Here is a 121520-nt window from a genome sequence, read left to right on the forward strand (position 1 = left end):
TAGCGCAGTTTTCTGCCCACAATGTTCACATGCATCAAAAAACAAAAAACAAAAAAAAAGAAGGAGAATAGGATGGTAGTTACCGCCCCCACCCCCACCCTGAAACATAGAATTACTACTGATCCAGGAATTCTATTTCTTTGTATAGCCTCTCAAGAACTAGACACGGGGTTTCAAACATATTTGTACATCCATGTTATAGCAGTGTGATTCACAACAGTCAAAGAGCACAAGTTGGCTGGAACAAGTCACGGACACATGAATGGACAAACAGAAGGTTGTACACACACACACACACACACACACACACACAATGCAATATTATTCTGACACACACTACAACCAAGATGGTCCTTGAAGACACTATGGTAAGTGAAATGAGCCAGTCATCAAAGGACAAATACCGCATGATTCCACTAATGTGGGGTATGAGGAGCAGTCCAATCCAGAGACAGAATGTGGAACAACAGTCGGGTGGAGAGAAATGAGTTAGTGTTTAATGAACATGGGTTCAGTCTGGGGAGATGAAAAAGCTGTGGGGATGGATGGTGGCGAAGGTCGCACAACAACGTGAACGTCCTCCATGCCACAGATTCGTACACTTATAAATGGTTAAAACGCAAGCTGTATGTTACGTAGATTTTACCACAAGGAAAGGGACGCCCATGAACGTTCTGAAATAGAGGTTTCTCTGTTGCGCGCACACAGTGAGAGACTTGTTGAATTCTTCCGGACCTCCTAGGTGGATCCAGATACTTAAGGGACACGAATTCAAACAACAGGCCGGCAGTGTGACTCGGTGGCCTTTACCACACAAAGGGACTCCTGCGAGGATTCGCGAACAAGTTAAAAGCGGTCTCTCAGCCCTGCCCAGTTCTTACGTTGATCCTCCTCGCTTTTAAATTCTGAGATGTCCTGAGAGACTTCCCTCGGAGGGAAAAACGAGACCGACAGACGCGCACGTCAATGTTGTGCAATGTGATAAAGGCAACTGCCCCGGGGCAGCAAAGAGGCACCGCAGACAGGAACGGAACGGGCCTTCCCTCAGTGGAATTTCGCTTCTTTTCTAGGCTGAAGGGCCCTGTGGTGGGAGGGACTCGCTCCGAGCCGGAGCCGCACGCAGGGCCCAACGCCTGGGAGGCGGCGGGCTCCGGGGCCGCGCCGGCGCGTGCCTCAGTTTCCCCGGCCCTCGGCCCTCGGAGCGCCGCCCCCTCTGACGCCGCGGGGCGGGCGGGCCGGCAGGGGGCGCGAGCGCGGGGCGGGCTCCCGGAGGTGGGCGCGCGGGGACCGAGGCGCCCCAGGGCCGCGCGGCCGCGAGAGGCGGAAGCCGGGGCGGGAGGCGGGAGGCGGGAGGCGGGGCGGCCGAGCTGAGTCACACCGGATCGGCCCGCCCGCCGCTTCCAGGGGCGGAGGTGACAGCGGCCCGGGACGGGCGGCCGCAGCTGCCCGCCGCGCCGAGGGACTGCTGGGCGGCGGAGAGCAGGTCAGGGCCGGGCGGGGTCGGGCGGGTAGCACGAGTCGCTGACCCAGGGCGGCGGGCGGAGGGGAGCCGAACCCGGAGGGACGCGCCGCGCGGTCCGGCCTGCGCCACCCCTTTCCCGGAGGCGGCCGCTGCCGTGGCCCGGAGCCCCCGGGAGACCGCGGTGGTGGGCGCCGGCCCTCCTCGGAGCCCGGGTTGGGTCCCGCCCTGTGAGGTCCCGGCGAGTGGCAGAGGCTGGGTGGCGGGCGGTCAAGGGGATACGGCCGTGGGCTTTTTAAACAGTGTCAAGCCCGGGGCTCTTTTCACTGCACCGCCCTGCCACTCGGGCAATGAGGCGGAATTTGAGAGCTGGGAAAGAATTCAGCGTTAGTCCAGCCCCCTGATTTTACAGATGAAGAAATCTTCTGGCTCGCTCAAAGCCCCATCCAGTCGGCACGGGAGTCCGTGGTTCTGTGTCAGGGAGGCAGAGAGGGATGGTTTCCGAGGCAAGAGTAAGACCTGTTTTGCTAGAGATGCAAGTTTGGTTATGCTGGAGTTTTCTGTTACCCGCGGACACCTGCCTTCCTGCCTCAGGTCCAGATGTCCACCAGGCAGCAGTTTCTCAAAGCTCTTAACCTTGAAGAGGGTGACGGTGCTGTCAGTTGCATAAAGGAATATTGGGGTTACAGACTGGTCAGGTCCGCTGCACATTAGGTGCTGTGGAGAATGCTTGGGGTGTAGAGTTCATTTTTAAATGCAAAAAAAAAAAAAAAAACCAAAACCAAAACCCACCCCACTTTAAATGGAACCTCATTCTCCTTTACTGTCATCATGCAATAATGAGTGGCTCTCCCACCCGTGATTTTGTTACATTGGTAACTTGCCTACTTTACAGTAATATCCGCATCTTGTGTTGAAACACTTTCTTTGCCTAGTTAGTGATACTGCGGTATGTGGCAAGCCAGTGGTAGGCTTAATATTTAGGGTTTGAGCATAGTTTAGCTCCGGTTGTTTGAAATAGCTGGGTTCCAGGGCAGAGTAGGACTGATTAACCCCTAGTTGCATTTGACAGACGAAGTACCTGGCAGCGTACAGGTGTGCGTTCTCAATGCTGTGTTTATGAGCCTCACAGCAGGAATAGATTCCAGGTGATGAGCAAGGTAGTTTATCCCTAACCACCTGTGTTTCTCTAAATTATTGAATTAACGGATCTCCAGCCTGCTTCCACCTCCTGATTTTACGTTTTAATTTGAAACCTGTCACTCATTGTGACCACACAAAGTTTTCCTAAAACAAGTCACTTTATCAGCGTTGGCCTAACAGAAGTGGAAAGTGTTTTTTCAAATTACAGACACTCCAGTGTCAAATGCGCTGACATTCAGAGACTGGAACGGAGTACTTGTGAGAACAGCTAAAATCTGACCTGGGAATGGGGCGTATGCGGTGCACAGATAACTTTTGCACTAAACAGAACATTCTGCCTCGGGAAATGTGATAAGATGTCTTTTCTGTAATGTTCATATTGTGTGTATTTTCGGCTGAGATATAATAATAATCTTTATAGACAGTCTGTCCAAATATGTACAAGTTCTTTATTTTGCCTTGTATCCCTAAAGCAGAGCCTTTCCCACTTCTTGTTTCTTTTTTTATCTGGCTCCTTCTGAGTAGCCCTCTTTCCTACAGAGACCCTTTCTCGTTCCTCTTTCATCCACATTACAGTTCAGAGCCTCCTTCAATCATTGCTTGAACTTACACTATGTCCCCTCTTAAAAAATATGACAAATCATAATTCTTGAGTTACCATTTAGGATCTCCTAAAAACTAAGGGTGGGTGTTCATTTTTAGAACATAGTGCAAGACTCCATGAGGCTCAGGTTCTGTAAAAAGGGTTAAGGATTGCACTTAGATTTTTATCTTCTGTGTACTTGGAGGCTACAGTCTAGGGAGCCTCCAGAGCCAGCAAACTCATTTATCTCTGCCTCAGAAGGAAATCCTTTCGTAGGATGCATGGTGAATCTTCAAATGCATTATTGTTTTCAACCTTGCCACTTTACAGGATTGGGCTAAAATTAGCGAAAAGCTATTTTCAAATTTCAGATGCTTCAGTGATTTTGCAAATTACAGTTCCTTTTGCATTGTGGGAATTATTTAAATGATAAAAACAACTACAGTGGAATGCAGATGGAGCTTGCGTGCCTTTTCCAGGTATAAGGCTTGAACTCTTCTCCAGGTTTATTATCCTGTTTCTGAAGCCAATGTATTACCTGCAACATAGCATTGTTAATGGGATTATCTGCTTTGAAATTCTCAACTGTGCTTGGTTTTAGCTAAAGCATCCTGAACATTCATTCAGAATACTTACGAAAAGTTTCACAACAACAGTCGAATTAATATTAAATAGTTTCTTATGCTCATCTTAGGAAGATATCTGGATAAACTAATTTTCAAAATTGGATAACGTGGTCATGCTGGTCAGGTGTTAATTAGATTTCAGGGGCACCTGGCTGGCTCAGTCGGAACAGTATGTGACGCTTGATATCAAGGTTGTGAGTTCAAGTCCCACGTTGGGCGTAGAGCTTACTTTAAAAAGTTGTGAGATATCAGTCTCTCACCTGGAAAGGCAGAAACCTAAAGTAGCAGCCATAAAATCGTATCTGAGAACAGCTCTATAATGAAAGGACCCTTAAATAAACCAAAGGTGTTAACTTTTGGTTGGGTGCTTTATCCTTGATGCTTTAAAAATCAGCCACAGGAGATAAAATAAACATAGGGTAGCTAAAATGTATTATTTCATTTTTAGATTTTAGGGCTTCCTAACTTGAAGGGTGTAAGCACCGAAACTGAGGCAGCACGATGGAGCACATAGGGCATTACACTGGGGGGTCTCAGTCTGAAGTCCTCATTTTGGTTCTGATTCGTTGATTCATTCGCCATATTCATTGAGCTCACGTGTCCACCAGGCACCGTTCTAGGTGCTGGTGATACAGCTGTGAATGAAACAAAGCCCTGCCGACCGTACTATAGAATTCTAGTGGAGTGGAGGCAGACAAATAAAACTGAATGGATAGACTGTCATGTGATCGTAGTGCTATGGAGAACTTGAAAGAGGTGTAAGTGGAGAACTTGAAAGAGGTGTAAGTGGGAAAGGGTAAGTATATGGGTGAGGCTGTGGCCAGGAGGCCTCCGCCAAGATCACTTTTGATCTAGGACTTGAAGGAATTGGGGGGGGGAGGGACGGGAATGAGCAAGTTCCAGGCCTCGATGCTGCACGTGTTTGGCGTGCGTGAGGGACGGCGAGGTCATAGCGGCCAGGCTGTGCCAAAGTGGGCAAAGGAAAAGTGGCGGCAGATGGAGAGGAGGTGGAGTGGGAAGGGGCACGTCAGTGTAGGCCATTGTAAGGATTTTGGCCTTGACTCTGAGTGAGGGGGAAGAAGCCAGTAGAGGGTTTTGAACAGAGTTGCTCATGAAGACTTAAGTTGGACAGGCTCACTCTGGCTGCTGGGTGAGAACAGAACAGGGACTGGGGCGCCTGGGTGGCTCAGTCAGTTAAGCATCCGACTTCAGCTTAGGTCATGATCTCAGGGTTCATGGGTTCGAGCCCCACGTTGAGCTCTGTGCTGCCAGCTAGCTCAGAGCCTGGAGCCTGCTTCCGATTCTGTCTCCCTCTCTCTGTGCCCCTCCCCTGCTCACACTGTCTCTTTCTCTCTCTCTCTCTCAGAAATAAATAAAACATTAAAAAAAAGAGAGAACAATACAGGTAGAGGGCAGAGTCAGGAAGACCTTCCCTTTCGTACGAGCTGTGTGACCCTAAACCGTAACCCTTCTCGGGGCCTTAGTTTTCTCATCTGTAGAATAACCAGGTCCCCTCTAGCTCTAGAATTTTAGGATTCTAGGTAGCGTGGACTATTTCTCTGCGGAGGCCAGGGGAGTGCCTATGAAGGGGTTCTAAAAGTGAATAGCTTCAAATGACCTGAAAACTTGACTCCAACCCGCCTTTAGCTGAATCACTCCAAATCAAGAGGTAATCAGGTCTTCTCGGTCAGGTTGTCAGGTCATGAGAACAAAAACACTGCTTCGTGAATAATCTCTGCTGATCCCCTTAGTGCTCTGCTGATCCCTGAATTTTCTCTTCCTGCTTGAAAAAGGATGAAGAGCTGTTACTCATCAACAGAGCTGGCAAGCAAAGTAGCTTTTGTTGTTAGGAAAGTTGGAAACTTTGGGGAAGGAAACAATTCTAATTTTATATTTATCATAGGTCATTGAATTCTTTTTTTAACATGCAAGGAATCTGAAAGATTTCTTTTACTTTTAACCCCCTTATCCCCTTCCCATTCACCTTACGTCCCGTAGGTAATTGTCCTAATGTACATGTGTTTCTTTTTGTCCGTAGAAGATCTTGCAAAGTGGTGATGTTTGTTTTATATGTATTTCAATTTATAATGCATTTCATTTTGCTTTTTTTCTCTAAGTACTGTTTTTGAAAATCCATCTATTTCTGTGTGCACACCTAATTCTTTGTACCTGACTGATGCCTTATGCTCCATGCTGTGCGCTCAAACCACAATTTTACGTATCTGCTGACTGTGTGATAGATACTCAGGTTATCCTTACTCCCTAAAACGTAAATACTGCTGCCATGAGCTTCTTCATACCTGTTCACTTATAAAGCTGTGCGTCTATACTCAGAAGGCTTATGGGCTTGCATATAATGAATTTGATTAAATAGTGCCACATTCCTCTCCGCACTGCTGGCCCCACTCCCTCTTCTGCCAGAAATGTTGGAGGGCTCCTATCCCTCACATCCCAGCAATGCTGTTTTATCCAGCTGTACATCTTTTCTAATCTTGTAGATGCAAAGTGACCTCTTAACATTTTAATTTGTGTTTCTTTGGTTACTAATGATTTTGAACATCTCTCATATGTAATAGCTCCTGCTATAAATTGCTTATTCATATCTTTGCCCATTTTCAATTGGAGTTGCTATCTGTGTTGTTTATGTTTAGACTTTGCAGATGTCTTCTCCTTGGTCATCTGTTAATTTTGCCTTTGTTGTCCTTTGATCAAGAAACATTCTAGGGCGCCTGGGTGGCTCAGACAGTTAAGTGTCCAACTTCTGCTCAGGTCATGATCTCGCACTCTGTGAGTTCAGGCCCCGCGCTGGGCTCTGTGCAGAAAGCTTAGAGCCTGGAACCTGCTTCGGATTCTGTCTCCTTCTCTCTCTACCCTCCCCCACTCATGCGCTGTCTCTGTCTGTGTCTCTCTAAGAAATGAATAAATGTTAAACAAAATTTTTAAAAAATTCTTAATTTTGATTTAATCAAAGAAATTCTTTGACATGTTTAATACCTGATAAGTTTTAAGAAGTCCCTCTCACTAGCTGTTTCTTTAACGAATTGAGAGTCCTCACTGTATGTGGTATTAGATAGGGATCCAGACCTATTATCTTCATTTAATGGGGCAATATTTCCAATACTATCTCCAGAAACATTCATGCTTTCCTCCATTGAGTTGTACCCTCTCTCTCATCAGTGGTTTCCATGGATACAACTGTCTCTAAGCCACTCTTCTGTTCCATTAGTCTGCCAGTTATTGCTCCATGTTTTATTGCAATGATTTTGTAATAAGTTCTCATGACTGGCAAGTGTCCCATCTCTGTTCTTCATTTTTAAGTTTAATTAGCTATTGCTGGAGCATCATTTCCCATATAAAATTTGGAGTTAAGTTTATACGTTCCTCAAAATTTTTATTTTTTAAGGAATTTTTATTGGGATTGCATTGGATTTGTAAATTATTTCAGAGAGGTCTGACATCTTTTTGATATTAACCCATTTCCTCCAAGAGTATGGAATGTGTCTCCATTTATTCAGCTTTTTAAAAAAGAATTCTGTTTTATTTGGAAATAATTTAAAAAGGTTAGTACAAAGAGCTCCTGTATATCCCTCACCTAGATTCACCAAATGTTAGCATTTTGCCATATTTGCTTTATTACTCCCTCTCTGTATTTCTATGTGTGTGTTTTTTTTCCTGACCCATTTGAGTTAGTTGCCTTTTTATCCCTAAATACTTCATCAGCTTGTTTTTAAATCCTTTATTAGAAATTTAAAAATTTCTCCATAAAGGTCTAGGGAGGGTATTTTTGATTAAACTAATTTTTAAATACTTCATAGTTGGTTTTTGCTATTGTGAATCATGTCTCTGTTATTATTTTCTATTTGGCTATTGGTGGTTTAAGAGAAATAGTGTTGGTTATTGTATGATCTTGTATCTGACAGCCTTTCTTCCCCATCTTATACAAATAGTTGATTTTTTTGGTTGCCCCCCTCTCCATAGTTAATCACATTCTTTGAAAATAATGATAGTTTTGGGGCACCTGGGTGGCTTAGTCGGTTAAGCGTCCGACTTTCGCTTAGGTCATGATCTCGCGGTTCGTGGGTTCGAGCCCCGCATCGGGCTCTGTGCTGACTGCCAGCTCAGAGCCTGGAGCCTGTTTCAGTCTGTGACTCCCTCTCTCTCTGACCCTCCCCTGCTCACGCTGTCTCTCTCTCTCTCTCTCCTAGAAATAAATAAAACATTAAAAAAAAAAATAATGATAGTTTTTTTTTAAATGTTTATTTTTGAGGGAGAGAGAACACACGCGTGGAAGAGAGAGCAGGGGAGGGGCAGACAGAGAGGGAAACAGGATATGAAGTGGGCTCCATGCTGACAATAGAGAGCCCGACGTAGGGCTTGAACTCAAAAACCGTGAGATCATGACCTGGGCTGAAATCAAGAGTTGGCCAGGTAGCCAACTGAGCCACCCAGGTGCTCTGAAAATAATGATAGTTTTATTGTTCCTTTTCCATCCTTATGCTTTTTATTCCTGCATTGGCTGGAACTTCCAGGACTATGTCAAAATAGTTGCTGTGCTACTGAGTGTCTTTGTCTTGTTTTCAGTCTTAGAGTGAGTCTAAAGTTTTTCCATTTCATATGCTAATTGTTTTAGGTTTTAGACTTTCTTTTTCTTTTTTTTCTTTAGAGAGAGAGCACAAGATGGGGTGAGGGGTAGAGGGAGGGAGGGAGAGAGAGAGAGATTGAGAATCTCAGTAGGTTCCATGCTCATTGTGGAACCCGACATGGGGCTCAATCTCACAACCCTGGGATCATGACCTGAGCCGAAATCAAGAGTTGGATATTCACTAGGCACCCCTGTTTTAGATGTACCTTTGTCAAGTTAGGGTGTTCTTCAGTCATAGTTTACTGAACCTTTTCATCATAAATGCGTACTAAGCCTTATCAGATACTTTTTCAGGATTTGTCTCCAAAGAAGTCTGATGGCATCGGGAAGATGCATAGCTAAATCCCAAGCCTCTGCTGAGGTTAAGTTTTAAGCAAAAGAAGCTGAATAAGGGCCTTCAGCACTTCTGAGCCCTGCTTATATAAATTTATGGCAAACATTTCATGTTTCTAATATAAGCTTATTTCACTGGTAGATTAGCTTTTCCTCCTGTTAAGAGTCAGAATTTAAATAACTGGTGTGAGGAATGGGAGAAAGAGCCATATTCAGCAGCACAGCTGGGGCCGTCAGCATGATTGTAAATAGAAGACCTGTAAAATTATAGTGTGCTTACTCTGTGGATCCATCTCTACTCCAGGTACAAATCTTATCCAAGTATATCTCACAGAATATTGAGATACTTCAGCTCTTCAGCAACTCCCCAGTACCTGCTGGGGAGTTGGGCAATTGATCGTCATGGCCATCTCTTTTGGTATATGGTTGAGTTTTTTTTAAGTAGCTATTTTTTCCTAATTATAAAACGTATACATCTTCATTGTAGAAAATTTGCAGAAATATAGAAAAGCAATTCTTTCATCCTGACTTTTAGCACCAACTTGTAAAAATATTGGTTATTTATCTCTCCCTGGCCTTTTGGGGGGGCAGGAGGAGGGGAATGTACTTAAACTCGGGCTACATATAATTGTATCACCCTTCCTCTTTCAGGGTTGGGCCATCAACTCTTGTTCTTGTAGCTTTGATTGATCCTCTGAAAAAAGGCAGAAAGATAGGAGTAACCTATGGGGATGAGGTAAATGCATGCTGGTTACGTAGAAATTCTGAACAGGCCATGTCTGGGGGACCCACTGTGCACGGACAGCCCAGCCTCACTGTCAGGATATGAGGCAGTTGAAGCCCAAATGCTAATAGACCAAAGACTAGCTTGGTGCAGGAGAAGGGGAGGAAAAGTCTGTCTGATGTTACTTTGCTTCGGTTCACTTAGGACTTTCCTTCGTTAGGCCACTTTCAGAAAAGAAAAGTATGGGGGAAATAGTTGGAATTTATCTTCTTTTGACTCTGAAATAAACCCAGTACAATTGTCTTGTTTCCCTCATCACCTGCTCTGTGGTGAGTGGTGAGGGAGTGGTAATAAATAGCAGGAAGTGGGAATTCCTAGATTAGCATTCCTGTCAGCTGGGAGATTCCACATCCAACTGCCCTCCTCTTCCCACTCCCCATCCCTCTGTCCTGCTGTTTTTTGGGTTGACTTTTTTTTTTTCATTTTGTCCTCTCTAACACCTATCACTTCCTAAAATGCTGTTGTTTGCCTTCCCTATCCCTCGAGGAGGAGGTTCTTCAATGGCAGGGATCTTAGTTTTGTTCACTGATAAATCCCAGGCAGGTGGCCAGCACGTAGTGTGCTCTCAACAAATGGAAGCCATAAAATGGATCCGTTTTGTGAAGGGGCCTGTGACACCCAGCCAGGAAACCCAAGGGAGGGGCCAGGAAAGAAAAAGTCCTCTCGGTCTCCTTTAAATACAGGGGTTCAGTAAACCAGTAGAGTCCCCGTTTCCTCCTTGACCTTGCATCCGTAACCTTCAACCAGCCACAGAGCTCATTTTTCTACGCCTGTTTCAGCGGCCCCCGTGGAGCGTCTGGTTTCCGAGAGTGGAGTGTGGGTGTCTGTGTTGCTGACAAGCGGATGGTGGGAGGAGGGCCCCGGGGGAATAATCGGTGCTGACGTCCTAGCCATGGGTTGTGGGCCCGGCACACACTCCGCATTGTTTTCATGAGGTGATTCTCTAGGATAAATGATCTGCCCCATCAGCAGGAAAAGTTGCAATGGATGTGTCGGCTTGTGCTGAACTCTCCGCCTCACATCCCATGCCCTCCCACTTTCTAGTTTATTCCGCCCTCCCATCCCCAGGAAGGCAGAAGCCTTTTAGTGTTTTTGTCATTTCTGCATCCAGTTCAGGATTGTCATGAACAGTCGTGTTGCGTATACCTGGTTACTTTATTATAAAGCGAGGCCTCAGATCCTATTGGTGGCACAATATAGGACGCTAAAAAAAAGTTGCTGCAAATACACCACAGTGCTGCCCTGTGGGCCACTGTCACAGACCCAGTTTATCCTGTACAGACCATTTTCTGACTCATTGTCCTGGAATACTGCTTTCGTTTATTACTCTAGTGTTCAATATTTCTTACCCACTGTTCCCCCGCAATAGGTCTTAAACCACTGCCTGGGCCTCAAGTCTGATCCAAATCTCTTTGTATATTTACTTTCATGTCCCTGTTTTCTACTCTCATCAGATATTCATCAGATATTCTTTTCTACAACAATAATGATAGCAATAAGTATACTATTAATTATAATTGTCGGGGTGCCTGGGTGGCTCAATTGGTTAAGCATCCAACCATGAGCTCATGGTTTGTGAGTTCAAGCCCCACATAAGGCTTTCTGCTGTCAGTACAGAACTTGCTTCTGATCCTGTTTCCTTCCCCCTCTCTCTGCCTCTCCCCCCACTTTCTTTCTCTCTCAAAAATAAACTTTAAAAAATTATAATTGTGAATATTTCATCTTTTATTTTACTAAATTTCACTAACGATCTGAATTCAAATGAAAGGGAAGGAATATAAAGCAACAATACTAGTATCATAATGGCAGCTAATGTTTTAGCCAGTCACCATACTAAAAAAAAAATGTATCCTCATTTAATCTTTAGAATGATTTGATAAGAAGATGCCAGTATAATCCTCATCATACATATGGAGAAACTAGGGTTCAGATTGGTTGAGAGAGATACCTGACTGGCTCAGTCGGTAGGGCATATGACTCTTAATCTGAAGACTGTGAGTTCAAGCCCCACGTTGGGTGTGGAGCCTGCTTAAAAAAAAATTGGTTGAGAAACTTGCCCTGAAATTATACTGCTTTTAAGTGGTAGAACTAGAATTCAGACCTGTATCTGTCTATCTCCAAAGCCCATGCTCTTTTTTTTTTTAATGTCTATTTATTTTTGAGAGAGAGGGAGTACAACCGGGGAGGGGCAGAGAGAGAGAGGGAGACACAGAATCTGAAGCAGGCTCCAGGCTCAGAGCTGTCAGCACAGAGCCCCATGCAGGGCTCAAACCCACGAGCCGTGAGATCAAGACCTGAGCTGAAGTCGGTCGCTTAACTGACTGAGCCACCCAACCCAAAGCCCATAGTCTTAACCAGCATGCCGTATGTAGTAGGCCTCAGGTAAGCTGGTAACTGAAGACAAGGAGTGACACCCAGTCTCAGGGTTATCGAGGCCTGTCCTTTTCTCACATATGCCACATTATTCATCAGCGCCCTGGGTTGTGGAGAGCATGGGAAGATTTTATCTGGAGCCTGAACCCTCTGAGGGGCTCCCCTCCAGATCCTGCACCAGCAGCTGCAGACAGAGGGTGGCCTCAGAAAGGGAGGCGCCCTGAAGCTTTCCATCCACGTAGCATGCTTTGGCTTTTCAGCCTTTCTCCTCAGAAAGTATTTAAGATTTGCAAAAATGAGGGGCACCTGGCTGGCTTAGAAGACAGAGCCTGCTTCGAATTCTGTGTCTCCCTCTCTTCTGCCCCTCCCCTGCTCACACTCTGTCTCTCTCTCCTTCAAAAATAAACAAACATCAAAGAAATTTTTTTTTAATTCCCAATTTAATTGTCTTAAGTTTTTAAACAATTGACTTGTTTGAATCAGGATCCAAGAAATGGGCACACACTGCATTTAAGGAATGTGTTTCTTAAGTGGTTTTTAATTGATAAGTCCCCTTTCCATTTTCACTTTAATTTTTTAGTTACACTTTATTTTATGGAAGAAGCTGGGCTTTTATCTTCAAGTGTCCCACATTCTGGATTTTTAAAATGGTTTTTGACTAAACTTTCTTGACCTAATGTGAGTTAAGTTACCCTTTTAATCCGTCCATCACTACAGGAGACTCCCAAGTTATTCAGCTTCCAGAAATAGAAAGGATTCACTGGCCCACATATTGCTTGGTCTGGCCCAGAGGTCATTTCTGAGGAGTCTTCCAAAACGTCCCAGGTGACAGGGAATGAATATCAACAGACCTACCGTATTTCAAAACATTTTGCCTCAGAAAGAGTTTTATAAGTTCTCATTGGCAAGGCAGTGTGCTGTGTTCCCTGGAGGTAGCGGACAGAGCGGAGAAGGCAGTGAGCAGACTGCTTTCCTTCTCTTAGACAGTGTTTGTTGCTTTAAGGATTTCTGGGGCTCAGTGCCAGAACCTCCTTGGGATATTATTGTCTTACAGTTTAGATCTGCTTATCAGGAAACAGAATCCCTGAAGGGTCAGGTAAGAGGAGAAGGAGTTTGCATTAAAACCAGACCAGCTCTTGGGGTCCTGCATACTCGAGCAGCTAGCGGGACCGGGTTGCAGAATCCTAATATACGCGCTTTCCAAAACCGTAGTTTTCATTACTTTTTGCTGCTGCTGCCTAGGAGGTGGTGGTGGTGTTCAGTAATTACGAAAGCTGGACCACTGTAGACGTGAAGAAGTCCGGTTTTGTCGCATTTTTCTTGTAGTCTCGCTGCCTTGACCCGCTAGTCAGCTGTGCTAGTTCTGCGGGGCAGCGAGTCAGTATTAAAGTACAAAGAATGAAAATCATGGAAGTGCGAAGCGACGCTTGGGTTTATGGATGGATTCAGTGACTTGGAGATTGTAAGAATATAGCATCTCAATGTCAATATTTTCATCTGGCTTCAAAGCCATATGGTTAATAAACCAAGGCTAAAAATCCTAACACGGAATGAGAAGGACATGTAATCAATTTAAGTATTTTAACTAATTTTATTACAAGGCTCCCTGATTAATTTAAGAGGTATACTTTCAGGCACTGACAACAATAAAGAAATGAAATCTCTGTGCTGACTTTTACCAGAAGGTTCAGACTCCATTCTTACATTTTGTAGGTGCGGGTTAGGTTGGTCTGTGCTCTCTTCTGGTAACTCCCAATACTAACAAAGTAAAATATATTTATTATTCACACTTAAAGTGTTAATCGGAGCGATTTGATAGTTTACTGATTGTTGTTCCTTGCAGTGGCCAAGTAGCAATAAAACTAAGCACATTCGCTCACATCTGATCACAGATGGCAGCAACACGCACATGAGATAATGTGTTTGTAAAGCAAGCTGTAGGTTGTTAGATTGTAATAATGTGTGTTGTGAAACTGTAGTGCCTTGCAGAGTGCTGCCAGCATTTTAGTGAGGCTGGCGTCTTGGCATGTAGGAGGGGAGCGTGTCTGGAAATGAGGCTGAACTTGTGTGGAGGGACCAGGTCACGATGAGTTTTGTCTGCAGAGGAGTTTTAGCTACTTCTACAAGTGACGGTTGGGAATCCCTTGTGGACCTTCAAGCAGCAGAGAAGGATAGAATTTTGTATTTAAAAAGATAATCCTGGCGTAGTGTGGAAACTAGAACAGAAGGAGCTGAGACAGTCACAGTAGTCCCAAGGGTAAAGGTGCTGAGAGTCTAAGGTAGTGCAGTAGCAACCTCAAATTTGTTTTGTTGCAGAAGCAACCCTTCAGCCCCAAAGAGCAATTTTTAAATAAAATTTTAATGTTTATTTATTTATTTTGAAAGAGAGGATGAGGTGGGGAGGAGGGAGAGAGAGAGAATCCCAAGCAGGCTCTGCAATGTCAGTGTGGAGCCTGAACCGTGAGATCCTGACCTGAGCTCAACCAGGTGCCCCCCTCCAAAGAGCAATTTTTAAAAGGTCAATGCATTTAAAGGATTTAACATTAGACTCAATGATGTCTTTAGAAGTTCAGGATTTTTTTTTTTTAGAAGAGTAAATAAATTAATTTTATATCCCTCTTCTATCCCTGGAAGGCATTTGGCAAAGGTTTGCTTGGACCCGTATGCAGGGATCTCGTTCGTAAACTGCTGCCAAATCCTTGTGGGTCTGTTGTGAATACACAGCTCATTTAGAGCTTAGAGCAGAGGGCGTGTCAATTACTTTGTCCTTGTGACCAGTAACCACAGAATCACGTTGTTCCCCCTTCTCAAGAAGATTGTAGCAACTTTGGGCAGTAAGCCCCCCCACCAAGTTACTGCCTCTGTATTTTTCACGTTATAATCAGTTTGAGTGATGGTTCTCCTCCTCCTCCCCCTCATTCATCATCATCATCCTGCTCATAGCTGACGTTTACAAAATATATGAGTGCTTACTATTTGCCAGGAAGTGTATTCAATGTTTTATCTACATGATTCAACTTAATCCTCCTAACACCCTATAAAGTAAATTACTATTATTATCTTCAGTTTACAGGTGAGGAAACTAAGGTTCAGAGTGGTTTAAGTAACTTGCCCTACATCACATAGCTTGAGAAATGGTGGAGCCAGAAATCGAACATAATTCTCTTTGATTTTAGAGCCTGAGCTCTTAACTGTTATGATGTAGTTGCTACTTAATACAATTTAGTATGATTTCTCTTTTTAAATTTGCCCTTTTTCGTAGCTCTGCCCAGTAAGGTCCATGTAATCAAACACGGTTTACTAACACTCCACCTGCAGCTCATAGCAGGTATAAAACACAAGTATAGAACATTTTTAAGACATGAAGCACAGGAGAAACTGTGGGGGAAAGTGGTGCATGAGCAGAATAGGGAAGCTATTTAAATTTCTAGCTTTGTACAAGTCAGACTATTCATATATTCACTATTTTGCTTCAAGTATAGCAATTTTGTAAATAAGAAAGACATATGTAAAAATCGATATAACAATTCAGAAACTATAAGATTCACCCTCTTAAAGTGTACAATTGAATATGTTTTTTAAAAGTGTATTCACAAATTATGTAACCATAACCACTGTCTAATCCAGGAACATTTGCTTCACCCTAAAAAGAAACCATGTACTCATTAGTAGTCATTCCCCGTTTCTTCTTGCAGAGACCCTCATTTTCAAACCTGAATACCAAAACATATCCCAAAGCTATGAAAAAGATTTTGAGAAAAATATTTATCCACAATCCCTTTCTCTTTAACACAGATAATAAAAATAGCAACCAACATCTGTACTATGTGTAAGGTACTGTTACTCTTAAGTGCTTTACGTATGAACTCATTTCAATTTCACTATGACCCGATGAGGCAAGTTCTATTATTATACCCATTTTATAGATGAGAGTAAGGCACAGGGAAGTTGAGTAACTCACTTTAAATTGTATAATTCTAATAAGGGATGGAGCCAGGATATAAATCTGGGCAGTCTGGCTTTGTAGTCTGTGCTCTTAATTATTACATATGTTTTAATTTTTTTTTTTTTTTAATTTATTTCTAGGAGAGAGAGAGACAGCGTGAGCAGGGGAGGGTCAGAGAGAGAGGGAGTCACAGACTGAAACAGGCTCCAGGCTCTGAGCTGGCAGTCAGCACAGAGCTCGGCGCGGGGCCCGAACCCACGAACCGCGAGATCATGACCTAAGCGAAAGTCGGACGCTTAACCGACTAAGCCACCCAGGCGCCCCTTATTACATATGTTTTAAATGGATAATACCTACATTTGAAAATGACATGAAGACCTTGAAAACGTTATGCAGTCACAAAAGGCCACATATTGTATGATTTCATTTATGTGAAATGTCCAGAATAGTCATATCTATACAGAGTGTATATAGAATAGCAATTTACAGAGTATAAATTACCAGTTGCCTAGGGCTGGAGGTGGGGTGGGAAGACTGTTGGGGAGAAATAGGAAGTGACTGTTGGGGCGACTGGGTGGCTTAGTCGGTTAAGTGTCTGACGTTCGCTTAGGTCATGATCTCGCGGTTCGTGGGTTCGAGCCCTGCGTTGGGCTCTGTGCTGACTGCCAGCTCAGAGCCTGGAGCCTGTTTCAGAGTCTGTGACTCCCTCTCTCTCTGACCCTCCCCTGCTCATGCTGTCTCTCTCTCTCTCCTAGAAATAAATAAAAAACATTAAAAAAAAAAAAGAAGTGACTGCTAATGGGTATGGAGTTTCTTTTTAAGATAGTGAAGATGGGTGGCTCAGTTGGTTGAGCATCTGACTCTTGATTTTGGCTTAGGTCATGATCCCAGCGTTGTGGGATAGAGTCCTGCATCAGGATCCACCCTGCGCACGGAGCCTGCCTGGGACTCACTCACTCTCTCTCTCTCTCTCTCTCTCTCTCTCTCTCTCTCTCTCACCCACCCTCTGTCACCTTCCCTCCCTCTCCCCCACTCACACTGTCTCGCTTACTCTCTTTCTTAAAAAAAAAAAGAAGAAAGATAGTGAAAATGTTCTAAAAACTGATAATGGTGAAGGTTGCATCATTCTGGGAATATACTAAAATTCACTGAATTGTTCACTTTAAGTGGATGAATTATCTAGTGTTTGAATTATAACTTAATAAACCTGTTTTTTAAAAAAAATATATGAAGGGGATACCTGGGTGGTTCAGTTGGTTAAGCATCCAACTTTGGCTCAGGTCATGATCTTGTGGTTTGTGAGTTCAAGCCCCATATCAGCCTGGGGATTCAAGCCCCATGGAGCCTGCTTTGGATTCTGTGTCTCCCTTGCTCTCTGCCCCTCCCTCACTTGTGCTCGCTCTCTCCCTGTCTCTCAAAAAAAAAAAAAAAAAAATTAAAAAAAGATAAAAATATATGAAGAGAAACAACCAGAATTATTTTTCTTAGGCTACCTTTATCTTTATCTGAAAAAGAATTTGTATGTACCCACATGCATACACACACACCACTTATTCCCCTTTTATTTGGAGATGCTCAGTCACTTGCAACTAATTCTGAATCTGAGTGCTCTGCCTTCCTACTCAGACATTTCAGATGCTGCCAAGTACCTAAAATATGAAAGCCCAATCTCCCTAACCTGGAAGTGAGACCTGTGAGACCCCAAACAGCTCTGTGGGAAAGAATAGCATGATTATCGGGAATGCGACTATATATTTTGATATAGAACTTCAAGTAGTTCATAGGGCACCTGGGTGGCTTAGTCCGACTTCAGCTCAGGCCATGATCTCACAGTTGGTGAGTTTGAGCCCTGCATTGGGCTCTGTGCTGACAGCTCAGAGCCTGGAGCCTGCTTCAGATTCTGTGTCTCCTCTCTCTCTCTCTGTCCCTACCCCTCTCATGCTCTGTTTCTCTGTCTCTCAAAAGTAAACATTAAAAAAAAAATTAAAGCAGTTCAGTGTGTTATATCATTCATTCTGCAAGTATTTATGGAGGGCCTGCTGTGTACCAGGCAGTGCTCTAGGTGCTTGATTTACATCAGTGAATAAAGTAGACAAAAAGATTTTTTGCCCTATAAAGTGTAGAGGAGATAAGGTCTAATCCTATAGGATCCATAGAGGAGGTATTATTTAAGTTGATCATAAGAGATACCAGGAATTTATCTAGATGATAAGAGTTATGTGTGTTTGATGGAAGAGTGAGATGCCCAGCTGGTCCAGTCAAAGCATCTAGCACCTATATTGTGTCCTTTTTTTTATTAAAAAAAATTTTTTTTTGGCTGTGCAGCAAAAACTTGAAAATCTCAATGGTTTATACTAGCAACCATTTACTTTCATTCTCATGGGTCTATGGCTGCATTTTGGCTACTGTAGGCTGGGCCAGGTAGAACTCAAAAGGCTTTCATGAGGGTTCAAATCTCTTTCCCCTTGTCCTCCTTCTGGGGCCCTGGCTGAAGGGGCACTAACTTCCCAGGGCATGCTCTTCTCTTGGTGGGTCTTAGAGCACAAGGGGCCAAAATCATATAATATGGTTTAAAGCTGCTCATGTTCTCTCCACTGGCGCTTCATTTGTCAAAGCAGGTCCAACAAAAATGGGACAGGCAGCTGTACTCCGCCCACAGTGGGAGGCACTGTACGGCCACAGAGCAAACGGTGTGGGTCCATCATTCTGTTATAAAGAAGGTGATGAATTTCGAGCAGCAATTTGATCAACAAGAGTATGTGTTATAAGTACAAAAAATAGCTGGACAAGGCATGAATGCAGAAGTGCATAGATATGGCATAGAAATGACTAAAAGTTGTCAGGGCATGTCAAAGATATTGTTAGAGGATTGGAACAAATTGTGAATTACGGTGCTCCACTGATTCACAGTACTTGTTTTAGATTTTTGTTACTGGTATCAATTTTAATTCATAGCACTGTGGTGTAAAGACATTATTTATTTGTCTAAGTCCTATTTTACCTAAGTTCTCTTCTACCTGGTTGTTGGCAAATTTAATTTTAGGTATCATTGGAGTCCTTTCTTCCCTGCACCCAGAAGTATCAGAGAGATTCCTGGATCTATATAGAAGGAACCTGGAGGACGAGCTGTGTCTTTAGGCTATAGTTGTCGGCTCCTGACATTATGAAGAAACCTACTATTCACATATACAAAATTCAGAGAGTTTAACATTTAGAGTTAAAAAAAGAAAGATCCTCTATGAACTCAAGTTTAATATGAAACATTTGCAAATACAAAATAGTATGAAATGCTTCTGTCCTTTTCTCTCTCCTAGATGGAAAAACTGGTATCAGACGTATATTCTCCCTGTAAACAACTATAAAACTGGGAAGACACAGGAGGCAGCTGTTTTCAGGCATCAAACAATAGGCAGCACAGATCTGTGATTCTGGAAAGAAAGGAAACACCAGGTGAGTCCCATAGTCACCCTGGCTCTTTGCCTGGGAACATTTCCCCAGTTATAGCCCAGGGAGGTGGAGCTCAAGAGAGCGCAATGGTCTCACTGAACAGAGAAGGAAGAACTCAGAGTTTGGGGCTAGCAAGAAGGCTGATTTGTAGAACAGGGTACAGGAGGAGAGGGAGCAGCATATAGGTGTAGGGGGCAGGAATCTGCTTGGGGACTTACCTCAGTTCCTTGGTCAGGGATTAGGTTGGCACGCACAGGGCAAGACTCTGTGAGACCTGACACGGAGTGACTGCTGCGGGGCTGAGAGGCGCACAAAGACACCGGAGGGTGCACAGTGCCCAGAAATGTTGGTGTCCTAGTCCAGTTAGAGTGAGAGAACTTGATGAGCACTTAAGGCTTTCATTTGGGATCCCAGAGAGGACAACTTTAGGAGTGAGAACAATCCCCTAGAGTAGGGGCAGCTGGTGGCTCAGTCAGGCATCTGACTTTGGCTCAGATTATGAGCTCATGATTCGTGAGTTCAGGCTCTGCATTTGGGCTCTGCAGTGATGGTATGGAGCCTGCTTGGGATTCTTTCTCTTCTTCGCTTTCTGCCCCTACCCCACTCTCTCACTCTCTCTCAAAATAAATACATAAACTTAAAAAAAGTACCCTAGAGTAAACACCATACCTTAAGACTCGGGACAAAACCAAAATAAACCCACCTGACATGGCATAAAACCAAACCTATCAGGATCAAGAGGAACTTGATCAGTAATTTAACTGCTTGTCAAACCAAAATTCAATGCCTGTATAATCATCCACCATACTTAGCATACAATAAAAATTACTAAAACACAAAGAACTGAAACTATGACAAGCAAAAATGTGACCCATACTACAGAGGAAACATACAACACGTCATGTGATGGTCCAGATGATGGATTTAGCACACAAGGAATTTAAAGCAGCTGATACAAATGTGTTCAGATATTTAAAAGAAGAGATGGACATAATTAATGAATATATGGGAAACACTGGCAGAGAAATGGAACTATTAAAAAGAGTCCAGAAATTCTAGGACTGAAGAGTATACTAGCTAAAATAAAGATTAACTGGATGGATTCATGAGAACAGGAGAGACATACAGAAGAAAGAGTCCAGAGAACTAAAAGGCATATAAATAGAAGGTATCTAAACTGAAAAGTCAAGAGCAAAAAGATTGGAGCTAGGGGATAACAATGCTGTAGTGACTGTGAGACAGTATCAAGTAGTTTAACAGATGTCCAATTAGAGTCCCATAAGTATAGTAAGAAAGATGAAGAAATATTTGAAGAAATAATGACCCATATTTCCCCAGATTTAGTGACAAACATCAACCCCCAAGTCCAAAAACCTCAGCGAATCTCAAACAGTAAATATGAAGAAAACAACACCTGAGCCCATTGTACTCACCTGCTGAAAACCAGAGATAAAACAAAAAATCTTAAGAGTAGTCAGAATAAAAAGATATGTACAGAGAACAAAGGTAATAATGATAGCTGACTTCTTATCTGAAATTGGCAGAAGACAGTGGAACAACATCTCTAAAGTTTGAAAGAAGAAAGAACAAAACTGTCAGTCCAAAATATTATCCTAAGCAAAAATACCTTTCAGAAATGGAAGTGAAATAAAAATATTTTCAGATAAACTAAAGGTGAGAGAATTTGTTGCCAGCAGACTTACTACTGTAAGAAATGCTAAAGGATGTTTGTTAGGCCAGAGGGAAATGATACCTGAAAGAAACTCCTATCTGTAGAAAGGAATAAAGAACACTAGAAATGGTAATTACATAGGCAACATGAAAGACTTTTCTTTCTTTATCAAAGGACAACTGATTATTTATAACAAATGGCATATTATGGGGTTTATAATAGATTGTACCAATTATTTACTGCTGTGTAACAGACTATCTCCAAAATTAATGGCTTAAAGCAATAAGCATTTATTATCTTACAGTTTCTGTGGGTTGGGAATTCAAGAGTGAGTTAACTGGATGGTTCTGGCTCAGAATCTGTCATGGATTGCCATCATGGTATTGTCTGGGGCTGCACTGATCTGAAATCTTGACTGGGGCTCTCAGCTCTCCTTTTAAGATCTTAAGTAGCTGGTGGCAGAGGCCTCATTTTTCATCATGTGGGCCTGCCCGAGTGTCCTTACAACCTAGTCTTGGAAATCACATACTGTCACCACCATGACATTCTGTAGTTTAGAAATGAGTCACTAGCACATGGAGGAGGGCACTTGGGGGGATGAGCACTGGGTGTTATATGGAAACCAACTTGACAATAAGCTATTAAAAAAAAATGAGTCACTAGCAAAGTCCACAATTAGGAGGAGAGGAACTATGCCCCTCTCTTTGATGGGAGCAGTATCTAAAAATAAGGCTACCACAAATATGTAGAGGTAATATATGTGATAGAAATAACACAAGGTGCAGGACGGAGTGGTAAATGGAATAATACTATTGTACGGTTCACACAGTATATGTAAAGTGGTATGATATTCTAAGTAGATGCATATTGTAAACCCTAGAACAACAACCACTTGAGAAATCCAGAGGTATAGCTAAGAAGCCAATAGAGGAAATGAAATGGAATTCTAAAAAATATTTGACTAGCTCAAAATAATTCAGGAAAGAAGGAACAAACAAATGGGACAAGTAGAAAACAAATGCCATATCAATAATACTAAATATAAATGGTCTAAATATTTTAATGTAAAAGTATAAATGATTAGATTTGTCAGTTAACTGTTTAAAAGAGAGGCATTTGAGAAATAAGTCAGAGAAAGACAAATACTGTGTGAGCTTACTTATATGTGGAATTAAAAAAAAAAAAGCCAAACTCATAGAAACAGAGAATAGAATGATGGTTGCTGGGGGCTGAGGGAGGGGAGAAATGGGGGAAATTGGTCAAAGAGTACAAACTCCCTGTTATAAAATGACTAAGTTCTGGGTATACAGATGGTGACTATAGTTAATAGTACTGTATTATATACTTAAAAATTGCTAAAAGAATAGATTTTCCATGTTCTCTCTACACAAAAATTCTAATTTTGTGAGATGATGAATGTCTTAACTAATCTTATTGTGGTAATCATTTTGCAATATACACATGTATCAAATCATCACATTGTATACCTTAAACTTACACAATGTCCTATGTCAATTATATCTTCATAAAGCTGGAGGAAGAAAGAAATGTACTTTAAATAGAAAAGTATGGATATGTTGAAAGTAAAAAAAAAAAAAATATAAACCATGTAAATAGTATGGAAAAAGCTGATATGGCTATATTAAAGTCAGAGGAAGTAGACTTTAAGGAGTATTAACAAGATAAAGAGGGCTATGTTGTTATGATAAAAGTCAGTTCATCCAAATAATTGAAAAATTCGAAATGTGCTAATAACAGAGATTCAAAATACATGAAGCAAAACTAACAGAATTAAAGAGAAAAACAAACAAATCCCAATAAGAGTTAGGAGTTTAATTCCCCTCTCTCAGTATTGACAGAGCAAGAAGATAAAAATCAACAAGGATATTTATGATGTGAATGCTGCTATCAATCACCTTAACCTAACTGGCATTGTTTATAGAACACTATTCTCAAGAACTGCAGAATATACATTATTTTCACATGTGGATAGAGCACTCACTACAATAGACCATATGCTGGGCCATAAACCTTCTCAGTAAATTTTAAATAATACAGAGTATGTTTTCTGACCACAGCAGAATTAAACTGGAAGTTAATAACAGAAATATCTCTAGATATTTGGAAAGTAAACAGCATACTTCTAAATAACTCATAGTTAAAAGAATAAATCATATGGGAAATTGGAAAATATTTTTGTTTTAATGAAAGTGAAAGCATCATATCATAATCTGTGGAATGCAGCTAATGCAGTGTTTAGAGGGAAAGTCATAGATGCTTATATTTAAAAAGAAGTATTTAACATCTGTTATCTAAATTTTCACAGAAATGAGAAACAGAAGAACAAATTAAACTAAGGTTGAAGGAGGGAAATAACAAAGAAATAGAAGAAATCAGTGACATAGAAAACAAACAGTAGAGATTTATAACAATGCCAATAGTGATTTTTTGAAAAGATCGATAAAATTGATAATCTCCTAGCAAGACTAAGAAAAAGAGAGAAAACAAAAATTTCCAATATCATTACAGATCATACAGATATTAAAAAGTCAATAAAGGAATATTATGAACAACTTATGCCAGTAAATTTGATAGCTTGGATTAAATGGGCACATTTCTTGAAAAATACAACTTACTAAAACTGAGACAAGAATATAAATTTTCAGTAGCCCAATATCTGATAAAAATATTGAATATTTAATTAAAAACCTTTCCTTGAAGTTCTACAGGCCCTGGTTATTTTACTGATAATTCTATCAAATATGTAAGGTTGAAACAATACCAGTCTTACATAGACTTTTTCAGAAAATAGAGGAGAAAGAAACACTTCCCAGAGTTTTATGCAGCAAGCCTACCTCTTATACACAAAACCTAACAAGGACATCTAAAGAAAATATTAAAGACTAATATCCTTTTGGGAGCATAGGTATAAAATCTTCAACAAAATAGTAGCAAATTAAAATTTGCACTATATAAAAAGAACAAGAGGGGCACCTGGCTGGCCCAGTAGAAGGAGTGTGTGACTCTTGATCTCAGGTTTGTGAGTTCAAGCCCACGTTGGGTGTAGATTACTAAAATAATAAATAAACTTGTATAAAAAAAGAATAATACATCATAAGCAAATAGGGTTTATTCCAGGAATGCAAGGGTGATTTAACATTTGAAAATCAATGTGATTTGGCACATTAACAGAATAAAGGAGAAAAAACATGATTATCTAAAAACATGAGTATCAGTAGATACAGAAACAAATTTGATAAAACTCACTTATTTATGATGTTAAAACAAAGGCAGAACAACTAAAACAAAGTCCTGAACTATGTCCTTAATTTCTTTTGGCAGGAATCACAATGATCAGACATGCTATCTGCCCAGAAGGCCCAGTGAAAGACCCCACGCGATCTTTAGTACATAGTTAATTAACTACCCTGTGATTATATGCATTTGCTATTTGTTAGGGAATTGGCATTGCAGCTTATATCAACTACCAGACACAATTGTTAGTTTCTGTAGCAATTCTGTACTCTTATTATTAAAATGTCATCTTTGTTTTCCATCTGTCATGGCAGTCTGTATTATACATCTCCCACCTGTTTTGTTCTCCTTTAATCTTATCCTAGCTACTATTTATACGTCACTCCCAGATTCAGGGTTTCCACATAGATACACTGTTTTTCTTTACATATCCTTCCACTGCTCTCTCTGCTCCTATCAGAGATCTTTTCCCAGAATATGAACCTTTTTTACTGTTGAATTTTAGGTTTGAACATCCTGATTTAGGACCTTAAATCCTTCTTGTTTACACTGAGGAATCAGTTATTCATTGAGTTTGCCGTGTCTTGGTGTTACTCTCTGGTTCATCTTAAATAGAAGCTACCAGAAGATTCCATAATACATTTTCCTTTCAAGTATAGTGTCTCTAGTTTCTATAAGTGCCAAATGAGTGGCTGTGTGTATTTAAAGATTTAATTAAAAAAAATTTATAGAGAGAGTGCACATGAGCAGAGGGGGGTGGGAGGAGAGAGAGAGTCAGTCTGTCTTAAGCAGGCCCCACTGCAGAGCCCGACGCGGGGCGTGATTCCATGACCCTGGTATCATGACCTGAACTGAAATCAGGAGTCAGCCACTCAACCAGCTGAGCCACCCAGGTGCCCCAAGTATTAGCTTTTGTTATTTGTTTGTATAAAGCCTCTTCCATGGTGCTTGGATGGTGGTGCTCCTTGAGATGATCTAAATCACCCACCCTAAGAATGATCTCAGCTATGTTTAACTCTAGTTGGACAGTTTCTTTCTTTCCTAGTTTTCTTCCTCAGAATCTTTTATTTTCAAAATTCATTTCCTGATTTTTTCCTAATAAAATATCAAGAATATTTTATAAAGTAGGCTGAAGGGTAGAGAAACTCCTCATGTCTTTTTAAACCTTTTTCTTCAGCACAGAACTAGTTTGCACTAGAAACAGATAAGGAAAAGAAACAAGATGCCTACCTTGCAGATCTTTGTAACATTTATCCTCACAACCCTACAGACTGCCTGTCTTCACATGTTTATGTTATCTGTGGCCTCACCCTAAAGTTTCATAGTGTCACCTTCATCTGCACTTCTGCAACTGCTAAGGGATATGTTATCTGGGCATTTATTACACACACAGCCTAGTGGGGCTGTGGATTTTAATGTATCACTAAACTGCTTAGCTCAGACACGTTCAGTGTATTTACTTATGTGTCAGCAATTTTTAAATTTCCACCCATAATTGAGATTCATGCATGATTTAAGAAATGTGTACCAGAGAGAGCACTTACGGAACTCGTTGGTTGTCCCATCTGAAAATACTTTTTTAATGGAAATATCCTCAAACTTGATAGGTCCTGAAATGTTAACTTTGGGATCTTCCTCCACCAGTGGAATTTTGTCAAAAAAACAAAATTGATGTAGAGATATGTAAGTGAATTTTTTTAAAATAGCTTTTTAGCCACTGCTTTATTTTAGATGAGAAGTGCTTGTTTTAAACCCTGAAGGGGACCGAAGGGCCCTTCCGTGATTGGCAGAAAGTCGGATATATATCATGTCCGTCTGCTGAGGTTGCTGCCTTCCAACTTGGGACCAATTTGAAATAAGCAAATGTAATATAAATTGTAAGACCGTTTATGATAGCAGATTCCTTTCCTACCTTCATAACTCTGATCTTTCCATCTAAGCAGAACAGGCTTTTCCGTTTTCCCTAGGAGTCCAACGTTCCATAGTTTGCTTAACCCAAGTACGTGTTGTGGGTCGGTGCTGTTGTCATCAGAAGAGCAGTAGGCAGAAGATTCTGTGGAAGGAGGACAGGTTGGCCCTGACTGTGCTACTCAGCCTCACGGGGGACGCCACGATCAAGATGGGTTCTACTTTTCCTCCTCATCCGTTGCTAGTTATCTGAGTAATCACCTGGCAGTGACTGTTGCCCTTCTGTCCAAAATGAACTCCAGTGACATAAACTAGAAGAGGAAATGCTGTTTTCCTAGCTTCTCTCATTTCCTTCCTGAAACACATTTAAACTTCATTTTCTGATACCTCTGACCCTTTCATACAAAGCAAAGAGACTATTCTCTTTAGCCCTGTGTTTTTAAGAATAAGAGAACTGCACAAATGACTTTTTTTTCTTTTTTTTTTTTTTTAATTTGAGAGAGAGCACATGAGTTGGGGACAGGGGCAGAGAGAGAATCTTAAGCAGGCTCCATGCTCGGCATGGAGCCCAACACAGGGCTCAATCCCACGACCTGGGGATCATGGCCTGAACCAAAATCAGGAGTGAGACACTCAACCCACTGAGCCATCCAGGTGCCCCCCTCCAGTCGCTTTTTTGAAATTAAATATTTCTCATTGCTAGTACTTGAAATTTTAAAAATGGTTTGCTATTCCCAAAAGGTAATATTTTTGGGAAAGTCAGTTTCGAGACATAAAGAAATTCCCACATGCTCATGAAAGCGTGTTCCTTTGAAGGAACCTCTACTGGAGAGTCCCCACCAAGAGGGCCTCTTCCGTAGCTTTTGTCAGGTAGGCAGAGGTGTACCTGCTCCAGGGCGCCCCCCTTGCAGGCCCAAACAAGAAGCAAGAAAGGAGAAACAGCAGGCTTTCGTTTAGGAAACCTCTTCAGAAATTTTGTTTTGGCATCCCAGAATTTAGACTTACAGTATAAATTGGGAAGTATTAGGAAGAATATTGCAAATGTCACTAGTGCTTTTTGAAAGAATAAATTTTCAAAACTCTCCTGCGTTGTATCCCACTTTCCTAATGGTAAATCAGATGGCTCAGAATTTTGAAACAAGAATTTAGAGTCTGGGTCCCATGCACCAGATCCATCAAAAGTGAGAGTATTATTTTTAGTGGCGTAATCCAGGTGCCAATAATTTGATTAATATTTTTTAAAGGTTTCAAAATTTGCATCTCTAGTTCTTATCTGTCATCTGGATTCAGAATGGTAGATTTAGGAAACGAATTTTACGGTTTTGTGTACGAATTTTATGGTTTTGTGTATTCTTTGTCCCAATGTTTTCATGCACGATTCTCAGAAATCCTGAAGATTCCTTTGGGCATGTATCCATCAGGGGCCTAGCAAAATATGGAAGGCACTCTGAAGGTGGATCATTTGAGGACGCCCTTCTTAGAATAGAACAGACAGGTTTGGGGAAAATAACAACCCCAGGCTTGCAGAAGAAGCACCCGAGGCTGAAGAGGCAGGGAACTGGGAGCCAGCTGATAGCCCAGCAGGGAAAGAGCCTGGGGAATAAACACCTGAACCTCCACTGTCCTTCTACCGTCAGCTCTCCTGCTGTGTCGCCCATTTGCTGAACCCAACTAGAGGCCAGAGGCAAGGGAGCACCTTGATGTGGTTCTTGTGGTCAGCTCTGAGGAGCACAGCACAGGGTGCTGGGCAGAGGGGGTGGAACACAGGCCCAGGAGGGAAATGGAAGACATCCAGCGCATACTTGTTGTTAGTGTCCTCAATCTGTAGCAGGCTCAGCTCTTTTCTCAAAAAGCTGGTTTGGAAATTACTTATTAGGCTGTGTGATATCACTATCAGGGTGAAAGATTATAGTTTGTGATCTCAGAGTATTTTTTCAGTAATATGTTCAGACTTGTAGATATGTTGCTTATTAAAAATTACTAAAGTTCCCCAGGCCTTCTCTCACTTCTAGGACATACATTTTTAAAACTTTTTTACTGTGGTGAATATATATAACATAAGATTTAGCATTTAAACATTAAAAAAAATTTTAAGTTTATTTATTTTGAGTGGGGTGGGGAAAGGAGCAGAGAGGGAGAGAGAGAGAATCCCACACAGGCTCTGTGCTGTCAGCATGGGGCTCAAACCCATGAACCGTGAGATCATGACCTGAGCTGAAATTAAGAGTCAGACGCTTAACCGCCTGAGCCACCCAGGTGCACCCCCATTTGAACCAGCTTTAAGTGTACAGTTCTGTGGCATGAAGTACATTCACATTGTGCAGCCACCACCGTCCACCTCCAGAACCCTTTCATCTTCCCCAACTGAAACTCCATGCTCATTTCCCCTCACCCCAGTCCTTGGGAACCTCCATTCTACTTCCTGTTTCTTTGAGTTTGACTATTCTTGAATCATCATATAAATGAAAACACACAGTGTTTGCCTTTTTGTGACTTAGCATACCGTCTTCAAGTTTCTTCCGTGTTGAAGCGTGTGCCAGACTGTCCTTCCTTTTTAAGGCTGAATGATGTTCCACTGTATGTATACAGCACGTTTTTTTTCTTTTTTTCCCCAAGTTTTTATTTAAATTCAAGCTTGTTAATATACAGTGCAATATTAGTTTCAGGTGTAGAACTTAGTGATTTATCAGTTACATATGACACCAGGTGCTCATTACCAGTCCTCGTTAATATCCATCACCCATCTCACTCACCTCCCTTCCAGTAACCATCACTTTGTTCTCTATAGTTAAGAGTCTGTTTCTTGGTTTGCCTCCCTTTTTTCTCTCCCCATGTTTATTTTTGTTTCTTAAATTCCATTTATGAACAAAATCATGTATTTGTCCCTCTCTGACTGACTGACTTCACTTAGCATAATACTTTCTAGTTCCATCCATGTCACGGCAAATGGTGAGATTTCATTCTTTTTTATGACTGAGTAATATTGTGTGTGTGTGTGTGTATGTATGTATGTGTCTGTATACCACATCTTCTTTATCCATTCATCAGTTGATGGACATTTGGGTTCCCTCCATAATTTGTCTATTGTTGATAATGCTGCTATAAACATTGGGGTGCATGTAGTTCTTCAAATTAGTATTTTGGTATCCTTTGGGTAAATACTTGGTAGTGCAGTTGCTAGATTGTAGGGTAGTTCTATTCTTAACTTTCTGAGGAACCTCATACTGTTTTCCAGAGTGGCTGTGCCAGTTTGCATTCCTACTAAGCGTAAGAGAGTATGCTACATTTTGTTTTTTCATCTGTGGATGGATACTAGGTTGTGTGTTGTACATTTTACTTTATTTTTCAAAGTTTATTTATTTTGAAAGAGAGAGAGTTTGAGCATGAGGAGGGGCAAAGTGGGGGGAGGGATCCTAAGCAGGCTCCACACTGTCAGCACGGACTGTGATGTGGAGCTTGAACTCACGAACCATGAGATCATGACCTGAGCCGAAATTAAGAGCTGGTTGGTTAGCCAACTGAGCCAGCCAGGTGCCCCGTGATAAACATTTTACTTTATTTTTTTTTAATTTTTATATTCGTTTTGAGAGAGAGAGAAAGCCCACATATAAGTGGGGGAGGGGCAGAGAGAGAGAAAAGAGAATCCCAAACAGGCTCCACACTGTCAGCACAGAGCCCAGTGTGGGGCTTGAACTCATGAACCATGGGATTGTGACCTGAGCCGAAATCAAGAGTCGGATGCTTAACTGATTAAGCCACCCAGGTGTCCCCTGTGATATACATTTTAAAATGTGATTTATTTCATTTATCATTAAATGAGGGTTGTGGGTTATCGTTAAGCTGATTAAAATGTGATTTATTTATGAGTATTTTCTCATTAATACATTTACTGTCATGACTTTAACCCATACATGTGCAGTGTGATATCGCAGAAATCTACAAAGTGATATAAGAGCAAGGACTATAGTACCTAAAGGGAAGTGAGCATGAGCAGGAAAGGTGGGCATCAGTTGGAGAAAGTAGAAAGTGAGGAGTCTTTAAATATGTGGAAAGACAAGGGAGCCCACCATGGAGAAAGGAAGGAGCATGTAAACAAATGAAAAAATTCTGGACAGAAAGTACTTTATTGGAGCAGAGAGCATTTTGATTATAAGATTGCACTAAGGGCTACTCAGGTGGGGTGAGGTGAAGCAAAACAAAACAAAAACGTGTGTTTTGGGAGACAAATTTAGAAAAGCTGGTTTACAAAGGATTCTTAGGGGACGCCTGGGTAGCTCAGTTGGTTAAGCATACTCTTAATTTTGGCTCAGGTTATGATCTCATGGTTTGTGGGATAGAAGCTTTTTTTATTAAAAAAAAATTTTTTTAATGTTTTATGCCCCTTCTAGAGGGAAATATAGTCAGTCCATAGCTTTTCCCAAGTTTATTGTGACCATGAAACTCTGGTATTAGGAGGTGATTAATGTCCTCAGAACACATTTTGGGGGAATGGGGGGACTAAGCTAAGCTTCTTGGGGGCAGGAACTGTATCTTGAATAATCTTTGGTACATCATGGGAGTAAAACTGGATTAAGAGGTAGCTGCCAACGATATCAGTGGATAGAAAGTGTTAAAATATTGAGTCACTAAAAAATGCAGATTTAAGAAAATCTCTCTCACCTTCTCTCTCACTCTCTAACTGAAAGAGAAAGAGAAATCTCCTTCTGAGATTAATGATCAAGTTATCTGCAGGGCTTAATTTTTCCTTAGGTAGGGTAGATACTTTGGGATAGGAGTTGAACTATTTAGGACAGTAGAGGTTAGTTGAATGCTCCTATCAGCCACCAACAGGATTAGAGAATAAATACTTAAAGAATATTGGTTAAACGGTCATCAAAGTACAGCCAGAGTTTTAGCCTGCATGGGAATTTGACGGAGTCCATTAGGCTTGATAAATATTTGTTGAATATGTGAATAAGGGAAAACAGGAAGACCTGGTGAATTTTTAAGCAACTGAACAATATGTAAAAATCAATAGTTTAAAAGATTAACTAGGTTCATTGACAGTGGGGAGAACTGAATTGTATCTTTGGCCAAGAAAAGAGGAAAACAACACTTAGAAACAACAATAAAAAATGTAAACAGGGTTGCCTGGGTGGCTCAGTCGGTTAAGCGTCCAAATTTAGCTCAGGTCATAATCTCGCAGCGCAATCTGCGAGTTTGAGCCCTTGTTGGGCTCTGTGCTGACAGCTCAGAGCCTGGAGCCTGCTTCAGATTCTGTGTCTCCCTCTCTCTCTGCCCTCCCCTGCTTGCACTCTGTCTTTCTCTCAAACATAAACAGACATTTAAAAAAAAGTAAACAGATAATGACCTCCAGTTAAGATATATATGCCAAAGTGCTGGAGGGAAATGTCTGTGGTTTATTTTGAAATGCATCAAAAATAAAATATTTGCAATGTGTCAAAAAATTAACCTGGATTGACAAATGGATAAAGAGAGATGATATGTGATAAAATAACTGCAAAAAGATGTGAATGGTAGAATCTAGGTGGTAGGTGTAAAACTCTTTTAAGTTCACTATTTGAAAATTTTCATAATAAAATGTTGGAGAACCGAAGAGAGGAAAATGGAAGTCTAGAAGATTTTGAAGGAAGAACCAGGGAGATTTCAGAGATGTTATGCTTACAGTAAAAAGAACATGGGCACTGGAGTCAAACAGACCTGAATTCTGGTTCTGGCTTAGCTGTTTATTTGCTAGCAAAATAGCAAATAGATATATAGATATAGTGTATAATATATTTTATATATTTATATATATTTAAATTAAATATAAAATATAATATAAATAACATAATATATAATATATATGTGTTAGATATATTGCCCAGTGGTGACACTGGGATTTGAACCCCGCCTTCCTGGCTCTGGAGCCTTGCTGTCTACCTTGCAATGCAGCAATGATTCAAGCTTCCAGTTCAGTGTCTGGCACATGGTAGATTATCAAACGGTAGCTGTTGCTATTAGCGTACCGTCAACTGTAGAGGGTGAAGTCCACAGCAGTATTAGATCTATAAGATTTATATGACACTATTATATGAGCTGGAAGGTCAAACTGTTTGTGCAAAAGGGATGGTTAATTTAGTTTTAGATAAGTGGAAGTTGAGATTTTGATATGATGGTTTTGTATATTTTTCTAAAGTTCAATAAATCATTTGCTTGCTAAAAATTTGAAAGCATGTTGAGCACTGCTCTACTCCAGTGAGCAAAACAGACAAAAATCTCTACCCTCTTAGCGTCTGTGTTCTAAAAGAGTTTGAAGAATTAAGGACCTTTATATCTCAAACGTAGAATGACTCTCCAGAGGAAATGCAGGCATTCACCAGCGAGAGAAGGTGGTGTTTTCATAACAGACTTTCCTGATGTCCCTGACATCCTACCATATGGGCAGTTCTTTCCTCTGCTTTCTCTCAAGCCAGCTGTGTTCTGATTTCCTCTGAAGTTCTTTTTTTACTTCCATCTGGAGTTGGTGGAACAGCTTATATAAGCTATTTATGATTAAGTTTCAAAATATCTGTCCCGGACTCTGAAATGGCCCAGGCAGGAACAATAGTAGTTGCTCTTCACAGGGTGTGCAGAGCAGAGAAGACGGAGATGAAATTCATGATATTCCACGTAAACCAGACGGCACCAAGCCCTCCTTTCCCGTCTCACACACACGAATCCTGTGCTTTAGCCAGGCTCTGGCTCCAGCACCCTTCAGGGTGTGTATTCCTCAGTGATTACGCACTCATTCCAACAGGGTAGGAGGTCAGTCAGTAACAGCATTCATTTAGCCAGACCCTCCTCTGCTTCTGAGTCATTTTCTGGTACAGCAAAAAGTTGTGAGGGAGAAGCTTTAACTCTTTCAGATCACAAAGTTTACCCCTCAGTGTAACAGGGTCTGTCTCTTACATCCTACAGAGCAAATGCTAATTCCCTTTTTGACATTTCAGATAACAAGATATATATTTAGTCTGAGAGTGCAATGGAATTTGAGAAAATGTAGTAGAAGGAGTAAAATAATACTACCATGGCCCAACCTTGGGGAGGTATGTTGATAACATATAGATGGCTAAGAGGTTTGCAAAATATTATGCTTGTTTAAAAAAAATATTTATGATACCACCCTTAAGGCGGAAATCTGACATCTGGCAACCTCAGCTGTTTGGAAGACAGCCAGAAAATAAGAAAGGGGCCTCAGAGCACATAAAAAATAACTGTTGGAAAACTCTAGCTAACTAACACATGTAGTTTACCACCACAGAAGAGTTTGTTAGGTTTTCCTTTAGAGCTTGTTTACATTTTATTTATCTGGGAACTTCTAGTAAGTGTGGCAGTGTCTGTATGGCCTTTCCTCCCCAGCAGACTATAAACAGCAATCTAGAAAGAGGGTAGAAAAGCTGACTGAGGAGGTAACTGATAGCAGAAGGATGGCTGACAGCAAAAGAGAAAGACCCAAAAGTTACACAGCACTGGTATTATGCCTCACAACACAGTATACTAATGTATGGTCTTAATAATGAACTTGCGTCCTCAAGCAAAGAGTAAATTATGTTCAGTGTCTTTCCTACTCTATAGAGAAGGCAAGGGAGGTATATAATGTGTTTAATGTGTTTCCTTTTTTTAAATGTTTGAGAGAGAGAGAAAACATGGGTGGAGAAGGAGCAGAGAGAGAGAGGGAGACAGAATCTGAAGCAGACTCCAGGCTCTGAGCTGTCAGCAGAGAGCCTGACACAGGGCTCGAACCCATGAATTGTGAGATCATGACCTGAGCTAAAGTCGTACATTCAACCAACAGAGCCACCCAGGTACTCCTATGATGTGTCTATTTTTAAACATGGTCAAAGCTGAACCAAGTTTTGACATGTGGAAATGGTAGATTCTGTGGTGTTTCTGTGCTTGAAATAGCACATTCTCTGGTGATATATCAGTGAAACAGATTTGAGCTTGTAGCTGATTGTGGAAATAATGTTTAGTAACAACTGCTCACATTTATCTAGCACCTCCTATACCAGCCCTGTCCTAGGTGCTTTCACACTATCAGCATACTGGTAGTAGGCTGTAGGCAGCTCTGGCTGTAAGGCTGTAGGCAGATCTGGGTTTCCATTCCATCTCTGACTTGCTGTGTGACCTTGGACAGATTGTGTCACCTCTCTGACCCCATATCCTCATCTGCAAAATGGAAACCAATAATATAGGATAGGATTGTTGTGGGGACCCAATGAGGGACATAGCACAGTGCATGGCACGTAGTAAATGTTCAAGAAATACTAGGCATTATTATTTTTATCATTATCATCATACCTCTGATGATGATTATGAAAAGTATGATTATCCCTATTTTTCTGAGAACAGGAAACTATAGCCTAGAGAGTTTAAATAGTTTATCCAAGGTGAAATAATAATAAAAGCCGGAGCTGGCATCAAACCTTGATCTCTGACTCCAGATACCTGGTTACTTTGCATTCACATTATGCTGCCTTCTCAGCATGGGATTGTAATTCGATGTTTTCTAACGCCTAAAGCAAATGCTGAGGGCAGAGGATGTAGGGAATGTTTCTGGTCACTTCTCTTTTCCATGTGGACCCAAGTCATCTCATTGTAGACAAAAAGTTCCGGTAACACAGAGATAAGCTCCTTTTACTCAACAGTACAAATTAAAGATGCAGTATTTAATTGTGTTGCATGATTCATTAAAATCGTCAGGATGCTCCACATTAATATCCTCAACTATTTATCATATGCCTAACATGTTGGTCTACATCATTGTTTTCTTAGATAATAAACTCAACAGAGCTATCACCATCTTTTTTTTTTTTTTTTTGTAACTAGGCATTTAATGCTTTTTGATGTCATCATAGTTATATGTGAGACAAAAGTTAGAAGCCTTATCTCTACCAACACCAGACAAACACTTGAGGAGAATAAAGGAAAATAGGCTTGAGGCCTGGACACTCTGGGGAGCGTCAGGTACTCTCTGGGAAACACATGGGAGGTAGGTTGCTAATCACAGCTGAATGTTGACGGCTGAGCACATGGCCACTTTCTTCCCTTTCTGTTGCTTAAACGTGCATTGAGGAGGTTCCCTGGGCACATGTCAAGGTGACAGATCCTTAAAAGTGCAAGGATACTATGTCTTTGAACATAGTGTCTTTAAACTGAAGGTGTCTTTGAACTGAAAACACATTCTCGATCTGGTCTACTGTACTAAATCTCGTCGGGAGGTGCCATTTTTATATCACCCTTTCTTGTTCTTTTCATGGATTTTGACTTTACACTTTTAAATCTCTGCTATTGAAGTGTGATCCCACATTCCTTTTGTGAGTGCGTGGGGGGGGGAGGGGTAAGTAGGAGCCAGAATCCTGGCCTGCTGGTATGAATTCTGTGATTTTAGACAAATTAAGTTTATGTTTTTCAACTTGCTGAGCATAGGTATCCTAATCTTTAAGATAGTTCTGGGGAAGTAAATGAAATGCCATATTAAAAGCCCCTACTTAAAAACTTCTTTTGTAATTTGTTTTTTAAATTTATTTCTGAGGGAGAGAGAGAAAGAGAGCATGAGCAGGGGAGGGTCAGAGAGAGAGGGAGATACAGAATCTGAAACAGGCTCCAGGCTCTGAGCTGGCTGTCAGCAGAGCCTGACGCGGGTCTCAAACCCATAAACCACGAGATCATGACCTGAGCCGAAGTCGGATGCTTAACTGACGGAGCCATCCAGGTGCCCATGTAATGTTTATTTTTTGTTTCTGAGAGAAAGAGAGAGAGCATGAGCACGGGAGGGGCAGAGAGAGAGGGAGACACAGAATCTGAAGCAGGCTTTAGGCTCCGAGCTGTCAACACAGAGCTTGACATGGGGCTCCAACTCTCAAGCTGCAAGATCATGACCTGAGCTGAAGTTGGACGCTTAACTGACTGAGCCACCTAGGCGCCCCCAGACCCTTACTTTTTATTTATTTATTTATTTATTTATTTATTTATTTATTTATTCTTTTAATAGAATTTATTGTTAAGTTAGTTTCTATATAACACCCAGTGCTCATCTCAACAAATGCCCTCCTCCATGCTCATCACCCATTTTCCCCTCTCTCCCACCCCCCATCAATCCTCAGTTTGCTCTCAGTATTTAAGAGTCTCTTATCAAAACTCTTACTTTTTAAATACTGTATTTTAAAAGTACCATATTGACTGTACTTCAAAACTGTTAATTTCCTTATTGGCCCCATAAGACCTATTGAGAAGTCTATATGTCCCAACTTGTACCTTTTCTGTCACTCACAGATAAAGGTCACTTTTTTTTTTTCCAACACCAGAATTGCCATGAGAATCAAATGAAGAATATATGAGGAAATCATTATTTTTGTGAGACAGTACATAAATTTCTTCAAAGTATAAAGTACAAACTTCTTATTTGCCTAACTTTGACTTAATTCTAAGTGTCTTTATTTTGTTTAAAAAATTTTTTTCAATGTTCTATTTCTTTCTGAGAGAGAGAGATAGCATGAGCAGGGGAGGCTCAGAAAGAGAGGGAGACACAGAATCTGAAACAGGCTCCAGGCTCTGAGCTAGCTTTCAGCACAGAGCCTGACGTGGGGCTTGAACCCACAAACTGTGAGATCATGACCTGACTGAAGTCGGGCGCTCAACCGACTGAGCCACCCAGGCGCCCCTCTAAGTGTCTTTATATCTTAAACTTTATCATTCTCAAGATATTGACCTATAGTTCAATGTCTTAAATAGTTACACTTTCCAATTTCTTTTGACCTGTGTTTCTAGGTTATAAAACATGGAGGCTGGCTCAGTGGTTCGGGCCATCTTTGACTTTTGCCCAAGTGTATCAGAGGAGCTACCTCTCTTTGTGGGAGATGTTATTGAGGTGTTGGCGGTGGTGGATGAATTTTGGCTTCTAGGAAAGAAAGAAGATGTTACAGGTAAGAGGCTCATAATTCCCCCGGTACAAAATAGACCCCAGGCCCTCCATTCTTTCCATAATAAAAATGAAAATTAAATGGGAAGCCCAAGTCAATCAACTTCAGAATCCTTTTGTGTTTTTTATGTCTTTGCTGTGGTTTTTACCAGTGAGAAGAAAATGTTTGTTATCAATCCATCTCTCCTTATTGGCTCCTCCCAAAGGCGGAGATGGTTTGATACCAGCTGCCCCAGGCCAATTTTCTGTTCACATCTTTACTTATCCTTCCCAGGCCTTTATCCTTTGTGCTCCCCAGTGCCATTGTTTGCCTTCTGAAAATACATGTTACTTCTTTATTCAGAACTCTGTTGTTTGTCATTACTTTATCTGTGATTCCTTGAACGTAAGTCAGTCTCCACCATGTTTTCTCTGGCTGTCTTCCTCAAACATTTTCTACCCTTTTGTTCACTCTATTTTTCAAGGCAGTATGATACGTCCTGTTTGCTCTTTAGGTGCATGGGTGGCCTAAATTTATCAAAGCTACCCCTGCCTTAGGTGCAGCTACCTTCCACTTCTTTTGCACCTGGTTTCCTTTCTGCCAGTCTTTAAAATATATGTTAGTACCAGTTTCTTTAATTAACCTAGGGAAGGGTGAAGGTTTTTACCCCATGCTATGCACCTGTGTTAAATCCAGTCCTTAACGTACACAGAGTTATGCAGTTCTGGGCTACAGTTTGTTATATCGACTCTGTTGACACTTAACCCACATTTGGGAGAGAATAGATTATTTCCCAATAGAAATGATAGCTCAGCTAAGCCACAAATGATGAGTAAGAGTTAGCAAGACAAAGAGGATAGACAGAGAATTGCTTATCCAAAGGCCCTGGAATGACAAAGAACATGGAGGGTCCGAGGAAAGTTCAGCCTGGCATGAAGTGTGAAAGGTTGAGGAGGGGAGACAGTGCTGGGGAGAGGGGCAGCAGCTAGATTGTGGAGCACAGCATATGCCATAGTAGGGAGCTATGGATGGGGTACAATACAGGTGCTTGAAGCACCATCAGATTTCAGAAAGCTCACTGCTTCAGGTTGAAAAATGATAGGGAAGGGCAAAACCAAGGGCAGGGAGGCAGCCTGGGAGGTTGTTGCAGTAACCCAGGTGAGACCTGCTGCTGACCTGTCCCAAGGTGATGGGTCTGGAGATAAGTGGGTGGATGCAAGAGGTATTTAGAAGGTGGAATCCATTAAACTAACTGATAGGCCCTGTCTGTCTACTACTACTAAACCTCTACCCATCTTCAGACTCAGAAGTAATCTTTTTCATAAAATTTTTTGTATTCTTCCTGAACCGTTTTCTGCCTTCTCTAACTTCCATAGCGAACTGTGCACCTTTCTTGTGTCACTAGATTTCAGAATTGAATTACTGTTTATGTCTGAATTAGATTTAAGATATTTGAGAGCCAAGACCATGTTACTCATTTTTCCCTCTGCAGTGTGCCTTGTCTGGAGTAGTACCCAATTAATGCTGATCGGATTGAATTGTATTCTCTCTGCTCTGCATGAATGAAATTTTGTGTACTCAGTTTTCAATTCAGTGTCTGTAAATGGGCTCAGAAAAAAAGTTATGTCCTGGTACACAGAAAATGAAATTTCAGTATTAGAAATGTTTGCTTTTACTTTCAGGACAGTTCCCCAGCAGTTTTGTGGAAATTGTGACCATCCCCAGTCTAAAAGAAGGAGAGAGGCTGTTTGTCTGTATCTGTGAATTTACATCCCAAGAACTGAACAGTCTTCCCCTCCACCGAGGTAAGTTGATCATTCAGGAGTAGACAGTGGACACACTGAGATACCACCTCACGCCAGAGTGGCTAAAATGAGCAAAACAGAGGACTCTAGATGCTGGCGAGGATGTGGAGAAACGGGCACCCTCCTACACTGTTGGTGGGAATGTGAACTGGTACAGCCCCTCTGGAAAACAGTGTGGAGGTTACTCAAAAAATTAACAATAGAACTCCCCTATGACCCAGCAATAGCACTGCTAGGAACTTGCCTAAGGGATACAGGAGTGCTGATGCATAGGAGCACATGTACCCCAATGTTCATAGCAGCACTCTCAACAATAGCCAAATCATGGAAAGAGCCTAAGTGTCCATCAACGGACGAATGGATCAAGAAGATGTGGTTTATCTATACGATGGAATACTACATGGCAATGAGAAACAATGAAATCTGGCCATGTGTAGCAACATGGATGGACCTTGAGGGTGTTATGCTGAGCGAAATAAGTCAGGCAGAGAAGGACAAATATCACATGTTTGCACGTATAGGAGGATTAGGAGGAACTTAACTGAGGACCATGGGTGAGAAGAAGGGGGGGAATGGTGGGGGAAAGGGAGAGAGGCAAACCATGAGAGACTCTTGAATGCTAAGAAGCAAAGTGAGGACTGATGGATGTGGGGGGCAGGGGGGAGATGGGCATGGAGGAGGGCACTTGTGGGGATGAGCACTGGGTGTTATATGGAAACCAATTTGACAGTAAACTATTTGAAAAAAAAAAAAAGTAGACAGTAGACAGTGAGATGAATGGAGTTGGCCCATTTGGACAACTAGATTCTTTTTGAATTTTTAAAAGTGCTAACCTCTGGAGAGTCTTTAGTAAGATCGTGCTGACAATAATAATGCCTTATATTAGCATTTGATAATTTCCATAGTATTTGCTCACAAATACATTCTCCTCCGATCCTCACCACAGACCTGGTAGCAAAGTGAATATTATTAACTGCGTTTAATAAATAATGAAAATGAGATTCAAGGAATGCTACCCGCAGATGAAAGCATTTGGCCTCAGAAGGTGAGGTCCTGTCACCTGATTGTAAGTCCAGCATTCTCTTTCCACTGCCCCATATTGTAGCCGGACTTCAGACTACATTCATCTTTTTTCTCCCCTTAAAAACGAATATGGCTTTGCGAGCAACATTACTATTTACTAATATATAATAAGCAGGAGTTGTGGTACAGAGATTAAGAGACGGATGTCACATAGCCCCATTTTGACTCCCTATCAATAGGTAACATTACATTAAAGTTGTCATCGGAACCAGTCTAAAAGAAAGTGATTTAAGGGGCGCCTGGTGGCTCAGTTGGTTAAGCGTCAGACTTTGGCTCAGGTCATGATCTCACAGTTCATGAGTTCGAGCCCCATGTTGGACTCTGCTGTCAGCACGGAGCCCATTTGGGATCCTCTGGCCCCCCCTGCCCCCCCCTGCTTGCGCTCTCTCTCTCAAAAATAAATAAACATTTTTTAAAAAGGAAGGAAGTAATTTAAAATGAATAGTTGTAGCCATTTCTCAGTGACATTCTAAGTATTTCTCACCTCACTCTGATAGACATATGAACTTCTAAAGATGAACCATAAACCGTTTCACCAAGGATACTTGATTAAGTCTGCACATTTCTGCCTGAGCACGGAAGCCAGTAGTGTTCCACAAGCTGATGCTTATGCTCAGTGCAGTTTTTGTGATGACTCAGGAGGAGCCAGCAAAATGGTGGAATTTCTCGGGAATGTTATTGATATTGTTACTTGCCCTTTTGAGTATGGCCCTGAAGGGAATAGGCTTAATTTCTTAAACCACGTGCACGTGTGAGGAGAGCGAGAACGTGCAGAGGTGGGGAAAGAGAAACCTCACAAACTTCCCTAACCCTTTGTCAGTGAGAAGGAATATTGAATTTGGATCTTAATCCTCAAAATCTATTTTGAGAGTGTTTTGCACTTTACATTGACCCTCTACCTCTGCTCTGAACACTTCCTTATTAATCAGTGTTGGAAAGGGAGAGAGAAATAGATCAAAATGTTATAGCAGGAAACGTGTATCTGCGCCTACTTACAGCCCTTCCACTGGGGGCTGTAGTCCAACTCAGACCAGAGGGAGTGGAGAAAGGGCCAGAGCACAATGGCTTCCATTCGAGCTGTGCAGAGGATATGGGTGGTGTGGATTTGTCCTTTCCTATACCTGGTTCCTGGAGCAAATAAATAGTGGCTGTAAGAAGATACTCTGTGGGAATATGCACTATATCTACAACATTTGGAGAATTTGAGGGTGTAGCTTCTGGAATCAGCTTTTTTGCTTTATAATGATATCTTGTGTAGTCAAGACTTAAATACTAAAAAGAGATTTTCTGCTGAATGCCTTCCCTGGAAAGACTGGTATCCTGGGTTCTGAACTTGCTTTGAAGTTAAAATTGGCCTCAGGAATCTCAGGACCACAAAATAGATTCTTTAGAAGACCCTAGCATGAATCTTTCAGCTGTGAGCCTCCTGGACCGAGGCTGACCCAAGCTCAGCTTGGGTCTTGGAAACTGTAGATGTTACCTTGACTAGCTTTTACACAAAGGAAGAGGATGCAGCAGGGGCAATACATAGGAAGAGACCAGAAGGAGATACGCTAACTGTCAGTGTTTTTACCTTGTTCTCTGATGCTCTCCTTCCAATTAAGTACACTGACTATTCAGCTCTCTTTCCTTCTGTGCTTTTCATGCCTCTTTTAGCTCTGTGTCTTCTGATTTGAACACATAAACCTTTGAGAATGAGGAAGTTAGATGTACCTCTGCAATTTGAATTTTTCTGGGAAGTTTAGCAGGAGACACAGAAATGATTTTAATTTCTCTAGTTTTCTATACATGACCGTCTACATTAACAGATAATAATTTTACTAGTTGGGAACAAAATCAGTAAAAAATGAAAGTTTTTTTTTTACGCCACATATAGTTTATAAGACTTGAGTCTAGGCTTCCTGATTTTCTTTTTTTTAATGTTTGTTTATTTTTGAGGGAGAGAGACAGAATGAGAGTAGGGGAGAGATGGGGGGGGAGACACAGAATCCCAAGTAAGCTTCAATCTCTGAGCTGTCAGCACAGACCCCAATGCAGGGCTTGAACTCATGGACCACGAGATCATGACCTGAGCCAAAGTCAGACAGTTAAATGACTGCGCCACCCAGGTGCCCCAGGCTTCCTGATTTTCAGTCTCCCATCCAAGTACTAACTAGGCCCGACCCTGCTTTGCTCCCGAGATCAGACGAGATCAGGCGCGTTCAGGGTGGTATGGCCGTAGATGGCTTCCTGATTTTCAAGTCTAGTACTTGGAATGGCCCTTTTACTTCTTAGATTGAAAAAAAATTTTTTTTTTTCCCACTAGATCAGGGTCTCCGCCCATGAGTGGTGTACATTCCTCTCTCCCTGCCTCCTAGTACTATTGGTCCTGCTCCCTGTTGTTTCTTTCTCTCCTTAGTACGTTCAGTGCAGCAGGGAAGCTTCTTCTGTTCTGTGTAAATAAAACTTTTGGTGATTGAATATGTCAGGAGGGGATTTGGAAACCTTAAGAACATGTGGGATAATGTTTGAGACCTGTTTTTTTTATTATGCTGCCTTTAGTTAATTGTTATCTACTTACCTAATTTCAGAAGTATCATTGGGATACTAGGTGAAAAATTATATATTTTAATTGTAAAATTATGTTATTTAAATCCATCTCTACAACTTAGTAGCTGTGACTTTAGGCCAGTTACATTATCTCGGCCTCAGGAGGATAATAATACCTACCCCAGGTAGTTGTGAGGATTGAGTGAGGTTATACACACAGAGCATCTGGCACAAGGTAAGCATGCAGTAAAGATTAGCTGTCTTTCTTATTCTTAACTTGGGATTTCTGGACTTTGGATGTACTTCGGGGGGACATTGTTTCCTGAGAATGACATGAAGGTTGTGTGTCTGTACATTTTTCCAGGGAGATTCCATCTGGAATTGGAATCACCAGTAGTTCTCCCAGCAGGTGTCACCCTTTCTCCTTTCCACAAAGCCATCCAGTTGTTTTGGACTGTTGCCTGTATTTTGAGTTTATATTTAAACTCTGAAACAAGGCTCTCTCTATATGTCTTCTTGGGAAAAATATCTATTCAAACCCTCTGCCTATTTTTTAATCAGGTTCTTTGGGTTTTTTTGGGTGTTGAGTTGTATAAGTTTTTTTTTTTAAATATATTTTGGATATTAACCTCTTCTCATATATGTCATTTGCAAATATCTTCTCCCATTATGTAGGTTGCTTTTTTTTATTATGTGGATGGGTTTCCTTCTCTGTGCAAAAGCTTTTTATTTTGATATAGTCCCAAAAGACACACAAAAAGAGGTTCAGCATTACTAAGTGTCAGGGAAATGCAAATCAAAAACCACAATGAGATTATCACCTTATACCTGTCAGAATGGCTAAAAAAAAAAAAAAAAAAAAAAAAGAGGTAACCAGTGTTGGTTAGGATGTGGAAAAAAGGGAAGCCTTGTACACTGTTGGTAGGAATGTAAATTGGTACAGCCATGGTGGGAAACATGGAGTTTCCTCAAAAAATTAAAAATAGAAGTAACCATATGATCTAATAATTCACATAAAGGAAACAAAAACACTAATTCAAAAAGATATGTGCACTTGTATGTTTATTGCAGCATTATTTACAATAGCCAAGATACGGAAGCACCCTAAGTGTCCATTGATAGATGAATGGGTAAGGAACATGGAATGTATATATACAATGGAAAATTATGCAGCCAGAAGAAAGAATGAGATCGTGCCATTTGTGACAACATGGATGGGCCTGGAGAGTATTATGCTCAGTAAAATAAGTCAGACTAAGAAAGACATACCAAATGAATTCACTCATATGTGGAATCTAAAAAAAAGCAAATGAATAAACAAAAAAAGCAGAATCAGGCCTATAAACACAGAGAACAAACTGGTGGTTCCCAGAGGGGAGGGGTAGTGAGGGATGGACAAGTGAGAGATAAAGGACAGATTTCCAGCTATGGAATGAAGAGATCACAGGGATAAAAGGTACAGCATGAGGAATAGTCAATGGCATTGTAATAATCATGGATGGTGACAGACTTTAGCTATGCTTGTGGTGAGCATAGCATAACACATAAGCCTGTTGAATTACTATGTTGTACACCTGAAATAATGTAACATTTTGTGTCTACTTTACTCAAATAGAAAATTTATTTTATTTTTTATTTTTATATTTTTAGGTAGAGTGAGCAGGGGAGAGGGACAGAGTGGGAGGGGAAGAGAGAAGGAGGGGGAGAGAGAGAGAGCATCTTAAGCAAGCGTGATGCTCAGCACAGAGCCCAACACAGGGCTCAATCCCATGACCCTGGGATCGTGACCTGAGTCAAAATCAAGAGTCAGATGCTCAACTGACTGAGCCACCCAGGCACCCTCAAATAGAAATATTTTTAAACAGAGCAAAACAAAGCTCTCTCCTAAAAGGATCAGTGCACGTGGCTGGGACCACTGACTGCCTTAAAAATAAACAGAGGGGGTAAAAAAGAGAAGGGAAACAAAAAACAAAAATGAGAATATGACAAAGAAAATACAGAAAAAGGGGAGAGGAAAAAATTAGTGGTAATGATGAAATATCAGTGATAATTAAAAAAAAAAGAAATATCAGTGATAATTGCCACATATTAACAGAATGCTTATAACCTCATTTTCTAGGCCACCTCCTCACCCTCAAAAAATACCAATAAAAAATGAATTCATAAATTTATTTTTAATTAAGTTTTTAATTTTAATTCCAGTATAGTTAACATACAGTGTTATATTAATTTCTGGTATATAGTGATTCAGTAATTCTATATATTACTCAATGCTCTTCATGACAGGTGTACTCTTTTTATTTTATTTTTTCAATGTTTGTTTATTTTTGTGACAGAGAGAGAGAGAGAGGGACAGAGTACAAGTGGGGGAGCGGGAGGGGCAGAGAGAGAGGGAGACACAGAATCTGAAGTAGGCTCTAGGCTCTGAGCTGTCAGCACAGAGCCCAGTGTGGGGCTTGAACCCATGAACTGTGAGATCATGACCTGAGCTAAAGTCAGTTGCTTAACTGACTGAGCCACCCAGGTGCCCCTGTGATAAGTGTACTCTTAATCCCCATCACCTATTTTCCCCATCCCCTTACCAGCTCTCTTCTGATAACCATCACTTAATTCTCTATAGTTAAAAGTCTGTTTCTTAGTTTGTCTCTTTTTTCTTTTGCTCATTTGTTTCTTAAATTCCACATCTGAGTGAAATCATATGGTATTTGTCTTTCTCTGACTGCCTTATTTCACTTAAGATTGTACTTTCTAGCTCCATCCTTGTTTTGTTTTGTTTTATTTTGAGAGAGAGAGAGAGAGACTGTGCACGTGCGTTCAAATGGGGGAGGTGCAGAGAGAGAGAGGGACAGAGGATCTGAAGTGGGCTCTGCACCAATAGCAGAGAGACTGATGGGAGGCAACCTACAAACTATGAGATCATGACCTGAGCTGAGCTCAGATGCTCAACTGTCTAAGCCACCCAGATGCCCCTCCATGTTGTGGCAAATGGCAAGAAATTATTCAGTGACTATTACATTGTGTGTGTGTATATGTGTGTGTGTGTGTGTGTGTGTGTGTGTGTGTGTGTGTATACACCACATCTTTATCGATTCATCTGTCAATGGACACTTGACTATTATAAAGAATGCTGCAATAAACATAGTTGTGCAGGTGTCCCTTTGAATTAGTGTTTTTGTATTTTTTGGGTAAAAACCCAATAGTGTGATTACTGGATCATAGGGTAGTTCTATTTTTAGCATTTTGGATTAACTTATATATAAAAAACCTGATAAATGATATGGCGCCCAGGCTATAAGTTTGTGATGCCATGTGTGTGACATTTGAGGGTAAGGTTCTCAAATGACTCATGGAAATCTAAGTAAAACATGTGGTCAGTCTGCCTAAAGCACACAGTGTTCCGGGCATTGTGATTCAGGGGGGGACCTAATACTGCAGAGTCAGACTACTTACTTTCAGATTCTAAGAAGACTTGTGTTCCTTCTTACCATCTTATTCCTAATGCATTTCTTGTTCAAATAAAAAAAATCAACCAGCAAATGTGAGCGGCCTGGTGGCTGGGATTGTTTGTGCATGAGTGAAAGGCTCAAGCTGACCCTACAAGTCACCACACTTCCTATTTTTCTGTTTTGGAAATCTGGGCACCCTATTCCAGCAGTTCCTCATATTGTTGTTTCAGGAGGCTGGGAATGACCACCAGGAAGCCTCCATTCCTCAGGACTCACCTGGGATGCCCATGCAGTAAAACCAGAGACTGTGCAAAACACTCAGTTAACAGCCACAAAATAAGGGTGTGAAGCAAAATTAAATCTCAAGTGCTTTTCAGGGTTTAAACTATGAGTTTTTTTTAAATTCGCCTTTTTTCGTGGCTCAGTCAGTTGAGCGTCTGACTCTTGATTTCAGCTCAGGTCATAATCCTGAGGTTGTGGGATGGAGCCCAGTGTCCATCTTAAGATCTTGCTTTCGCTCTCGCTCTCACGCTCTTTCTCTCTCCCTCTCCCTCTGCCTTACCCCTCTCCCTCCTTACATACACTCTCTCTCGGTCTCTCATACTAAAAAAAAAAAAAAAAATCATCAGGGTGCCTGGGTGGCTCAGTTGGTTAAGAGTCCAACTTTGGCCCAGGTCATGATCTCACGGTTCGTGGGTTTGAGCCCCACATTGGGCTCTGTGCTGACTACCGGCTCAGAGACTGGAGCCTGCTTCTGATTCTGTGTCTCCCTCCCTCTTTGTGCCCCCCCCCCCAGAAATAAATTTAAAAAACATTAAAAAATATGTTTAAAAAATCATCTTTTTATATAAAATGCACCAACAGAATGAGAGTCTGCCAGGTAATAAAGCTTTGTGAAACAGTGACCTGGGTGAAAATAGGAAAAGCAAGCCCTATGGTAAGGGTCTCATGGAGATTTGGCAAAATAAGGAAAATAGTGTACTTCTACAGTTTTAGGTAAGCCAGTTTATTTCAAAGCCAGTAGAATGGGAGTTATGGCATGCCTCTGTTCTTCTGATTCACCAAAAGGCCTCTTGTGCCTGGATAGTAGCTGTGTCTCCAGTGAGTTCCCTCTGTGGTTCTGATGGATTAGCCTTAGAGGTAGTGGGGGGATAAATATGATTTATAAAATTCTTGGGGTTCCTGGGTGGCTCAGTCAGTTAAGTGCCCAATTTTGGCTCAGGTCATGATCTCACGGTTCATGGGTTCGAGCCCTGCGTCGGGCTCTGTGCTGACAGCCAGCTCAGAGCCTGGAGCCTGTTTCAGATTCTGTGTCTCCCTCCCTCTCTGACCCTCCCCTGCTCACGCTGTCTCTCTCTCTCCCCCCCCTTTCAGAAATAAACATTTAAAAAATTAAAACAAAAAAATTCTTAGGCCCCCAAGCTCTAACCAATGGATATTGAGTCATAAATTAAAGGAATATAGAAATATAGGACCAAGACCCTATTTTTCAGGAATATCTGAGTAAAACAAATCAGTGAAAATGTGTTGGGTGCCTACCACCAAGTGCAAAATCTTAACATCAGGTGCTGTGTAGTATATAAAAATACAACTGTCAAAATTAGTGATGTAAATGATAATTTTTTTAGTAGGCTATAGATGGTCAAGGTGGTTATGGGTTTCTAAAGTCTTTTAGAGAAGGATGCTAGGGTTTCAGATGGACAGGCTTGTAGGATCTAATGAAAGTGCCTTTGTGTGGAACAGGGAGGTATTATTGGCTGGCTGGGATGGAGGCGGGGAGTGGGGTTATGACTGGATGTGGGTGCCAGGTTGCACCGAGGTAAAAACATAAGAAGAGTCTTTTGGCAGTTTAGTAACTAAACCTCTTTAGGAAGTGTCTAGAGCAAACTTATTTTTTATATATTCCAGGTAATACTTTCATATTTATTTTATTTTATTATTTTTTTATTGTGGAGAGAGAGAAGCATGAGCAGAGGTAAGGAGCAGAGGGAGAGAGAGAGAATTTTAAGCAGGCTTCATGCTCCGCCTCACATGGGAGTCAATCTCACAATCCTGGGATCATGACCTGAGCAGAAATAAAGGGTCGGACGCTCAACTGACTGAGTCAACAGGTGCCCCAAGTATAGGATTTTTAGAGAAGAATCCTATGGGAGTAGGAAGAAGCCTTTATGCCTTACAGGAAAGACTTGAGCAGGGGAGGGATATGATAAAACTGGTACATTTATCATCTTAGTTTGGCTGGAAGAGACTGGAAGAGAGGAAGTCTGGGACAAGATTTAAGAAAGTGAGATGGTGAGAGTTGGACCAGGGCAAGTAGTGAGTGGAAACACTATTTTGAAAGAAGACATTAAAGGAAGAAAGGAAGCTAGCAGCCTGGAGCCAGTTTCAGAGGGAGGATAGGCTTAATTTATTTGGCAGGTGGAGTTGCAGAATCATCATCAAATAGACATAGAATGCTTGCTCTGTGAAAGGCATTGTATCCGACTCAGGAAATACAAAAGAGAAGTGGTACCTGCCATTAAGGAACATGTCATTCACTTGGTGAGAAGATAGGGCAGATTTAATTTTTTTAAACGAATCAAGGGCAAGTTGAATACCCTAAAAGATACCCTAGAAGATAATCCAGTTATAAAACATGCTTGACTTTAAAATAACTTAAATGACTTTGGTAGGTACTTTTCTCTCCTGGTCTTATTTTACTTGGACTTGTTGCATTCCTTGATCACTTCTGCCAATAAAGTCAAATTGACGAGAGGCATCCAGTAACAGGAAGATTAAAAAAGATTAAAGCTGCTAGTTCACAAAATGAATAGTTCCTCATCAGAAAATTAAGAGTTTGTTTCAAAACAATTTATTACAAAACCATAGAGCAGTTCTTTAAGTTGGGGCGAATCTTCTAAGACTGAATTTTAATTTCATATATTTCCAGAAGCAGTGTGCCCCTCTCCTTTCTTTACCTCACCTTCTTCAGTAGTGAGACAGATAGACGCTAACTGTTCAGTTGACATTCTGTGAGGTTAACCGGAAACATCAATATTGGAACTGTTTTCTAAAACAAAAGTACCAATTGCTAGAACATGCTTTATTATGATGTATTTTCAGGATAAGAATAGTTCAAAAGGCCTCTGGAGGATATCAATGAAGAATTTCTTGCCCACACCCTGGACCTCCAACAAAGAAATCATTCCTGAAGACTTCTTTCATTGTTCCGTGTTTCATATTAAATACAATTTAGCATGAGAGAGTAGATGCGTTGGTTCAGAAGATTACAGTGGACGTGTGTGTGTGTATACATATTTAAATGTTTGTTTATTTTTTGAGTGAGACAGAGAGAGAGTACATAAGCAGAAGAGGAACAGAGAGAGAAAGGGAGACACAGAATCCAAAGCAGACTCCAGGCTCTGAGCTAGCTGTCAGCAGAGTCCAACGTGGAGCTTGAACTCACAAGCTGTGAGATCATTACCTGAGCCAAAGTTGAACACTTAGCTGATGGAGCCACTCAGGTGTCCCAGACATGTGTATATTTTCTTTATCATTTATAAACTAATCCAATGGCACAGACTGTAAGAACACTGTTTAAAAGTAGCAGTTTTCAACCTTTTTGATCCTAGGAGCCCTTTATACCCTTAAAAGTTTGAGACGTGAGGGAGCTCTTGTTTATGTGGGTTTATTGATATTTGCAATATTAGCTATTAAAACAGAAATTTTAAAAACATTTATCAATTCATTTTTTAAAACCAATTATATATTAACATAAACAGCATATTTTTAATGAAGAATATTTAGTTTTCCAAACAAAAAATTTAATGAGTGTCAGTTGTTTACATTTTTGCAAATCTCTTTAATATTTAGTTTAATAGAAGAAAGCTAGATTGTCATATTTGTATCTATGTTCAAACTGCTGATTGAATTGTGATTAACTGAGGTATGTAAAGTATATGAAGAAAATACAGTTCTGACTTTACAGACTCTGAAAGGATCTTGGGGCTCCCCCAGGATTCCATGGACCACACGTCAAAAACCACTAGTTTAGAGGAGTGTGCGCTGTTGTCGCTAAATTGTCAAAATTCACTAAATTCACTAAATTATCAAAAGCATTATGCCCTGGGTGGCTCAGTCGGTTAGGTGTCTGACTCTTGATTTTGGCTCAAGTCATGATCTCATGGTTCTTGAGATCGAGCCCTGCGTTGGACTCTGTGCTGACAGTGTCGAGCCTACTTGGGATTCTCCCTCTCCTTCTCTCTGCTGCTCACCCGCTTGCACACGTGCACTCTTTTCTCTCTCTCTCTCTCTCTCTCTGTGTCGCTCAAAATAAGTAAATAAACAAAAAAAAAAGTATCATGCCCTTATAACTCCAGATGTAGATTTCCCTGAATCTGACAGATGTTTGAAATGATGAGTTGTACTCTTTTGGGGTGATGACTCAGGTCATTATCTTTGCTTCTCTTTCTTTAGGTGACCTAGTGATTCTCGATGGTGCTCCCACCGCCGGCTGGGTGCAGGGCCAAAGCTGCTGGGGCACGCGGGGCTTCTTCCCGTCCTCATGCGTGCGGGAGCTCCGCCTGTCCTCGCAGAGCCAGCGGTGGCACTCGCAGAGTGCCTTGCTCCAGATTCCTGAGTACTCGATGGGACAGGCCCGGGCACTGATGGGGCTCTCTGCCCAGCTGGATGAGGAGCTGGACTTCAGAGAAGGGGATGTGATTACCATTACTGGGGTTCCTGAACCAGGCTGGTTTGAAGGGGAATTAGATGGCCGAAGAGGCATTTTTCCAGAAGGTTTTGTGGAGCTTTTGGGGCCACTGAGGACTGTGGATGAGTTGGAAAGTTCTGGAGATCACGACGACTGCATTATTAACGGTGAAGAAGACACCCCTCCAGGAGTAGAGGAGAGGGGCCCCGAAGAGGACGTGGAGCAGCCAGGGACCTATGGAATTGCCCTCTACAGATTCCAAGCCCTGGAGCCGAATGAGTTGGATTTTGATGTAGGTGATAAAATCCGAATTCTGGGGACTCTGGAAGATGGCTGGCTGGAAGGATCACTGAAGGGCAGGACAGGCATCTTTCCTTACCGATTTGTAAAGCTCTTCCCTAAAACAGGAGCAGAGGAGACCATGGCCATACCTCAGGAAAGCAGCCCTGCTGAGATCCCTGACGCTTCTCTGGAATGTTCCGAGAATTCCGCGGTAGTGGAGGGAAGAAGACACGAAACTCTTGAATACGAATCAGCAAAGAAGCCCAACTGTGTTATTTATGAAACATCTGCTTCTCCCCTAGAGCATCTGACTTCAGAGTGTGAAGTAAACAAAAATTCTCATCACGACAAGGGCAACTCACGAGGGGTCCTAAGAAGCCCGGGCCCGGGGCATGAACAGCCTCTTGCCAAAGACTCTTCTGCAAAGGATCCTTCAGAGACTGTCAATGGGGTTTCCTCCCAACGTCACGTATCTTTTCGTTCCAGATCGCAGAAAAACCAGTATTATTCTCCAGCAGGAGGGAGCCTCCTGAGTTCAGAGCAGTATCCTGACCCTCTTCCCTTTGAAGCAAACACTAAAGACTACTCCAGCCCACCTCCCAGAGGCGTGCACTCCCCACCAAAAGCCCTGCAGAAGCCAGTGCCACCTCCTCACAGTGGCTCTAGTCTTTTAGCCCCTAGAGTAGTTAGACCCAGCCAGTTGAGCTCTCAGCTCCAGGACATGGTAAGATGTGCTAAAAGGCACCACATACCCAAAGAAAATGCCTCTGGCTTTTGTTCTGCGTCAGAGAGGTCAGAGGCGAAGCCTGGTCCCCACGACAAAGGGTTTGCCCTGGAAGCAATGACACTTGTGCAGGGAGAAGGCAGCACTGACCTGGATTCCAAGTTGACACAACAGCTGATAGAGTTTGAGAAGAGCTTGTCAGGACCTGGCACAGAATCAGATAAAATTTTGCGCCACTTCTCAATCCTGGACTTTAACTCCGAGAAGGACATTGTCCGAGGTTCCTCAAAGCTACTCAGCCAGCAGGAGCTGCCTGAGAGGAGGAAAGCCCTAAGGCCACCGCCACCACGTCCCTCCGTTCCAGCGTCCACTTCTCCCCAGAGCCTGAAACCTGAACCTCCCTTGGCAGTGCGACCCTCTCGCCCGGCTCCCCTGCCGCCCCCGGCACAGCACAGAACGACAGCCCCCAGGCTCCTAACCTGTCCCCGTTCTAGCTTTGAGATCCCAGAAAAGGAGGGCCCTGAGAGTATGGAACAGACTCCGGACCAAACCTCCCCGTGTCCGCTAGTACTGGTGAGGATTCAGGAAATGGAACAGGACATGGATATGGGCAGCGGGGCTCAGGAAGAGCTCAACGTGGCGCTGGAGGAGAAGCAAGATGAATCATTAAGGGCAGAGACCCTTGAGGACCTTGAGTTCTACGACAGCAACATTGAAAGTCTGGATTTGGAACTCCAGCAACTTAGAGGTAAGTGATGAGGAAATGCTGTGTACTTGCTTCTTGACATTCAATCCCATAACAGCCTCCCCATGCTTTTAAGGGAGATGTTGTTATCTTTGACAAAGAATGATTTGCTTTTTCATTACCTAATTTCATATCACAGTTCAACTGGTCTGTCTCCATATATCCTATGACCACTCACTGTAGCCTCCTGATTTCACCTGATGCTCAGATAAGGAAGCTCACACCTCATTGACGTCTATGCCTCCAGCTCTGGCATGGTATCCATAGCAGTCATGCCGCTGGGAAGTCCCTTAACCGGGCTCTCATGAGGACTAATGACTTCCAGGCTAAGATTCATGAAAAACTGCATCCTATATCATTGTGGTTTAAGGACTAGGTTTTAATAGGGTTAGAGAGCTAACATTTATTAACTTGTTCATAATAAGGACTAGTTGCCATGTGTTTGCCCAAAGAATCTTCTCAGCCATCCTAAAGGTACTGGGATACTTCGTACGGCTGCTTTATAGATGAGGAAGATAAGATTTGTAGAGATTAAGTAGCTTACCAAGGTTGCTGGGAGCTCTTGTTTTTAACTACTGTAGTTCACCGCTTCCCACCGTGTACATTCAAATATTCAAATTCTGTCCCTTCATTTGGGGATGACCAGCCTCAGGGGACTCCATTTGTATTCATCAGACTTCGGTGAGAAGTAAATTATAAAGGAGGAAGAGGAAGAAAGTGAGGCACCAACAGTAGTCTAGGGCCCATGGAGAACACGGCTGGGTCACTTGGGCCAGGTGTGCCAGGGAGCTCTGGGCGCATGTGTCCTCAGGAAAGAAAATAATACTAAGTAGTCTGTGGGTGTAGGAATTGCAGGATACTGATTGCACTCTGAGTGGGAGAATGGTGGGCCAGAGAGGCTGGCTCAAGAAGGCGGGCCAAGTACACACGCTCACCTCCCCCTCTACTTTAGATCGCTGGGAGCGACTGAAGACATAAGTCCCAACAAGAAGGAGTATTATGGGAAGGCCAGAAATGGAGTCCTCTTCTGAGAGATGGAAAGCAGATGGTATTAAGGAGAGGAAACTCCTATCTAAACTCTGCTCGGGAGAGAACCACTATGTGAAGGGACTTGGGTGTGAGGATGCAACTTTTGGTCTAGGGGTTGTGAGTTTGAGCCCCACTTTGGGGGTAGAATTTCTTAAAATAATGAAGGGGGCACTAACAAAAAAATGATCATTAAATGTGAGTACTTGAAGTCCTGGAGGGATTGCCAGATACCTCGATGATTTCAGTGTGCTGGAAAAGGAGTTATAATAAGAGAATCTCAGTGTTGCATCCCCAAAGCAATATCAAGTTCCAATGCTTCCATATTTGTTAAGTTTTGAGATACACTTGTAAACTATTCTTGTGTTAGATATACAGGTGGTAAAACAAAAGTGTCTCAAATTCTAGGTAGTGGGAATTTCTCAATAATAAGGCTTTTTAGGAGCACCTGGCTGGCTTGGTCAGTAGGTCATGCATGCGACTTTTGATTTTGGGATTGTGAATTCAAATCCCGTGTTGAGTGCAGAGATTACTAAGGAAACATTTTTATTTTTAAGTAGCGCTTTTTAGAATTAATTGTGTTCCACAGAAATGCTATGTCTTCTATGCTTAAGGATACCATGCACTGTTTTTAAATGGATGTATAGATTAATGGACTGGTATTAAGTGATGAGACAGGTATTCTTTTTTCTTCAACTGACCTTTTTCAGGACTAATTTAATAATTTAGCCAGTGTTCTTACTGTGCTTTTTTTTTAAGTGCTAAAAGTTTAATACTGTGATAGATCTACAGTAGATGTGTACAGTCTTAATTAGAAAGATTTTTCTTCATTTGAATCTACAAACAGCATAGGCTATATTGTTAATTGATTTTCAATAAGTATGATTTGTATCTATTGCTAATGCGATGAAATTATTCCTTGCAGTCACTGACAGTACCTCTTAAGGTCATCTTTTTCTATTTCCATAAAAATGATATTCAGTATAGTCAGTACAATGAAAAAGAAGGAAATCATCAGTTTGAGCACTAGGCTTTACTCTTCCAATCCATTCGTATATAATCTCAAATCTTGAAATTTAAGGCCTAGGATTTTAAATTCTTGATTCTTGATACAAGTTTCATCTAATTCTGATTGGTATTATACTTAGTTGTTTCTTTGCCTCCCGATGCAAACTTTAAGCCTACTGAGAAGATGTACTTTGTATCAGTGCATCATTTCCCACACACCTGCTAGAGTATTCTGCAGGTAGTAGGGACCCATTAAATTCTTGATAAATTGGATAAGTTGAAGTTGCCTGCTCTATTTTCCAGAGTTTTCATACACCTCCTACCTCTGTTTGTTACTTTGAACTTGGACCTCTGTGGCTCTGGGACTGTTGGAGCAGAGGTGCCATTCCCCTTTGTCAGACACAGTTCATGGATAGCAAAATAGTCCAGTGCTGTGCCAGACTCAAGGGGAGGTTCTTTGTTGTAGCTATTCCTTCTTCAGACTCTGGAATTTTGATGACATGAAGATTAATTTTCTAGGAGCTCTGTGTTTTTATTTTTTCAAATATGGTATGTCCTCTTGTATAATTTTCTGTTTCCTGCAGGTAACTTTCAGCTTGTTTTGTATTCTTTTTACATACGGTAAACATAACTTCTGTTAGAGTCTGTGTATAATGATTCCAAGATATTATGTGTTAGTGGGGCTGTTTTTGATGTCGCATACTCCTCATTCACGTGGTCTAGACTCCTTATGTGTCTGATTATCTTTTACTGTGTGCTGGTCATAGTATTTGCAAAATGTTAAGACCTAAAATGAAGGCACCTATTCCAGAGAGGATTTGCATTTGTTTCTATCAGTTTTTTTGGGACCTGCTAGTGTTTCCAAATTCCCAAAGGATAGTAATCCTTGGGATTCAAGAACAAGAAATTGGAATCTTTGTTAATTCCTAAAATTATAAATTATTCTGTGTTTTAAAAAACTATTTGTTTATATGTTCTTAAATAATAGTAGTACCATAATAATCTTCAATGAATAATTTTCCTTTGTTAGGCTTATATTAAAAATATCAGAGATTATAATTTTCCTGTGGTAGGCTTGTACTGAAAGAGATTGTTATATTATCATGGCACATACACATATACATATATAAGAAATATATATACATAAAATAAGTGCATGGTTTGTTATCATGAACCAAATATTATGACAAGATTATGTATTTCTATTTTTTTAGATGTTTGTTTTTTGAGAGAGTGCAAGCAGGGGAAGGGCAGAGAGAGGGGGATAGAAGATCCAAAGTGGGGTTTGTGCTAACAGCAGTGAGCCCTATGTGGGGCTTGAACTTATGAACCACAAGATCATGACCTGAGCCAAAGTCCAATGCTCAACTGACTGAGCCATCCCGGTGTCCCGACAAGGTTATATATTTTAATAACATATAAAAGTGTTCTCTACCTGATAATAGACTTTTTAAAGAATTTAAAGACTTTTTTACTTTTTAGTTTAAAGTAATTTTAGATCTAGGGCACCTGAGTAGCTCAGTCAGTTAAGCAGCCAACTTCATCTCAGGTCATAATCTCATGTTTCATGAGTTCAAGCCCTTCGTCAGGCTCTGTGCTGACAGCTCAGAGCCTGGAGCCTCCTTTGGATTTTGTGTCTCCCTCTCTCTCTGCCCCTCCCCTGCTCATGCTCACTTGCACGCTCTCTCAAAAATAAACATTAAAAAAATAAAATAATTTTAGATATAGAAAGTTGCAAAAAATTAAAGTTCTCATATACCCTTCACTCAATTTCCCCTTACCTTAACATCTTACATAAGTATAGAATATTTATCAAAGTCAGAAAATAAACATGACAGTAGGCAATTGAAAACATTAGAAGAGGGGAAGACTGACAGAAAATAAACATTAAATTAAAAAATTTCAAAATTGTGGGGCGCCTGGGTGGCTTAGTCGGTTAAGCGTCCGACTTTCGCTTGGGTCATGATCTCATGGTTCGTGGGTTCGAGCCCCGCGTCGGGCTCTGTGCTGACTGCCAGTTCAGAGCCTGGAGCCTGTTTCAGTCTGTGACTCCCTCTCTCTCTGACCCTCCCCTGCTCACGCTGTCTCTCTCTCTCTCTCCTAAAAATAAATAAAACATTAAAAAAAATAAAAAAATAAAAAAAAAGAAGTAATTGCAAGGTAAGTGTCTGTCCGTGAATAGGCTCATTGATACTGTGCAGATATGGTAAATACAAAATAAAATGAAAGCAAAAAGAAAATCACAGTGTGCAAAACAGGCATGNAGTCTGTGACTCCCTCTCTCTCTGACCCTCCCCTGCTCACGCTGTCTCTCTCTCTCTCTCCTAAAAATAAATAAAACATTTAAAAAAAAAAAAAATTTCAAAATTGTAAAATAATACCACAAGTGATTAGTATTTAAAAATTATTCTTAAAACAAGATTTTAAATACACAAAGTTTTATTTGCCCTGATCCTACTGATCATTGTTTTGTTAATATTCTAGGCATAGGAAAGAGTTGCCATCTTATTTTTGATGTTGGTTGGATTACAAGTGTAGCTAAAAGCATCCTCAGGTGGGACCATTAGGGTACATATTGCTTCATGTAAGTTCTTTTTTTTTAAACAGTGAAAGTATTTTGTGTACTTGCTCTGATTTTGACTTTGCCATTGATATCAATGTTTTTGCTAATTCAAAATTTAGACAATCATTTTTTTTAACTATTCACATCTTTAAACAATTTTATTGAGGTATAATTGACATACAGCATTATATTAGTTTCAGGTGTACAACATGATTCAATATTAATACTCTCATGTTCTCTGTAATCTTCTGTTAAAATATTTATAAAGAACTATGCCCTATAGCAAATAGTAAGGCCTGGAGAATACTGGACAAACAGTTTTGGGTAGTATTCAAATAATGGGACATTCACTGCCCTGGGCAAGATTTAACATTACACAGAATCATTTGTCAGAATTGCCAATTTAAGGATTTATTTTGCTTCCAGAACTTGATATCACTCACAAGGTTTGTATGACAGACACTATACAAATAAGCTTATTAATATTTCTTTTATTTGCCAGAATGACTCACTGTTAGTAGCACACAAGGCCATGAACACACACTTATAAACATACTCATAACATAGCAACAGCTACAAGCAAAACTAACTGATTAGATCCTAATCACTTTTCTCTGTACTCTTGTTTGGTCAACCTTAATCTTTTACTCTCTGTGTCAGTATTTTCTGTTCTTGCTTTCAACTTGACATTGGTAGATGCCTTCAAACCAATAGTGTGTCTACATTTATTACTAGGCTTTATTCTCACAGGAGAGTTACAGTATTTTCTCTTGTCTTCCAGATTTCTAGGCTGATTTTTCTTAGGATTCAGAAAGACCTATACATATCTTAAGAAATGCTGAGAAACATTTTCCACATAAAAGCATTAGTCCATCTCAGTTCAGTTACCAGAAACTATTTTCAAAGCTTAAAATTCTGTGGGGAACCAAGATATTGGAACCCCAACTGTCAGTTTGCAAGAGGGCTGGGCCAATTCTGACTCACTCTCAGGAGTCCTTTGGGATCTTAGCATATTTTAGGAAAAGGGCTCTTTTTAGGTTTCTCACCTTGGATAAGCTCTGGGCTTTGGGTTTTTGACCTCTTCTCCTCAGAGGGCCATTGAAACAAAAGTTCCATTGTCTGGGACTGGCCAGTGCTGCGGGGCCTCTGTGGTTATTTGCTTGTCTGGGTTCCAGTTTTCTTTTGGTTTTGGCCCGTGCGCTACCATTTTGTCATTGTATTGATAGTTGGAAGGTTTTTAAAATATTTCCTCCAACTTTTTAAACATTTTTTTTTTCTGTAAGAGGATTGGCCCAAATAACCTAAACTTTAATTATTAGAAATTTGAAAGCCCAAGATTAGTTTTAGATGCCAGTATTTGGCTCCAATTGAGAATTTGGATCTTTAAATTTGAAATTACCATACAGAGTCAGGGTAGAATAATAAGAGGCATCTCTGACTGTAGCGTGTTGGGGAATGAAATGCCGTTTTGCAGGCTTCAGGATGGTATTCAGTTCAAGCATTCATCCACTGTGCTAACGGCAGAATAATAAACACGGATGGGCTCTCTGCCCTCACAGAGCGTTTAGTCAGATGAGTTACTAGTTAACAAGTTAAGGTACATATCTAAATGAGTTACTAGTTAACAAGGTACATATCTAAAACACAGTACCTTCAGATCTGATACATAGCTTGACTTCTGGAGCCGTGGAAACATTTGGGGCTAATCCACAGACTTTCAGGTTTCCCAGTATGTGTGACTTTTAGAACCCTGATTAGGACTACATACTGTAGCCCTGCGGGAATGTTATTTCAGCATCTCCGAGTGTTTTCCTGTCTCTAGGAGAGGTTCACGTGCCTCTCAATTTGACAAGTAATCAGGGTTGTACATACATTTCTTTACTAAGCAAATATTTCTTGAGCACATCCCAGGAGGCAGGCCCTGACTGTCCATTGATAAATAAGAAGGACATAGTCACAGTATCATTCATACTTGTGTATCTCTGAAACTCTAGTGATCGCAGTGGTGTTGACCTCTATATGTAATCACACTGTTGAAACCTTTGAACCGTGGTCATAGTTACTTCAGTGTGAGTAAGGACCCCATTATTCTCCATCAGTGCAGGGAAAGGTAAAGTGTAGAGTCAGCCAGCCTCTTCCACATCAGGAGCCTTGCTCCTAAACTTTTCTTCCTTTGAAGGTAATGTCAAGAGGAATGTTGACCAGAGACTCTCAGGGTAATTTTAACAGGCTGTTGCACATCAAATCAGAACATGTTTTTCCAGGAAAGGAATATTTTCAGCACAATACTGAGGGAGATCTATGGCCCACTGAAGAGAGCCATTCATTTAATAAGTTGAAAAATTACTGATATGGAACAATAACATCTTTATACTGAAGTGATCTATAATGTTCTAGACAGATCTTTAAAATTTGAAAGTATAGTTTACTTCTACATACAGAAGCCGTTTGTTATTCCGAAGACTCCTTGGCGTGCCTCAGATATTAAAAATTCTTTCTCGGGGCGCCTGGGTGGCTCAGGTGGTTAAATGTCTGACTTCGGCTCAGGTCATGACCTTGCAGTTTCTGAGTTCAAGCCCCACATCAGGCTGTGTGCTGACAGCTCAGAGCCTGGAGCCTGCTTCAGATTCTGGGTCTCCCTCTCTCTCTGCCCCTCCCCCACCCACTCCTTGTCTCTCTTTCTCTCTCTCTCTCTCATTCTCTCTGTCAAAAACAAATTAAAAAATAATAAATTTTTAAGTTAAAAAATTATATTGAAAAAATAAAATAAAATAAAAATTCTTTCTCAAACTAGCAACACACAGTGGAGTTAAATAGCCAAAACATTTTGTGGTCTTTCAAGATGTAAAAGTTTATGTGAAAGGAATAATAATCTTTCTGTCTGGTTTGTCCGTACAGGAGAAAAAAAGCAAGTCCCTTTGATTTGTGGCATCTAGTTCAGGGTGTTGGCTCAGTAAAAATGAGCTCAGTTACTTGTAATGGATTTTGTCTTGGTATAGAACAGCACCCAAAGTTAGAGGGCTTTAATTGTCTATGTTAATTCAGGACTGACCCTGGTTTTCCTTTTACAACAGGTGGTTCAATGTATGTCAAGAAATGTAGCTTGGAATGGTTGACTTAGTTATAATTAACCTGTGAGTCACTATTTTTTTTAGGTCGTTAATTAAAGGATCACTATTCCTAACTTTGTAGCATAGCATTGTGAACATTTCCTCACTGTCAGCTCAGGGCGGAGGGGAGGAGAAACTAGAATAGATCCAGGGATTTTAAGTATCCGGTTTCAGACTTCACTGGGGCTTTGCAGGAACACGGTGAAGGGACCTGCCTCCTGCTAGCACAGACTCTTGGCCACAATCATTCCTGCCATCACTCGGCCAGCTGAGTGTGTCACCTCTTGCGCTGCACTTTACCAGATGTAGCAAGCCCAAAAAGGTGAGAGACTCTAGGGCAGTCATTTAGTCTGCATATATTGAGCTCCTGCTGTGTTCCAGGCAGTGTCCTGGAATTATGGCACTGACCTCTGCCCTCGTGGGGAGAGGCAAACACTAAGTAGAAATATGAATATGTACTAGAAGGCAAAAGAAGCTATGGAATCAGGGAAAAGTGACATTTGAGCGAAGATCTGAATGATTGTAGGGAGCCAGCCAAGCCACTTTTGGGGAGTGGGGGAAATTGTTGCAGGCAGATGGGCCATCAAGGACAAGAGTGCAGCTAGTGTTTGAGGAACAGCAAAGAGGCCAGTTCAGCTATCGCGAAGGTGTGGGCTTTGTAGTTCATTGTTCAGATAAGACGAGCCCCTGGAGGGTTTTGAGCAGGGGAGCGGTGAGACCTGGCGTTAGTCACACAGTCACTCTGGCTGCAGTGTGGAGGACAGACAGAAAGACACAGGGGAAAGGGACCAGCTTGGAGGCTACTGCAGTGATGCAGGCAAGAGGCGATGGCGGCCTGGGCCAGGATGATAGACCGAGATGATGCGGAGAGTGCGGTCCTGGGTGCATTTGGAGTCTGAGCCTGTGGGCCTTGCTGGTAGATGGGGTGTGAGCTGTGAGAGGACAAGAAGACTCAAGGATGACCTCGCGGGCGAGCAGCTGGAAGGATTGGAGTTGCCAGTAACCTCGCGAGTCATGGTGAAGACTGCAGGAGATGCTGGTTGGTGGGGGAGGTGGAGGGGGCGGAGGTCAGGAGCTCTGGGTTGATCATGGTGAGGAACCCCTAAGACATCCGGGTAGAAGTATTGATTAGGCAAGTTTGATATACAGTCCAGAGTTCTGGGGAGAGGTAAGGGCTGCAGACAATACATTTGGGACAAATCAGTTTGACTGCACATAGACTTTATTTAAAGCCACAACATTTAATGAGATTACTTTTTTTAAAAAAGAAAAGAAAGAGTATAGATACAGAGAAGGGGCGCAGGCACTGAACCTCACCATGACCTGAAGGAACTGAAAGGGCAAGACAGTGATCATAATTATAATTAATTAAGCACTTATTACTTGTCACACAGAGTGCTAGGTCTTTGACACACTTTTTCGAATCCTCCACATTGTCCATATATGACAAGTGAGAAAGCCCAGGTTGACCCAGACTGTCACAGTTAGTCAGTGGTGGGGCTGGGGTTCAAATTCAGGTCGGTTTCATCGCACAGCCTTTTCTGCCCTGTCACTGCGCCACACTGTGATGTCGACGTGTTTCCACTTGAGAAGGAACTGCTTAATCTCTGAGAGTGGATGGTAGGAAGCACCACTTGGAAAATCCAGAAATACAAGTGCTCACGAGGGAGGGATCCCAAAAGACCCTTGCCAATTTACTTCCAAAATAATTTATGCCAGGCATGACATTTTTTAGTATCTCATCTGTTGAAAACTATAAGAGAGTATCTGTATGTGTTGATATCTTTAAAAAAAAAATACTTAACCCTTCCTCACAGATACACTTTTGACTGCTTGCTTATCAGGAAGTCATACAGGTTTCCAACATGCTTACCCATTCATGCTAACAACATCCCCACGCTGGTCATTTATCTCTCTATTTGAGCCTCACCTAACTCATAACCCTTTCAGTTCATCATGGAGTGTAAATTCTGAGACATCTTAGGTGCTTCTCACAGCCCTGTGCCATTGAGCATATTCACACCCTTCAGAGAATATCACATTTCCCCCCAGATGCCTCTTATTTTCCAACATTCCAGCCTTTTGCCTTTTGCCTTTTACAGTGCTCCCAGAATCCTCTCTGCTCCTGCCTTCCCTCCTTCCAGTCAGTGGTCGCTTTTCATTAGTGCTTCATCTCTTCCTCTGTCAGGGAACTTACCTTGAGATCTTAGGTGTCTGTCCAGACCCTCTGTCCACACCATCGGAGGCTGTGGCACTGGTGTCCTATGAGTAGTGTGGTCTCCTTTAAATTCTTCCTCCAGGCTGAGAGGCAGCTGCACTGAGTAAGAGTGGAAACCACAGTTCCAGTCCTATCAATGTTCCCTGTGTTCCTGCTGTGGGCCAGGTAATTGAATATCTAGGAGAAGCCCTGGGGCACGCCAGTGTTTACGAGTGTGGAAGACCAGGAAGAAGAACTAGCAAAAGAGAAGACACAGATAGTCCAGTGAGTGGGACCGATCCATTGGAGTGATTGCATTGCAGAAGCAGAGGGAGGGCCTCGCTGCTGGAACACAGTCTCGGAGGCGTTAGGCGGGGCTGGGATCCAGGGAGCCAGCGGAGTGACTGGCCTGTTAGAGGAGACAGTCTGTCCATTTTAACAGGAGGGAAGGCAGAGTATATGGATACAAACGCAGTACGATGGTAGATTTGATAGGGGAAGGATGAAGAAACAGAAATAAATTATAAAGGAGGAAGAGGAAGAAAGTGAGGCACCAACAGTAGTCTAGGGCCTACAGAGAACACGGCTGAGTCACTTGGGCCAGGTGTGCCAGGGAGCTCCAAACCCACATATCCTCAGGAAAGAAAATAATACTAAGTAGTCTGTGGGTGTAGGAATTGCAGGATACTGATTGCACTCCGAGTGGGAGAGTGGTGGGCCAGAGAGGCTGGCTCAAGAAGGCGAGCCAAGTACACACGCTCACCTCCCCCTCTACTTTAGATCGCTGCGAGTGACTGAAAACATAAGTCCCAACAAGAAGGAGTATTATGGGAAGGCCAGAAATGGAGTCCTCTTCTGAGAGATGGAAAGCAGATGGTATTAATGAGAGGAAACTCCTATCTAAACTGTGCTCGGGAGAGAACCACTATGTGAAGGGGCTTGGGTGTGAGGGGACTGCAGCCTCAGGTATGGAGGGGTGAGGCGGGGCGAGGCGGTCCTGGAGCAGATTTGCTATGATGGATCAGGGAATTGCTAGGGCACTTGGTCTGAACAGGGGTGGCAGCAACAGTTACCCTCAAGGGCAAGTGTGAGGATGGGCGCTTAGGCATGTACTCAGGAAGGTGGTCACTTAGGGACGCCTGGCTGGCTCAGCCCATTAAGCTTCCAACTTCAGCTCAGGTCTTACCTTAGGGTTCATGAGTTCGAGCCCTGCGTCAGGCTCTGTGCTGACAACACAGGCTCTGTGCTGCTTCAGATTCTGTGTCTCCCTCTCTCTCTTCCCCTCCTCTGCTCATGTTCTGTCTGTCTCTCAAAAATAAACATTAAAAAAAATAATAATGAAAAATTTTTAAAAAGGTGATCATTCAATACAAGAAGTTCTGAAGTCCTGGGGTTTGCCAGATAGCTTGATCATTTCTGAGTACCTGAAGAGGGGTTGGAAAGATTCTTGGCACAGTGCTACCTCCCCAAAGACATAGCAAGTCCCAGGTTCTTCCATTGCTTTCTATACCTGTGACTTGGTTTGAGATACACTTGTGAACTTTTCTTACATTAGATATAAAGGTGGCAGAACAAAAGCATCTCAAATTCCAGGTAGTGGGAATTTCTCAATAATGAGGCTTTTTAGAATTAATCATGTTCCCCAGAAATGTCTTGTCTTTTGTGCTTAAGATGAAAACATGACGAAACAAACCTGAAGAGCTTAAGTAACTTCCTCAAGCTTCTACAGCCGGTGAGTGGCAAAGTCCAGACACACACCCAGGACTGGCAGAGCTGCGCTCTAACCTCCAAGCTGTCCTGCCCTCTGCCTGGCATCTAGACAGTACCCCATAAATGCTGCAGACAGCAGCTCATCAAACCTGTCTGTACCTGCTGGGTACCCATGTGCAGAGATGTGTTGAGGACTGGGACATAAGTTAGAGATGGTCCTTGCCCCCAAGGAGCATTCAGTGTGATAAATGGAGAGAAACACATATAATAAAATAATATAGGTGAGATGAGAGAGAGTTTTGCTCGGTGCTCCAAAAAGTAGCAAGAACTGTAGGAATCAGAGAACGTCACTGGGGAACTCTTCATATGAAAGCGTCCATCACCAGACCAGAAGGGTGACCTGCACAGTTAAGAGACATTAACAGAAGTGTAGGAAGGTTCTTTTCCTGTCTCCTCCCTCTTCTTCCTTTACCTTTCTGGCACCTTCTCCCTCTTTCTGTCTCCTTCTAAATCCTACTGCCTGTCTTCCCTTCTACCATTGAATAGAGCAGGATTTCTGTGTCCTGGTGGCGAGGGGTGCACAGATAGTTACTGCAGCTGATCACCCCCACGCTGGTGGCATACAGCAAGCATCAGGCGCCGTGCCACTCTAGGGCCTCCGACAAGCTGGGGCGATGTTATTGTTGCATCCCATAGAAAGGGAGAGCCAGGGAGAGGGATGCTGTCTGAGGGGTTGAATTGCATCAATAATACCAGGATCGAGAAGAGTGGAAAAGTCGCTCTCCCTTTTCCTTCAGCCCACATATCTTTGTACACAGATTTATCACATGAAAATAAGCAACCCGTTCACAGCTGCTGATTAGTTCTAGGTCATAGCACATGGAGGCCAAGCTGAGGCAGTGTACATCTTCATGGAAACTATGCCTTTAACGCCCTGAAGGCAACAGGCCTTAGAAAAGAATGGCGGGGTGCGTGGGAGTGGAGAGCTTGTATTATAACACACTATACACTCTCATCTTCTTCAAAGATCATTTCTTTTAACTTCACATAACCTCTCCTATGGGTTCATTTTTTTAAAAAACTTTCTTTTTCTTTTTTTTATTGACAAGTTAATTTTTTATTATAGTATATTGTCAAGTTGGTTTCCATATAACACCCAATGCTCATCACAAGTGCCCTCCTCCATGCCCATCACCCACTTTCTCCTCTCCTCCACCTCCATCAACCCTCAGTTTGTTCTCAGTATTTAAGAGTCTCTTTGGTTTGCCTCCCTCCCTCTCCTTAAGTATTTTTTCCCCTTCCCCTCCCCTATGGTCCTCTGTTAAGTTTCTCCTGTTCCACATATGAGTGAAAACATATGGTATCTGTCTTTCTCTGCCTGACTTATTTCACTTAGCATAATAACCTCAAGTTCCAGCCACGTTGCTACAAATGGCTACGGGGTCATTTTATAACTAGTATCTTTACTACCTATAATTTATCCTCTCTTATCTTTTCTCTTGGTTGATGTACTAGGTGTGTTTCTTATAGCACTATCTTTATCAGAGATACAAAGTTGTTAAAGGGAACTTTGTTTTCAATAATAGTTAGGGAAAGATTAATCTTTACTTTCAATAGTTAAAAGTGTGCCCTGCTTACTTTATGTGCCAGTCTAGACCTGCACTGTGGTCAAATGGCAAGGAACAGCCCTGTGGTGGCCAGGCCAGTGGGTAGGGGTAGAGGGCATGGGCAGACGCATAGCCCAGGACTGGAGACACAGGGAATGTCAGTGTCAAGGGAAGGGGCCAGTGTGAGCATACCTGTCTCAGAAGTGGCCCTGCCTCTGACTTAGATCATGATGGAGTTTACTTATTTGTTTGTTTGGTTTGAGGGAAATTAAATATTTTTAGTACGTTTTTTGAGATATCCCTGGTCATCTAGTGCCACGAAGTCAAACAGATCCGAGTTCAGATTGCGGCCCTACCTTATACCAGCTTATGTGACCAGGTTATTCAAACCCCGAAACTCTTTTTTTTGTCTGCAATAAAGTAAGGGTAATACAGTACCCTCCTTGCAGTGTACTGAAGATTAAAAAAAAATCTGTCACCTTGCTAGCCCTCACCCTGATCATAGCACAGACCCACACTGAAAACACAGAAGGTGCTGGGGCTGCTGCTGCTACAGCTGGTGGTTTGGAAGGTAAGAGGGAACAGAACAGAAACCTTCACATCGGAAGATCTGGCAGTCCAGAGATTGCAGCCAAAAGGTGCACACCAGCGCTTTAGGTATTTGAGGGAATGACAGAGAAGTTGTGAGGAAAATGGAACTGTGGACTTTTTTAAACTGAAGGAATCAGAGGTGTCTTAGAGGTCGGCTGGCTCTCAATGTCTACAGATGGGCAGATCAGGTCCCAGAGAGAGTGAGGATTTCTCCAAGAGTAAACATCTAATCATCAACAAAGCATATAACCCTGGTCTCCTCACGGTTCTGTATCTTGTTTCACAAATAGGGATTAGACAGCAGTTCAAGAAATCGTTCCTGGACATTGATAGATGACCAGGTAGCTAACACAGTCATCTCACCAAAGCCCGTCTCTGAGCACGGTGCTCTCCCTTGAATGAAATAAACGGCATTCTGGTCCCTTGGGATCTGCCCCAATCTACCGCTCCAGCCTTTCTCCTACTACTTTTTCTACATATTCCATCCTCCAAACCGTTCCCCATTTCCTAGTTCTCCATATGTAGAAAGTGTGGGGAAATCCTGCTGGTGCTTGAAGGCCCTGCTCAAATGCCACCACTTCCATGACCCCCTCCAGCTGCCCCGCCAGGGACTTTGCTTTGTTGTCACTGCCGCTGTGTTTGTTACATTAGATCTTCTGTTGCAGGGTTGCTCCTGCCTTGCACGAGGCAGGGACTGACTTGTTCACTCGTTCTCTCTTCTTCAACACCTCACCTATAGTAGGTGCCCATCTAATGTTTGTTGATCCAAGGAGGTCTTTTTATATGCACATTTCTGCTTCCTAACCTTATTCCCCAGTTCCTGAAGATGCTGCATGGTTGGACGGAGAAGAGATTTAGAAAATGGTTTTCCTGCTTCTCTGGCACGGCACATATTCAGGAAAGTGTGAAAGCATACATAACTGCATCCTTCTAGGGGACAGTTTTAAAATTACCCATACACCAGATGAGAGTAAAAAGGAAGATTTCTTCCTTTCCTTCAGTGGGATGCCCCACTACATCTGCAGGCGGGAGTTGAAGCCACTTGCAATTTGAGTGTACACTCACTAACTGGTAACCTGACTCCCATAAAAAGCAAAGCTCTCAAGGGAGGAAGAGTTCTCTCTCATAGAGGAATGGAGTCCTGCAGAGTTTCAGATGTCTCAGGATTAGAAAGCTGAACTTGAAAGATAAAGAACAGAGGTCCAGTTTGGGCTGCAAATGAAAACATTATTTATACCTGTGGTTGATTACAGAAATATCTAAAGAGGCCAATGAGGTTGATAGATGACCTTCCCTTGGGCTTTTAAAGGGGGCTGTTCTTGCTCAGTCTGGTTTTTCTACAAAACCTTTAGAACAGCAGAATACCTCTCCCTTCAGCACAGAAAGCAGCCAAGCCAGTTTGACCAGCTTGAGGGAAACACCAAACAAAGCTGCCAACTCCAATCACATGAACACTAGTTACTAATTATCTTCTGGCCTCTGTGGGGAAAGATATAGCAGCTCACTGATTGGATCCCGAGGTTGAAATAACTCCGCATTTCTCTGTGCTCCAGCCGGAGGAGCAAGAAGAGCGTCTCGAGCACTTTGGGAGACATTTTCAGAAGGACGGATACAGCCTTGGGCTAAACTGCACCTGTCCACATTTTAGCCCCACCCAGGCCCATGGAAGAGGGAAGCAAAACTCACGTCTTTAAGTGCCCTGAACATGTGTGAAACCCACAACGTTAGAAAAGAAAGAAAAGCGGGCAGGAAAGGGCACTGGGGCTCCAGCTGGGAGTATGAAGATCGCAGGAGTCTACAGAAGAGGGATCTTATAGGGCCGGATGGACTTTACAGAGAAGGCGGCTCGGATTCCAGAGACTGGACCTCAGGGCACAATCGGCCCTACAGAAAAAGACATTGTGGATACTGGGCTTTTGAGCAGAGTGAACCAAGCTCAGACCACGAGGAAGCAGAGGAAAGTAGAAAGGACTGTATGGACTATGGGAGTGTGAGTCGAGGCTGTGGTGGTTACGGGAACTCAGAAGATGTAGATGATGGGAATCCAAGCCCCGAGACTAAGGATGACTGGCTTATAGGCAGCCCAGAAAGCTGGAAAGCAGGGGGATATGGGCAAACAAATGGCTACGTAGATGGTCAGAATCTGTACTGTAATCCTGAGGACTCTAAAGAAACTGGACGACAGAGGGGCCACAGTGGTTTGGATGATGCTGTGGGGAGTGGCGGTCAACCTGAGAAGTGGCACATGGACCACAGGAATTTTAATTATAATGTTGAGGATTGTAAAGAAACTAATACTTATTGTAGAAACCGCAACAATTTATGTCAGGCTCCTGGGAATTATACTAATTGTCAGTCTGTGGACTTCCCAGATTTGAACGGTGTCAATGAAGGTAAAGAATTTGTTGAATATTATGAAGGGGAAAGAGATGTTTGTCAAAATGACAAAACGTGTCCCAAAGCAAAGACTCCTGCCATGGATCAGAGTGACTCTGAATCAGAAAATAAAGGCCATGATACTCTATTTGCAAACTGTGAGTATACATTTCAGAATTACATAGAAACAGACTTGGCCCATCAGATGAAGAATTTGGAGGACAGTGGCACTGACAGAGCAGGAATAATGGCCCTTGGGAGCAGAGGGATCTTCCCAGATGGTCTGCAGAATCAGTGGACGAGAGGGGACCGGGGAGAACACCATAGTGGCGTTCTGCAGGGCCCTTCACTGGGGAAGAATACCTGGCACTTAGAGGCAGAGAGAAAAACAAATGGCCCCGAGACTTGGAAAAGGAATAGTTACTTCCGCCGCACAGCACCCAGCACCCTGAGACGCTCAGAATTTGTGCAAAACAGGAAGAAAACTCAAGGTAGGAACTCAGCCAGCCTTCTTAGAAGGCTGGAACATGAAAACAGGTAAAAGGGGTGGTTATACTAGGTACTAGGAACACTCATACATCTAAGGAACCTGGCCCCTGAAATTCTTTTTTCAGTGTATCTTGAGTGAACCCAACCTTAGAGATTTAATCCCTCTGGGAGGCACTTTCCAAAGCAAGAGTGGATACAGTGCTATAAATACCCACCGGGGCCTCCAGAAAGAGACACTGTTTTCATGGGAACTTTCTTCATCATTCTTGGTTTTGTCAGGCGGCTCTAATCCCAAATATCTTTCCATTCTTTCTTTAATATTTCCTTATTTGTCTTATAGGGATGGCAGGTTCATTACTGAGGCACCAAGCGAAAATTTCTTTCCAGGCATGATCTTTCTCTCCATCTCTACACTTCTTTAGGCATTAGGGAAAAGAAGATTTAACTTGTTTTATGGAGCGTTCATGTCTTTACACTTAGGAACCTTAAGTGAATGATGAGCACGACAGCTCTTCTGGAAATCAGAAGATTATTTATGTTCTTCATGGTGCTCTGTTCATACACTTGATGCTTTGTACGTCCAGATTACTTCAGCTCACTTTGCCTTCCTAAGTTATTTGTAACTTGAATATATTAGGAGTCTTTTATAATGTAGAAGTTCTTTCTTTCTTGCCAGTTTGTCTTATCCAGTTCTCTGAAATGAAATGTGTTCATTTTGTCTTATTTTGTTATGGTTGTTTTTATAATTACTGGACTCCCTATAAGCTTTATTTATATTATGTACATTATTATTCTGCCAAGCCAACTTTCTGGCCTAGGCCAATCCGGGGGTGGTATAGATTATGAGCAGAGTATAAGGGTTAGAGTCAGAAAATGTGAACAATCTAGAAAATCCATCTCACACCTTCCACCTGAGTGGGAAGTCTCTCATCTAGGTCTTCAGAAAAGGTTCACTGTTGGTGGTGGCATGACAAGTCCCTGATGTGATCCCAGAACTGTCAGTGGTTTTTCCTGTGGTCTTCCGACACAGGCTTGACCTAACCAGAATTTCCAGGGCATTGTTTTGGATAAATGCAGGGTCTGCATTTATAAAGATAAAAATAAGACTAAGCTTGGCTTTAGTTGGAAGGCTGCGGTATCTAGCGGCTAGCCATTTTTTTCTAGGTGCATTTTTGCTCTGAGATGTTAGGGATTGAGTGACTTCTAAATCCCTTCCAGCTCAAATCAACAACAATCAACACACACATACACACACGATTCTATGATTCCTTATATTGGTTTTTGTATTGCTCCTATTCCCTTCCCCCACATCTGTTCTGTACATGAACTTTGTGTCCTATCTTTAGTTCCTTATTGTATTAAGCGTCCTACGTGTAATTAAAGTGTGTTTACTCTGCCTGACTTAACAAGAGTCAAGCCCTTCTCTCCCGAGTGGTGCAATTTGCCCTATGATCTCTCTAAAACCAGCTCAGTTCCACCTTCTGTCACTTGCATTTTTACAGCTCTCTTTATATTTGAGGGCTTAAGTTTTGATGATGTGTTCCTATTTAGCTCAGTTGACACTCCTAGTTTATACCACTGGTATCCTCCTTGGCCTATAACAGAATCCTTAGTCTGCTTTCTAACATTCTTTGCTGGCTGTCTTACAGCACAGGTGCCACTGTCCTTCCTGAAGGTTACAGTCCCAACATGTAATTACAGAAAGAAACAGTGTTAGAGTCTGTCTTCTGCAGGGAGTTCATGTCTCAGCCCCACCATTTGCTAATAGTGTAACTTGAGATGAATGACCTAATCTCTCTGAGCTTTGGATTCCTTATTTATAAAATGAAGATAATAACACCTGTCTCAGTGAGAGAACATAAATAAAACCCTTAATGAGATGCCTGGAACATAGTAGGTGCTCATAAATTATGATTTCTTGGTCTTTTGTCTGCCCTCCTCCCTTCAGCCTTAGAAGTTGCTTCATCAGCCTGTCACTGCATGGTCCCCTCTCTCCTGAGATCCAGATTGACCCCCACTGGACATCTGTCCTCAGGCCCTGTGTCTGCAGGTGTGATTATCCAGGTGGAATGTCTCATTCCTTCCTCCTCTCCCACCCTCCCCCGCATTCCCTACTCCATCTGAGAAACAAGGTGCTAATGGCCACTCCCAGCCTGTCTCTCAAGCTAGAAACCAAGTCCTTCTACCATGGTGTGTATCCTTCCCTCACCTGCCTTATCAGTTCATTCTCCTATGGCGACCTCAGGCTTAGAAGTTGTTAGGGCAGGTCTGTTAGGGTTTTGCCCTTAGTCCTAGGGTGTGGGCCCCTCATCCTGAGAGGTGGGCCTTACTTCTAGGGTGCAGCTCTTTTGAGGTTTCAGTGCAAAACCAGAGCATTTAGGGGTGCCTGGGTAGCTCAGTTGATTAGGCACCCGACTTAGGCTCAGGTCATGATCTCACAGTCCGTGGGTTCCAGCCCCGCGTCGGGCTCTGTGCTGACAGCTCAGAGCTTGGGGCTTCCTTTGGATTCTGTGTCTCTCCCTCTCTCTGCCCCTCCCCTGCTCATGCTCTGTCTCCTTCTGTCTCTCAATAATAAATAAAAGTGTTAAAAAACAAAACAAGACAAAACACCAGAAGTGTTTATTGAACCTCTTAACTTAGAGGGACTCAGATTTCAAACTGCATCTTCTCAGCCCCAAGCAGTTGCAAATATCTTCCAGGTTCTCTGGCCTCCAGCTGTTACTGTTTTCTGCTGGCTTCCTGGAGTCTCATCACCTGCATGCAGAATTCAAGGATTTGAGGGGAATTTCTGCATAGATTTTGGGCTCCCCTCTCTGTGGCTCCCTCTTTCCCAGAATTTCACCCATAATATCTAGCCACTCCAGTCCCAGGCATGAGCCTTGGACTCTTCAGCCCAATAAGATTGCCGGTTGTTGGCTTTCCATTTTTGATTGATTTCCCCCACATTCTACAAGACTAGGGGTTGGCTTCAGGGGATAAAAATTGGATAAATATGGATCTCACCTAGTTTGCATCCCTTGTTTTGATTCCTATCCCCTTTAGTTTTCAGCCTGCTTTTGGCTGCTTTCCATTGCCTTCACACAGTTACTTTAAAAAAAAAAAAAAAAAAGCCTTATCCAGAGTTGCTAATAGTTATCAATAGGGAGGTTGGTACAATGTAAGCTCTCCCATTGCTGGGCCAAAAGTCATCACCAAGGGTTTATGCTCGGTAGTAACATGAATGGTTTTGATGGGAAAGGGACCTGGTGCTTCAAATTGCGTGTTACTGGGTTAAGTGATAATTAGGATATGTAAACGAGGAGCTCTTACGGAGAGGAGTAGGACATGGAATTCAGGTGAGAGTTCAGGCTTGGAGGCTGCAGGAGCATCCTCCTGTCGCACTATACGTCAGCAAGTCCAGTGTTTTATAACTAATGGGTACCCACCCATGATTGTGTCTTAAAGTCTCTTCTGTGGGTTAATACTAGCATTTTTGCAAAATAAAAGTGAATAGAAAATTTCATAGCACATCTCACATAGGAAAAGTATGCATGTAATACTTTTGTGTGTGTGAGTGTGTATGTATACACACACGTGTTATGTGTCATGTATATACTGAGTCACAGTGTAAAGTGTGGACTACAGTAAAAAAAAAATGTTTGAAAAACACTTAAATCTGACTCACTGTTTTTATAACCAAAGAGATAGAGCTCAGAGAAATTGAAATGTATGTATGTATGAAATTGAAATGTCCCAAGTCAGGCCTTAGACTGGGAATAGAATCCGGGTCTCCCAATGCCCAGACCAGTGCTTTTACTGTATCACCAAGGTTGAAGACAGAAGCACAGCTATGCGTTCAGGCCACATAAATGAACCTAGAAAAGCAGAAAAGTGTTGTATTAGGGAAGTCAGAGGAGAGACTTCAAGTGGAAGGGGTGTTATATGCAGCAGAGATATAGCCGTGTTATATGCAGCAGAGATATGGAGGAGTGTGGAGCAAAGAAAGACTTTGCATTTGCCAGGTGGGGTGAGGAAGAGGAACAATGGAGGCACAAAGCACATTACACCGAGTTTAAGAGGGAATTCATAATAAAGATCTGCAAGCGATTCCTTTAAAGTTTGGGCAGTAATTGCCGTTGAACAACAGAATCCAGGGAAATCTTCTGTTTTGTTCTCTCCCGAGATGATAAAACCCAGCATAGATTTGAAGGCACTTTTGCCAGTGTTCCACAGGTAGTTCAGCTTTTAGGACTCTGTCGGTCAAGGTTTCTTTTCATTTCAAGTATACAAACATGATGTCTTTGTAGCTACAGACTGTAGTCAAACTATTGGAATAAAATGTCTGGCAGTCAATCCAAGACATTAGCTTTTCATCCTGGCAAATTTCATATGCTGATTAGAAGGCATGAGTATGGCAGATGCCAAGAGGTCTCTGCCACTCTGGACACAGGGTGAGATCATGATCTCACAGTTTGTGGGTTTGAGCTCAGGTCATGATCTCACGGTTCGTGGGTTTGAGGCCCGCATCAGGTTCTGTGCTAACAGCTAGCTCAGAGCCTGGAGTCTGCTTTAGATTCTGTGTCTCCCTCTCTCTCTGACACTCCCCTGCTCACACTGGCTTTCTCTCTAAGAGATCAATAAAAACATTTAAAAAATTAAAAAAAAAAGAAAACCAAGTGATATACCTACATGACAATATTATGAGAATTAAGTAAGTTTATAGATACAGAAGTACCTAGAATGGTGCAGTAGAGCCTGGTATGTAGTAATGCAAAATAAACATGAGCCACCATCATCCTTTCGCCAGTATACAGATCCCACATCCCCTTTGAATGAGGTCCAACAGGGATTTAATAACTAGAACTTATACTCAGCACTGTACCAAGTATGGGGGTATCCAGAGAAGGATACCTCCCCCACTGCCAGCACACACACAGACGTTTACAGATCAATTGAAGAGGCAAAATGTAAAAATATGAATAACGTAATAAAGTACAAAAATATTTGGTTTAGATGGTGAATGCTATGGACAGTCAGAAGGGAGAAAGCTCAGTCGAGTTACGGGAAAAGACTTTAGGAAGATGTTTGAACTTGAACTAAAGCTGAAGAGAGTGAGTAATGGAGGTTGACATAGGTAGAGAGAAGCAGGGGGAACATTCCTGGTTGGGGAAACTTTATGAGCAAAGATACATAGTTGTAGTGACAAGGAGGAACCCCCGGGTATGGAGCATTGGCCTACTGGAATCTGAGAAACCAGATGCTAGTTTGGATCAGAGCCTGAGGAATAAGGCAGGCTGGGACTGCATTCTCGCTTGTAATCACTGAAACTGTGAGTGGATACGTTCTCTGAGGAAAGGAGCGACTAGGGAGAAGAGCAAGTGCCTGAGAACTGAGCCACAGTTTAGGAGTGGGCGGAGGAGGAGGGAGGACAGCAAGAAGGACGGGGCAAGATCGTATGAGGAGGTCAGGAGAAAACCAGAGAATTTGAAGTAAGAGACTAGGGCTAGTGCTTTGAAGTGACCCAGGGAAATCAAGGAAAATGCCATTGGATTTGTCAAAGAGGCTATTCATTGACTGAAAAGACAATATTGCTGGAACCATGATGATTCAGAATTACTTGCAAAGGACTCATATGGGTGGTGAAGTCATAGAAGGGGGGCATGAAGACCACTCTTTCAAGACCTCTCACAAAAAGAACCAAAGACTTGTGACTGTAGCTCAGGGGGCACAGAGTTGGACACAGCTTTCATGTGCTTACTTTTTAAAATCAAGGTGTTGTTGCTTGTTGGAGGATAATTGGGTCGGTAGGAGGTAAAAGAGAGGGCAAGGGTAAATATGTGGAGGCAAAAGGCAATATGTGTAGGGCCAAATTTCCCTGAGTTGGGAGAGAATGGAAGCCTGAGAGAAAATAAGGTGCTCCCGGGGTTGGAACGATCCAGTGTGGCAGACTCCAACCCAACCCAGAGACCTTGCCTCTGCCGTCAGGAGCTGTATTCTCAAGGTAGGTTGTATGTTTTTCCCACAAGCCATTACCTAAATTGGTTTTGTATAATGTTTCATCAACAACATAGGAATATTGGCCTGGGAAGATTCCAGGTCTCTGTAAAAGCCAGATATGAAGAAAAGGTGAGATGTTGAATGTAGGTAGGAAGACGTGCCTTTGTGGGCATCTCCTTTCACTTGGGCCTGGAGCTATTAGAGGGTGTGGTGGGAGAAGGGGTGAATCAAAGCTGCTAACTTACAAAAACCAGGGCAGACCTGGCCTTAAATGGAATGTCAAAGTGGGAGCTCAGAAACTTAACATACCCAGCCTGATCCCCCAGAGCTTTCCAATTTGTTTATTTCCTGAGAAACCAGGAAGTGCCTGTGCTGGACATGACCATCAGGCTGTCAAGCCACAGTGTTTACACACAGTGATTTCTGGTGGGAAGGGACATGTTTGTATATGTGGTTCCAGAGCGGACCTCATTCCACCATATCAGGAAACTCTTTTTTTCTTTTCTTTCTTTTTTTAAGAAAGCCCTCCCCCCATTTTTTTTATCATCAACCAAGAGGATACAGAATATATTGCATTTCATTGAATCTAAAACACCATCTGTTGTAAGACACTGAATAATTGTATGTACCACTAGAAAGAAAACTTCTGATTAAACACTAACATGCTATTACTTGAAAAATATATCTTGCTTTCAGAGATGTTAAAATGTGCAAAAATATGCATCTTAGCATCTACTGAAATGTGGAGATGCTTCTACTTAGTGCTGCCCTTACAGTAATACGTAGACAAAAAATATTACAGAATTCCTCTAGGTCTTTCCTCAGTGATTTGGAGGTAGGGAATTTGATTTTCTTATTCTCCAACCCCTGCCCTGCTTAAAGGAAGATTGAAACTTCATTTACCCCAATGCCAGAGGTCCTAAATTGTAACTAAAATTTTCATAAAAGTTAGCATAGTTCATGATTTTTAAAAATCTTTGAGTAGGGGGCCTGAGTGGTTAGTCTGTTAAGTGTCTGACTCTTTTTTTAAAATTAATTAATTAATTTTGAGGGAGAATGAGCAGGGAAGGGGCAAAGAGAGAGAGGGAAAAGACAGTCCCAAGTAGGTTCTGTACTGTGACTGCAGAGCCTGACCCAGGACTCAATCCCACAAACTGTTAAGATCATTACCTGAGCTGAAATCAAGAGTTGGATGCTCAGCTGACTGAGACACCCAGGCACCGCAAGTGTCTGACTCTTGATTTTAGCTCTGGTGATGATCTAAGGATTGTGAGATGGAGCCCCGCATCAAGCTCGGTGCTGGGCATAGAGCCTGCTTAAGATTCTCTCTCTCCCCTTCTCTAAAACAAAACAAAATGAAACAAAACAAAAAACCAAAGACAAAATCTTTGGGTAGTATCTTCTATCCCAGCTATAGTAGAGTAGTGCTCAGTTATATATAACTCAGTCTAAGTTATAATAATTATTGCCATTTATTAAGTTCCAGTCCCGGTGCTAAGCACTATGGATTAGGTATGCACAAAAGTCCAATAGAGTCCAAGCTTTGTGATGGTAGTAAAGGTGGTGTTTCTAGAACCCAGCAGTACTTGGCATATCACAGGTGCTCAGTGAATGTGTGTTGTCAAATGAAATATTCTGTTTGGGGGCACAGAATATGTACATAAAAAAGTAAACACCCTAAGATTTTAATACAGGGTTCTGTTCCAAGTTGAGATAGTTCCATTCTATTCCTAGCTTTCTGGTATTTATTACTATACATCATACTATATATGATGTTGGATTTTTACAAATGTATTTATTTTCTCTATCAATTGACTTGGTCATATGATTTTTCTTCTTTTGCCTATTGATGTGGTGAATTACATTGTTTGATTTTCAAAAGTTGAACCAGTATCACACACCTAGAATAAATGTGACTTGGCAATGTTTTTAAAAATATATATAAAATAGTACATATTGTTTTGTATTGCTGCTTGAGGAGGGAAGTTCAGAGAACAGTCTAATTCAGGAACTAGAGAAGTCCAACCTTCATATGGTTGGACTTAAAGGATAGAAGATGAGCAGAAAGGCGGGGAGACCAGCTGAGCTTGTCATGTTCAAGGATTAAGTAGGAAACAAACACTGGAAGTTTGCTGTTCTAAGTTCCATAATAATTGCAGCATGTGCCCAGTCCTCAGGGCTCGCTAAAGGAAGTGGCCAACTGGCTAGGTGTGTCCAAAGAGGCACACACCCAAGTGGCACTCCTTGTGGGACTAGTTAGTAGTTGATGTGGTTACTCCAAACTGAGAAGAGTAAGTGAAGTAACAGAGTAGGAAGTCATGTAAGATTTTAGATCTTGGAAGTGACCAACAAGGCCCAACCCCTTTGTTATATATATATATATATAGAAACAGTGGCCCAGAGAGGTCCTGTAACATGTCCAAGATCACACAGGTAAGAGGGGAGGCAGGGCTCGATCTCAGGGCTTTTGTAGTTTGCTTTATTCACTACATCTGCTGCTCTCTCAAGATCTAGAAGCAGCATCACTTACAGCCCAAAAATAGAAGCCAAGGGAGAGATGGGGATAGAGTGACTGCTGAGATACCCAGAGCTTGTTTAAACCAGCATGGCACTTATGACTGGGGTCCCAGGGAAAACCCGATTTCTATTTTCCTTTTATTGAGGTTTTATATTTTTCCATGTTTCAACTAGAAAATAAGATACTCGTGTATAATGACAGATATCCAAAGTTTAATGAGATTTACCATCAAAATATTGGATCATTTTGGAAATAATCTTTGAAAGATTGGTTTCTTTCAAATAAATATAACCAAAACCCTTAATGCTTAAGTTGATTCTCTTTTGTACTATTTTTTTGTTTCATGAACTTCTGTTTTGCCTGTTCAACTAGATTAAGTCAAATGGAAATAGCTTTAAAGACATCTAGTTTAGCCCTATTCTGTTTGCTGTTCTTGAACACAGGACAGACGAAATGACTTTCCTGATGAGAGTAAAGAAAGCTTTTGAGGGCATTTCAACTTTCTCTATGTTTGCGCCATCACCCAGCACTCTGCTTGGTAGCTCTCTATTAAATACTCAAAGAGGGGCCCCTGGGTGCCTCAGTCAGTTAAGCACAGACTCTTGATTTAGGCTCAGGTCATGATATTGTTCCTAAGTTGGAGCCCCACATGGGGCTCATCGCTGACAACACAGAGCCTGCTTGGGATTCTTTCCCTCTCTCTTTGCCCCTCCCCAACTTGTATGTGCTCTCTCTCAAGGTAAATATATTTAAAAAGTATTCATAAGTTTTGTAGTTACAACTTGAATAGGATTATAATTCAGCTGTACTGATGTGGGGGGGGTACAGTTATAAAAGATACATAAAATACTGTGAGGCCAAGTGGAAGGACTGAAAGCAAACTGTCTCATAGAAACTGAAGAAAGTCTAGTTTTACAGAATATGTTACAAAAATAGCTAGAGGGGCACGGACATGAGCAAATTTTCAAGCATCACTGTAGTGTCATTATTAAAATTGGAAATATAGGGGCCCCTGGGTGGCTCAGTCGGTTGTGTCTGACCTCGGCTCAGGTCATGACCTCACGGTTCAGTTCGTGGGTTCGAGCCCCGCGTCGGGCTCTGTGCTGACAGCTAGCTCAGAGCCTGGAGCCTGTTTCAGATTCTGTGTCTCTCTTCTCTGACCCTCCCCTGCTCACGTGGTGTGTGTGTGTCTCTCTCTCTCTCTGTCTCTCTCAGAAATAAATAAATAAATAAATAAATAAAAATTTAAAAACTTTTTAAAAATTGGAAATCTAATGCCAGAAACTGCCATGTGCATACAGAGAGACATAATCCAGAACAGGCCTTGACCCTTCATGGAATGCACTGTTCCAGGATGCTAGTTTTGAATATGTAGCCCTGTGGTCACAGGCAAGCCATTTCATTGGTTTGTGCCCGTTTACTCGTTTTTAAAACGAAAGCAATAGTAACTTCCCTCATGAGACTTGGTAAATATATTAAATGTGTGTGTTTAGAGAAATAAAGCTTTGCGTATAGAGTTTTGTTGGCTGACTATAATCAAAATTGGCTTATTAAACAGTGATAAATTATTTTTAGTGACTTGTTTCATGAAAACTATCTTCGCCCTCTTGATAATTTCATTTCTGCTGCCTAGAGGTTAAATAATAATAATGTCACACCAGCAGCACACCGCTCTAGGATTTTTGTGTATTTGGTAAGTGTTCAAAAGTGGTGTTTGAGTTGGTCCCAGAATTAAACTTCCTATCCTGCCAGTTGAAGAAATTGCGGACTCCTGTACTTTGGGCACTTGACTCCTTTGCTCTTCTGAAGGCCTGGACAGGGCCTGGAAAAGGAAAGGGGAAATGAGAAGTTTTAAGCTGAGCTTCCCCCTTCCTCCCCCCCAACCTTCCCAGCAGGACTGTGCTGGAGGCTTCTTGCCAGAGTAGCTGGGCGGTTACTGAGCAAAAGCCACAGGCAGCACTTTTTTCAGTTGCTGCTTGATATTTAGGACCTAAATGTCATTGAGTCCTCTCCAAAGTTGGGTGGCTGTGACCCCTGAGGAAAAGCCAAAGACCACAGTACAAGAAGTGTAACAGAGAGCAAACCTTCTCCCAAAAGGAGTTGTGTAGGTGCTTGAGGTAAAGTTGAGGTGGGGGTGGGGTGGCCTGGCCAGTCGTGCGGAGACAAGGAAAACCAGGATTTCTGAGTCCTCCGGTTGGGCCTGGGGGGAAGAAGAGCAAATTCACAAAAGCTAGTGTGGGTTTACTTTTCTTAGGAGACTGGCAAATTGTTACTTCAGCAGTGTCTCTTTACCTGCGTTCTTGAGGTCAGGAAAGAAACCTCAGGTTATTAAAAAGCGAAGAAAGAATTTGAAATGGATTAACAGAGTAATTGAGAGCTGTTGGTATTAGAATATTCTCATAGCAAATGTTTTTCCCCCCACTTTATTATTCTTTGTTATAGCAACATACATGTTCACTGCAGAAATACTAGGAAATACAAAGAAAGGAGAAGATACCTGAAATTCCATCACTATCAAGACTTTCTCATTTTCAAATATACACACTGAAAGTATTTTCCCTTTTTAACAGAATTACAATTCTTTCATTAACTCTTCTGTAATATGCTTTTTTCATGTAACAAAACATAGACAACATTCCATGTTTATAAATGTGTACTCAGGGGCACCTGAGTGGCTCAGTCGGTCAAGCATCCAGCTCTTGGTTGTGGCTCAGCTCTGGATCTCATGATCTCACAGTTTGTGAGTTCAAGCCCTGCATCAGGCCCTGCACTGACAGCATGGAGCTGCTTGGGATTCTCTCTCTCTCCCTGTCTCTCTGTCCCTCCCCCACTCATACTCAGGCACACATACTCTCTCTCTCTCTCAAATAAACAAAAAAGAACTTAAAAAAATAAATGTGTACTAAATGGCTGTAATAGTATTCTGTCATACAGATATGCTGTAATTTATTTAACCAGGCTGCTTTTTGGAGAAAGTTTGGCAGTTTCTGGTTATACTGTTTATAAATTTTTTTACACATTGAAGAACATCCCTCTATATATGTCTTGTGCATTTGTCCAGTGATTTACTTGTAATAAATTCCTAAAAGCAGACTGCAGAGTTAAAAGGTTTGACTTTTGAAGAAGGAGAGAAAGTATTAAAAGCTTCTACCTGCTGTCCTATCCCTTTGGGCGCCATGTCCATCAGGGTTAACAAGAAAGAGCCAAGGTTTCATGAAGGGAGCTCTCCCCTTCCTGGAGAAAGATGATTGACGTGTCAGTCAGAAAGCTGTCAAAAAACAGGATAAGATAAACCTGTTGCTTCATTTCACGTGTATTCTGCCATAAATTATCAAGGTTTTATTGATATAATCATGCGAACATGTGTGGATAGGTCTCAGTACATAATTGTTCACTTAATGGTGGGTGAACCATGGCTCTACAGAGGTTAAGTTGTGCTTTAGAGCCACTCTGTTTTGTTATTAGCTACCTGGTGGCCACCAAAACCCAAGGTAGAATTCAGGTCACAAATCCCATGACTGGCCTGGAGGCAGAGTAGCGGCTGTCAGGGGCCCAGACAGGAGCCAGTCGTGAGCTTACTGGGCCAGTCACTGATTTTCTCTTCATTCCTCCTCAGTACAGTGGGGACAGCATGGTGGCGGTGGTGTGAAGATTAAATAAGCCAGGCTTGTAAAGTGCTTAGAATAGTGCTTGACATATGCAGCAGGTGCCATAGAAGTATTGTTAGGAGGTAAAGCTGAAAGGAGCTGTACTAGATGGTGGAGGGAAGCCACATTGTGGGCTCCCAACCAGATGGGCCTCCCAAGTGAATGGTGCGATTTGAGACATGGTGGGAAGGGCTATTTACCAAAAGCTGTCATCTTGGAGATTGCTCAGAATTTCACCATAGAGTTTCTTAGTTAGCATGTCAGTTTATTTTAAATTACTGGCAATACATTAATAGATTCTTGTGAGATTAAAAAATGCTGACTTGCGGCACGTGGGTGGCTCAGTTGGTTAAGTGACATAGGCTCAGGTCTTGAACTTGAGACTCATGAGTTTGAGCCCCACGTCAGGTTCTTGTGCTGACAGCTCAGACCCTGGAGCCTGCTTTGGATTCTGTGTTTCCCTCTCTCTCTGCCCCTCCTCTGCTCATGCCTTGTCTCTCTCTCTCTCAAAAATAAAGATTAAAAAAAATTTTTTTTTAATGCTGACTTGGGTGGCTCAGTCGGTTGAACATCCGACATTGGCCGAGGTCCTGAGCTCAGCACTCATGATTTTGAATTTGAGCCCCACCTTCTGGTTGAGCTCTGTGCTAACAGCTCAGAGCCTGGAGCCTGCTTTGGATTCTCTGTCCCCCTCACTCTTTGCCCCTCCCCCACTAGTGATCTCACGCAAGCGTGCGCACGCGCGCACTCTCTCTCTCTCTCTCAGAAGTAAATAAATGTTAAAAAAAATTTTTTTTAAGTGCTGAAGCCCCCATTGAGCCTTCTACCCCTGATCCAGTTCCCTCCCTGAGGTGAACTGGTAAGGATGGTGTGTCCTCCTTCCATCCCTTTTCCTTTGCACTTCTGTATTATGTCCATTTATAGAAATATGTAGTGGTTTTTTGCAGGATTTCTTTTTTCTCTTTTCCCTTTTCTCTATTTTCTTTGTCTTACAAAAAATAACTTTTTGTGCTACAACTTTCTTTTCCTCCCAGTTCCTTTCTAAGTGTCAGTGCTTGTGAGCTGTGAGCAGGGCTTCCGGCCCCTGTGAACTACTCTGCACGGTTCTTGCTGTGCTTGGAGCAGCCCGGCTGAGGCTTGCATTCTGTTAGCAGTAGGGTAAGGTCCCCAGAGAAGGAAGTCCAGGTCCCTCAGCAAAGCTGCAGAAAGCCAGGTCCCAGGGCAGACAAAGTTGAAAAAGTTCACCCACTTCACAGCATGGCCTCTTAAGGGAGAGGTGGATGGGCCTTCAAAATTCTTCCCTAAAAAGAGCATCCCCCTAAAACAAAGTTTAGTAGGGGCATGTGGAATGAGAGGTAATATTCTTGGGTTAAAAACCCCAGAAGTGAAATCGTGACTGAGTCAGGAGTGGGGAAAGGGATGCAAGAGGGGAAGGGGTCTGAGCAAAGCTGGGCCACGGTCTGCAGCTCGGTCCCTCTGGAGAATTCCAGCTCCGTCCTTTAGAGCCTCCCGGCCGAGATAGCCTAAGGGGCTCGGGCGATTCATATGTAAATGTGGGAAAGCCTAGGGGAAATGCCTACCCTATTCAAAGGATTTGGGGGGTGCGGAGCATTCCAGAGCCCTGGGAAGAAAGTACTCGCCGGTTACCCTGGGACCCACACGTCCTCACCGCAGCCTTTTGGGGCCGCAGGTGCCTCTCGGGGAGGCCAGCCCGTGGCAGCAGGTGGGGCGTCCAGGGGCGGCTTGGGACCTCGCAGCAGTTCTGAGATTTCCCCCCACCAAACCCGGAGGCAGCTTTCAGAGGAAGGGAAGAAGTGAGTGGCTTTTCTCTGCAATCCTGCTTTCAAGTGTGGTTTGTGGAGTTGAGGGTTCACTGGATCCCTTCCTCACAGTACCGTGGAAGGAGCCTGATGATATGCACTAATCTGTGGGCTGGGGGGATATTAGAGGAGGTGGGATCAGGATTTTGTTGGGGGACAGTGGGACTGGGAAGTGGGGCAAAAGGAAAAAACAACTCAGTACCAATTGTACAGAAAGTAAATTTACAGAAATTAAATCTGTAAATTTACAAGTTTATAGAAAGTGAATCTGTGCCGTCTGCCTGGGCTCCAGCTCCTAAACACCTCCAGGGCCACCCTGGGGGGAAGGTGGGAGCTGGTCTGCACCCTGCAGTGTAGTCTGGTCCTGGGCCTCAGCTTCCTCCAAGTGCTTCCGAAGCTTTTATTGTTCTCACGGAGAAGCAAAATGTTGTAGTATCTGGACAGAGCATTTCTACGTGGTGCATTTAACCTTACTCTGGTGCAGACAGCATTTTCTGGCCCCAGGTGGGAACAGAACTAACTTGTGTCAGGTTACTACCTTGTTTATTCCCTCACCAGCTTGGCAAAGTGAGCGTTATTACCCTCATTTTACAGATGAGGACACTGAGGCGCAGAGGTAAAGAGAGGACTTTGCCGGGCCGCCCAGCTAGAGGAGGGAAGTGCAGGCTTCACTCGGTGAGCAGCCAAGCCACCTTCTCTCTCTTGATCGTCCCAGACACTAAAATTTTAGATCAGACTTTTTCCTTAGGAATGAATATTTGGAATGATAAAAGAATTTTACATTTGGAGTATTTCAAGCTAGGTAATTCTAGTTTGACTTAATCCTGAGAATTAATATGTGTTTAGAATTTGAGGGTCTTCTGCATCTTCAGAAGCATGTAGAATAGTTTTGTCAGAATTGCAGATACATCCCACAGGGATTTTTAAATCATGCTACAGAGTTCTTGTTTTGGGTTTTTTTGTTCGTTTGTTTTTTTAAGGCGGGCCAAGGGTTTATAAATCACCTGCAAAAAAAAAAAAAAAGACATGCTGGTAGTTTAAAAGAATTGTTACCCTTTCTTTTTTTCTCTTTTAATACAAATCTGAGTTTCTTAGTGTAGGTTGCTGGCATTTGATTGATGAGTACTTGGTGATATTTTAAGCCTTCAACTATAATAATTAAGAGAGCTTTGATTCCCAAGGTAGAATAGTTTCCAGAGAATTTTCAAGATTTGAAACCCTGACCTTTTCTGGTTGAGAGTCCAGGCTTCGGAGGCAAAATGGTACAGGAGTAAGTGCATAGGATTTGGATTGACATATTTAGATTCAAATTTCGGAACTGCCATTACTACTACATAACCTGGGACAAGTGGGTCAGCTTCTCAAAACTCAGATTTTCTGTTAAATCGAGTAATCATACAACTTCAGAGTTTTGGCATGAATATTAAATAAGTTCAGGGACATAAATATGTAAAGCTCATTGCACGTGATAGGGATTCAATTAATATTCTTCCTTTCAGAACTTTTTAGCCCTATATTAAAAATGAGTTTCTTCTAAAAATAACATCATTATGTTGTATGCCTGAAACTAGTATAAATGTTGTATGTCAATTATACTTAGATAAGAAAGATAATAAATTTTTAATATTATTTTAAAAGTTTATTTATTTATTTTGAGCTCGAAAGAGAGACAGAGAGAGAGAGAGCGAGCGAGCAATGGGATAGGGACAGAGAAAGAGAGAGAATCCCAAGTAGGCTCTGCACTGCCAACACAGAGCCTGATGAGGGGCTTGAACCCACGAACCATGAAATCATGACCTGAGTCGAAATTGGATGCTTAATTGACCAAGCCAGCCAGGTGCCCCAAAGATCATTAATTTTAAAAACAAGTTTCTCTTCTCAACTTGCCACTCATGAAACCATAATTGAGACTGAGATTTGATTGCTTGAAATTGCAAAGAAAGTGTAAAACAAGGCTATTGAAAATGTATAATTAGTTTAGGATTATGATTTAGCACTGTAGTGAATTAAGAGTTATGCTTGAAATTTTGTCATTCATTCTGCCAAAAAAAGTTCAAGAAAGACATTTTTCCATTGTGTCCTTTGTTTACTCTGAAAAACAAACTACAGATTATTGCAGTAGTACAAAAAAACCTCTGTACCCTTTATTCCCATGCACCAGTGTTTAACATATTGCTGTGTTTTTGTGTTCATTCTCTCTCTCTCCACACACACACATACACATGCACACATACTTTACTGACTATCTGAGTGTAGGTTGCATATATCATGTCCTTTCGTATGCTTCAGAGTGTATTTTGTATGAACCATGGATGTTCTATATAGATTTACCATTTCAGGACATTTTTCACTGAATTGATAGTTTATCTAATTTACAGTCTAGATTTCAACTTCCATCTATTATACTAGTTTTGTCCTTTGTAGCAGTTTGATCTCCAGATCAGGATCCAGTTCAGAATCACACATGGCATTTGTCTGTCATCTCCTCAGTTATCTTTTTTTTTTTTTTTTTTTAGCCTATTTTAAACTGTTTGTTTATTTTTGAGAGAGACTGAGCATGACCAGGGAAGGGGGCAGAGAGAGAAGGAAACACAGAATCCGCAACAGGCTCTGGGCTCTGAGCTGTCAGCACAGAGCTCAATGCGGGGCTCGAACTCACAGACCGTGAGATCATGACCTGAGTCCAACTATGAGATCATGACCGGAGCTGAAATTGGATGCTTCACTGACTGAGCCACCCAGGTGCCCCTCCTCAGTTATCTTTGATTGGGAACTGTCTCTCAGGCTTCCTTTTTCTTTTTCTTTTTTTTTGGGGGGGTGGCAAACTGTACCCCCAGTGTGGGACTCGAACTTGACCTCAAGATCAAGAGTCACATGCTCCACCAACTGAGCCAGCCAGGTGCCCCTTTTTGTCTTTCATAACATGACATTTTGAAGAATGCAAATCCTCTGTTTGGGTTTGTCTGATCTTTCCTCAAGATTTGTTTCAGATTTTTAAAATATTTATTTTGAGAGAGAGTAGTGCACAGAGAAGGGCAGAGAGAGAGAGAGAGAGAGAATCCCAAGCAGCCTCCCCACTGTCAGTGCAAAGCCCATCACGGGCCTTGAACTCAGGAACTGAGATTATGACCTGAGCCGAAATCAAGAATCTGGACATTTAAACTACTGAGCCACCCAGGCACCCCTCAGATTATGCATTTTTGACTGGATTCCACATAAGGGATATTGTGTTTCCAGATATGACAAATGGAAAAACATGATGTCTATTTATCCCTTATTGGTGACATGAATTTTGATTATTCAATTATCATATTCTCCCTTTCTCCACCATATATAGTCACTATTTTTCATTTTTGTAACTAAGAAGTAATTTGTAATAACTAACTCAAAACTTTGCAAATATCCTGATCATCATCAGACTCGCCACCAACACCAGAAGTATCCACTGAAGATTCGTTCCTGGACCAAATTTTATTCTGATGTTACAAAATGATGATCTTCTAACTCCCATCATTTCTTCTGTATTTATTAGTTGACATTATACCATAAGAAAAAACATGTCTTCTGCCCCATTTATTTATGTACTTATATGTTGTCAATATGAACTCTTGGATTCTTATTTTAGTCAATGGATTGTAGTTCATTGCTGTGCTTATTTGATACCCAGATTTTACCAGATCTGGCCATTAGGAACCACTTCAAACCTTTTTGAAATGCCTACATCATTTTGTTGAGCACTTTCTTACTTTCTGCCGTTAGATGTTTCAGGTTCATCTGTACTTTCTTTGCCTGTCTTGTAATTAGACATTTCTCCAAAGAATTCTGGGGGTTTTTTGTTTGTTTTGTTTTGTTTTTTTAGTGGAGAGTCGTTTTTAGAAACTGGAATCTGGGTGCATTCTTTTTTAAACATTGGAATTCCTAAGTTCTTAGAGAAGAGGCAGTAGGGAAGATTTTTGGAGATTAAAATCTGATGTGAAAGCCTAGTTTTCAATAAATAGTATAAGCAAGCACTACTTAGGTGTTTTGTTTCTCAGATCTGGTAAACATATTCTTGTGATCACACTCAGACTAGCATATTTACTGACCAGATTTGTAGGTTTTTTAAAGTGGATCTTAAGAAATTTGAAACAAGGGCACCTGCGTGGCTCAGTCAGTTAAGCATCTGACTTTGGCTCAGGTCATGAGTTCAAGCCCTGTGTCGGGCTCTGTGCTGACAGCTCAGAGCTGGAGCCTGCTTCAAGTTCTATCTCCCTCTCTCTCTGCCCCTCCCCCACTCACATTCTGTCTCTCCCAAATATAAAAATAAACATTAAAAAAAATTTTTAAATAAAAGAAAAGAAATTTGAAATAAACTGAGCGGAGAATGCTTCATTGGTAGAATTCTTTTCGATTGTTTAATTAATTAATTTATTTTTTTAAATTTTTAAACACTTATTCACTTTTTTTGAGAGAGACAGAGTGTGAGTGGGGGAGGGGCAGAGAGAAGGAGACACAGAATCTGAAGCAGGCTGCAGGCCCCGAGCTGTCAGCACAGAGGCCGATGCGGGGCCCAAACCCACAAGCGGTGAGATCATGACCTGAGCCAAAGTCAGATGCCCAACCTCAGATGCCCAACCAACTGAGCCACCCAGGTGCCCCTCAATTGTTTATTTTAGTATTTAATGTTAATTTTAAGTGAGCAAATGCCATCCCATCTTTATAAATAACTCATCATCTGTATCTAATGAATATGTTATTGTAAAAGCTAATGACAAGGTACATATTTGTTTTAATTTTTAGATCATGCAGTGTAATTCTATAGAGGTTCTTTTGATTGATGATACCATTAAAAAGAACTTCATCTTTTGACTACCTTTGTATTCTTGGGCATTTGACCTAACAGGGTGCTCCAGTCTTCATTAATGTTTTGATAGGGGGAATCTAAATAATTTTTGTATGTTATTGTACATGTTAATCCTCTACCACAGTGACTGGAGCATGGTAGGCCCTATAGTCACCCAGTTCTCAGGTAATTCCTCTCCAACTCTTGTCTTCTCCTTTGTTGGCATTGTTATGTTCCCCAGAGTATTCTTTTTAATGTTTTTGACTTCCGCTTAGTATTTCTGCTGCTGACATCATGCATTGGGTTTTATACCCAAGTAAGTGAAAGCAATTCTTTCTGAGAACCGCACTTCTCTGAGTCTCTTTCCCAAGAGGTTTAGGTTCGCCCTAAAATGGGCTAGCTACTCCTTTTAGGACAAATTCTAGAAATGTTATCACCCAGGTGAGAAAAGTTCTCTCTATAGGGATGGCTTTCTCAGCCCTTCACCTGTTTATGATAAGAACTGATGGTGTCACCAGAATTCCTGATGGTTGACAGGTGTGAGACTTTAGTTCTCAAGGAATGTGTTCTTTTCAGCCTAAACCAAGACTCTTCAACGGTTGAAGAGTCTTGCTTTCAACATCCAGAACTGCTGACCAGTTCTCTCTTCCGTTCTAGAAATGACGCTCCTCTCCTCCCAGTCCTCATCACCGGTGGCCCCTCCTGGGTCTGTGTACACTGAAAACCCAGAGCAGAGGATGCTGGAGAAGAGAGCCAAGGTGATAGAAGAACTTCTGCAGACGGAAAGAGACTACATCCGGGATCTGGAAATGTGCATTGAGCACATCATGGTGCCCCTGCAGCAGGCACAGGTGGGAGCTGTGGGAGAAGGTTTGCTTTACCTTGAATGGGATTCTCCAGGCCTGGAGCATTAGGATATGGGTGCTTCCCCCACAGGGTTACTGGTTTCAAATAAAGTCTGTGGCTGCTGCTCCTGTTCTTAATTCAAGGGTCCCAACATATGTGTGTCGTCAACTTACCGTTCCAGCATCCTGTTACTGCTCAAGCCCACTATTAGCTTACCAGGCTTACAGTCCGTAAACAGTGACTCCCAGGACGTTTCCTGCTGAAAACACTTCTAGGCAGTCTAGAGTGTCACTTTGTTGGGAAGGCTGTATGATAATATGATGCAGTCTGGGGGTGAGGGGTGATGGGTCTCCAGCATCTGACTGTACAGGGCATATTCAGGAAGCCTTGACTGTGGCGTGTGTGCCAGGTACTTGTCTAGATGCTGGCGGTAGGCAAAACCAGTTAGCAGCACCCTGGGGATTTATTGTCCTTACTGTTTGTTATGTGACCATCTGGGCTTGGCTTGGGTTTGTACTTCTGGAGCATTCACTCCTGAGAACTAGTATAGGAAGTGGGCACTGCCATCCAATTTTGGGTACTGAGTGAGAATTTGTATCCCAATATAATTATGGACCAAATTGGTAACACAGTCATTTTACTAAGGTAGTGGGGGAGGGGAGTAAAGCAGCATAGAGTTAGTGGCTCAAGGACAAGTGACACTAAAGAGAATGTTGGCACATTCCTATTCTAGGAACTTTGTGACATTGAGTGAAGATGATGAACAATTTTGTACCATCCTGAAGATGTTCCTAATATGAATGATATGTCATTAATTTCATTTCCATGCATCTTTGCATTTTGTTTCCCATTCTCAGATACCAAACATTGATTTTGAAGGACTTTTTGGAAACATGCATATGGTGATTAAGGTCTCAAAGCAGTTGTTGGCTGATCTGGAAATCAGCGATGCTGTAGGTATGAGCTCTTGCTTTTGCTTCAGAAGCAATGCCAACTCCCCCCACCCCCACCCCCCCTTTTTTTTTTTTTTACCTTTTATGAATTCCTGGAAGCATGCTCACATGAATCTGTGTTGCCCTAATCAATACTCTCTCACCCCGTTCCACCTGTCCTAGCTTCCCAGGCAGAAGAGANTTTTTTTTTTTTAACTTTATGGACAGGAGGTAGGAGGTAAAGAAGGCTTGCTGGTACTAAATGGGAAAATGAAGCTTTGCTAGTAAATGAAGGTTTAGTTACTTAGTTCAAAGGTTATTTGGCCCCCTGCTTTGACATGGCACAGGATGTTAGCAATAGACGATGTTTCAGATGTCACATGGTCTGATGTTTCCAGACTGACGGTTGCAAACCACTAGTGGGTCATGAGATTGATACAGTAAGTTGCACCCAGTGTACTTTTTTCAATAAAATAAAATAGAAAATACCAGAATGTACTATAAATAATAAGCACAGCTACAGGTTTTTGAAACTTACTTCTTATTTCAATTCTACATGTTAAGTACACCGAGTCATGATTTAAAATATTTTTATTCATGTGGGTTATTGTCAAAAAATATTTGAAAAACAGTGATCTATTTTTAATAAACAAGGGAACTGTATTATCTGTTGCTGTGTGACAAATTATACCAAAACTTAGCAGCTTTAAATAAGAAACATATATTATCTCACAGTGCCTGTGGCTGAGGAATCCTTGAGTGGGTGAGTGGGGTGCTTCTGGCTCAGGGTCTCATGAGGTTGGGATCAAGTTGTTGGCCTCGATTGTTGTCATCTGGGGCTCAAAGATCCACTTCCGAGGAAGCTCACTCATCTCTTCAGGCCCTGGTTCCTTATCCTGTGAGCCTCTCCATGGGCTGTCGTCATGACATGGCAGCTGGCTGTCCCCAGTGCGTGATCCAAGAGGGAGAGAAAGCTCAAGCTGGGACCCCACAGTGTCTTCTCTAACCTGATCCTGGATATGTCAATACGGTCACTTCTGCCATATTCTGTTGCTCATACAGATCGGCTCTGGTACCACATGGGAAGGGACATCCTATCATTTTGCTGTTTTCCTGGAATCGTCACCAGATGCCACCACATTTCTAGTCATCCCACTACATACATGACAACATCCAGCAGAAGGAAAATAACCCTCTGTTATCGAAGAGCGAGCCAGACTTTTCCAGTACTCCCCTGTCAGATTTCTCATTCACCAGACCTGGGTCACATGCATGTGCCTGAACTGATACTGGAAAGGAGAAAGGGATCATGATGGCTTAGACAAGGCAGTGTTTACCTGACTCACCTGGGAGAGAAATGGACATAGCAACAGAATCATGGCTTTGCCCTCCAGAAGGAAAGGGAAAGGGACTGTGGGGCTTTTAGCCAATTAGTGTGACAGTATTAATATTAATTTTAAACATGTCCCACAGAAAGAAATCTTTTGCATAATGACCCAGGATTCGTGTGTGTGTGTGTGTGTGTGTGTGTGTGTGTGTGTGAGAGTGAGTGTGAGTTATGTTTGTACTTTGACTATGGTCACTGTTTCCTGATACTTTCTTTCCTATTCCATTTTATTTCTTCAAACTACTGATCATGACCCACAAAGTAGATTGCATGACCCATCTATGGGTTGTGACCCCCCAGTTTGAAGGACCCTGGAAATTAAGATGTAGCTTTGCTAGTTGGTGATTGATATAGAATAGTGCCTATCAGGGAGGTTGAAAAGCAGCGAATAGAGGAGTGTGCATCCGCAGCAGCTTGATAGTGAAGGTTCTGGGAATGTCAGCAGGGACAGGTGTACGAAGGAATGACAGAGGAAAAGAAGGCAAGTAGATAGTAGATATTGGAAATAGATGCCTGGATGGCTCAGGGCTTGCAAAGTGGCCCTGAAGGTCAGGAATGCAGCCAGCCATTCTGCTGCTGTGCCTTCTGAGCTGCAGAAATAGACCGAAGGGAGGCTGCCCGGGGGAGGGCGGCGTGAGTGGGATGTTTATGAAGAAGTTGAGTTTCTCTCACAGAAAGGAGCAGTAATTAATGACACAGATTTAATATAAATGAAAACTGATCTGTCAGAATAGACAGTTCCATAGGACAGCACATAGATGGAACAGAGGGAACATTGTAGAGAATGTGATGGGGTTCCATAGACGGCTTTCTGCCTGAGCAGCTGGTAGAAATAGTTACTAGGGAAGCCGTAAGTGGGATCATGTTTTAGGAGAGGAGCACAGGGCTGAGAGGACTTTGCGGAGCTGTACAGGCTGAAGCAGGAACAACCAAGGAAAGGGGGCAGAGGAAGAGCAATTATGGGGATTATTAGATTCATAGCTACATTTTGCTGTTCAGTGCTTTATAAAGGAGTACACATGTGATATCACAGATTTGGGGTTTTTTATATTGTAGGTATTGTAATGTAATAAACTTCTAGTCCCATGTATTTAATTCATGAACAAAGAAAAGGTTAGAAACTGCTGCTGTGGAAGAATGTCTTCACTCTGGTGATTTTCCTGGGGCTCAGACAGTGAAGGGCCCTTGCAGTTCTGATCACATACTTATGGGGAACCCTTGCAAACAGCTTACTCTGCCTGACTGAGAGGGGACTGGAGGCAGTTTCCAGGACCAGCTGTGTCTGTGTGTGTGCGCACGCGCATGTGTGTTCTAAAAAAGAAACACATGATGACGTGGTTCTCTTAAATTTTCCTTTATTTATTTATGTTTTTAGAGTTTATTTATTTTTGAGACAGAGACAGAGCATGAGTGGGAGAGGGGCAGAGAGAAAGGGAGACACAGAATCTGAAGCGGGCTCCAGGCTCTGAGCTGCCAGCACAGAACCTGATGCGGGGCTCGAACCCACGAACTGTGAGATCATGACCTGAGCCGAAGTCGGACGCTTAACCAACTGACCCACCCAGGCGCCCCTTAATTTTTCCTTTAAATAAGTATAATTTTGAGATGGTTCATGGCAATTTCTTATAAATTGGATGGTTAGTCCCATTATTTCTTGTGATAAGATTTAACTGACAAAAGTTTGGTTATCCACTCTACATTAAGGATACTGAGAAGAAAGTTACGGCACACACTGTATGTTTATGTATATTCCAAAGGTCCCGTGTTTCTTGATCACCGGGATGAGCTTGAGGGAACGTACAAGGTTTACTGCCAGAATCATGATGAGGCCATTTCACTGCTGGAAATATATGAGAAGGATGAGAAGATCCAGAAGCATCTTCAGGACTCCTTGGCTGATCTCAAGTAGGAGTTTTGTCTACTTCACTTCCATCATAATTCTTTAGTTCTGCCTTGTAGAAGTCACTGCATGCATATGTCTAGACTTCTTGTGACATCCATCTTATTTTAAACCTAAAGCCCTGTTATGTCTTTTGCTCTTCTCTCATATTCTCTTTTCCCTTGAAAATCTGAAGTGGCTTCCTGCTTTGTGTCTACAGATACAAAAGTATTAAATTAGCATGTTCAGGTAAGAAGCAGCCAGGAAGATAGTTTGGTCCAAATACACAAGAGCAGAGGTAAGAAGACCAAATTCACTTATTCTTGACCTTCAGGTGAGATTTTCCCAGAGTTAGAGAGGCAGGTTATAAGGATATAATGTGTGTCTAAGTAGATCAGAGTGAAGTTAGGGGCTTACTAACTTTTTAATGAACTGGATATGCCTCCATAGATATTTATAATTTTCCTTTTATCCCATGTGATTTCTTTTTGTCTGCTCATCTGATAGGCATTAGTTGAACTCTAATATATTCCGAGAAATTGAAAATCGGCATTAGTATCACCTCTAAGCAGCTGTCTGTTTTCTTTTCATGCTCGCCGCCCTGTAGGAGCCTGTACACAGAATGGTAAGTCCCTTGCCCTTGATGCACAAGCTTATTTCTTGATTTTTCTTCCTTTATAGACAGAAACCTAGGAGTAGACCTGCTTTGCTATATTTTTCTCCATAGTGCTTCCCACCAAATGAAGTGGGAACATTCATTCCCAACAAATGTATGTTTGTTTATTGCCTGTCTCCTTCCACCAGGACAGGTCACTATTAAATCCTCAGCACGTAGAACAGTACCTGGTATTTATTAGATGCCCAGAAAATATTCGTTGAATGAATGAAATTGGAAAGGAGGGTGAGAGAACACAGCTATCTATTTTTAAGAATCACAGACACCACGAATAGGCCCTGTATTATTGACAGTTGATTAAAAGTCTCTGTTTTACCCTCTCTTACAGGGGATGCACAAATTACATTAACCTGGGCTCCTTCCTCATCAAGCCGGTCCAGAGGGTAATGCGTTATCCACTCCTGCTAATGGAGTTGCTGAATTCCACTCCAGAATCCCACCCCGATAAAGTGCCCTTAACCAACGCAGTCCTGGCAGTCAAGGAGATCAATGTTAACATTAATGAATATAAACGTCGGAAGGACCTGGGTAAGAAAAGCATACTTGCTGGAAAGGAGGAATGCCCTCAAGAATGCTCTCCTAATCAAAAAGAATTATTACTTCACCAGAGATGGGCAAGGCAGAGAGTGGGTAATAGGGCTGTGCTGAAGAAATGGTGGCACCATTTGGGGGAAATGAAGTATGAAAAAAAAAGTAATAACATAAATATAGCTGTGGAGCAGTGGAAGTAAGGCATCTGTGATCAAGCTTAGAGCAGTCAGTCTTTCCCAAGGATATGAAGACTGGAGAGCGGCTTCTGCAGGTGACTGGTGACTGCCTTTTCAGCTTATTGAAGGCAGTCCTTTTCTACTCGTGCCTAGATTTGTTCTCCTGCATGCTGGGTTGGATGTTTTACTACCTCCACTTCAGTTAGGAATTTTCATCATCTTTCCAAAAACCCCAGTTTGCCCAGTATCTAGCTCACGTGACTCCTCTCTGGTCTGAGCCCCGCCCCAACACTTTGCAGTCAGTTGCCAAACCACCTAACGCATTCTTCATTATGTAGAATGAACCAAATTATTTCTTTTCTCTTTTCATCAAACTTCTTATGAGGCTCTAATTTGAACACTCCATGAGTATGCGTGTTGACCCAGCTAAACTGATTTGTTAGTCATATCCTCAAAGAATCTATAGTATAACCTCTTTCTCTGCCTTCTATTTCCACCTCAATACCCACACTGGTATGTAATGTTGAGTGTGCTGTTCAAGCCCTTGGGCCATCTAGCCCTTTGTCTTGGTTCATATCTCCCAATGTAATGTCATCTTCATCTTCATCTTCATCAATGTCATGCCTTTATGGTGCCTTCCAGTCTTCTTACAACTTTTGATATCTCTAAACTTTTCTAGAGATTGTGCCTAAGGTATGACATGGTATGTAATCACATGACTCCTGTATAGCATTTTACTGTGTGGGACAATTGGATATAAACATCTCATTTGTGGGGCACCTGGCTGGATCAGTCGGTTAAGCCTCCAACTCTTGATTTTGGCTCAGGTCATGATCTCATGAATTGTGAGATTGAGCCCTGCTCTCAAAATAAATAAAACTTTTAAAAAATACATCTTGGGGGGCACCTGGGTAGCTCAGTCAGTTAAGTGTTGGACTTTGACTCAGACCATGATCTCAAGGTTTGTGGGTTTGAGCTCTGTGTCGGGCACTGTGCTAGCAGCTCAGAGCCTGGAGCCTGCTTCAGATTCTGTGTCTCCCTCTCTCTCTGCCCCTCCCCCACTCACACACTCAGTCTGTCTCTTTGACTCTCTCTCTCAAAAATGAATAAAGATTAAAAAAAAATTTTTTTTTTAAATTACATCTCGGATGCTTGGGTAGCTCAGTCCATTAAGCATCCAACTTTGGCTCAGGTTATGATCTCACAGTTCATAAGTTTGAGCCCTGCATTGGGCTCTGTGCTGGCAGTGCAGACCCTTCTTGGGACTCTCTCTTTCCCTCACTTTCTGTATCTACCCTGCTTGCTCTCTCTCAAAATAAATAAATACACTTTAAAATTAAAAAATAAACTTTAAAATAAGTAATACATCTCATTTGTACATGAGACCATTGAAGATGGCCTTAGAAAGCAAGTAGTGTTCCTTTCTACATTTTATTGGAGAAGGAAGTGAGACTCAGAGAAGTTAACTGAGTTATGGAAGGCCACACCTTGATGAAGTGATGTACTCCCAGGCATTGAGCTCACAGGTTTCTTTGACTCCAAATCTTGGACTCTTCTCCTGACCCCTCTGCTCCCTGTCCTCCTAACCACTCCTAGTTCACACAGTCTCTCTCTGTGATTCGTCAAGTATCCCGTCTATTCATAATGGTGATTGTTACTCATGTTTTGTCTCTAGTCAGTTATGAGACAAAACTGACTCACTGAAAACAAGCACTAGCTCTAGTTTGGGTTGTTGATCTCATTTTGTGGCTCATTTTGTAGTCTGTCCATGCTCAGAGAAGGGCTTTCTTGACTCACTCCCTAGTCCTCAAGTACCGAAAAGGTGATGAAGACAGCCTCATGGAGAAAATTTCCAAACTGAACATCCACTCCATCATCAAGAAATCCAACCGAGTGAGCAGTCACCTGAAGCACCTCACTGGCTTTGCTCCACAGGTGAGATCCCCTCACTTGAAGGTTTAATACATCTTCGGCAGCATTTTGGGGTTCCCCGGAGCGGCCTGCATGGTGTCGATTGCATGATTCCGCACTTAGTACCTCTTTTGGTGTTTGTCAGCTGGTGGATACAGGACACTGCGGCCACTGTGTATGTGAATCCCCCCCATCTACCCAACCCCCCGGCCGTGCCTTGGCGAGTCGCTTACAATGTGTACAAAGGCAAATCAGGCCAAATAGGTCACTATATCACAGCGCAGTTTTAGACACCCATGAGGAGCTTATAATCTATTTGGGGAGACAAAATTGTAGACATGAAGCTAGAAGGGCTTTAAGAGATCACCATCGTTCAACACCACATGTCACAAATAAAGAAACACAAAGTCTGAGAGGTTGAGTAATTTGAAAACTGGTCATCCACGTTGCTGAGAGTGGATCTGAAGCTACCAGGCTTCATTCTAGCACACCATATATGCAGCATGCAATCAGTGGAAAACAGCAGCTAGAAAAGAGTCCGCTGTTAAGTTTTGCAGTTTGTTTTCTGCATCCGTAGTACTTAAAACAGGAGTTGCATGAGGGTGAGCTTCATGTTGACAAGAGATTTAATCTAAGCCTCAAAGAAAGGGGGGTAGTTGGGCATAGGGAAGGGGAGGGCATCCCAGGCAAAGTGACAGCTCAAGCCAGGGTACCAGGGGGAACAAATGTGGGCTCCAGGACAGGAAGAGAGCAAAGTGTGAGGGTACGAGGGCCTGTTGTGTTTTTTGGAGACCTTACAAGGTCACGTAGAGGTGTTTCGATTCAATTAGTATGATTTGGAGAAACCTCAAAGGTTTAAAATTTAGATAAAAGATATTTTTAAGAAAGATACTTTTGCCACCTGGATAGATGGCAGGAGAATGCAAATCTGCTAACAGCACTTGTTTACTGTGAACAGATAAAAGATGAAGCATTTGAAGAAACTGAAAAGAACTTCCGAATGCAAGAAAGATTGATCAAATCTTTTATCCGAGACCTGTCTCTCTACCTCCAGCATATCCGGGTGAGTGAGGACAGCGCTCCGCCGAGAATCGCATAGGGTGTAATCCCGTCCGCTTTTCTGCTCGCCAGCATATTGTGGAATGCATGTGGAATAATAGGGACTCAAATGACCACTGTGCCCTGACATACGTGTTCCTGGGAGTCCTGTAGGTCATTTAAGAGGTGACAGCATTTGGAGGATGTGTAGGCTGAGTTAATTCTAGAGTGGCCCAGTTTCTTCCTCCCCCTGGCGTCTCTATCCTTCCCGCCACCTTTTTCCTACTGTCTCCTCCGTCCAGTTACTTGTGAAGCACTTGTCACAGTTCATTTTGTCAAGATAATTTTGAAGATCGAATAATATGAGAATGGCTCCCATAGAGGCATGCTTTCTATTAGTAATGTTGATTTCCATCTAATTCAATTGCTATACAAAAGGCCCCTAAAGTTGTTAGAATCAGGAATTGGTCTGGAAAGCTGGAGGGGCTGAGGAGGCCAGACGGTTTTTGCATCATGGTCAGAGCCAATACTGGAATCCTTTCTTTTTTACTTTATTTTTAAAAGATATTTATTTATTTATTTATTTTGAGAGAGAGTGAGTGAGCATAAGTGTGAGCAGGGGAGGGGCAGAGAGAGAGAGAATCCAAAGCAGGCTCCGAGCTGTAAGCTCAGAGTCCGACGCAGATTATTGCAAACTTCAAGATCGTGACCTGAGCCAAAATTAAGAGCCAGGCGCTTAACTGACTGAGCCACCTGGCTGCCCTGGGGACTAGAACCCTTTTTATTTGTATCTCTCATTCCCTATGGACTTCATAGAATGGTGTTTATGGAAACGTATCATATACCCCGGCCCTCACATATGAAAATCTCATCCTGTGAAACAAGCAGTTTTCTTTAAAAGAAATCCTTTGCTTTCTAAAAAAATAAAAAAGAAGTCATTTTTTAATTAAGCAGAAAAGTACAAATATGAAAGATACCAAAGGGATAAGTAAAAAGTGAAAATAATTCTTCCTCCAACCCGTCTCCTAGTCACCTTCTATAGACACAATTTGCATTTATCAGATTTCTTCTCACATCAGTGATAATCGTGTGTGTGTGTGTGTGTGTGTGTGTGTGTGTGAGAATAAGAGAGAGAGAGAGAGAGATACACACTGTTAAGCATCTTGGGTTTTGCAAACAATAGTATTTTAGAAGTTCTGTACCTGTGCACATAGAACTGCCAATTTTTTTGAACAACTGCACACTATTTAATTATATGGATGCGCCATAACTCATTGAACTTGTCCCCTATTGATGGACATTTAGACTGTAGTTGGCAAACCTTTAGATGCAGTGGCACAAGGAACATCCTTGTCGATACATCATTTTCTGATCTGTGAGTATATAGGAAGACCAGAGTCTTGGCTTTTCTGAGCCAAATCATATAGCTGTGTACATTTTGATATTATTAAATTTCATAGACATTATACAGCGAAAACCCCTACCAGTAGTGTGTGAAAGGACCTCCTCGTCCCTTGCTAACACAAAGTTTTACCAAAATCAAAATATCTTCTCTTTGTAAGATAGGTTAAAAATGCTATTTCAGGGGTGTCTGGGTGGCTCAGTCGGTTAAGCGTCCGACTTCAGCCCAGGTCATGATCTCATGGTTTGTAGGTTCGAGCCCCGCGTCGGACTCTGTACTGACTGCCAGCTCAAAGCCTGGAGCCTGCTTCAGATTCTGTGTCTCCCTCTCTCTCTCTGGCCCTCCCCTGCTCATGCTGTCTGTCTGTCTGTCTATCTCTCTCTTAGAAATAAATAAAACATTTTTAAAAATGCTATTTCAATATAGTTTAAATTTGCATTCTTTGTAAATGAAGTTGAGGATATTTTCCTATCTTTAAGTCATTATATTCCCTTTTCTGTTGATTTGTCCATATTTTGAGGCACTTATTTATTTATTTATCTCAAAAAATTTTTTTAAGTTTATTTATTATTGAGAGAGACAGAGACAGTACAAGCAGGGGAGGAACAGAAAGGGAGAGAGAGAGAATCCCAAGCAGTCTCCATACTGTCAGCACAGAGCCTGACACAGGGCTCGAACTCAGAAAACCGTGAGATCATGACCTGAGCTGAAACCAAGAGTCAGATGCTTAACCAACTGAGCCACCCAGGCACCCCAAGGCACTTATTTATTGATTTGATGGTCTTTTTCCGATTTGTGGTACCTCTGTATATGTTGGAGAAAGTACCCCTTTGAGATGATGGTTTACAAATATTTCTCCCCAAGATTGTTGACTTTTAAGTTTTCTTAAATGTTTTCTGCATGTAGAAAATTTTTAGTTTTGTATGGTCTAAGCCTTTCTTTTATGGCTTCTTAGGTCTGTGTCATACTTGAAAAGATCTTTCCTATTCCAAGATAATAAATATTTCCCAGGTTTTAATATTGTTATTATTTCATTTTTTAAAGTTGAAGTTATTGATCTAGCTGGAATTCCCTGTATAAGGGTGAGGGAGCAATCCACAGTGCTGCTTTTCCACCTGGTTTTCCAACTGTTATCATTTATTGAGTAATCCCCATTATCTGAAATGCCCCTACATTTCTTCTAAATAGCAGACTATCTCCCTTCATGTTTTTTATTTAAAAAATATTTTTTAATCTTTATTTATTTTTGAGAGAGAGAGAGAGAGAGAGACAGAGTGTGAGCAGGAGAGGGTCAGAGAGAGAGGGAGACACAGATTCTGAAGCAGGCTCCAGGCTCTGAGCTGTCAGCACATAGCCCGACGTGGGGCTCGAACTCATGAACCACAAGATCATGACCTGAGCCGAAGTCAGACGCTTAACCGACTGATCCACCTAGGCTTCCCTCCATTCATGTTTTAAGTATGTAATTAGGTAAAAATTAAGGTTTATAAAACTTTCAGGAGCACATTGGTTTAAAGTGAGAGATTTGGCAAAACCAATATTGGTACAACTCCCAAGTGTGTTCCCTGGTCTAGGACTTTCCCTTCCAATCCCTCTAATTTTGATCCCCACCCCCCATTGGGTTTTTTTCTTCCCATGTGTTCTAAATGTGTAGCAAGCATATACCTGAGCCCCCAACTCTTTTAAAATACTTCCCTCCATAGCAGTGGGTGGGACATACGTAACCTTGACAGCCATTTGATGGGCAGGTCAGTTTGGTTCTGACTGCTAACCAGAAATGAAGGGAGAAAATGTTGAACAGTTTCATCCCTGACTTTATAAAATGAAAAGCCCTGCCAAATAAAACTGAGGGGGAGAGAGAGCTGGCAAGAACATAAGCTGAGGGACGTTGACTATATTTTGGTATCTACATTGGCGTGTGACTACTATTTTGAGACCTCATGACATTTCTTTAAAAGAATATAAGAGGACATCACATTTCACATTTGTTCTCCCACTCAGGCGGAATTAAAAAGATTACGGTTTATCCTTCTGACAAAACACTGGCTATGTCTACACATATAGGCATAGGACCTAAAGACTAGAGGTCTGCAAATGCCATGAAATAAAATGTAGTAGAATCAAACTGATGTCTGAGGAGGCACTGATGTTTTTTGCTTAGGGGCTTCATTTGCCCTTGAAGTATATTAATGGAGTTTTGGTATATTTAGATTATATTTGGGTTAATATCGAAATAATAGGCAGTCCCTTAACTTAAACTAAAGAAGGTGAAAACTCAGCATTGTTTCAATTAGCCAGAGAAAACCAGCCTGGGATGTAAAAACTGTCAGGATCAGCCAGGAAGAGTTTACTATGCACTCACTTATTTATTCATTTATTCAGTCAATGATAATTGAGTCTGCGAACAAAACAGACAACAATCCCTGCCTTCATGGAGCTTACATGCTATTAGGGGTCTGGGGGGAGATAGAGAAAATAAGCAAACATTAGTAAATTATATTGTCCATGAGAAGATATTTTTGCAATGACAAAGGACAGAGCAGTCTGGGGTGCCTGAGTGCAGGAAGGGGGGCTATAGTTCTGCAAAGGGTGGTGACCAGTTGTCTTTGAGAAGGTGACAACATGAGCCAACACTGGTAGGACGAGAAGTGATTGCTCATTATGATCCTGCAGGAATCATCTTGGCTCAAATTTGATAACTTAACTCTTGATGAATTAAGAAACTAAAATTAGGAACATAAAGAAATGCCAAAGAGCTGATAGAAACCCTCACGATTTTTCTATAACTAATAGCCTTAGACTTTTCTCTGTGGCTCATAAATTATAGTTTATGAGGGTGAGCTTGTTTCCAAGCTAAAATACTGTGCTAGAGAGAAAATCTTTAATCATGGGCCCCTTTTGTCCCATTCTGCTACTCAGGATGAATGGTGAAGGCTAGCAAGTTCTGCTTGTCTTACTGCATTTGTTTCTAACTGGCTTCAGGAATCGGCATGTGTGAAAGTGGTGGCTGCCGTGAGCATGTGGGATGTGTGCATGGAGAAGGGGCACCGAGACTTGGAACAGTTCGAGAAGGTGCATCGTTACATCAGTGATCAGCTCTTCACAAATTTTGTAAGTGACTCTTTCCTCAGCCCTCTTTTTATAGGGCCCCTTCTTCCTGGGATTCTTTAACATGCAGCTCATGGAAAAGTTAATTCCACAGAGACATGCTGTGTGTGCATCAGAAATACCAGTCTCCCTCTAGCTATATTCATATTGGGGTTTTATATTCAGAACAGTGGCTTGTAATTAGTTGAAAGGACAGGTTGGCCTTTGGGATTCAAAGAGATTTTTTTCTAGCTGTGATCTGTCTAGTTTGTAGAGACAGAGGAAAAGTGAGAAATTTCATCTGGTATCACTATTGATACCTCCTCACAAAGAAAACAACTATAGGAGTACTATCTTAGAAAGGAATATTTAGGAATAGTTTAGAAGTTAACAAATGGATCTTTGATTTGGCCTGCACTTCCTTACAAAGATGGTACTAAAGGCCAAATTGCCTGGGTTAATTCTAAATAGAGACCTTGGATTTGATCCTGAGAAGAGAGAGACTGGTGGGGTTTGATGGTTTCTTGGAAATCTCTGAATGGCTTAGGCTGAAGAAAACATTCATTTCGCAGGTGTTCTAACAACATTAGCATCTTACTAAAAGTAATGTACTAAGTACCTGTTTATGTTCTTTTTTTTATGTTTATTTTTTGAAGAGAGAGACAGAGACAGAGCGCCAGTGGGGGAGGGGCAGAGGGAGAGAGAGAGAGACACAGAATCTGAAGCAGGCTCCAGGCTCTGAACTATCAGCACAGAGCCATACTTGGAGCTCGAACCCACAAACTATGCGATCATGAGCCGAGTGAGACACACTTAACAGACTGAGCCACCCAGGCGCCCCCTCCTGTTTATGTTCTTTATATGGTAATATAGTGCCGCTCAGTGTCTGTCCCTCTTGAAAAAATTAGAAAAATCTTTTGAAAAGTGAAAAGATATTACCAAGTAGTCATGATTAGAAAAGGTATTATGGGTGTATGAAAGCTTTTGTATCTCAGATTGATGTATCAACTGTACTTTCAGTTAAATCCAAACTGTATAGACGTGTGCACATAACAGGTGACCCCAGACACACTGTCCCATCCGGGTTGCAATGCAAGCATCACATTAATGTGTGTAACTCAGCATTTGTCATCAACTGTGGAGCTGAGGTGGCATTAGCATATTTTGCAAACTGGCACGTGCAAATTATTGGATGAAGGTTATAAATTGAAGATTTTTGTAGAACGTGCAAGTGCGTCTGGTGTTGGATACATACAACACTCTTTGATCTGCATGGGTTTAGCTTATGCACTAATATATCCAAATATTGAATCATTATGTTGTACCCCTGAATCTAATGTATCAGTTACACCTCAGTTAAAACCCACAGATACCGGATACGGAGTAACTGAGCAGTGTGACTTTCTTGTTCCTACAGAAGGAGAGGACAGAGCGGCTCGTCATCTCTCCCCTAAACCAGTTACTGAGCATGTTCACGGGGCCCCACAAGCTGGTGCAGAAACGCTTTGATAAGCTTCTGGACTTCTACAACTGCACAGAGCGGGCAGAGAAGTTAAAGGACAAGAAGACTCTGGAGGAGCTGCAGTCGGCGCGGAACAACTACGAGGCTCTGAACGCGCAGCTGCTGGACGAGCTGCCCAAGTTCCACCAGTACGCGCAGGGCCTCTTCACCAACTGCATCCACGGCTACGCCGAGGCCCACTGCGACTTTGTGCGCCAGGCGCTGGAACAGCTCAAGCCACTGCTTTCAGTGAGTGTGCGTGTGTCGTCCATCAGTGTGTGTCCGTCCCCCACCAGCGGTGAAGTCTCCGAGGTTCTTCTGGGAACGCACCCCGGGTTGCTTGAGAAATCGTTCGATCTAGGGAGATGAAATATGTCATTAGGGCAAGCCCCTCACGCTCGGGATTCCCCATCCCTTGCTGGGGCCTGTGGCTTCTAAACACCTCTTTCCACCCTGAGGATCCGGGAAGAGCCGGCCAGCGGGGCCTGGGGCTGGGGTGGCGCGGGCGGTGTGCTCGGGGCGCAGGAGCCGCACCCCTGCACCCAGCCAGTCCTGTGATCTTTCAGTCGCCGTCTCCTCTTTCTCTCCCTCTGCCCTTCCCACGGACTCCAGTTACTTAAAGTCGCCGGCAGAGAGGGAAACCTTATCGCCATCTTCCACGAAGAGCACAGCAGAGTTCTGCAGCAGCTCCAGGTGTTCACCTTCTTCCCAGAGTCGCTGCCAGCTGCCAGGAAGCCGTTTGAGAGGAAAACCGTGGACCGCCAGTCGGCCCGGAAGCCACTCCTGGGCCTGGTGAGTGGAGGACTGGCGAGGGCGCAGGTGGAGAGCAGCAAGTGGGGTGGGGAGGGGGGGAGGGGTACGGGCTGTGCTAGCCATGACTCCCCCTCCTCACTGAGACCTGGCTATTACACTCCCATCACTGGGTTATTACCAGGTTCAAATGAGATCATATACAGAAAGTGCTTAGAAATGCCTGGCGCATGGTGAGCACCGTACAGATAAGCTGTCATCATTATTATTGATGGACCCAGCTCTGTCTACACATTAGTGATTTAATAGGAGTTCACATCTAGTCATGCAGAGGAAAGGTCCTCGAGCTCTCTCCTCTGTCACAGGCTTCTTCCTTCACTCTCCCCAGCAACACTGCTGGCCCTGTCTGGTGACCGCCTGTAGTTTTTTCACACTTGATATGTCCTTCACAATGCCCTCTGAAAAGCACTCTAGGATCTTAGTCTATACAGTGGATGGAGTTTGTAAAGGATTAATTAATATTAATACTTTGATCAATTAATTAAGGAAACCGATTTCAGGATATTAAATCTTCCAGGCTTCCCTGTGTTTGATCATGTATTGGAAAAGGTAATTATCTGATACATTCCCAAACTGTTAGCAGCTGACTGCTTTTTTACCTGGAGTTATAGTTCTTCGGAACTAAGTTTTTCCGTATTTTGAAAAGTAGGGTAAGATACACCAGATTATATGGGGTCATAATCTAAAAGATTACTGATCTGCCTCTGTTTATGACACTTTGCTCCATATGTCATAGACATTAATTTACCTTAAAAGGGGAGAATCAAATTTATTATTACTTTTTCTGTTTGTTTTCTTTTATGTTTATTTATTTATTTTGAGAGAGAGAGAGTAGAGTAGGGACAGAGAGAGGGAGGGAGAGTGAGAATCCAAAGCAGGCCCTGCGCTGCCACTGTCGGCATGGAACCCATTGTGGGGCTTGAACTCACAATGCCGAGATCAAGAGTCACACGCTGTACTGACTGAGCAGCCAGGCACCCCAAGTGACACTTTAATCACATTTTTTTTTGTCACAAGATAAACAGATGTAAAGCTAAGTCCGTTGATTTTTTTCCTAAGAGCTACAAAGGTACTAAGCCATGAGCTATATAAGAACATGAGTTTTACCCAGCCACATGGACTGACTCAGGCACCAAAACATCCGATGGGAGTAGCAAATGGCTGGCTGGCTCTGCCCCCGTTTCTGAGACTCGGCCTGTGAGTTGGGATTAAATGTGGCTGCTGGGATAATGGCCAGGGATGGAGTTTGTTGATCGTATCTCTTGTGTTACGTTTTAGCCAAGTTACATGCTACAGTCAGAAGAACTCCGGGCCTCCCTCCTGGCAAGGTACCCCCCTGAAAAACTCTTCCAGGCGGAACGGAACTTCAATGCTGCTCAAGACTTAGATGTCTCCCTTCTGGAAGGTGACCTGGTGGGCGTGATCAAAAAGAAGGACCCCATGGGCAGTCAGAACCGCTGGCTGATTGACAATGGAGGTAAGAGTGCTAGACCTCAGATTACTGTAACTCTAAAGAGAAAAAAGTTATTTTGGGCCATACCTGAATCTTATCTAGGCCAGAAAATATGTGAGAGTATATGATTAAGAGAGAAGAATAACCTTCCAAGTTCTGCCCATCTTGAGACCGTGTAATGCCCAAGTCATTACTGAAACAAAACCTTTCTTTGGTTTTGTTTTGTTTTTACAAATTCCAGGGGAGGCTCCATTACTCCCCTTACAGGATCTCCCCATGTTTTACAGCTCTTCCGGGCGGTGCTTACGCCCACTGGTTCCAAGCCCTCTCAGCCTGTTCGAAGCGAACCACAAAATAAGCTGCCCTCTTCCAAGCTCTGTAAATGTGTTTTGTGAGTGTGTGAATTTAAACCTGTAGGAAAGGATTTTTTTGCTTGCCTTTTGAGTTTTTCGTTCCCTAACAAGCAGTTTTGTCTCTTAACTAGGGAATGGCTTTAAATATTTTTTTAAGTTTGTTTATTTTTGAAAGAGAGAGAGATAGAATGTGAGTAGGGGAGGGGCAGAGAGAGAGGGAGACACAGAATGTGAGGCTGTCGGCACAGGGCTTGACATGGGGCTTGAACCCACAAACCATGAAATCATGACCTGAGCCCAAGTCGGACATTCAACCAACTGAGCCACCCAGGTGCCTCAGGAATGGCTTTAAAAAGAGCTTGCAGTTTGTTTCTAGCAGGGGTGGCGGTTGGGCAGGGGATGTATAGAATTAAAGGAGAAGTAAAAAGAAGGATACTGATCCATATCCTTTCTCCCCCGTTCCACAAATCTAAAACACTCTGATAAACAAGAACTCATTTGCCAGAACCTTCACTTGTCTGAACTTCTTTGATAGCAAAACCCACACAAAGTGACGTGAGCCTATTTATAATGGTTACGCCTCTCTTTTGACGTGAATAGTCCTACATTTAGAAACATGAATGGGTTTAATTATGAGGTGTTGACCTAGATGCTGCTGGAGATGTCAGGCCGTAGGCAGTATACTTTTACTTGAGTACATTTCCCAAATTCAAAGTCTGAATTCCAAAACACATCTGGCCCTCAACATTTTATTTTTATTTTTAAGTTTATTTATTCTGAGAGAGAGAGAAAGGAGGAGGGAGGGGCAGAGAGAGGGAGAGAGAATCCCAAGCAGGCTCCACACTGTCAGTGCAGAGCCCTGACATGGGGCTTAAACTCGGTAACTGAGAGATCATGACCTGAGCTGAAATCAAGACGCTTAACCGACTGAGCCACCCAGGCGCCCCCCAAGTAAGCATTCTAACAAGGACTGTGGGCCTGTATAACAAACATCTGTTCACCACTGGAATGGAAAACTGTGACATTCTCAGTTTGAAAGTATTTGTGGATTTTCTCTCTTCCATCAAGTGGGAAAGGAAGGACAAGGAGGGGGGTGACGGACAGGTGATGCCGCCACTGACGGGTTCATAGAAGAACCCCTGGTAAAGAGCCAAGCTGCTCAAGACGCTGCTCCATCCTTGGGGCTTTTGTCTTCTCAATCCTGATGGGGGTGGCAGGAGCCCGCAGTATGAAGATCAGCTGTTAGACCCTCTACCTCTCACCATCTGCCCTGGGGACCCCTCCCATCACTCAGCAGATGGAACAGAAGTGTGGCAGCAGGTTTTCTAGGTACAGAAAACACACTGAAGGTGAAGACGGAGATGGTCTTTGCTCGCACGGAGGTGACATGCTCTGGGTCCCTGCCTTGACAGATCCTTCTTTCTTAACATTATAAAAAATGTTTCTGTGGACCAGGGATTTCAGTGTTTGTTTTTAGCCGAGGACTTCCTCGCAGTAGGGATTTGGATATGACTTGGGTTCCACCAACTGGGTGCAGTCAGAGGAGACTTAAATTCAGAAAGCCGTCCGAAGGGAGAGTGGAGGGGTTGCAGCAGGGGTCCGTTTCGCCCGTGAGCGTCCAGCAGCCATGGCACTGCCCCGGGGCCAGCCGTTCTGAAGGGGCCTCCTGGTTCTCAGATGGCCGCTGGCAGGGGTGACCCGGGAGCCGGCAGCTGGAACAGCATCTTCCTGACTCCAGGTTCCTGCTGTGATTGAGGTAGAGGTTGTGCTGGTAGGCCGTTGTGCAGTGGTATTTTGGGGGTCAGGCTGAGCCTAGCCCCTGCTCCTGTACCTTTCTAGTAGTTTTGTTAAGCACCTGATCACCTGTATTAAAACTCTTCCCCCCCCCCCCCCCCCCCCCCCCCCCCCCCCCCCCCCGCTTTAGCCATGGGCCCTCTCTGTTATCATCTTAGGCAGTTTATTAAAGTGAACATGTGCCGTGCCTGTGTCGTGTGTATACTAACTCCTATAATCCGCTTCCTGCTTTAGACTGTTCTCACAGTATTTCCGCCACGTGCCCAAACCAGAAGCGGAATTCAAGTGCTCTGGATGGAAAGAGCAGGAGACTGTTTGTGGGGGGCTCTGTCACTATGAGGATGGTTTTTAAAACCGCTTTCTCTGTAGTCGGTGTATGTGAACACATCCTTAGTTAAGTCTCTCCTCGTCTTTGTTTCCATGATGTAGCTGTTAATTCTCTTCCTGTTAATTCTCTTCATACGCTCATTCTCAAACATGTGGTCATTTTTCATACTTTCCTCTTGAGTCTTCACGACCACTCCTGTCACTCATTGTTGTGAGGTGGTAACAAGAACACACTGGCAGGAACCAGAGTTGTGTCTCTATCCACGTCGTAATTGGGATGAAATGTCTCATCTTTTTTGTCTCTAGGCATCTTATTTTGTCCCTCACACTATCGACCTGGCTTTCTTTTTTTCTTTTGAAGTTTTATTTATTTGAAAGAGAGCATGTGTGAGAGTGAGCTTGAGTGGGGGAGGGACAGAGAGAGAGAGAATCCCAAGAGAATCTCACGCATGGAGCCTGATTCAGGCAGGGCTTGATATCACAAACCATGAGATCATGACCTGAGCCAAAACCAAGAATTGGATGCTTAACCAACTGAGCCACCCCGGCGCCTTGACCTAGCTTTTCAACCATAGTTTTTTCTCTGTTGACTCCGCCTGCCATCCCTTCCACTGAAAGCTCTTCACGTTGATTTTTCCTCCCTGTAGTCACCAAAGGCTTTGTGTACAGCTCCTTCCTGAAACCCTACAACGCCCGCCGCAGCCACTCGGACGTCTCTGTTGGCAGTCACTCCTCCACCGAGTCGGAGCACAGCAGCTCCTCTCCCAGGTTCCCACGGCAGAACAGCGGCAGCACCTTGACCGTCAACCCCAGCAGCATGGCTGTGTCCTTTACCTCAGGGTCTTGCCAGAAACAGCCTCAAGATGCATTGAAGGAACTGGACCAAGAAGCTCTCAGTGCATCCTTAAACTTGGGTTGTTCAAACAGCAGTCTGTCCAGGTGCCCTTCAGACCCAGACCCCAGCTCTCTGCCCAGAACATGGGACTCTGCGGAAGCAGCCAGAGACATTAACCAATCAGCCCCTGCCCTCAGGAGCCACAGGAACGCCAGGCACCCAGAAATGGTAGGCTACTCCCTACCAGGACGAAATGGGCAGGGAAAAGACCTCATAAAAGGATATACGAGAACAACCCCGTCTCCGGAAGACAAAAATGAGGAGCCAGAAAGCAGTGAGGCAGAAGGCAACCAGGTAAGTGCTCCCCGGTCACCATGTGAAGAGGGGGAGGCGTGGGAGCGGGGTGTCCCAGGCACGCCTGAGGCAGGGATCTGGGCTGAGCTCAGCTCGCGGGCGACTCTTAGAAAGTCTGCTGTTTATCCCGTCTACTTAGGTTTTTATTCAAATAGCTATTTTTTTCTTCCCATAGAATTTAGAAATAACATTCTGGCTCAGGTTCATTTTTTCCCATTCTTTTTTGTAATGGCCTATTCTTGTCTTATGTATTTGAACATAGCTTTTGTATCTTGAATATTTTAAACCTACATATTTGAAAGTCACTTTCATGTTTACAGCTGAGGAAGCCCTGGTTCACCTGGTTCACTTGTTGCTCTGCACACGCTTGTAGCAGCGAGTTTCTCTGTGTGCTTTTTGTTTTGTTTTGTTCTTAATGTTTATTTTTGAGAGAGAGAGAGAGAGAATGAGAGCCAGAGCATAAGTGAGGGTGGGGGGGGCAGAGAGAAAGAGAAACACAGAATCCAAAGCAGGCTCCAGTCTCTAAGCTGTCAGCACAGAGCCCGACGTGGGTCTCAGACTCTTAGACCTTGAAATGATGACCTGAGCTGAAGTCGGATGCTTACGGACTGAGCACCCCAGGCGCCCCGTGTGTGTTTTATAACATCTGTCTGTGAGCTCATCTCCATCAGGGGCTGCCTTTGTTTGAGACTCCGAGGTTATGGAGGTGGTTGCTTCTGCCCAGCTCTGGATTCCAGAACCAGTTTTCACTGTGGTTTCTCAGCTCAGTCTTTCTCTGCCACATTTCCTCAGTGCTACAGATGAGCACAGGGCGTGCCCTTTTCTCTGGTGATTCTGTTACTACCCGTTGCCCAGGACAGACATCCAAGGTCTGGGCTCACCAATGGACAGTTTGTAGACATGTGGAAGGAGAAAGTGGCCCATTTGTAGATTCTGATTTTGTTGAAAGGGCTCGCATTGAGTTTCATCAGCTCCTCAGGTGTGTTTTCATCCTGTGCCCACAGGCCTCTTGGCTTCCCCTTCTGACCAGTGAGCACCACCCAGCTTCCATGTTGACTGAAGGTTCCTTCTGCTCTTGAAGGCAACTCTGAAAGAGTAAAAGGATATGGATTTTAGTTTTCTTTGAATCTGCCCTGTTCATAATGGTAGCCACCAGCCCTAGGTAGCCATTTAATTTTAAGTTAGTTAAAATTAAATAAAATTAAAAATTAAACACCTCATGGGGCACCTGGGTGGCTCAATCAGTGAAGTGTCTGACTTTGGCTTAGGTCATGATCTCACAGGCGTTTTATGAGTTTGAGCCCCACATTGAACTCTGCTGATAGCTCAGAGCTTGCTTTGGATTCTGTGTCTCCCTCTCTCTCTGCTCCTCCCTTACTTGTGCTCTCTCTTTCTTTCTCGAAAATAACATTAAAAGAAAATCTGTTGAAGAAAATTAAGCGCCTCAGTCTTACTGGCCATATTTCAAGTGCTTGACAGCCACCTGTGGCCAGGGGCTGCCATACTGGCTCATGTAGGACTAGCCCAAGCCCACCACTGAAGGAAGTTCTGTTGGACAGTATTGCTCCAAGCAGTTTCCCATTTCCTAACTCACTTTCTCGCCCTCTCACAGGTCTATTTTGCTGTCTACACCTTTAAGGCACGGAACCCAAATGAGCTGAGTGTGTCAGCCAATCAAAGACTCAAGATCCTGGAGTTTAAGGATGTTACAGGAAATACAGAGTGGTGGTTAGCCGAAGTTAATGGGAAGAAGGGCTATGTTCCATCCAATTACATCCGCAAAACTGAATACACCTGAGCCTGTTCTCCTTCCCGCTCAACCTTGCTGCCTTCACTTTCCTTCTGCTGAAGGGTTCTGGTGGGCCCCCAAGAGGGCACCTGCTCCTGGGACACAGGCCCTGTCCGCATTGCTTAACCACAGCACAGTGGGGCACAAGATGAGTCTTGTTCTCCACCACTGGGTTGTCAGTCTTGATGCTCACTAGACTTTCTAGAATTTGAAACGGACCCTAGGCTTAGGAATGATTCCGTGACCGTGAGAAGAGAGGCAAGTCACGCGTCAGCCTTTGGAAATGAGAAGGACCAGTGTCGTGCGTATGCCGGAAGTTCTGCTACTGCCGTGGATGTTGGAGCTGGTTGTACCGTCCTGAGCTTGGGGTGGTCCTGTGCTCCGCGAACAAATGACAGGAACCTGACCTGGAGGAAGAGAATTCTCTGGGAACCCTTTTCGACTGTGCCTCTGCGTGTGGCAAGGAGTTTGTTGAGACTGTACCAAATCTGTGTTTCAGAGCATCAGTGTTTAGCACACAACCACACGTTCACGCCCACCCCTAATCCCTACAAGTGCCTAAAACACTACCTGTAAAAGATCTGTAATCTTTTTCTTATTTATTTCAAATACTGCATTTGAAATTGGCTCTGCAAAATTCGGTTGTTTTCTCTTTTTAAACAACGTTTACGGTCTTTATTTCCCTTCAGCCTTTATCTGAAAGGTTCTCTTCCCTTTTTAGGTGTCTAGTCGTCCACACCTTCTGAACAGCCACCTCTGCTTTATCAAGTCCATGTGTGATCTCTCCTGGCCCTTCACCTGCAACCCAATAACTGATAGATTTTCTTGGGAGAACAGGCTCAGAGCTCAAGCAACCCCATGGGAGGGATTCGTTCCACAGGGAGCAGAAACCAGTCTGGCCTGGTGGGAGACCGGATGCCTTTCTCCTTCATCCACACTACTACCCGCAGATGCAGAAAGCGTAACGCACGCATCTTACGCGAATTAGGATAAGCAGCCCCAGAGGTAGCTTACCCTGGACTTGGAAATAGGCATTTTCTGTTTCACCACTGACCTCCATGCTTCAGAGACCGTAGTCTAAGCCAAACACGTTCTAAAGTGCCTGATCTTGCCTCCCTCTGGCCTCAGGAAAATATTTGCTAATCCTCACACAAAGAATCTCCCCCTAAAAGTTTGTTTGAGGAGGGCTCTTATTCTTAAGGTCTGCCTCAGATAGGAAGCCCGCCTTGCAACAGAAGCTACGAATTCCGTCTTAAGGGAATGAAGAACTCCTCCAGCCCCTGCTCCTCCAAGTGCCCCTTTGGCCTTAAACTCCTGACGGATTGGGAGACACCTGCGGGCCCCGTAGCCCCGTGTGTCTGTGGGTCGGTCTGAAGGCAGCAACACGAGTCTCTTGTGAATAGTGTTTGTATTTAGAGATGTTTATATTTAGGTAGTTATTTTATAAATAAAAGCATTTCTAAGGGCCATGAGTATGTTTTCTTGGTTTCCTTCCATGTTTAGCTTACACCTAATCAGGTTTCTGAGGGTACCTCTCTGACAGTCGAAAATGATGTCCAGATTCTGGAAAATGGTAGAAGCTACCTGAAGGAATTCAAGTAAAAAAGTCATTTTGTCAAATAAAATTTCAGCAGAATTACTGTACCCTTAAAAGACACCCATGCTGCAGGCGATTGCCTGTTTAAGCATGTTTGTCCTAGCAGAATGGAAGAGCTGAAGTCGCTAAATTGGAAGCCCTACGAGGTAAGTGTCTTCCTGATATTACAGAAGCGGACGCCGGTGCGCTAGAGGTTAAGTAACAAGGCTCGGAGCAGCAGCCAGGCAGGGCTGGGGACGGGAGGGGGAGGACAATGTGTGGGTGAACCAGTTGCCTGATACTGTGAAGGGATAGAAAACATGATGGAAGAGGGAGGCTCTGGTACAGAAACTTACAGATCAGTGAAGCCAACTCTTATTTTATGGACCAGGAAAATGAGATCTAGTGACATTGTGACTTTCCCAAGTCACACATCAAGTTTTTGACGAATCCTGAATTTAAACTTGAGTCCTCTAGCTGAGTTTTTACACCTTGTTATGGAGCCAGACTGTCTGGCTTTTAGACACTTAAGAGGGTTGTGACCTTGTCAACTCACTCAACCCATGCTTCAGCTCCCTCCTCTAAAGTAGGTGGTAACACTGTCCGCCTCATGGGTTGCTGTAAGGATTGAATAAATTGGTACATGGAGAGTGCTAGAACACTGCCTGATACATAGTAATAAATTGGAGGGCCTTGAGGTCCAGGTAAAGGAATTTAGATTTGATGAGTCTGGTAAACTCACATAAGTTTTTAGGCGGATTGCCCCTTTGGGGAAGGCTAAACGTTACGGGATGGTTGGGAGGGACGACAGATCAAAGGCAAAAAAAAAAAAAAAAAAGTTAACTGCTTCGGGCATAAGATTGCTTGAGAGTAGAGAAGAGCATCCTGTAAAGAATATGAAATTGAAGAAATGATGGAATCACTGGCAAAAGGAGGCCATTGGGATGGGGACAGGGTTATCAAATAACATCTTTTGTTCTAAACACTAGATGTCTGCTTGTCTGGCTTCTGCAAGTGTGGCCTTCAGCCCAGCGGCGTCACCATCACGGTAACCTGGGAGCTGCTGGAAACGCAGACCCCGCACGATTTGTGTGCACGTTCACGTTTGAGAACCATCTGTCAAGGCAAGTTTTGTTTGTGTTTTGTTTTTAATACAATTTGTTGTCAAATTGGCTAACGTACAGTGTGTAAAGTGTGCCCTCGGTTTTCGGGAAGGCAGTTTTTGTAAACGGGGATTTCTGCAGTCAGAAAAGTAAGAGTTCCAGAAACCATGGAAGGAAAGGGTGTCAGATGTTTCAGACACAACGGAAGGAAATGTTACTGAAGAAAATCTGAATCCGGTTTGCCTGCTTGCTTCCTCTCATGAATTTTCTCCCTTTCCTGTCTGGAAGCAGCTCTTCAGTTGCGCTTTCATCCACGAGTCCTAGGAGAATAGAGCAGTGGTGGGAATTGCCATCTATAAAGTCCCAATTTCTGGTTTTCCTCTCAAAATTATTGTGAGAACCAAAAAAGATGACGTGTGTGAATTTTTGTGCAATGTGAGCTCTAGGAGTTCGTGGTTCTAATCAGGATTGAATTTTATGTCACCCCATTTTAATTAGTTGTGCAGCTGGGACTCTGTTTATGTGGGTTTTGTTTCAGGGTCAGGAATACAAACAGGCCCTAGAAGGACGCAGATGCTTCACCTGCAGATAAGAGCCGAGGACCAAGAAACTTCAAGATCTGTACACATCATTCTAAATCCTCATACAGCTTAAGGTTTTAAACTTTACCATGTATTAATACGTTGTATTGATGAAGAGATTTTACTCTCCCGCCATTCTTTTTTTTTTTAATGTTTTATTTATTTCTGAGAGAGAGACAGCATGAGCAGGGGAGGGTCAGAGAGAGAGGGAGATACAGAATCTGAAACAGGCTCCAGGCCCTGAGCTGTCAGCACAGAGCCTGACATGGGGCTCGAACCCACAAACCATGAGATCATGACCTGAGCTGAAGTCAGACGCTTAACCGACTGAGCCACCCAGGCGCCCCCCACCCCCCCTCCACCATTCTTAGGTGCAGCAGAGCCCTTTATCTCACCCGGCCCACTGGAATTTCCTTGCAGTTGTTACTGAAGATCAGTATTAGTATTTTTCATGTGTCAAGAAGGGAGTGTTCAAGTTGCAGACCTTGCAAGCTGTTCCCTCACACCACTCAGGGGTGACCCTCAAAGAGAAAGGAGCCAATGTAGTGTTTTCCCAGAGGTAAGCTCTGGTGGTGTGCCGGGAGGCAGCGAGCATCCTGGGTCGGGCGGCAGTAGAGTGTGTGCAGGAGACACTGGGAGCCGGCCGAGGCGTGGGGCTCCACGGCAGATCAGGGCAGGGAGGTCTGCAGGCTTCGACCACATCACAAGTCACTGCCCGTGTACCACCATGCCTAGTTGTCTCCTGAGACACCCAAGAGGAGTCGAGCTCCACACCTTTCCCATGGCCACTCCTCAGGTCTAGGATCAGGGAAGCCGAGAGAGACTGCTGGTGTGTCGCAGCCTCTTGTGGAGTCACCGTGACTCCCTTTAACAAAGGACCTACCCACGACCTCTCAGCTGAGGTCCAGAAAAGACTACCTCCAAAAAATGCTGATGCTGAATAAGAAGCTGGCAGTTTGATAGAAAGGGTGATCAGGCATGGGCACTGAAACCTGTTTTTCGCAGGGCTGAAAAGATGGGGTAGCCCTCTGCAAACTCCAACAGGATTCACTGAAGATCAGTGAATTGTCATTAAGCCAACTTCAGTTGGAGAATGTTGGCAATTTCATCAGAGCTACTTGGATGCATGGTTTTGTACTGGTTTCCTGTTGCTGCCATAACAAATTACCAGTTTGTGGCCTAAGCAACACAAATTTCTTTTAATTCTGGAGGTCAGAAGTTCAAAATCAGTTTCACTGATTTTGAGCTGAGTCTCACTCAGCTACAGTCACAGTGTTGGTAGGGCCAGTTCCTTCTAGAGGTTCCAAGGGAGAATCTGTTTGCTTGCCTTTTCCAGCTTCTAGAAGCTGCTTGCATTGGCTTCTGGCCCCTTTCTCCATCATTAAAGCCAGCAGCATAGCATCTGCCAGTGTCTCTGCCCTCACACCATCTTCATTCTGTGGCCCTCCTGCCTCTCTTCTGGGGATCCTTTTGATTACATTGGGCACATCTGGATAAGGTCATCTCAGTAGCCTTAATCCCATCTGCAAAGTCCCTTTTGATATGTAAGGTATTTAAATCCTTATGGGTTTTGAGGATTAGGATGTACATATCTTTAGGGACCATTATTCTGACTACTGTAGATATGAAATCACATGACATTTTTGAGGCAGATTATCTTTTTGGAAATGGAAACACGATCCAGTTCAGGCTACACTAGTGATTCTGGAATAGGGGTCAGCAAACCTTTTCTGTAAAAGGCCAGGTAGTGAATATTCTAGGCTTTGCAGGCCGTACAGTCTGTCACAACTCCTCAGCTCTGCCACATAACCCAAGAGTAGGCATAGATAATACAGAAAGGAGTGAGCATGGTGGTTCCAGTAAATCTTCATTTACAAAAACAGCCAGCCATATTTGACCCTTGAGCCACACAAGGTTTCAGCCAGGCAGATAGCTATGGTGCTAGGAGGCATCTTTATGTTACCAGAATGTTAAACTCTGACAAATCAGATCACAGTTTTCCTGCACATACGTGCTAACAACTAAAGAGCCAGCAGGCAAGGGTGTTAGCAGCAGTATTGGGAAAGAAATCTGTGTCTAGAGGTACAACCAGTGGATAACTTGACAATCTCTATAGATGGATTCTAACAAACTTGTTTCCCAGAGAAGAGTGAGTGGCTGTGGACTTATGCAGCAAATGTCCCAAAGACAGTCGCTCCAGCAGAACCAATATTCATAGTGGAAGCCAAGGAGAGGGTAAGTGGGTATGAATTCTATGACAGTGGTTATCAGGAAGAGCAGCCAGAAGCTATCACAGTGAGGACCAACCAATATGGCGGCCAAGGCCTTAATTGTTAGAGTTGAAGAAAGGAGCTCTTATATTAGTTCATTTTTTAGGTTCAGTAAGAACAAAACTAGTCCTAAGTAATTTTTCTTTTCTTCCTGAAACTTTATTTTTCTGTTTATATTACATAAAAGAAATTCTGCCTTACATACACCCCATTTTTTTCTTTTTTCTACTTCTCTCCTAATGAGGTGATTTTTACATTGCAGAGTTAAATTGTATAGCATAATCTATTGCCTGCCTATGAAGTAAAAAGGAATACTATGGAAATGGAGTGCTTCTTACAGCCAATTCTTTTATGTATTTTTACAGTCTTTTACTTTAATATCTTCAGACATCATAAGGCCTTTTTTTATTCCACTGTAGTTAACATACAGTGTTATAATAGTTTCGAGTGTACATTATAGTGATTTGGTAATTCTGTACCTTATTCAGTGCTCATCATGATAAGTGTACTCTTTATTCTCCTTCACCTATTTCACCCATCCCCCTGACCAACTCCCCATTGGTAACCATCCGTTTGTTCTTGATAGTTTAGGTTCTGTTTCTTATTTTTGTATCTTTTTTGCTTTGTTCATTTATTTTATAAATTCCATGTATGAGTGAAACCATATGGTATTTGTCTATCTCTGACTGACTTGTTTCACTTAGCTTTATACACTCTATCTAGGTCCATCCATATTGCAAATGGTAAGACTTCATTCTTTTTTATGGATGAATAATATTCCAGCATGCGCACGCGCGTATCACATCACATCTTCACCAGTCAGTGGGTACTTAGGCTGCTTCTATAATTTGGCTTTTGTAAATAATGTGACAATAAATATAGGGGTGCATATGTTGCTTTCAATTAGTGTTTTTGTATTTTTTTGAGTAAATACCCAGTATTGGAATTACTGGATCATATAATATTTTAAAATTTTTGAGGAACCTCCATACTGATTTCTATAGTGGCTGTGCACCAGTTTGTTGTTTCTTGTGTTTTTGTTTTTGTTTTTTTTTTAAAGATTTTTTTTAATGTTTGATTTACTTTTGAGAGAGAGAGAGACAGCGTGAGCAGGGGAGGGTCAGAGAGAGAGGGAGTCACAGACTGAAACAGGCTCCAGGCTCTGAGCCGGCAGTCAGCACAGAGCCCGACGCGGGGCTCGAACCCACGAACTGCGAGATCATGACCTAAGCGAAAGTCGGACGCTTAACCGACTAAGCCACCCAGGCGCCCCTTTGTGTTTTTGATTTTAGCCATTCTAACAGGTATTAGGTGGATCTTGTGGTTTTGATTTGCATGTCCCAGATGATTGATATTGAGCATCTTTTCATGTGTCTGTTCCCATCTGTACACTTTCTTTGGAGAAATGTCTATTATGTCTTCTGCCCATTTTTAAATTTTCTTAATGTTGAGTTGTAAGGAGTTCTTTATATATTTAGGATACTAACTCATTATTGGATATGTTATATGCAAATATATTCTCCCATTCAGTTGGTTGGCTTTAGTTTTGTTGATTGTTTTCTTTGCTGCACAGAAGCTTTTTATTTTGGTGTAGTAGCAATAGTTTATAGTCTTTTTCTCTCTTGCCTCCGGAGACACATCTAGAAAAATTTTGCTACAGCCAGTGTCAGAAAGATTACTTCCTGTGCTCTTTTCTAGGATTTTTCCATAAAAATCTCACATTTAGGTCTTTAATCCATTTTGAATTTATTTCTGTGTATGGTCTGACTAAGTGGTTCAGTTTTCCCAACACCATTTGTTGAATAGAGTTTTTCCCATTATTTATTCTTTCCTCCTTTGTTAAAGGTTAATTGAGCAAATAATCGTGGTTTTATTTCTAGTCTCTCTATTCTGTTCCATTGACTTGTGGGTCTATTTCTGTGGTAGTACCATACTATTTTGATCACTACAGCTTTGTAGCAGATCTTGAAATCTGCTGATACCTCCAGTTTTGTTCTTTTTCAAGATTGTTTTGACTGTTCAGGGTCTTTTGTGGTTCTACACAAATTTTAGGATTATTTGTTGTAGATCTGTGAAAAATGCTGTTGAGGGGCACCTGAGTGGCTCAGTCAGTTGAGCGTCCAGCTTCGACTCAGGTCACGATCTCATGGTTAGTGAGTTTAAGACCCACATTGGGCTCTGTGCTGATAGCTCGGAGCCTGGAGCCTGCTTCAGATTTTGTCTCCCTCTCTCTCTGCCCCTCCCCCACTCACGCTCTTTCTCTCTCGAAAATGAATAAACATTTAAAAAAATTTTTAAAGAAAAAAATGCTGTTGGTATTTTGATAGGGAGTGTATTAAATCTATAGCTTGCTTTTGGTAGCATGGACATTTTAACAATATTTCTTCTTCCAATCCATGAACATGGAATCTTTTTCCATTTGTTTGTGTCAGCTTCAGTTTATTTCATCCATGTCTTATAGTGTACAGCGTACAGGTCTTTCGCCTCTTGGTTAAGTCTATTCCTAAGTATTATTTTTGGTGCAATTATAAATAGAATTGTTTTCATTTCTCTTTCTGCTACTTGATTAGCATATAGAAATGCAACAGATTTCTGTATATTGATTTTGTATCCTTCAACCTTTCTGAACTCATTTATAAGTTCCAGTAGTGTTTTTGTGAAATCTTTAGGATTTTCTCTCTATATAGTATCATGTCATCTGTAGGTAGTGAAAGTTTTCCTTCTTCCTTACCAATTTGGATGCCTTTTATTCCTTTTTCTTGTCTGATTGTTGGGGTTAGGATTTTGAGTACTATGTTGAATAAAAGTGGTAAGAGTGGACATCCTTATCTTCTTTCTGACCTTAAGGGAAAAGCTCTGTTTTTCCCCAATGATTATGTTTGCTGTGGGTTTTTCATTTATCTATTTATTTTATTTATTTATTTTTTTTAGAGAGAGAGAACATGAGTAGGGGAGGGGCAGAGGAAGAGGGAGAGAAAATCTTAAGCAGACTCCCATTCCCAGGGTTGAGACCAACATGAGTATCGATGTCACAACTGTAAGATCATGACCCGGCTAAAATCGGGAGTTGGACGCTCAATCGACTAAACCACCCTGCTGTGGGATTTCCATATATGGCCTTTATTATGTTGAGGTATGTTCCCTCTAAACCTGTTTGTTGAAGATTTTTATCATGAATGGATGTTATACTTTGTCAAATGTTTTTTTCCATCTATTGAACTGATCCTATGGTTTTTATCCTTTTGTTGACGTGATGGATAACACTGGTTGATTTGTGACTATTGAACCCCTCTTACATCCCAGGAATAAATCTCACATGATTGTAGGGAATGATTTTTTGAATGTATTGTTGGATTCAGTTTGCTAATATTCTACATTCATCAGAGTTTTGGGCTGTATTTCTCTTTTTTATCGTGTCTTTATGTGATTTTGGTATCAGGGTAATGCTGTTCTCATAGAATGAATTTGGAAGCTTTCCTTCCTCTTCTGTTTGGAATAGTTTGAGAAGAATAGGTATTAACTGTTCTTTAAATGTTTGGTAGAATTCACTCTTGAAGCCATCTGGTCCTGCACTTTTATTTGTTGGGAGTTTTTTGATTATTCATTCAGTTTCATTGCTGGTAATCAGCTTGTTCATATTTTCTCTTAGGAATTTATACGGTTCTTCTAGGCTGTTCGATTTGCTGGCATACAATTTTTCATAATATTAGAATCCTTTGTATTTCTGTGGTGTTGGTTATTTCTCCTCTTTCATTTCTGATCTTGAGTCTTTTTTTTTTATGAGTCTGACTAAAGATTTATCAGTCTTGTTGTGTTTTGTTTCTCTATCATTTATTTCTGCTCTGATCATTATTCCTTCCTTCTATTGGAGTTTGAGGTTTGTTCCTTTTCTAGTTCCTTTAGGTGTTAGGCTAGGTTGTTTGAGATGTTTGTTCTTAAAGTAGGCCTATATTGCTAGAAATCTCCTTTTTCAAACAGCTTTTGCTGTATCCTAAAGATCTTGGACCATGGTTTTAATTTCCTCTTTGATTTCTTGGTTGACCCATTTATTATTTAGTATCCTGTTATTTAACTTCCATGTAGCTGTGCTTCTTCCAGATTTTTTCTTGTGGTCAGAAAAGATGCCTGGTATGACTTTGATCTTTTTTAATTTGTTGAGACTTTTTTGTGGCCTAATATGTGACCTATTCTGGAGAATGTTCCATGTGCACTAGAGAAGAATGTGTGTTCTGTTTTAGGTTGGAATGCTCTGAATATATCTGTTAAATCCATCTGGTCCAGTTTCCTTGTTGATTTTCTGTTGAGTGATCTGTCCATTGATTACAGTGGGGTGTTGAAGTCCCCTCCTATTATTGTACTACTATCAGTTACTTTTATTATTTGCTGCTTTATGTATTTGTTTGCTCCCATGCCCATGTTGGATGCATAAATATTTTTAGTTATATCTTCTTGTTGGAATGTTCCCTTTATGGTTATCTTAAATTCTATTTTGTCTGATGTAAGTATTGCTACCTCAGCTTTCTTTTCATGTCTATTTGCATGATTAAAAAAAAAAAAAAAGGAAGGATTTGAGAGAGGGGATGGGGCAGAGGGAAACACAGAATCCAAAGCAGCTTCTGAGCTGTCAGCACAGAGCCCGACCTCACAAACTGCAAGATCACGACCAGAACTGAAGTTGGATGCCTAACTGACTGAGCCACACAGTTCCCCAACATAAAGCCTTTTAAAAAACAGGTTAGTGTCTATGTGGAAGACTCCACACTTACAGCTAACTAAGTGCTCTGGCCACTGTCCATGTTTATACAATAGTGTTTACTTAAAATTAGCAAAGTCATGATCAGTGTGCATTTGTGATTGAATGCATTCTTATCCTATGACCTAAATGGAACAGATTTCTTCCGGGAGTATTTTGTACAAAACTGGCCTGTAAAAACTTGGTTTGATTGGCACAGATAGAATAAATGTACCAATGTATCATGTGGAGTAACTTTTCTTTCCCTACTGCTGCATCGTTAGCACATATCTTTCCCATTGTGTTTTTTTAAAAAGATT

General features: G+C 42.3%; 1 protein-coding gene across 2 annotated transcripts; it reads left to right on the forward strand.

Moving 5' to 3' along the window:
- The first annotated feature begins 1377 nt into the window (after positions 1 to 1377).
- LOC120243194 (dynamin binding protein) lies at positions 1378 to 112410 on the forward strand. Of its 2 annotated transcripts, XM_039249243.1 has the most exons (18): positions 1378 to 1483; positions 19204 to 19339; positions 36963 to 37117; positions 38776 to 38898; positions 50412 to 52400; positions 88515 to 88708; positions 89561 to 89660; positions 92780 to 92927; positions 93509 to 93526; positions 93906 to 94105; positions 96089 to 96219; positions 97154 to 97258; positions 101618 to 101746; positions 103140 to 103472; positions 103836 to 104015; positions 105312 to 105510; positions 108608 to 109149; positions 110762 to 112410. In XM_039249243.1, the coding sequence occupies exons 3-18, from the start codon at positions 36973 to 36975 to the stop codon at positions 110945 to 110947; spliced, it is 4722 nt and encodes a 1573-aa protein (XP_039105174.1). In that variant the 5' UTR covers positions 1378 to 1483; positions 19204 to 19339; positions 36963 to 36972; the 3' UTR covers positions 110948 to 112410. The 2 variants fall into 2 exon arrangements, with proteins under 2 accessions (XP_039105174.1, XP_039105175.1); XM_039249244.1 differs by lacking the exons at positions 1378 to 1483; positions 19204 to 19339; positions 36963 to 37117; positions 38776 to 38898; positions 50412 to 52400 and adding an exon at positions 67915 to 69076.
- The last annotated feature ends 9110 nt before the right edge of the window (positions 112411 to 121520 follow it).

Source organism: Hyaena hyaena, unplaced genomic scaffold (assembly GCF_003009895.1).
Source record: "Hyaena hyaena isolate Hyena2069 unplaced genomic scaffold, ASM300989v1 scaffold_331, whole genome shotgun sequence".
Classification (NCBI taxonomy): Eukaryota; Metazoa; Chordata; class Mammalia; order Carnivora; family Hyaenidae; genus Hyaena; species Hyaena hyaena.

Excerpts from the sequence above, each read along its gene's own strand:
- LOC120243194 (XM_039249243.1), top strand. The coding sequence starts at position 36,973 with ATGGAGGCTGGCTCAGTGGTTCGGGCCATCTTTGACTTTTGCCCAAGT. Across the intron at positions 105,511-108,607 it reads CTGGCTGATTGACAATGGAG|TCACCAAAGGCTTTGTGTAC; the intron begins GTAAGAGTGCTA and ends TCCTCCCTGTAG. Across the intron at positions 109,150-110,761 it reads GTGAGGCAGAAGGCAACCAG|GTCTATTTTGCTGTCTACAC; the intron begins GTAAGTGCTCCC and ends GCCCTCTCACAG.